Below are 144179 nucleotides of genomic sequence, written 5' to 3'. Positions count from 1 at the left end.
TATATTATACCAACAAGAAAGACATAAAATAATTATCATGAACAATCAAAAATTAATGAGCAGCAGTGGGTCTAAGCTTTGTATCATCATTATCAATCCCTATTTAGCTCACTGTTGAGCACGAGTTACCTCTCCAAATTATGAGAGGGGTTAGGCCACCACGCTGGCCGTGATTTCACACACGTAGAGAATTGAGAAAATTCTCAAGTATGCCGGTTCCCTCACGATGTTTTTTCGTTTGAGACACGCGATGTTTAATTTCTTAAAATGCACATCACTGAAAACACCGCGCGGTCTCACCCGCGTGGTTCCCGTTCCCGTAGCAATATGGGGATAACATCTAGCCTATAGCATTCCTCGATAAATGGGCTATCTAACACTGAAAGAATTTTTCAAATCGGATCGGTAGTTCCTGAGATTAGCGCGTTCAACCAAACAAACAAACTCTTTAGCTTTATAATATTAGTATAGATAGATTTAAGATATCGCGGGCTTTTCTTATCACTGAGAACACACACATACAACATGAATTTGGTTGGACTTTACCCGACAGTTCAAATCCACACAGCGTTCTTAATCATGAACGCGTTGACTAAACGTTTTTCCTTTTCAGCATTCGGGTTTTGTTTCGAATATAATAAGACTGCCAACAGAAAAAAAAACAACAGTAAACCATTCCCAGCTACACAATGTTTCGTAAACATTATCCCTGTCATCTTGCTAAACGCGCAATCTTGTAGGCGTCTGAATGATCAATGAACGAATGGGCCGCGGTGACCCATTTCGTTCGTTCAGCCGGTCCGTAATATCCGGTCAGTGAACGGCACTTACGAGTGAGCCGTGAGCGGAAATTTCATCAAATCTGCCAAGCGGTGATAACCACTTCTATGCTAATGGCGCTATTTTGAATTAAGTCACATGTGTCCCTTTTGTGGCCTAGATTTGTGGCAGGGCCTAGTGCCTACTCTACGAAATATCTACATAGAACTATTTGTTATCTAAACTAAATTTTCTCTGAGTTATGAATGTTATTTAAACGGGTACATACGATAAAACGATGAGATTTTTATTGTCGATATTTCGACGGGACCCAGTCCCGTTGTGACCACGATCCATGCAACTGGGTCCAATCGAAATATCGACAATAAAAATTTCGTCGTTTTATCGTGGTATGTACCCGTTTAAATAACATTCATAATGAACAACCACGAAATAAGTTTAAAATCATTAGTTTCTCTGAGTTGTTTTAAATACCTACCTAACAATACTGATAAATTCTATGAATATATACACTATAAAATTAAGTCCTACATCCTACGTCTGTTCACGATAAACTCAAATAATGCTTAACGGATTTTCATGCGATTTTCACCAATAGATAGTTATTTATGAGGGAGGTTTAGATACCTATATAGTATATAATTTGTTTTAATTTATTGATTGAAACTTTACGAAAATAGTTGTAGTAATTGTCGGAAATTGTCTAGCCACCTGGGAGCTTTCATCATAAACGGTACCTTATCCCTTAAAGATATCCTATAGTAAAATTCATTTCTGTCTATAAAACAGTCACGTACGTCAAAAATGGTCTAGCAGAAAACGTCGCGGGCGTCCGCTAGTATATCTATACTAATGTTATAAAGAGATAAAGTGATATTGTAGGGGGTAATCTCTAGATTTAAATTCTTTAACCACGTTATTTGTGAGTGTCCTAAGCTATATTTTAATAAATAATACATACCTAAAACATAAAATATATCGGAAAAACGGATTGACAAAGCGGAAGCAAAACAAAATTTTTGAATGGAAACCTGTCAGGTTTAACAATACCACTAAGAATGTTACCAATAAACCCTCGAGTCGCAGTGAATAACCTTGTGTGAAGTTCCGGACTTGTGACCGTTGGATGTAGGGTTAAATAAATCTTTTAAAACTAGTTAAACACTCCCCTTCTCCACTCACGTCCCCATCTATCTCACGGGACACTTCGTACTATCGGCTTCGTACTTCGTAGAAGTTTCGGCCGACACGTTCTAATGACTCACTCGCGCCGACATATCATATTACTAAACTATAAAAATGCTGTTGCAAGAATTGAGGCCTTAAAATGCAGCCAGTGGGCTCCAGAGTGAAGAACCTCAGAATATAAGCCGTCCCAACATTTACTGTCTTCTATACAGACCTCTCCGTGATCAAATAGGCAAGCAAACACTTTTCAGATGTTGTTTTAAATTGGTTTTACCTACATTTTGGCGTAAGGTGAAAACTCTGACTTTAATAAATAAATAGATTCTCCAAGGCGGAGAACAAAACTGTAGATAGAAAGTAAAATACGTGTATTTTCCTTTCGTTTAGAAAAGCCTGTTGTTTCAAATAATTTAAACAAGTTATTGGTATATAGTCTGCTCAATTTCTAAGTCGAAACGGAAAATTGTGCAATTGGTGTAGATACAGAGGGTAGGTATGGGGGTAGGTATAGGAATACGTTCACATAAAACGTCTTCTTTGTCGCATGAACAGAGACATATACAATTTAAAGAAAGCGTTCGGTGCTTAGGGTTGGATCTCACTAACGACAACAAAATAATATAGGTAACTTATATTTATCGCTGCGGGAAAGCCCACAATGTTCCAATTCCTCAGCTGATTTTGACTTTTTTTTGAGAATATTTGCGATATCTTTTTTTTTAATATGACCAATATTTCCATTCCTCTCTCATTAATCGGAAAATATTGTGTTAGGAGTGGGTACGATAATAGTCCAACGGGCGGGGATCGAACCAATGACCTTTCGGTGTAAGTTCATTGAAAACAGTAAGAATAATAACAGTGATATTTTACTACTCTCATTTTCATACTTCACACTCTACTGTTGCCTGCCACGAAAACTGCAGAAATTAATATATCTGTCTGATAATTTAATTTGAAATTCGCTCAAAGTTCTTACGTGACGTCGTGTGATGTGTCAGCTGTGACGTCACGTTTTTATAAACAACCTAAGTTAACTACGACGCTCGAACCTACCTGTCTGATTGTATTGTTTGGCTAAGTATATTGCGGGTTTCAGTCCAATATTAATCCAACTAACAACTAAATAAAACATGGTTTTTACCCGCCTATGAATTTCAACAGCAACGGTGCACCTTTAGGCATCAGTGATCTATTTCACTTCACAAGTGGGTCTAAATAAATACTTGAACTACGGAACAAAATTCCCGCACTCTCATAGTTTTATGGGATTATACGCCAAACCAACTAGAATAAGATCTAACGCATCAGAACTGATAGTTCCACGTACTCAGTGATGCGTAACATCAATTATCACATACCATCAGAAATAAAATAAGTAGAAACGTATATATATTATAGGACTCAAAACTGATTACAAATATAAGAAAACTAGTGTCGAACAAAGACACAACACAACACTTGTCAGGACAACTTAATTAACAAATCAAACTGTAATCAAAATAAGACCCTAGAATGGCAGAGAATGACCTTGAGTGGAGTCACGCATTTGTGAATGATGTGTGTAGGGTTAAAGAATCCTTTGACTGATACCAATCACTCCCCTTTTCCACTCAAGTCACTCTCCACGCCTATCCCAAGTAACCCATAAAGAATTACACAACAAGAGAAGTGAACGCACACTGAAGCCAACACGAGATCGAGCGACGTCATATCCGTCACGGACTAATATTACCTACACTATTCATTAAAAACATGTAAATTTAAAAGCGGCCAACGCGGCGATAACATATATAACATTAAATAAAAAATATAGACATAAAACTAGTAAATAAATATTAAAATGTCCCTAGTCTGTAAGAGGTCTTACACAAAACGTACAGTGAAGACTTTTGTCTGTCGGTGTCGGAGTGTCGGTACACATAAAAAATGTGAACCAATTTCACTCGCCGCCCGCAGACTGTCATGAATATTAACCATTTTGCGCCAAAGAGTAACTTCAAGAAGACGCAGATACGGCGTTCGTATTATACCTATTATTTGAACGTTATCATATTATGTTTTTTGTCTATTTAGCCCTTTTAAATCTAGTATGACCAAAACGAAAGAGGTTAGGTTAGGTAGTTAGGTTATATTACAGATTTAGTGATTAAGTTAAGTAATAATCTGGAGAGTACCTACTATTTAATACGAAATATTAAAATACAAAGCTTAAGTAGCTCGAATTGAATTTTCTTTTACAAATTCGAGATTATCTGCAGTTCGATAGGTTGTTTTTAGACAAAACTTTTATATTTTATATTATACCAGAATATTACTCATATCTATGATGATTAATACCTTCTCTCCTTTCCATTTTAACTCCGCAAGTAGTTGACTGCTAGGAGTTGAAACAATAGTTCACAGTCTACTGTCAATTTAATAGCAAAACTAAACTGACAACGAGCGGGTTCATGGTATAGAAATAGCAATCCCGCATCGAATGGCGGAACGTTGGTCAGCTAACAATATTAAACCCCTTCTCCAGGAAGCAAGTCACTGACTGCAATCACTCTTACAATGAATCCGTTCGTGATTCTTACAGGAGGTCTATATCAAATAGTGGACTTCCATCGGATATTGATGATGATGATACTGGATAAGTATACATCCTAGCCTACCATCTATAGTGAATATGACCTCTGCCTCTGATTCCGGAAGGGTGTGGGTTCGAATCCAGTCCGGGGCATGCACCTCCAGCTTTTCAGTTGTGTGCATTTTAAGAAATTAAATATCACGTGTATCAAACGGTGAAGGAAAATCATCTTGAAGAAACCTGCATACCAGAGAATTTTCTTAATTTTATGCGTGTGTGAAGTCTGCCAATCCGCATGGTGAATTATTGGCCTAACCCCTCTCATTCTGAGAGGACACTCAAGCTTAGCAGTGAGCCGAATATGGGTTGATAATGATGATAATGATGTACCATCTGTTCATAATATGATCTATGTAAAAAAACAGCGTACCGCTCGCGTCGATTGCGCTTACGATCGCGCGGGGTCGTATTTCAGGCGAAACGGGCGCGTTACAGATTACACACAACTTTCCTCGCCACTACATTACTCCCAATGCGACAGTGAAACAGCGAGCCTTGCTCTGCCTCCAGACGATGCATCATGTTATCAATTTTAGGGGTTCCGTATATCAAGAAGAAAAAACGAAATCACTTTGTTGTCCGTCAGTCTATCTGTCAAAAATATCGAGATCTCTGGAATGCGTATCGAGTTAAAATTAAAACCTTATAAGTAGGTACTTAGGTCTTCAGTCCCTTGAAGCTTTATTTCATGTTGTCTTGCGCTTAGCTTTGACTACAATCATACCTGATGGAAAGCAATGATGAGGTATAAGAGATGAAGCACGCTTGCCTTGAAGATGCCTATTCACTATAGCCTTGAAGGTGCTCAAATTGTACGTGTCAGGAAACACAGACGCCGGAAGGACTATTCCATATCTTAGCAGTTCTTATTAGAAACGTTGACGCAAAACGTTTCGTGCAGATTGACTGCAAAAAAAAAATATTTTAACACACTGAGAATCTAAATTCATATAGAGTACTTCCCGCTAACCTAGAATTATGAAAAGCTTAATGCTCGCCTACTACCTACTACAAAAATAGGAAAAATCAGATTCTTTTTCTAATTTTAGTAGCATAGTCCGGATATCCGCTAGTATCTGAATGCTGTTTTGGATAGAAAAATGGATCTCACACAAGTCTCAGTAGACGACATGTCATTTCCACTGAAGCCGTCTCCGATAGAACGCGCGGCGAAGAACAAGGCGGAGGTGTTGACAGTGATAAAACGGTTCACTATGCGATGTAGGCAAACAGTATTATAATACAATTCCCGAAAGTAACTCCTCTACATAAACTTACACGGGCAGGAGTTGACACAGAAACCAGTATTTTATTTTATTTTATTTATGCAAGAAAGGCTCACGTTTGACCATGATCTTACCTTATGGTAAATGTAGATATAGTTTAAGAACGTTTACCTAGAACATGGATCTTCACTCTTATTTTAAACTAGCGGACGCCCGCGACTTCGTCTGCGTGAAGGTAGATGTAAACTTTTAAATACCCCTACCCTACCCTACCCTGCCCTACCCTACTCCTTCCCTACCCTACCCTACCCTTCCCCTACCCTACCCATTAAGGCTGCACACGCGACGGAAGCTTAAAAAATGAAGTAACTTCTCCCGTTTTCCCAACATTTCCCTTCACTGCTCTGCTTCTATTGATCGTAGCGTGATGAAAAGTATATTATAGGAGGAGTATGAAAAATAATTGTACCAAGTTTCGTTAAAATCTGTCGAGTAGTTTTTGTTTCAATAACGAACATACCACGCGGCGAAAGCTTAAAAATTTAGTAACATCTCCCGTTTTTCCAACATTTCCCTTCACTGCTCTGCTCCTATTCATCGTAGCGTGATGAAAAGTATACTATAACCTGCCCAGGAGTATGAAGAATAATTGTACTAAGTTTCGTTAAAATCCGTCGAGTAGTTTTTGTTTCTATAAAGAACATACAGACAGACAGACAGACAGACAAAAATTTTACTAATTGCATTTTTGGCATCAGTATCGACCACTAATCACCCCCTGATAGTTCTTTTGGAAATATATTTCATGTACAGAATTGACCTCTCTACAGATTTATTATAAGTATAGATATACCCAAGTTATATGAATGCCAAACCGAAGACGGACTTTTTACAAGAATAATATTTAGTTAGTATATACTTTATATAGTAAGTATAAACTTTAAGTGAGAACCTGTAATAGCAAGGCTTCGTTTTTGTCAGCCCATGCTCCTATCATTGTTAAGTACAGCATACAATAATGGAGTTTGGATTTTGACGGCTTTGGGATATTTTTAAACTACTGTATTGTAAAATATATAACTCCAAGGTAACTAGTAAAGAAAACCACTTGGAAACAGTAAACAGCTTACTGATATATAGATATTTGTTATATTTATTGATTGTATAGAGACTTAAGTTGTAAGTAAGTAAAGTAAACTTAATTTAGTATCGCGTAAAAATTAAACCTACTACCAATTTGAAATAAACGAATATGGATTTTTTATTTGAGAATGATACCTGTACCTGCCCTACTGGTCTTATACATTGACAGAGGGCAATGCAACGAAAAGCAGCTACCCCTTCAAGAATATCCGTTCCGCGTACGCTAAGATAACTGAAAATGTCATGTTTTTCATCTTACACCACTTTCATATTGGATGTATTGAAAAACAAGCCGGGTAATTCAGTTTGTATGATATATGAGACGTTGTGTTCATAAATAGGAAGTAGAAATTTCTTCTCTTGAAGAATATCTTAGAGCGTTATACTCGTCCTACTCCGTGAGTCGTAATCCTCATGAGTAAGAGCCATCTTGTTCTACGAGTGTCTCCAACTATTCGGAGAGCATAGTGGACTCGAGGTTGGTGCGGACCTTGTCAGCCCAACGCATCGGGCTTTTTTTTTTAATTTGTCCCCAACTTTGGGACAGGCAAAGATCGTTGACCATACAGCCTGTTCAGACGTCAATGAAGTTCTTTCTTGAGTTTGTATTTTATTAGGCAAAGCCTTATATATCGTGTGTTATCTTAAAGATTTTCTTCTATAAATATTAATCTTTGAAGATTCATCTGATTGTATTAATAAGTATAAACTTTTCCGATTGATTTTCCTTCTACCTTGTATTATTAAAAAAATGCTTTTACAGATTATCTCCGTATTTCCTGGCAATGTATCAAAAAAGCTACTACTTCCTACCTACTTCGGACACTCAGCTCAAGGTTAAAACAATGCTCTCTACCAGATGTTAGAGAGCCTTGTTTTAACCTTGAGCTTGGCAAGTATAAGTGTGCTGGTACTAAATGCAGTCCATGGGATCCGGAGCATTTTCCGCCAACACTTCTCTAAAGCGTCAGCGTTTGCAAATTTTAGGGTACGTATACCTATGTACCTATGTGAAATTTTTTCTTCCAGTATACCTATGTGAAATTTATTCTTCCAGACCCGAGGCCAGACCTTCTAACCATCTCAGGCTCTCAACCTCATACATATACATAGGATAAATAAGCCTATATCCGTCGGGAGTGATAATTTAAAAACGACTTCTTCATTTATAAATTGTCGTACTCAAGAGTCGCAGATACCGACGTTTTACGTAAAAAATATTAAATACACTCAGCTAGTGACGCATGGAGCGGCCGGTACAGTTATATAAGTAAAGATAAATATTTGGATTACACTAAAATAAGGTCGGCATCATTACTTAGACTCCGAAGATAATCCTATACCCTCAATTTAAAAGCCACACAACAAATGAGGGTAGTCTGAATAACTAAGCACAGTGGTCGGTTCCCCGGCCGAAAAACATCAGTCTCGCTTCGACCGTCGAGTGAGACGGACCTCGGGACTACTCGTATTAAAATTTTACAGCGGTATGTTGGTGAGAATTTATAGCCACTAAAGTTAGTTTATGGTTTGGTTGGAGTCTTAAAAGATTAGTTTCTACGACTCGATCCTTTTTCGAATAACCCAATATGTTTATGTTAGACCAGAGATTTGATATTTGGAAAGAAAGATTTGATCAAATAATGTTGCATAAAATTAAAAGCAAGTATCCAAAACGAATTTTGCATTCACAGCCTTTAACGTTTGATATTTTGGATTTATTATAAAAAACAGTCAGTACGGAGTACCCTATAGGTATGTAATGAGAAGGAATACAAGGAAGTTAAGCTAACTTATCCTAATAAATTAGATGTTTGTATGTGTGTGTTTTTATTTATGAGAGGCTGTTTTAAAAATAACTGCTATTTTTATGTTTATAGTATAAGAAGGTCTTCACAAACTTATGCTAGGAAAACTTTCATCTTCAACTGTTCAATCATATTGAAATTCACGAGTTGCCGACCACAAAAAACATTATTCACCGCGTCCCCTCTCGGCAAACAGAAGGTGCCTAAGTAAAAAATCCATGATTTCTCAAAGGGATGGTTGTCATGCGCTGCGTCGGCCGGGAACGCACGAGTTAACTTTTTGACCGGGATACCTTTGACTACGTGATAGGAATGACGAGCTGTGGCCCAAGTCATAAGACGTAGCTTTATATTCTAATAAATTCAGTTATATTCAGAATATTTTTGTCCTAGCATTTGATCTTGATGAAAGAAAGTCTTTTTTATAATTATTATGATTTATTAAATGATGTGCATAAGTTTAATTTTTTTTATATTTTTGTATATTAAACGCTTGACCACGATCTGACCTGATGGTATGTTTAGGTGTTACCTAAATAGGAATTCGCTTGCTAAAAGATGCTTAAGCTTAATCACTTCTTATGTGTATTCAATAATTCTTATGTGTTTCAGGAAAGAATTCCAAGCCTTAGTTTCGAATATAAGAAATGAAAATGTACGTGTATGTGAATCATTTTAAATTGGTATTGCAATTCTTTAAAACTCCTGGCTGCCCTCTTAAGTGCCTACTTGATGGTTACATTTTCTAGCCTTTCTATGTAAAATTTGGACCACTTTACAGCCTTTTTACGGATTTCGACATAAATAAGATCGTTTCAGTTAGAGAATAGAATATTTTTTTGTTTACGCATGGCACTATGCAGTTGATTGTTGTTACAGTCGTCTGTAACTTGTACCGCGGGCGGCCGGTATGTTTTTTCGCGTCGATGATTTTCAGCGAGATCTCTTGTTGATCTGAGAACGGCAAATTTTTGCCCACTACGTGCCCGAGTTCGGTAATATTTAGGGTTATCCCGTTCGTTACGCGCTGTATTCAATGTTAACACCACTCGCCTACCTACGTGTTATTTTATTTGATGCGTGCGGTTTATTGAATAACTATACGCTGCTGAGAAATCATGATTATGAAGCAAGAAAGTTCTATACTTACTGTTCATTAATAAAAAAGATATCTGTGTTTGTTGGTGCACCTCCTAGGTGCGTTTGGAACCATTATAGCTTAAGTTTAAGTCTACGAGACACGAGACTATGGCTTTAATTTATGCTAGTAGAGGTCTCGCAGTTTCCGCGGCGAAAAATTTCTTAGAAGAAAGAAAATTCAGAATAATCTAGCCTGACGCAAGACTTGAAACAAGAAGTGGCTTGCGTTTTGAAGTCAGGTAGAGTAACCACTGGCTCAAGTAAGCAGTTAGGTATTTTAATTATTTCACCCACGTTAAAACGAGTATAAAATAGCATGACACTTACAAATAACGTTGCTTACTATTGGTAAAAAAAAATTAAATCAGTTTAGTAGATCCAGAGATCTACCTACTGACCTCACCGACTTCTTTTTGACCCCCGATGCAAAAAGAGGGGTGTTATAAGCTTGACGTGTCTGTCTGTCAGTCTGTCTGTAGCCATAGCTCCCAGACGGATGAAGCGACTTCAATGTAGTTTTTTTTTTGTATCAAACTTGATTTACGGACTAGTGTTCTTAGACATATTTGAAGAAAATCGGTTGAGCCGTTTAAAAGTTGTAGGGTTGAAAGTGGGGAAGAACAACCGAATGTCTGCAAATATACGCGACTTGATCGAGAGTGTAATTAATAAATTCATGACAATCGAGGGTTTTTCAAAATTTTCAATTTTACATGTTAATAATATTAGTATAGACTATTCGTTCTAACTATTACAGTAAAGACATTTAGTGGATGGTTAGTTAATGAAATCAGTGTGAAATAACAGTCTCTTCGAGACGGATTCATAGAGCGGGGCTTATGAAGGATTTTTCGATCGTAACTCCGGTCGACCGGCGCCGGATATGAGGCTTTTGACCGGCCGCCATCCGGGTGACCGCATATTTCGCGCCCTCAGCTAGCGTTGCCAACCGTACTATAATATATAGTATTGTACCTACTATATTTCGGGTCTGCGTACTAAGTATATACCTACCTACTGTTGATGAAATATATGTAGTACGCAAAAATACTAAGTATATTTTCAACACTAATCAAACACACAAAATTTAAATTTAAATTTAAAAATAAACATTAATATTTTTGACAGATGCAATAGTGTCTATCCGAATGTTTCTTTTCTATGTTACTGAATTCCAAACATTAAACGAACAAATTAGAAAAACAAAATGCTTTTGGTTTTCAAAAATTAAAAAAAAAAACAAATGCGAAAATGCATTATGACACTTATTATTATTACCCGACTGCAAGTGGTTATTTCAGACAAATAAATCTTGAAAAATGCAATAAGTGTGAATAAATTATTGATTTTTGAAAATAAATGTCGATTTTGCTTATTCCTTTTAATACTATATTTGAATTATGCGTTTATTTTTTTATAGCTAAATCTGAAAATACTATATTTTTTCTGAAAAAATATTGGCGACTCTACCTTCAGCCTACCAGCCCATCAGTCTTGCAATATCACGATCGGAAAACACAAATTGGGTATTTAATCATAATATTAGCTCCATAAGAAAAGGAGATATGGCGCTTGGCTCCGCCACGCTGTTCTATTTCATAGGCTTGAACTACCTACTACATCAAAGAGCAAACTAGGTAGTAGGTAGTAGGTATATAGGTAGGTAACTAGGAAGTAGGTATGAAGAAACATAAATATTTTATCTAGTAAAGGCGACTGTTTGTGTATCTGTATGGGTGTTTGTTACTACTTCACGAGGTGATTATGGAACTGGCTGAAATTTACAGATAAAAATCTACAATTATATTACAGTTGACATTACACCTAAAAAAACAGAACAAAACGAAAAATCTTGCAAAAAGCCAACATCACGCGGTGTTCCCAGGCGGTCACCCATCCAAGTACTAACCGCGCCCGATGTTGCTTAACTTCGGTGATCGGACGAGAACCGGTGTATTCAACATGGTATGGACGTTGGCGACAATGTTTCTTAAATTACAGTTATATATCCGATTTTATATAAGGTATATTGTATTTTTTTTATTTGAAATTTAATTCAAGACTCAACTTCATAAAAACTAAGAACAAATATTTATATGGTCAACAAATTAATTATAAGATGTGCTGTTAAAGTCACTGCTACAACGCCAGACCACTCTCCTCATAGGAGAGGGGATATAGAGCTTAAACCCACCACTCTGTTCTAATGGGGATTGGCGGGCTATATTCAATGTACTCCATAGAGCTATAACAGATAAATACTCATTGAGAACAAGTAAGTATATTTTGTGCAGGCCCACTTTGAATAACCAAATTTGTATTTGAATAACTAAACGAATTGCATTAATAAACTTATGAGTTATAAATAAGAATTCCATTTGAACAAAATTCTGTTACTCATACTCAGTGACATCTGTATACTCAGTAAAGAACTACTTGAAAAGTTGAAATCACAATGATACTGATAGTACACACAATCTTTACTATGTAGTTTATGAGAAGAAAAATAGATGGCGCTTTTAACACATTGTTTATATTATCTTATTATCACGCTCTACACTTGCTCCGCAAATGCAGTTCATTTTATATTTAATAAATTCTCGATAAAAAGCCGCGAACCAAACTGAATTAAACGAGTGTGAAGTTCTCGTGACTGTTTATTTCACACCGCGTTCGCGCGCGCGCGAGTGTAGAGAAAATTTAAATATAATCATCATAAACCTTCTTATCTAAATTCTTGTTCTTTCTTGGTTTGTAACTCATAATTCTAAATAAAGTTCTGCACGTTGTTGCCAATTTAAAAAGTCAACTCACGTAGGACCTGTCCTACCTATTTTAATATTATTGTTAATTCATAGAGACATTTTTAAACCGGCTTCAACGAGACAAGATACCTATTTTGAAATAGGTACGGCAATTATATTTCAGACCGGCAAGGATTGTGTAGGTATGTAGGTTACCTATAAACTTTTTAAATTTAATTGCGAATTTAATTGAATCATGAGATCCATACAAAAAATTACAATAATTTCAACAAATTAAAACCCCGACTTCATTACAAAATGGAAATATTAGATCGATGCTTCATTACATTTAAAATATTGAATTATTTTGTTCGAATAATTTAAAATAATAAATACTACGCAATCATTAGTACCGAGTTGAAAAAAACTAAAAAGGAAATGTAAATGCGACCGTGACAGGACTCGAACCTGCAATCTTCGGATCCGAAGTCCGACGCCTTATCCATTAGGCCACACGGTCTTCGATACGATGTGCGGAAAATAAAGAACAAATATCTTTAATATCGATTATTCTTTTCAAATAGTGATGTCTTTTGTAACTGATACAACTGACAACTCAGTTAATTGACGAAAACGTACTTACTTCGTTTTTATTTCATTTTTCGTGGAAGTTATGAGCCTATTTACTGATTAACATTAAAATATACCTAGGTACGTATCCTTTACGCATACGCTGCACTGGATCTACTCGAGGATAATATAAATTATATTATCCATGGTGTCTATAAAAGTTAATCAACTTATTGCATGTTTTCAAAGTCGATTATTTTACCTTGAACAAGGCTATAAAAGTGACATCTTACGTGTTTTATTAGAACTACAACGACATCACGTTTCAAACTCACTCCATAATTTATTTTTTACTCCACGTAAAGCTTTGATGATTTTTTAATAGATGGCGCTAGTTGACTAAAATAATGCTTACCCACTTGATGGATAATGGATATACGTAAAGTAAGCAACTAGGTGGTCTGTGGTTGCTTACTTTACGTATCTCATTAAATTAAATACATCGATATCATTTTTATCATTAGTCTCTCATTTATTTATTTTTATTTTACCAATTAAACGCAATATTTATTACAAGACACAGCCTACCTACAAGGCCTATCTAGGTTACATAAATAGGTACATAAATGAAGATTTTCTAAAAAGCATCTAGGTACCTAGGTGTTTAAAGTAGGTACCTACTTAATAATAATTTTTAATAATTATACCTACTTACTTACGTACCTAGGTTTGTTTAAAACTACATACCTACCTACCTTAGATACGATATACCTAGGTAAATAGGTAAAGAGTAGATTAGGTACCTAGGTAGGTATTCTCAGGTTGGGTAACTTTGCAAAATTAGGTTCCTCAGCCTTCAGTTGGCCGACAAGAGGCAATTTGCTGCAGCAGAAGAACACTCGACCGAATGTGTTTGCCCCTTCGGTGCCGTTCTGAAGGAAGGTCGCCAATTTTGCCATGCTCAAGTATCTCTTCTGACTCTAGCTACACACTGTCAAGTAGGCATTTACTAAACTAAAAAGCGAAAAGTAACATCGTAAGTAAAGTATGTGCTACCTTCTGATTATTTTGATACCGGTACCAATTGATGTATTAATTTAAGATATTTATAATCCTAATGATTTATGGTTTTCATTCAGGCAGTTTTTTCATGTGGTCCTTTCAGAAACGGCTTTAATTAACAAGCCACTGGCTTGGCACCGCCTTCAAACTGATCAGTACATACCTACGATGTCAGTTTTCTCTTTTTGTAGCTGTACCTAATGTAGATAGGTAGGTACCATTTTTTTTTATATTTAAGTCGGTCAAGTTTTTTTAATTATACCTACCTGAGCTGAGCGTGTCATACCTACTAGCCATTGACGATCAAGTATAACCACGTTTCAAGCAGCACTGCCCGCAGCGAACACGTTTCATGTACCTACCTATGCGTCAAGTCGAGCCTTCATACACGCAGCGACCAACACACGATCAGTTACCTATAACCGTGGGTGCTGCAGAAACGTGGGTATACTTGATCGTCAATGGCTAGCTAGAATTAATTAAATAGGTACCTAAGTTACAGTAAGTATTAAGTAATAAGTACGAGGATGGTTCTTACGGAGAGATTTTTTAGGGTAGGGGTAGGGTAGGGATAAGGTAGAGATAGGTAGGGGTAAGGTAATGAAGAAGTGCACAAAAGTCAAAGCGAAGCTTAACCGGGTTCGCTAGTCTATTTACAAAAAAAAATAATGAAGGTAAAAAACGCAAAAAGACTCGACGCGCGAAGCAAAGGGCTTAGAAAAAAACCATTCGTTCCAAATTCAAAATCATCTGCAGTCGTAGGTAGTATTGGTTGCCCTATACCACAGTAAAGATATTACAAGCAGTATAATAACTCGGCCGTATTTTTGAAATAAATACCTACAGCCGCGCGGTACGTAAACATGTCATAGGGCTGCCCGCATGCAGCAATTTAATTACATTTGCTAACTTTGTGTTTCCACTTAGTTTTGTGATTGTAAATAAACTTTTTTTATATAAACAAATAAAATACTTTGTAAATTGTAGTAAAATGGGAAGTGATAAATAAAAATGCGTGTTTTTTGATTGGTTGATTTAATGAAGGCTGATACTACGTCAATGATCTTGAAGGATTGGTCGTATTCTTAAACATATTTATTTCGGTGATGCCATCTAGGTATTACCTCCACACTACGTGAACAAATAAAAAAAAAGATAAATACCTTCAATTTCATGAAATTGTAGTGATTTAAAATAGATAATGAAACAATGAACAAACGCACTAATTGTCCCTACGATACGATAGTTCCCCTAGATTTCTCTAGGATGCCATTATCAGATCCTGACATGAAAAAAATGGGACTAACCTGAAAGAATATTCATCCAAACAAAAAAGAAACGGTTTACAAATGACGGAAATATCGCTGTAAATACGATACGATTCTTTTTGGAAGTCGGTTAAAATTCTTGTCACCAATGCCAAGCTGAGCAAAAGTTTTATGAGCTTGCACATTAAAGTGCATAAAATCCGCCATTTTGATTTTTTAAGAACTAAGTTACCCAGTGACACTCGGCCTATCTAGACGAGTTTAATGACATATCATTTATCAGTATGTGTGCTTGGCAAATTTGTTCGTAACACTCCCGAAGGTCGGCGCGGTCCGGGAGGGGGGTAACGATGCCCAGCGCGTACGACTTCACACCCGCGCAGTCCTTTCCTCCCGTCGCCCGCATACAACAACAAGTCATAACATTCAAACACATACTCCTCCTTTGGGCTTCGCCGCAGTCGGGTAACAAAACACAAATGATCCGAGCACAGTCACACAATACATTGTACAAGCAGTCGAGGTTTTAATACAAGCTTATCGTACCTACTGTATCGTGATTCATGAACCGCGTATAGCTACATATTTCAATCGTGTCAATCACTTTCCTTTACTCTATTCACTTTATTTACTAATCCAGATACCTACCTTTATTCTGGAGATAAAAGGAAATACCTTATCCATTAAAAAATACAAGATTATGTACCTACCTACTAATAAGTAAATTTATTTTAAAGTTAACCTTTCAGAGTTTCCAGGTAACTTAAAAAAAGTTATCTCTGGATGGGATAATTTTGAATTCATGCATCCAAAAACGGCACAGTATTTCCTACTGGTCATAATTAAAAAAATCTAATACTATTAATACACTTTACTCTCTTAATACACCGTGCGTTCGTTCGTCACCGCGGCACAGTCGCGACTGTCTTCACCCTACGATCACCCCATGTTCAAGGAGCGTAGGTATAGCTCGCGTTTCGACCTCTAGTATGAAGTCCAACTACTGGTTGTAATATCTTTTCTGTGCCTATACCGCATTATTTATAGGGAGCTGTCAATTTACCTCCGATCAACGGCTTGCGAGCTCGATTAAAAGCGTCTGGCATGTGCGTGTTACGAACTATTCAAATAAATACCTTATTGTTTTACGATAGAGTGTATTTTTAGTTATGAAAATAAATTAAGTAGCTGCTTAGATAACAATCTAGGGTTGCCAATTGAATATCGTATGATTTTATTAATAAAAAACCGAAAGTAAACGTTGGATTAGAAAGCTTATAATAGTTGTAATGATGGTAATTTAAGTAGTAGCTTTAAAATTATAGTTATGAGACTTTCAAACATGATAAGTCAGAGAAAATGTCTACATCAAAACCAAAAAGATATTTTAGATAGGTAGGTATTATAGCAGAAATGCATCGTTAAGTTAGTTTGAGTGAAAATTCGTGAACAAGATAGATAGAAAACCGTTTACAAGAAAATCAGATTTCCATCAAAATTTTCAATGTCAAAATGAGTTTTCTTCTTTCTTATAAAATATTTTTCATTTCAAATTCTCATCCAGGATTTGAGAAGTTGGTGGTGTGGTTTTATACTTTCGAGTTTCGGAGAGTATTAATCCATTAAGCCTGGTCTGCATCTTTGTTATTATCATAATACTAGCTGACGCGGCGTGGTTTCACCCACGTGGTTCCCGTTCCCGTAGGAATATGGGGATAATGGCCTTTCTCGATAAATGAGCTATCTAACACTGAGAGAATTTTTCAAATTGGACCAGTGAGATTAGCGCGTTCAATCAATCAAACAAACAAACTCTTCAGCTTTATAATAGGTATTAGTATAGATTTGATAGTATTGGTTAAAAATTTGGTGGATTTCTAATACTATTAGGAAGGAAGGCCTGGCCCTGTACTGCAACTGATTGTTGTATGGTTAAATAAAATCACTTGAAATCCGCCAATCCATATTGGAACAGCACGGTGTGTCTGCGATCCATATCTATCCTACAAGCTAGCTGTACTAAGCCGTTATAAATACCTAAAGTTCATAATGAAGCTTCAACGGTACACTCCTAAATATCTGTGGAGGCAACCCTAGCTAACGTGATCATTTTTTCGATCGCATTCTTCACCGAGACCGCGGGTGGTCATGTGACTACGAGATTCCGTCTCGACCAATGGGCGCGCCGCTCTGTACATGAAACAATGCCGCCTTTGTTGTGGGCGGGGCTTGCATTGTTCCCCACAATGGGAAGAGCAATCGGTTTCTTTGGTCACGATACACTATACAGTCCATCATCTCTGTCGCGCTTGGGTGACTTTTTTGTCTTAGATATTGGGAGAGGAGTTGGTACTAAATGTGGTTGTACTCGAGCGTCACGGAGATGTTAATAGGAAGAGAATATGAGGACTGATGAGGAATATGGTTATACCTCAACATTTTTCACATCCACATTCCCGTTTTCAGTGTTCGGGAAATGACTATAGATGTTAGAAACAATTTTAATTATTCCGACTCGCGGAAATCAGCAGATTACGTACTTAGACTTAACTACAGGTTAAGGTTTAGTATAGAATCTATACCTACTGAACCTTAACCTGTAGTTAAGTCTAAGCTTATGATATCTATACTATAGATATCATAAGCTCCTTCGTTCAAGTCCACGTCCGGGGCTCGAGAATAGAAACACATCGGTTTTATTTTGTAATTTTGTAAGTCTTCCTTTCCTGAGGTTATGATCAAATCCTCAGAAATTAGAAATGCTCACTTCATCTTTGTCATCATCATCATCATCATCATCATCATCATCATTAACAACCCCTAAGAGGTTCACTGTTGAGGACGAGTCTCTTCACAGAATGAGGGACTTAGGCAAATAGTCCACCACGATGACCCAACGCGGATTGGCAGACTTCACACCGTTTATCTACCTAAAAATTTTTTTTTTTAATTTGAAATTTCAAATCATGTAAAACTTCTAAGCTAAGTCTACCTGAAATGAAACCTACTATGAAATTAAAAAAAAAAAAATTTTGACATAACATGACTTATAAAACTTCGGAGAGACATTCATTTACAAAGAAAATTAAATTCCGCCTTCAAGATAGTAGGTAGATAGGTATTACCTATGTGAAAACTCTAGAAAGCTCTCGTGTTATTTGAAATACTTAGACCTACCTGCGTGTTTTCCATAAGTAGGTATCTACCTACAAAGACAGTGGAAACTTCAAGAAAGTTCTCAGCCCCTGTAGCCAAGTGGTATGTCTATTCTCTTTCTACCATCGCAAACGTTTGACGGCCTCCGTGGTGCAGTGGTATGCGCGGAGGTCCTGGGTTCGATCCCCGGGTGGGTAGATTGGAGATTTTCTTAATTTGTCCAGGTCTGGCTGGTGGGAGGCTTCGGCCGTGGCTAGTTACCACCCTACCAGCAAAGACGTACCGCCAAGCGATTTTCCGGTACGATGTCGTGTAGAAACCGAAAAGAGTGTAGATTTTCATCCTCTTCCTAACAGGTTCCATCTTAGACTGCATCATCACTTACCATCAGGTGAGATTGTAGTCAAGGGCTTACTTGCCAAGAATAAAAAAAACGCTTCGCAAACTAGAAAAATGCATGGGAATGACAGATCTTGATCACGTGACCTGTCGATAGCAAATGTCATTCCCATACATTTTTCTAGTTTTCGAAGCGTTAGCGATCGTAGAAAGAGAATCGACGTGCCACTTGGCTATAGGCCTAGGTTACAAAAAGTAGGTAAGTACCTACTTATTTCAAAGACTTGTGAAGTCTTCAACATTGAAATATCTAGAAAGTTCTCAAGTTCTAAAAAAATACCAATAGGTAAGGGAATGATTTTTAGAACACTATTGAGGTTACAAAATCTCCCATTCTCCCAAAAGGAAATTTGAATTTTTAGAAAATTAAGACATGTGTAGATACCTACCTAAGTCTCTTCTAGAAAGTTCTCAGCTAACAATAATACCAAAAAGAAAGTGTGAATTTTTAGAATCTTCATCTTCTGGTCATGTCAGCTTTCTGGAAAGTTCTCAGTTTACAAAACTACCAATAAGAAAACAGTTATTTTTACTATACCTATAGGTAGGTGATAGCCCAGTGAATATGACCTCTGCCTTCGATTTCGGAAAGTGAGGGTTCGAATCCGGTCCGGGGCATGCACCTCCAACTTTTCAGTTGTGTGCATTTTAAGAAATTAAATATCACGTGTCTCAAACGGTGAAGGAAAACATCGTAAGGAAACCTGCATACCAGAGAATTTTCGTAATTCTCTGCGTGTGTGAAGTCTACCAATCCGCATTGGGTTAGCGTGGTGGACTATTGGCCTAACCCCTCTCATTCTGATAGGAGACTCGAGCTCAGCAGTGATTCGATTATGGGTTGATAACGATAGGTATATCTAGGTAAATTAAAACTTTTTTGGTTCCAATAATTTACCCAAAAAACAGCGAGTTTTACAAGATTTGAAGACATTGTTTGAAGATATGCGAAACTACTTGAAAGTTCTTAGTACAAAAAATACCAACAAGCGGGATCTTGATGGTTTGGTTGAAACCGTCTTCAAGACATCTAGAAAGTTCTCAGTTTACAACTAACTAACTAACTAACTAACATTAGGAAACGGTTATTTTTAGTAGGTACCTATACGTATACTCGTATACAAAATAAAAAAAAAATTGGTTTCAAAAATTAAAAATACTCAAGCGAGGGAGCGAGTTTTAGAAGATTTGAAAACATTGTCTTTAAGTTATACGAAACTACTAGAAAGTTCTTAGTACAAAAAATACCAATAGGCGGGATTTTGATGGTTTGCTAAGACAATGACGTCTTCAAGACATCTAGAAAGTTCTCATTTAAAAAAAAATACCAATAAGGGTGCGTGTTTGGTACATGAAACAATGCCGGCTTGGCGTGGGCGGGGCTTGCATTGTGGCGTACAATAGGAAGAGAGTATTCCCTTTGTGCGCATTGTTCGCCGATTGTTCGGAGCAGTCGCGTAGAGGTGTGGTCTCAACTGAAACTGCTTTTTGCCTTGATCGCTTTCATTGGTCATGTCATCATCTGGAGGATAATCGGGTGTGAGGATATAGGGACTCTCTTTAGGGTAAGATACGGAAGGAGTATTCATATGGTATGGGAAACCATACATGTCTTTGTCCGGATTGACTATTTAATATTTTCAGATGTCATTGAATGAAAAGATAGCAGCAACTTTTAGAAGCCGGTTCCGGACACTAAAGAATAAGTAGGTATCTATGTAGTACGTTACAGAATGGTATTCAGTGGCGTGCACTTCATACATGCAAAAATGCACTGCCTATACCCTGAGGATTCAATACAAACCTGTTGGACCACAGAATGCATAGTTGGAAAAAGAACTTTTCAATTTTTACTCAGAGTGCATACCCTAGTTAAAAATATTGTGCACGCCACTGATGGTATTCCTACATCATCGCAACAAGACCTTACAAACCCGCAATCGAGTATCGTTTATTTAAGGTAAGGTAGGTAGGTAAGTTCCAAATTATCTCTTGTATAAGGAGATTTGGTTGTAAATGAATTGTATTACATGACTGGCTACTTATACCTATTGTTAAATGGTGATAAACTAAAACATAAAAACCTAGCTAAGTTTGTTGTGGGTTCATCTCGGACCAAGGCGCTTTTGGGACCTTCGTAAATTTAATTTTAAGTTTTCGACTAATTTTTATCATCATTAGGTACCTACCTTATATCTGATGTTTCGAAAGTGCTTGTAAACTAACCTAAATAAAAAAAAAAAAGACGTTGTCACGTCAAAAAAGACGAAGATCTGGCTATGACAGGCACTCTATTAAAAAGCTAACTAACCCTAATTGAATTAAATGAATAGGTATGGACTATTGACTATTATTGGTTCTGTAATAGATAGTTTAGTATGAAGCCCTGTTAGAATTAGGAATTCCCATTGAATTTCACAGTGAATAAGTCGGTAGGAAAGTAGCAATTATTTTTAGTTGGCAACTATATTGGCAACTCAATCATCTTTCAAAGTGTAAACCGATGTAGGATACAGTGGCGGGTAGCGTGAAGCGGGTAGAGGTAGTGGGTAGCGGGTAGTGGGTAGCGCGGCGGGGTAGCGAGGTAGCGGTGTCGCCGGTTCCGTTCGCGGATCGATATCATTGTCTGGCTGCGTCGTTTTATTGCTCCTTTGTGGCTCTACATACGAGCGTCTACTGCGACTATTGTAGTGAGTAAACTACTGTCTACATGTTAGTAGGTAGGTATATTTAGAGACGTAGACCTAATGTACTTAGGTCTCGGCCAGCGCCGTCTTAAACTAGTCTGGGGCCCATGGGCACACAAGAAAATTTATTTATTTATTTATTTATTTATTTATTTATTTTATACACATATGTCATATATAAACATTACAGGCTTAACCTAATGTGTTTATATAAACTATCTATAATTACTGCATTACTTGTACGTATCTGCTAAAAGTCCTGTGAAATTCAGCAGGCGAGGAGAAAAACAAATCTAAGCCCGGATTCCACTCCAATACTCCGCTTAGCAAAGCCAACGCGCGAACAAGAGGTGACTCGCGGGTTTGCACCAACCTACATGTTGGAATAGTAAATAGCTTCATTTTGCGTGCCCTTTTTTGTATATTGGGTATGTGGAACGGAACTAACTCTAGCACTGAAGGGTTAGACAATTCGCCCCTAATCAGTCGGAAGAAGTAATCCGCTAGAGCTACGCTACGTCTCACCTCTAGTGAATCATACCCCAGCATACCTTGTAAAAACAAAGTGGGATATACGTAAGGATAGCCAACATAATAACCGTACTGTTTGCGGTACAGCCACCTTAGAAATTTTTTTTGAAGTTTCTCCAACATGAGTTTATATTTAACTTCATGTGGACTCCAGATAACTGAGTTACTTTCTAATATACTTCTCACAAAGCTATTGTAAAGTATTTTAATCGCTGCGACACTTTCAAGATCTCTCGATTGTCTTAATACAAAACCGAGGGTTTTGTAGGCTTTAGTCGTGATAGTCCTTATATGGTCAACAAAACTTAGATCGGAACACATCAATACCCCTAAATCCTTCACGATAGATTGTCGTTCCAATACCACGTCTCCCAATCTATAGTGGTATTCATAAGGTCTGAGCGATCTCGTAAACGTTACTACAGAACACTTAGTTTCATTAAACATCAGCCGATTACGGTCACTCCACTCAGCGACATTTTGAATGTCTCTCTGTAAAAGGTCGCAGTCCACCAATGTCCCGGTTCGTAAGAACAATTTCAAGTCATCAGCAAACAACAGACAGTGAGCTGAACTAACAACATCAGGCAAGTCGTTAATGAATATAGTAAATTCTAGAGGACCTAGGTTCGAGCCCTGGCTTATTCCGGAAAACGTATGATATGGGTTCGAAACGTACCCGTTGAAGTGAACGTACTGGCTCCGGTTACGGAGGTAGTCGGAGAAGAATTTCAGCAACGTAGGAGTAAATCCGATACTCGCAAATTTACGAAGAAGGATGTCATTATCTACGGTATCAAACGCCTTCCGGAAGTCAAAATACGCTGCATCAACTTGATATCCACCGTCCAGAACCGCAGTAGCATATGCATGGAAAGTTAATAGGTTACTGGCAGTAGAACGTCCGATCCTGAAGCCATGCTGTGCGTTTGAAAGTTGACTTTCAACTTGACGGCTTATATACCTATGTATGATGTGTTCGAACAACTTGCCAAACACTGACAGTACAGCTACCGGCCTGAAGTTGCTTACAACGTTGCTTAAAATGGGGCCGTTTTGGTAAAAAAAGCGACTAGCTAACATTTTTTTTACTAAGTATGAACACTTATTATAAGTAATCAAATACAGAATGATAATAATATGATATTACTTAATACGATATGTTTTTTTGATTATGATTACGATATTGGTTTCTTTTGGGATTTCTGTTGAGCAAAATCTTCTATTAGGTATACCTATCCTTAAAGTCAATATTTTGAAAGATATTGATATTGTCAGTCCTTCGTGGGCCCCTGAGAATGGGGGCCCTGGGCATGGGCCCCGTGTGCCCTTATGGTAAAGACGGTATTGGTTCCTTGCACCCTTGCAACATATCTACATACGTAGGATGCACTATTATATTACTTGACCCGTACCAGTATGCAACATGGTGCCGGCTACAAGCGTAATAGTGTCTGGCTCAGAATACAGAAAAACACCAGAAGCCACGTTTGGATGTCATTATATAGCGCGCAGTGTGTCCAAAAATTGTAGCAACATCCCGCACTCTTCGCACTTCCCACCCGCGTAATGTTGCTAGTACATGACGATTTTTCCCTATTTTGTGGTAAAAGTTTATAATGTTAGAAGGAAAACAATAAGTGTATAACTGTATAGTTCATCACATTAAATGTTAACTTATATGGTAAATTGACGGCCTCCGTAGCGCAATGGTATGCGCGGTGGATTTAATGAGGGAGGTCCTGGGTTCGATCCCCGGCTGGGCCGATTGAGTTTTACTTAATTGGTCCAGGTCTAGCTGGTGGGAGGCTTCGGCCGTGGCTAGTTACCACCCTACCGACAAAGACGTACCGCCAAGCGATTTAGCGTTCCGGTACGATGTCGTGTAGAAACCGATAGGAGCGTGGATTTTCATCCTCCTCCTAACAAGTTAGCCCGCTTCCATCTTAGATTACATCATCACTTACCATCAGGTGAGATTGTAGTCAAGGGCTAACTTGTAAAGAATAAAAAAAAAAAAACAGTGGGACCGGTTTTTTAGTGATTGCTAAGAGTCAGCAAGAAAATGAACTCTTGCTTGGTAAATTATTATAATTATTATTTATTATACCTTTTTTGCAAAATTGAATGACAACCGCTTAATGTTACTGCCCAAATTTATTAAATTTATTTTTTTGATTGTTAATTACTGGACCGATTTAAAATAATAATTATTATATTAAATAAAATAGCAGTGCATTGCTCTACTGGGACCGAACAATTATCACTGACAGGTATATTGTCGCCAATAGACTCGATATAGTGCTAGTCGATAGGTCAGTAATAGTTGATAATATTACTGTTCCACATGACGATAATATGGTTAAGGCTAAAAAGGAAAAGTATCAAAATACTTGAAACTTACGAGATTACAGCCACACAATTAAACAAGAACAACGAACTTGTTATAATATAGCACGCTACTGTTATTTGTAAAATTTCAAAGCTTTGAGATTCTTTACATTTTCTTTATAATATACACAACAAATATGAAAACCTGATTCGAATATTATCAAAATAATAAACGTAGATTTTGCTAATCTACGTTTATTATTTTGCTGTTATTGGATCGGCCAATAACTCACTCGCTGACATAAATCCTTGAATAGAAATTAAAAGCAGGGAAAATCAAAACCCAATACATTGGCAGTACTTACAAAATCGACGCATCCGTTTCTATGACAACAAGATGACAACTAATTAATATTATATTATATTTTTTATTATTTATTATTATATTTTAAGAATATGTGCTGTGCTCCTTGCATATGAAATGTGATCCCATCCAGTTTCTTTTTTTTATCAACGGCTTTTTTACACGAAAGAATAGCACAAGACGGCATAATTAAATTAAATTTGGCCCTTGTATAGCACGTCACATACACTGAGTGACTAATCGCTTGGTAGTGCAGTTATGCCTAAGAAGTGTAGTATAAATGGCTTCACTTCTTTGCGCGATCACCCCTTCTGGTGTTTTTCTGTATTCTGAGGTGTACGGTGTGTCTGGTTTGCTACGTATTTTACGTATGCCGCTCCAGGAAAATTTTCTTAGTGTACAATTATAAACCAAAGTGTTAGACGCGTCGTCCGTGGTTGCCCGGTACATAAAAAAAAATAAAAATGTGAAATACCTACATAATACTTGCAAATTTCATACGCGATTGTAATAGCGTCAACGTGTTGCTATGGTTACTCAGGCACCTCTTGTCTACCGTACAATATCACTGGAAAAAGTGTAAGTGCGCATATTCCAACCTACTTACCTATATTTTTAGGGTTTTAGACCCTGTTTCTAAGACTCGGCTGTCCGTACGTCCGTCCATCTGTCACCAGGCTGTATTTCATGTAGTTAGACAGTTATAATTTTCACAGATAATGGGGTTTTAATTCATCTACCTCTAAGATTTACCAGATGCTGTTCCAACTATTCATAAAAAAATAATTTACAAAAGTAATCTTAAATGTATACCTTTTTAAGATTAGTTTTGTAATACATTGTCACAGGTAAAAATGTATCTATCAATTCAAGTAGGAACCTATGGTATGTTTCTACTTATATTAAATTTATGGCGTTGTCGAATTTGTACAACGTTAAGGTAGCATTCGGTTCTTGGCGACCGCGACCCGCGACCGCGACCTTAAACTGACTATCGATACGTAAAAACTGCGTTACAGCTTAAATAAATCCCTACGAGTGACCGTGACCGAGAACGATCCAAGATGACGTCATTTCGGTGGGAGATCGAAAAATCGCTGTTATTTGTTGTAGTGACTGTGATTTTGAAGCATTCACCGAGTTACATAATGACCCTGCGGGTCGTACGACTCACTACTCTATGCCCACAGGTCGCGTGACGCGGTCTCTATATAAATTCATGATGTGGGTCGTACGACCCGGTCGCGGTCGTAGGTCGCGGTTGCGGGTTGCGGTCGCCATGAACCGAACCTTTAGAAACATTGTGAAACTGCCAGAAGAACTGTTTTTATTTTTCTTGTTTAACCGTAGGCGGGTTACAGTTGTTTTTTTTTAATTTTGCAACATTAACCGTTGTCAAGTGCTCTTTTCACGTTTTTTAATTACAGCACTCAATTGTTTTAATAAAACTCGCTAACAGAAACCTAAACTACTGGCAATTCCAAAAAACAATTACCACGAAAATTAATCAATCACTCGATTGTGATACCTAATCGATTTACAATCGAGTAGGAAAACAATCGAGCCCTCGTGGAACAAGCGATCGTTGGTTCGCGTCGGAGTGGTTAGAACAATCGAATTAATTAAAAAGCGAATTCTCGAAGAAGGTCTACAGTGCGGTTTAATTATTGAGTGCGCGGAGCCAGGCTGCCCGTGACGCTGCGTGCTGGAAAACTTGCTAGGGCCGCCATTTGCCGAGTTTTTCCGTTCAATACATGTTCGAGGTATTTTTTAAAGTAAACCTTTTTTCTATCGCCTCAATTTTTTTCGCCCATCTACTGCAAGTCGTGTGTCGCATTAAAACCGGTTGTGTTATTTAATGGATTTGGGTAATTACAAAAAATTGCACTATCCAAAGCATTGTGCAATATCGTGCTAGCAGACACCACGTGGTTTCACCCATGTGGCGTATCAAATAGTACTACCTAATCGCTACAAAATAAAGTGGGAAACTAATCGAGTTCTCTTGGAATAATCCATGCAAGAGGCCTATGTCCAGCAGTGGACGTCCATCGGCTGATAATGATGATGATGATAAATCCATCGTTAGTTCGCGTCGAAATTGTTAGAACGATCTAATTCATTAAAAAGTTATGAAAGTTATAATAAATGAAAATTATTGTGTTGAGTGCTGAGCTGTGCCATACCTAAAGTTTCAAACCTCACCATTAGCCTACTTCAAGCTTAATGTAAGAAGTAAGTAATGTAGTGTAAGGTCTCCCTCCGGGATCGAGCATGCTACTCCAACGCGTGTTTGTTACTTAATGTTTGACTCATAACGTATCTAACAGTTAAGACATATCGACACTCCGATGTTAATAATAATGATCGGGCTCTGGGACTGACGGCTTAACGTGCTCTCCCGGGCACGTAACAACCACCAACTTCTCAAAGGATAAGCACAATATTTGCAGACCTACCCAAGTCTCGCACACAGGGTCTCACTCGATGCCATACAACTAGCCAATGAACCAACAAGGTGGTTCTTTTGGACCTAAACTGTTCTAAATTTAAACCCCGTGGCGGCCCTAGCTCTATAATTGGCACGTTGTATAGCAATAATTGGCCGCTGGAGAGGCTGGCCAATCAAAGTTTAGCGGCGAGGCGACAATGCCGCGCGCCTAATTGCCAATTGATTAAAACAAGCGGAACTGAGATGGGATAAGAAATAAACAAACAAACTGTAGATCAACGTGATCTGGCGGTACAACGTTGACTTCGCCTTATTTATTTGTAGCCCTCCTACCTATAGTCGTTGCTGTCGTTCTAAACTATAGGTATCTTCTTTTTGGTTATCTTCTTTTGCAGGTTTGGGTGTACTCTTCTATTACAAGATCCCCAAGACTGTGATGGACCTGCCAATGCATAGCTTTAAGCAATGTGTTAAAAAACATTTGCTTAGTCGAGGTTACTACACCATCGATGAGTTCCTTAATGATAAAGTTGCTTGGAGGCCGTTGGATCAGCTTCCACCTTCACACAGGAAGTAAAACTATAAGAAATTGTAATATTGTCATCAATTGTAATTATAATATTATTGTATGATTTTTTTAAAAAAATACCGACCGAATTGAGAACCTCCTCCTTTTTGAAGTCGGTTAAAAAGAGCAACTGTTGAGTTTCTTGCCGGTTTCTTCTCAGCAGAATCTGGCTTCCGAACCGGTGGTAGAATCTTTACAAATAGTCAACTGACGTATCAAAAGTGCTTGTATACTGAGCCTACTTGAAATAAATGAATTTTTGATTTTGATTTTGATTTTATTCAACTTACTTGACGGGGTCTATACATACCAACTTATTTTTTGGCCTGTAGACTCAGGTAAGTCAAGTGTATAAGTAATCCATGACTTACCTAAGTCATAACATTAGTGATAGGCAGGTATTCCTACATGAGGTTTAATATATGCCCCAAATTTTATTTCCTACCTATATGAAATATGCTCGCGCTTGACCACGGATTCACGTGATAGTAAGTGTAGGTAGATGTGGCCTAAGATGGATTGGTAGATATGAAGCTGCTGTGTGCTTAAAAAAATAATAGGTACATTTCTTGTTTTAAAGGAATTAGGATGTTTAAGAAAAATACAGAGTAAATATTCTTTTAATAATGACAATCATTACAATCACTTAAATAAGAAATTAAATAAAAAAGTTAACATTTGTATCTACGTTTATACCATTAGTGATAAAGAAAGATTTATTTTTATAAAAATCCTATCTTTAAACCTCATTGACACAATCGCTGAGTCACCGCGAAATGGTTTCCACAAGGACATTTAGTTACGGCTGCCTAAAACACCAAAAAACACCATGGGAGCCGAAAATTCTTAGCCACCATCTCGTTTTGTTATGAATGACCTTTTTTTATTGCACCTCCTTCGTTCGAACGATTAGTTTCATTACAACCTGCCAGTTAGCATCAACAGAATAGAAAAAAAAAACATTGTCTATGAATTTTGTATTTAAAAGGTTAAAGTTGAAAATCGAACGTAGAATTTCGGTAGATTCGAGTATTCGAACCTCATGGGACTGTTAACAAAATAATATGTCAATGAATTTGAAATAACTGGTCAAGTGTGCGTAAGGATAAGTAGGTGGAGTTCCGTAGCTCACGACTGTAAAGAAAAATAAATATTTGTTCAATAATTATTATTGCTTCACATTCGAAATAAAAGAAAAGATTTACTTTTTTTCATTGTATGCAAAAGTTACCAAAAAAAAAATAATACGCTTTCATATGACTTTACGGAATCCACTTTCAGTTATACTAATAGCATTAACAACTGAGTCTTAGGGCCATAAATCATTTCTCTATATCTATCTCGCTTGCACTTATGGGTCTTATGGAGCCGTCTAGTGAAGGGTGTAACAATGAAAGACATATTATCGATAAGTAAAGTTTATTATCGTATCTTGTTCACAAAATTAAAAAAAATAACAATATTTGATTTAATATAATACATATTTCATATTATATAATTATTAACTAAATAAAATTAATCTTCATCTGAGTCTTCATCATCAGAATCTTCGTCTTCTGCCAAATTTATTATATATTAGTATCCATAGTGCGCAACGAGTAACACATGAATGTATTTATTTAATTGCAGTAAACACATTTATAGCAAAAAAAATACGCAATGCAATTACATTAGAAACCGACCAATCAGAATCGTCCAAATCATTATTGACTCATCATTAGCACGTGCGCAGGTAGCCGTTTATCGATAATTAGGGTGCGCAGGTAGGCGCGCTGCACATTCCTATCTTTTTTGACTTTTATGACCGGACGACTCAGATGATAATGCGCATACTATAGTGTGTTGTCCTCCAAAAGCCTGGCCTTAGCCTCTCATCCTTCCTAAATTACCTAACTACTAATTACGTTATTTACCTATTTATAATATTTAATCATTTATTGATTGTAATGATTATGGTAATTTTTTACTAAAACAGCTTTTACTAAATAATTTATCTAAATTAAAATTTCTAATTTATCTAGCAATCTCAATTCCCATAAAAAACCTAAAACTTTTTTTTATTTTGGCAAAAACAGTCATTACAAAACAATATTAATATACTAATTAAAATAAAATACAATCATAATATACATAGCCGAAAAAGTAATATACTTATACTTTACTTAACACTTTTTCAGCCTGACCATTGCAAGAGAAGCGGACATGACAAAACTATAAAGCTTAATTTTACTACATAACCCTAAAAAAAAATTCAAAGTCAAACTAGACCAAAGGACGCCCGAAGGTGTTTTATAGAGTTACCGATGGGTTTTTTCTCACTTCCTCTCCTTTCATAGAGTTATCTTTTTTTTTATTTGTAACATATTGCGATAATAAATGGACAGGTGGTATTTATGGCCCCATGATTAGGCATAGAGGTACGGGTTGCTAGTTTGTTGAATGAGTGTTGCCTATTTACGATCGGCAGCCATCTTTTTTTCATCCTATTTATGGATGTAAAGATTTTGTTGATATCCAAAAACTTCTGTATGAATTTTAAACTAGTCGTGCATACTCCGACCTAATATCACGTGAGTTTTAGCCGTGTTCCATTATCAATTAATACAGTAAGTACACTCAAATACGTGTGCTACTAAATTACGTATAACTTAGTCGTACATCAAATCGAGACCATCTTCCAAAGCTAGAATATCCATATATTTAACTCTAACTGTACCCACCTACTGTACTTGTGTACTTTCGTAGCTACCGAAGGTATCTACAGCGATTGTAGCACAGCGCAAGTTGGGCGCTCGACGCGTAGACAATGCCGACGTATAATAAACACACAATCGCACAAAGCCTCCATTACTGATGCGAACGTTTTCATACAGACTGACACACGCCTTTCATCGCGTCCGTATATAATACAAGGGTGTACAGTCGCTGGAAATGTCTTATCATTCATAGTCAAAGTCAAAAATATTTACATTAATATTGTATTCCTTCGCGCTGAAACTGCAGAACTGATTTGGCTGAAAATTTAAATGGAGGTGTTACCCTGGTGTGAACAGCCACTTTTTAACAGTCTATGGATCTCGCGGAAATTTTTGAGAACTGGAATTTCACGTGAACGGAATCGCAGGCGTCCCCTAGTATTTAAAAAAAAGATAAAAAATAATTCTGTAAAAGATAATTCTGAGTAGTTCGACTTGATTTATAAATATACAGCAAATTTTGACATTAAAAGCTGGAAACTTAAGATTTAAAGCTTTATGGTTTACAAACGCTACCAGGGTGAGAAGAAGACATGAAGGCGTTAAAGTCTTGTTAGGACGACGAATTAATAGGAAATTTTCCTTGCAATATGTTAATCAGTTATAGGCGATCGTTTTCCACTTCAGATGGAACATCTGCTTTTTCTGCCAATTAATTATTATTGAGTATTAAGAAACCTATAAGTAGGTACATACATAAATTAATCACGCCTCGTTTCCGTAGGCCATAGGGGCAGAAACATAACTTAACAAAATTATATACCACAAAACGAACTACCAGTGGAATTCATAGACGTTGTAGGGGCACCCTCAGGGAATGATTTAGCTGCTGAGTGTCCAATTTAACCTCCATTTATTTGAAAATTTCACACATAGCGGGTGAATGATCCCCTGCCTTACAACGTCTATGAATTCCTTTGTTAGTCTGAATCTCTTCCAGCAACTCTACGTCCGCGGGCAGTAGGTATAGGTAGGTGGCGGCACATCAAAGTGAATAATATCACAAGCCGACAATGGCCGCTATACTTACACACACGAATATCGCACAATTCGCGCGTTGTCGCTCTGTCGCTCCGTGTCGCGTTTTTGATTCTGAACCTTTTAGTTATTGATGCTCATAGTGAGTGCTTGTTTTAATTTTAACCAAATTCCGAAGATTTTCATTTGGTTAAGTAAGTATAGACTGGTAGTTCCTCACATCACCCAGAAGTCATGAGTTCTTTCTTTCGCGTTAGACAATTTGTCGGACCTACCCACCCTTATTGTAATTGTCATATTTAAAAGATAAATAGGATTCTTTGTATTTAAAAAAGGATTTGTATTTAAAAATCAGGATTTACTCTATTCAAACTAAGCCCACGACTTTATTTTTAGGCCTTCGGTTCGTCTAACTACCCAATACCATACGTTTAAATTTAAAGTATATGCTAATATGTGTTGATGATGATGATGACCGTCACATCATCATTTTTTTTTTTTAAAGAATATTAGCCATATTTTTTTATAATATGACCAATATTCCCATTCCCCTCCAACTAGTCGGGAAAGACTGTGCTAGGAGTGGGTACGACAAAAGACCAACAGGGTGAGGATTAAACCACCACCCCTCGGTGATGAGTCCAACCGTTCTTACCGTTGAGCTATTGAAGCTATTGAAGCGGATTGGCTAGCATTAAATACGCAGAAAATTAAGAAAATTCTCTAGCATCCAGCTTTCCTCACGATGTTTTTCCTTCATCAATTAAGACTCGTGATATTTAATTTATTAAAATACACACAACTGAAAAGTTGGAGGTGAATGCCCCAGACCGGATTCGAACACACACACACACACCCTTCGGAAACGGAGACAGAGGTCGTTTACACTGGGCTATCACGTTTGATAAATTCAAGTATAATGCATTTGTATTATGCCTATAAAAACAAAAAAAAAGGCCACCTGAAACGAGCATTTACTTACACAAAAAGAGAAAAAAAGAAAAACACTTGTTTGTAGGTCACATCTAAGTACAGTAGATACAGGACAACAAATTGTTTGACTAGCCAGTGTAAGGCAAAGAATTATTCAACTTATCAGTGTATTCCGTCAACCATCACTACAAAAAGGAGCTCTCCGTAACAAGGCATACCCACCTGCCCAATCAGAGATGCCGTCTACCTACCTAGTTAGCCACAATCGCTATCCACTGCTAGTTAAAAGTTACCAGTCATCATTGTCTATTTCAATTACTCCACCTTTCTTTCTTCCACGCCACAATGGCGTCGTTTACGCATGAAAGCCTTTCGGGACAATGACATTTGAATGGCGCAAGATACAGGAACCTGGCCGCGGCTCGCACCTACAGCTATGAAAATTTTAAATTTAATTAATAGCAAGTGGCGTCGTCGCCCCGATTATATTATTACGCAGAGCCATTGTGAGCCACCTCCCGCCTCGCCCGCCGCCCCCGCGCTGCGGACACCATGGCTTCTTGCTTTTATAGGAAATTGCTAGAGGAAAATTCCTCAATGACTGAAAACAAAAGTCTTCGAACTGTTTACCTCATAAAAAGACTAAGTAAGACCTACAGAGCTAAAGGCTCCTTTCTCATAAATGAGAGGTGTTGAAGTTACACCCATGCTAATGCTAACATATGTTTATAACACATTCGTAATGCAAAATTGTACTCAATATACCATATTAAGGGTCACTGACATAACATGATAATCACGATAAAATAATAAATCGCTACTTAGCGATAAGGCCGCCTTTTTATGCTGATCATGATCTCTTCTTAATATGTTTCTATTTATCTTGTATTTGTCATAGTTGTGTGCAAATAAAGTATAGGTATATAATAATAATGATAGCTGTCAGCGTTCAGTTTTACTCACTAAGATATAAGTATGCTATAGATAAGATTTCGCTTTAGTATCCTGTTCTCCTAGTGGGTAGCATGGTGACCCTATCATAGGGTAACTGGTAGGTGCTCCCCCGCCCGAGACGCGTCGCGTTTGTCGCTTTGTTAGGCAAATCCAAGTCTCTTTGCCTATGTATTATGCAAGTATTACTGAATTCGACTGTACCAGTTCTGAGGCTTAACTAGTGGTTCATGCTCTACGTAGTTCTACACGTCATCATCAGCTTATTTTGGCATGACGATATATGATGGCAGATTTAAGCCATATCTATTATCTAGATGAGGGTTGGGACTTAGGGTATAAATATACGGTGCATAAATTAAATTAAATATAATAATACGCGAGGTAGCGTTAGTTAAGCGCGGTGGACTTACAAGACGGAGGTCTTGGGTTCGATCCCCGAGTGGGCCGATTGAGATTTTCTTAGTTAGCCCAGGTCGGTGTGGTGGGAGGGGAGAAAGGCTTCAGCCGTGGCTTATTACACTACCGACAAAGACGCACCGCCGAGCGATTTAGCGTTCAGGTACGATTTTGTGTAGAAACCGAAAGGGGTGTGGATTTTCATCCTCCTCCTAACAAGTTAGCCCGCTTCCATCTTAGATTGCATCATCACTTACCATCAGGTGAGATCGCAGTCAAGGGCTATCTTTTAAATAATAAATAAAAAAGTTAAGGTTAGAGTTAGTTAGCGGACTTAGGAGACAATGTTACCCAAAGGTAACCGGTAAAGGTAAAAGGTAACCAGGGCAGTCTTAACGTGCTCTACGAGGCTCAGCTATAGCACCACCTACTTCCTAATTTCAGACTTCCGGCTCCGTAGCATGCTTCGTAGCTCATGTAACGAGGCAGTTAAGTGTATTAAAAACTAGCAGACGCCACGCGGTTTTACCCACGCAATTCTCGTTCTCGTTGGAATACGGGGATAAAATATAGCCTATAGTACCCGGGGATAGTGTAACTACCTAACAGTGAAAAAAATTTTCAAATCGGTTTAGTGGTTTGCAGCCTGTTCAAACAAACAAACAATCAAATCTTTCCTCCTACCTCCTCTGTCTTCTTCTATACTCGTAGTAGTATAGAAAACATAGATAGGTATATGTAAGATACCTACTAATTATTATTATTATTAGCTTCCATTGTACTTACTGTAGCTGGAATTACGCAAATTTTGATATTTTACTTAAGGGGTATTTTAAGTGCAGTAATTAGCTGTATGCAAGTATAGCTTTTGGTGAAAGGGCTGGCTCATGTTTCGCGCAAAGGATCAGCCTGGCTGTCCAGTGCGGAAATGCAGCCAGTGTTCTTGCCACCATTCCACGTGAGCATGATTTGTATAGTTATTAGGATAAGTTTTATTTTTTCTCAATAATAAAAAAATATAGCTACGAGTTCATTCAGTACCTACTATGAATACTTGTATTAGTTTTTTTTTATTTTTTATAAGTTAGCGCTTGACTACAATCTCACCTGATGATGCAATCTTAGATCTTAGGTGAGCGAACTTTAGTAGGATGAAAATCCACACCCCTTTCGGTTTCTACACGACACGGCACCAGAACGCTAAATCGCTTGGCGCCAGGGTGATAACTAGCCACGGTCGAAGCCTCCCACCAGCCAAATGAGGTTGCTTCCTTTGTATCGTTTTCTATTATGTATTCTAAGATTCAGTTAGGGAAGACATTTAGACAAATTGTGTTCTTCTAGACCCGGGGTTGTAACACCAACTCCGGCTGAGAGCTTTAACTAAAAAAAAATAAAGATAGAACAGCTGAATATATTTCATTATCCGACCAGGACTTGAACCTAGGATTTTGTGATCCGAAGGCATAACTACCGGATCTACTAGGTAGTAACGTAGTTCCTTTTTGCCGACTTAAAAGAATATACTATTTAAAGCCGAGAGCCGTGATAGCCCAGTGGATATGACCTCTGCCTCCGATTCCGGAGGGTGTGGGTTCGAATCCGGTCCGGGACATGCACCTCCAACTTTTCAGTTATGTGCATTTTAAGAAATTAAATATCACGTGTCTCAATCGGTGAAGGAAAACATCGTGAGGAAACCTGCATACCAGAGAATTATCTTAATTCTCTGCGTGTGTGAAGTCTGCCAATCCGCATTGGGCCAGCGTGGTGGACTATTGGCCTAACCCCTCTCATTCTGAGAGGAGACTCGAGCTCAGCAGTGAGCCGAATATGGGTTGATGACTATTTAAAGAGTATAAGAGTATACTCCAGATCGGTTCAATTTAATTTTCCTGAAAATCGGTGTACTAATTTTGTGTTATAATTAAAATAACTGAAATACGTTTTAAAGGTCGGTTAAATTTTTATGTTAAAAAGATTACCTATAATTTTATGTAGTATCTTCATAGACCTTAAAGTATTTACGTTGGCAAACCAGTTTGGTTCATATTAGCAAGTACATGTAGACAAGCACCCTTCATTCGCTAAACGAGAGTCACTCATATCGCATCAGTACAGACAGACAGTCTTATTATTATGTATAGCGATGCGTATCAGCCGCGTGTTGCTGTGATTTTAATTCTGTTTATTATCACGCCCTTTCTGACGGATCTTCAAGTCATTGTCACCCGGCATAATGGTGGGCAAACAATGATGCTGGGATAAGATCTTTTTGTAATTAAAACCATTTTTACAATGAATACAAATTGAATATTATTAGATTATTACTGCAAATTAAAATAAGTACCACAGATTTATAAAATTAAGTAAGTAGGTAGGTAAGTATGCAAATTACGATCCCCAGCGATCTAATTTATATATTTTAACAAACGGACGCCCGCGACTTCGTCCGCATGGAATTTAGTTATTCACAAATCTTTCGGGAACCATGGATTTTTCCTTATTTATATTTTTCATTGATATTCCATTTGTTTCTTCGTCATACGTCATCCCGAACAATGGCGAATGTCAATAATCGAACAGCTCGGCCCTTAATCAATATCTCGATTGAAGAGGGTATAATCTTAAAGATATAACCAGGGGCTTTAAACTCCTAGGGGGTTGATAACAATACGTGTTTTTTGTATAAACAGCCCTCAGTGTAGGGTTGGCGATAGTGGAATACTTTTTACTTTTTTATAGGTACTAATTAGTAGATAGAACAAGTTACGTTTACGTGATCTAAAATGGAAAACCACCGCCTGTAGGTATCAGCTGGCCTATTCACTAATTTTGGTATGTTAGCCATCTAATATAATAATTTAACATCAAATTAATAACAACCTAATGATTCGTTTTCCGTAAAGTCAAAGTCAAACCGGTTAGTAATTTTGATGAGTTTGCAATAAAATAGTGAATACAAAATCACGTGACTTAAGAAATACTAACAATTGTCAGTCGGTAAAGTTCGGTAAAGGTACTCAAAGTTAATGAATAAGCCAGCAGAACGATAAGGAGTTAGAAACATCTCTTTAGGAGAGCTGACCTTTTGTAATCCTGAGGCATACTTACACTCCCTGCAAGAAATTTAAATGAAGATTTTACACACAATATCTACTGATGATAATGAAAACAACTAAGAGCCTTATACGCTAGCGTTTGCCTAGCATGGGCATTCGATGGACATATTTGCAGCGCAAATGTAAAAACGTGATGTAACTCGAGTTATAATATTGGCATCCCTGTACACCCACCTTACGTCGCCTGTCAAGCCGAAAAATTATGTGTTTTCCAATGGTTTTCCTAGTTTTCCTTCCGCGGAAAAGTTCCCGCCGCCGTTGGAGTTGGCCGACATTGATAGTAATTTATTGGATCCTGTTTCGTTAGTTTCAGACCGCTATAGCTACAGTTTTTGTTGCGGGCTTAAATCATAAACAAACCGGTCAAGTTCGAGTCGGACTAGCGCGAGAGTTCTGTACTTCACTTCATAGTATAAAAAAGTCGCTTTCTCTGTCCCTATGTATGCTAAAATCTTTAAAACTACGCAACGGATTATGAGGTTTTTTTTAATAGATAGAGTTATTGAAGAGGAAGGTTTATATATATGTATAATAACATCCATGGTTCCGCGGGATTTGTGAAAAGCTGAAATCCAAGCGGACGGAGTCGCGGGTAACTGATCAAAATTGAGATATAAAATGACATTCGGTATCTACTAACAACTCTTCGTGGATATCATAGAGAAGTAAGGACTTTGCCTAGTTGACATTGTGATTTTTGTTAACGATGGCCTTTACGGAATATAAAAAATGCGGTTGTTAATGATTTGATCTTAATTCTGTCAGGTAGCTAACTTACGTCAAAGTTACAGGTAAGATCGCAGTCAAGGGCTAACATAGCTATTTATTTGAAATACACTATGCACAAAAATTAAGGGAGCAGAAAAAAAATCCAAATTTTTGGGGGATTTTCAACAGGCTGTAACTTATACAAAAATGGTCGTACAGCAAAAACATAAAAAGCAAATTGTAGCTCTAAGTGTTTAGTTTTTGGATCTGAGTTTGAAAATTTTTTTTTGAAAATATTTTTCGAGTAATCATAAGAAAACCACTGAAAAAAAATTTTCGAAATTTTTTTGGTTTTTTTTTTTAATCTACGGACGTGGAAAAAATTTTTTCGACTCAACCTCCATATGGACCGGATAGCTTGTTTATTCAGATTTAATTTCGTTTTTTTTAAATCTCGATACGAGCATTTCTCGCTGAGATATCGATGTTTGAATGGAAAAAGATTATTTTGTCTTTGATTACCAATATCTCAGCAACCAATGATCGCACAGAAATTTTGAGGTTGGTTTCAAAAATTTGAATAAACTCTCTACAAGGGTTGGCAATTGAATTTTGAAAAAAAAAATTTATTTCAATCATTACATGAATTTGAAAAAGCATCCAAAAAAGGGCTTTTTGTCGTTTTTTGGAAAATCAAGCGCCCAATCAAAAATATTGCGGAAACCACTGACGTTAAGTGTGCCTTTTACTGTTCAATATACCCACAAAAACCCTACAAAGTTTTAATTCAATCCAGCCAACCGTTTTTTTTTCCCACTTGATCGAATTTTTGAAAAAATTAAAGGAGCAAGAATTTCGCTCTGAAAATGTCATAATTTACGCTTTTGTGCTTGCGCACGTGTATGTGTGTGGTTTTATCAGAGATTGAGACCCTGTGGTTTGTCACTTCCACTCACACACACACACACACACATACATCTTTGGAGAGTGAGTTTGAAGTCACAAAATACTGTGGAACACACACATACACGTGCGCAAGCACAAAAGCGTAAATTATGACATTTTCAGAGCGAAATTCTTGCTCCTTTAATTTTTTCAAAAATTCGATCAAGTGGGAAAAAAAAACGGTTGGCTGGATTGAATTAAAACTTTGTAGGGTTTTTGTGGGTATATTGAACAGTAAAAGGCACACTTAACGTCAGTGGTTTCCGCAATATTTTTGATTGGGCGCTTGATTTTCCAAAAAACGACAAAAAGCCCTTTTTTGGATGCTTTTTCAAATTCATGTAATGATTGAAATAATTTTTTTTTTTCAAAATTCAATTGCCAACCCTTGTAGATAGTTTATTCAAATTTTTGAAACCAACCTCAAAATTTCTGTGCGATCATTGGTTGCTGAGATATTGGTAATCAAAGACAAAATGATCTTTTTCCATTCAAACATCGATATCTCAGCGAGAAATGCTCGTATCGAGATTTAAAAAAAACGAAATTAAATCTGAATAAACAAGCTATCCGGTCCATATGGAGGTTGAGTCGAAAAAATTTTTTCCACGTCCGTAGATTAAAAAAAAAAACCAAAAAAATTTCGAAAATTTTTTTTCAGTGGTTTTCTTATGATTACTCGAAAAATATTTTCAAAAAAAAATTTTCAAACTCAGATCCAAAAACTAAACACTTAGAGCTACAATTTGCTTTTTATGTTTTTGCTGTACGACCATTTTTGTATAAGTTAGAGCCTGTTGAAAATCCCCCAAAAATTTGGATTTTTTTTCTGCTCCCTTAATTTTTGTGCATAGTATATATATTAATTAAAAAAAACTTAATCTAACTGTACCCGTCCAAACGAACAAAGCCTCCCGAATGAATTTTCCTCATAATAAAATTCGATTAACACCCACAATCACACCACAATCGTCTTGGCCACAATTGCACAACCTTTTGACACTTTTGACATGTCCTGTCAAAGCGATAAGTTTAAAACGCTCGCCGCACGCGCCGGCACGTGCCAGTTTGACAGCTGACACGTCAAATGTCAAATTCAAATGCGATAGAGAAAACAGTGGTCAGTTTTGTTCTTGCAACTAATTTCTGGATCAAATGGTAAAGTCAAGTGAAATTATGGTTCAACATTTATGATTGTTTTTTTATTTTCATTTCTATAGAACGCACCTTCCGAATATTTGGACAAATAGATAGAAGGTTTCACTTGGGTAGTTTCCAGTCTCGTAGGCCTAGGGGGATAAAAATGCCCATGTTACTTTAAGTATTAGGTACTTTCTAATACTTAAAGTGAAATAAATTCTATGGGTGAAAGAATTTTTCAAATTGGTTTTTGAGTTTATTTTTACATACAAAAATACAGATCTTTCCTATTAACAAAATGAATCGACATCAAAATCTCAAAAATAAACTAAAAAGCGAAAAATAACATCATAATTGTAATATTTCAAACAAAAAAAGAATTTTCAAAATTGGTTAACAAATTACGAAGTTATGAGGAAACAACATCGATCTCTCTATTAAAAAGTAAGAGAGAATTGTCGAATTGAGAACCAACTCCTTTTTTGAAGTCGGTTAAAATCAAAATCTGTTACTTAGCTTAACAGAAAGAGTTCTATCGGCCCTAAGAAATACTAAGATACGAACTATGAGATTCATAACCGTTTCGAATAGGTCATACAGCATGAGTACGCATACAATTTTATAAACTAAACTAAGACCAATTCATGATAATCATCATCATTATCAACCCATACTCACTCTCACTTCAGTTCACTGCTGAGCTCGAGTCTCCTCTAAGAATGTGAGGGCTAAGGCCAATAGTCCACCACGCTCACCCAATGTGGATTGGCAGACTTCACACACGCAGAGAATTATTGTGAAAATTCTCAGGTATGCAGGTTTCCTCACGATGTTTTCCTTCACCGTTTGAGACACGTGACATTTAATTTCTTAAAATGCACACAACTGAAAAGTTGGAGGTGCATGCCCCGGACCGGATTCGAACCCACACCCTCCGGAATAGCCACAGCTCAAGATCTATTACTGGCATTAACCTTAAAAATAAACCAAGTTAATAAAACTATTGTACTAATTGAAACAATTAGTAGGATCTATCATTTCATCCATAGAGACGTAGGTATTATTATGAACACACAAGCTTTTATAAGTGAAGGAGTGCCTGGACTGCGGCGTACACTAATTGTGTGTGTTATTATGTCGCAACCTCACCTCGACGACTATAATTACACGGTACACCTATTGGATGAGAAATAACACGTGTAGTATGTTGGCAAACAATAATTAACATAGGCGGATAGTCTCAGAAAATGCCTGGACTGCCATTCTTAAAATACGTATAGCAAACCTACAAACTTTATAGTGTCTATGAAGTAGCCTGCACCATACTTACAATTTAGCACCATATTACTAAGTATATAGTTTTAGCAGACTCAAAAGTGATTACAAAAATAAGAAAACTAATGTCGAACAAAGGTTATGATTCACAATATTGGTCAAGACAACTTAATTAACAAATCAAACTGTAACCAAAATGAAATAGAATGGCAGAGAATGACTTGAGTGAAGTCACGTACTTGTGAACGATGTGTGTAGGGTTAAAGGCGCCTTTCACAGATATCTAACACTCACCTTTTCCACTCAAGATACTCTTCTCGCCTATCCCAAGTAACCCATAAAAAAATACACAGTAAGAGATGTGGACGGCTCGAACGCCACGAGCACACTGAAGCCGCCCGTACCGCAAGTCATTGCAACACGGCGATAACAGTAGGTATATGGAATCTATTTTACCTATACCTACTGTAACCGTTTGTCTAGTAAGTTTAATCTTTTAAATTACTAATTAAAAACTACTTATGTAAGTAGCTCATTTGTCTCAGTGTAATAGTATTTTTTTAACTGACATATTACACCTAACCATATTTAACTAAGACAATGTGCATTCGAAGTGTCTGTGTAGTAAAAGTCAAAGTCTCAAGTCGTTAAAAGTACCTACTTACCTATATGAAAATTAAAAATAAATCCATGCCGGCTGGGGTTGGTGTACCTATATGCCTTTCAAATCCTGTAATCCTTTTGTCGGTGCTCTTAAGTAGTTACCTAGGTTCATAAATATGTATTTAGAATTATAAATACAACTTATTCAGCATAGCATTTGGATCAACATAGCCCTGATACTTTGCCCCATACATAAATATCTCTATAAATAATATTAACACAATACACATAAGTGCAATTCATAAAAAGTATATCATTTCAACAATGTTAGTTTAGGATCATTAACGGCACTTTCGTTTTATAACGTCATTATCACTCATTTCACTTTTTAGGGCCGCTAAAATAATAAAACTCAATCAGACATTCGCTAAAACTATAACCACCTTATGCCAATGTAATTAAAGTTTATTATCCTTTGAGGGTAGTTCGAAAAAATTGTCCATAGTACGGTTGAGCGATCCCCTTTATTTTTTAATAAAATATGCGCAGTCGATAGAAAGATATCATTGCGTAGGTACAGTGGGGTAGTGATTTGGCAGAAAGCAAACAACTGAGCTGTCTTTGTGAGCAAAATACGGTGGAATAACATAAACAAAGCGCGTACCCTCTCCTGTTGTAGGTGAGAATGTACAGCGTGCTCCAAAAGTGTCCACATTAATGTTAAAAGTTAATATTAAAAACAAACACCTTGTTGGGAAAACCAATGATGTAACTATATCATCTAAGGCTGATGGTGAATTTTTTGGATGGGTTCTCAGAAAAATCGTCACGTGTTTTTATAATGTTTGCTTACTTCATAGTTGACCGCGGGCTGACGATCGCTTCGGGCTGGGAGCCCGTGGCTGTCCGTGCCAGCTAAGCCGCCATATAGATTTGATACTGGCGGAAATACTACGGTCATAATTTTATAAGTATGTAATTTATGTCACAGCTAAAAACCAGTACCTTTACCTAGTTACAAATCGTATTGCATTAAAAGTAAGTGGATAATTTTAATTAACTATTATTATTCAAAAAAGCCTTCATAGCTCAGTGGATATGACCTCTGCGTTCGATTCGGAGGGTGTAGGTTCGAATATGATAGGAGCACCTCCAACTTCTCAGTTAAGTATATAGTTGCATTTTGATGTAGAAAAACATTGTAAAGAAATCTGCAAATCTGAGCAGTTTCTTTGGACATGCGTAATGCTATTAGACTAACCCCTCTCTTTCCGAATATGTGTTGTTAATGATGTCTATTATTTAAAGTAGAGCTCTTTTTGATAAAGCTCGCCCGAGGAAGTACCGAATTATTTCTGCCAGTACGCAACATTACTTTGTAACAATCTGAAGTAAGGTTGCCGGTAAAATTACAGGCTCAAATTATACACAAACACACACACCTCAGGGCAAGACTAGTACGAGTCAGCGCACGATAGGGCGTGTTCTACCAAGAGTGTGTAAACTGTTGTTTTCTTACAGACGATGGTTCCCACAAAGCATCAAGTGAGCAGGTTTCACCAAATAAAACTATAAAATAACTAGTTGATGGCAAAATAAAATCATCCTGTATAAGAACGAAGCTAACTCCGCGGGTATTATGATAAAACGAAGGAAAATAAATAAAATCAACGGTGTCGGATGCAGGCGGCGATTGTTTTCAAACCAAACAAATCCACCACTAGTACATACACCCCGGCCTGCTTGCACATTTCCCTAGGTCTAACTCTGCCACTTTCAGGATTTCTAAACTGATCTAAGATCTAAGCTTAAAGTAAGATGCTCTTACTATAGTTATAAGCACGTTTGGCAACTTTGAAGTTTAGTCTATGGTGGATTTGGGAGGTAGAGTGCGTGCCAGATAAGTCTGCGCGCGAATGGCAGCGCAAATATGTTGCCAGCGTTAGTGATCTCTTTTTCCCACCAATAGAGATAGATAGAGATACACGACGAGATGGCGGCAGTTTTGATTCGTTCCGATTTTGGTCACGCGCAAACTTATCGTGCGCGCACTCTAGAAGCTTTTGACAGTCCAGGGCCTGTAGCATAGCATGTGACTAGTTAATTTTCCCGCATACTTACATTTTTTATTTTCGAAGCGTTAGCGTTTGTATAGAACGTGCCATATGGTTACAGGCCCAGACACTAAACCGTCAAGGGGGCCAAGCATCCAATCAAGTAAAGAGAAATAGACAAAATATCGCCTAATGGCTGCGGAGTTATACACCCCCTTTTCTTTCGTCCCAAGGCATAGAGATTTCTTTATTTCTCGTAATAAGATATGTCGTTGGTCGCATGTTAGAACTACAGGTAGGTATACCTAAACTTTTCTAATTATCACATTATGAAATAAAGTTCTCAGTCGTCAGAGACTTAGGTTTTCGTGGAAACCTTTTGCCTAGTACCTAAGTATATTAATGCTAGCCAATATCCAATAAGCAAACTGAATCTGCATGCAGATTGCGATCAACACACGATCAGTTTTATCGGATGTCAGAGGAGGGAATTTGAAACTTAGACGCTCCACTCTGCTTCAATGCGGGTTAGCTGCGGGTACCGACGGCCTTAGCTGCTCTTCGATGCACAGAAGTTTAATAACACTACTATGATCTTCCCTCTCCAGAGTGCTACTTTGGAAGCCCGACTCTAGAATCGAATTCAGACCGTCATAATTGAAGAATGAATGAAGCCTCATTAATATCGGTTTGATTGATCCATTGAGTCAGTTTTTAATAAATAGGTTAAATCCCATTACTGATTCAATTAATATTTTTAATATTATTGGTAGGCACAGGTAATACCTACACTAATTTTACTATTGGGTACTATTTGTTTTAAGAGCCGTGATAGCCCAGTGGATATAACCTCTGACTCCGATTGCGGAGGGCGTAGGTTCGACTCCGGTCCGGGGCATGCACCTCCAACTTTTCAGTTGTGTGCATTTTAAGAAATTAAATATCACGTGTCTCAAACGGTGAAGGAAAAACATCGTGAGGAAACCTGCACACCAGACAATTTTCTTAATTCTCTGCGTGTGTGAAGTCTGCCAATCCGCATTGGGCCAGCGTGGTGGACTATTGGCCTAATTCCTCATTCTGAGAGGAGACTCGAGCTCAGCAGTGGGCCGAATGTGGGTTGATAATGATGACTATTTGTTTAAACATAGGTTTATAATTATTTTTGTTTATGTAGTCTAACTACGAGTCACACATCGGGCGATGGAATGAGCTATGTTAGGAGTATCTCTGCGTGATCGAATCAGAAATGAATTGCGAAGCTAAAGTGGCAATGGGCGGGGCACATAGTTCGAAGAGCCGATGGACGTTGGGGTCCCAAAGTGCTCGAAAGGCGACCCCGCACTAGTAAGCGCAGTGTTGGCCGACCCCCCACTAGGTGGACTGACGACATGGCGAGTCGCAGGGATTTGCTGGATGCAAGTGGCTCAGTATCGTGATGTTTGGAAGTCCCTACAAAAGGCCTATGTCCTGCAGTGGACGTCCATCGGCTGATATGATGATGATGATGATGATGTAGTCTAAGAGTAGAGACCCAATTAGTAGTAGTACCTAAGTTATGTGTTCATCAAAGTCAGTTTAGTTATAGTGGAATAAAAAAACGTAAGGCGATTTTTCAAATATTTAATGACGTAATTGCAATAATTATAATATCTTCTAAGTCTCATTGTACATAATATTCGTTATCACTATACATAATATCTTGTTTCCGATACCATTTGACTGCAATATCTTGTTCTCGCTCGCTCAGATTTACTGTTATTTCACTGACTCTACCAGATGACAAATCTAGTCTTTTATAAGTGCGAAAGAGATTAAAGCAATCAAATGATAAGAAAAGACTACATAAACAATTTAACTATGAATAATTTACAATTAACAATGTTTTCACTAGTTTACAAGAAGAAAGCCACTGGATAAATAAAACAAAAAAAAACAAGAGATACCTAATCCCATTATTTCAACAAAACAGTTTTATTTTCTAATAAATTACTAATCTAAAGTATGGCATCTTAAATAAATGCAATTTTCGGCGTCGGTGTATGTTTAGGGACAATTTTAGAAGTAATTAATGAATACAAGAAAATAAAATTTTGTAACCTTTGTTATAAAAAATACATAAAATTATAGTTTTGAAAAACAAAAGGATAAAACAAAACAAATTACAAAAGTGTTGCGTTACTATAAAAGACACTGGCACTGTAATAAAATTTGACGTCTGCACTTGGCCTGCAATTGTAAATAACTTAGATAGTAAGTTATGTAAACAACTTAGATAGTAAGTTATGTAAACAATAAGGTTTAATTTTAAATCAAGCTTTATTGATTGATCTAATAGATTATCAGTCTACTAAGAAACTTTTCACAAAAATGTAGATATATTTTTTACGATCCAACATATTTTATTTTAAGCCTATATACTTTTTATGATTCTTAACTAATATTTACAATTGTTAGAATATAATTGTAATAATTTATATATCAATACATTTTGCAAGAAAACACGTTTTATAAAACAGTAAACGTTTGTTTTACTGAGCTTTATAAATTAAATTTATGAAATTAAACATCAAACGCAAACTCAAACAACACTCGATAGTTAGGAATAGTAATCAAAGTTGTTCTAGTGTTGTACACAAGCCGTATTTATTATTATCGATCATAGACTTAATAAAAATTTAATAGATAATGTTTTTGTGAGAGAAATGCCAGACATTAAAATTAAACGAACTACTTACTTAAAACTGATATCCAAGATAGTACAATTAAAAAAATGTGAAGAGTTAAAGATTTTGTAGCTCTGGTTACAAAAAATCAAGTTTCTTCTCAATCAAACAACTGTCTTTTATAAAAAAAGCACTTTATTATTTCCATTTACCTGTTTTCTCACAAATTTATTGAAAAAATATCGTACGGTATGGGCGTTAAGTTAGTTACACACTTGTGAAGATGTTAAAAGTACGCCGACGGCACGACTTTTAAAATGACATCATGGACATAATAATCCCACTTATGCCTTTGTTCCACGGTGCACTATTACTTAATATTAAATATGAAGTCGTTGTACTGCGGACTTTTTAAAAATACTTTATAATAAATATTCACAGATTTAAGTTACTATTACTTTTATTGATTTTATTAATAGTCTTAATTGAAGTCATAGATTGGTTTGTACGAAGCACAGTGTACGAACAAAACCTCATAGCGGGATATCTTTGCTGGCAAAGTGTAATTAATTACGACTGAATCCAGATCTGAACCTATTTAGAAATATATATTTTGAATTGACATGTGTTGGAACTGAATTTTAGACGGTTATAGGCCTTTAAACTGCAACTTTAAATTAAAATGAAAATTGTAAGAAACCTATTTAGCTAAATAACTGTTTAAAATACATACTCCATAGAAGTATATGTTAAATATCTTGACATATAAAGTAATAGTAGCTTAAAATCGTGAAATAAGCTATTACCATCTAATTAGATATTATTAGAGTATTATATATTTACAATTTACATAGAAATCGGAATGTATTTTTACTACCTAAAATTAAAATAAACTTTATATTTTTTTATTAACCTAATACTTAAGTACATACCTACTAAAAATCAAGGAACTTTAGAAAAAAGATCACGAAAAGTCGTGAGAATAATTGGTTTGTTGGTTCAAATAAAAAACCATGACGTCTAAAAATTTTATAACGTCACAAATCGATTCCTAAGATTATAACAATCATACAAGTATGAATGCCATAAGCACCGATAGTCGAATATATGTGTAATAGTATACATTTTCTCTGTCATTTTTCTGATTTCAGAACCGAAGAGTAACGTTTGGTTTGAGGACCCGTGATGTCTAGACCATCGTCATTTTATAAAAACTAAAACTTTGTAAGTAGTTAGTTCATACCATAGGTAAGTTTATATCTGAGAATTGTAAACAAAATCAATCATGATTTAAACAAACATAGTTATCTTTTGTATCTGCTTAACTATGGTAATAGAATGGGCTGATATACTTTCAATTTTTATAATAATGACTAAGTTCGGTGATCACAGGCTTCGCGCTTTATAAATAATGTCTATATCGATATCTACTTAAAAGACATCACTATTTCAAATTATAGGTGATACTATAGAAGAGTCTTCTTGAAAAATATTTACAAAAAAGTATAATTAAAACGAAATATTGAATGAACGAGACTAAACATCAGGTCAGAATATGACCGTCAAAGGCCTTCGAAACTCAGGCCCTCCTTGGGGATTTTGGGGATACTGCCCCGGATACTGGGGCATCAGTAACCCTGTTGATGACTGATAGTAGGGTAGGGATGGGGATGGGTTTGACCCTGATGAGGAGCTGCCTTCGGCGCGGTCCTGGGTTTTGTGGGTATCTGGGGACTCCGCTGGGGATCGTGGGGAGAGGCTGGAAGCGGAATTTACAGCTGAGCTCAACCCAACCATGGCTGCTGACGCTTCGGAGTACATCTTGGAGATGTCCATCGGATAGGACCGTTGTTGCTGTTGATCCATGTACATGTAGGCTTTGGACAGGGCGGCCGAGTCCAGGTAGCCCCGGGACGGGTCTGGATACATGCCGTAGCTCCTGTATTTGTCCTCGATGGAGTATTTTGACATGTCCATTGTTGAGCCCACCTGTAACAAAGAGTTGGATTAGTTTATTGTTTAAATGTGTCTTTTTCTGTAGTAGTGATAAAACATCTTTTTTGTCACTCGTTGAACCGAAAACCGAATGAACATTAGGTAGGTACCTAATGTTTACTTAAGTCAAAAAAGTCAAAGTTTTTTTTCACAGATATTTTTTATTAATCATAGTAGAAACAAAAATGAAAATATTTGGTGGTTCTTTAATCTTTATCAAACTCTCTGGAGTAGTGTTGCTTTGTAAGGTAACTTCCCGGCTCTAGTTATCCTATAGCCAAAACTGTACCGCTAAACGATTTAGTGTGTTATCGCCGCATAGCAACGACTTACGGTACGGACGGCTTCAGTTCAGTATGCTCGTGGCGTTCGAGCCGTTCACATCTCTTGTTGTGTAATTCTTTATGGGTTACTTGGGTTAGGCGGGGAGAGTGACTTGAGTGGAAAAGGAGAGTGTTAGTCGACTATCAAAGGATCCTTTAACCCTACATCGTTCACAAGTACGTGACTTCACTCAAGGTCATTCTCTGCCAGTCTAAGGTCTTATTTTGGTTACAACTTGATTTGTTAATTAAGTTTTCCTGACAAGTGTTGTGAATCATAACCTTTGTTCGACATTAGTTTTCTTATTTTTGTAATCACCTTTGAGTCCTATAATAAGTGTTACACCCCTGTGGCACGGAGATCACGTTAAGCTGCAAGTCCTTATCATTAACATCTGATAATGATCGTTATTTAAGCATCAAAGCCTACCGACCTACATTGAAGCAGCGTGGTGGATCTAAGCTCCTTAAACCTCCTCCCATAAGGAGGCTTGACCCTGCAGTGCGCTTAAAATAGGCAGATAATGATAAAGTAAATCATCGTATATAGTACGAGATCCGGCATATGAAATATATACCCTCTGTTACTCATTTGTTATTTATTTGGGTAAAGAAATAAATGAAGAAAAATAAACACATTGCAAATAGGTTGCCTAGTAAAATTGCGTCCGGGTAGTATAAAATGTGTAATTTTTTAATTAAATTTAATTCATCTACTTCCCTCATCAGTAATTTTAACTGTTAAAACAATATACATAACAAAACTATTAGTGATTTAAATGTATTAAGTATGTTGCGTTTGACCTAGTTCATAGATTCCTAGATTTTGTATAAAAATGTGTTTAACCACCACCATTTAACTAGGCAGCCTATTTGCAATGTGTCATTGAATATTATTTTTCATTTATTTCCTACCATTAATACCTAACAGATGAGGGTATATATTTCTAATGTCGGATCTTACACCATAACAAATCAAAACATTGACAAATTAGCACCTCCGTAATATATTTTGTAATCCGCTTACAATATTTTGTAAATCTATCTATGAAATACTCTACACTGAAAATTGAATACACCCCCACAATACAATCCGTTCAGTACTAAAAAGATCCTTATAAACATAGAAATATGATTGAAAATTGTATGCAATGGGAAAGCTTATGAAAACGCAATCTATTGTACTTTAGGGTTTAACTCCACTTAAATTTATTATAGCGTCAGAGGTTAGCTGTCAAAAGATTTCGATAGTTTTACAGCAGCTTTACGATTAGCCTATGCTGCTTTTCCAATGTGCTTAAGTATGGAAATAGAAATAATATGCATTAAAAAGTCATGGAGCTAATTACGAAGTACTTGTACTTCAAGTTCACGTTACTTTAAAGAAAATGGGGTTTTAAATAATATTTTATGTTTATAAATATGACCGTACGACTTTAATAATTATCTCCATTACCAGACTATAATGGAAAATTTACTTAATACCGGTTATAAACAGTCTTTTTCAGATTTACTAAATTAACATTTTTGTCAATAGGTAAAACAAAGAAGCATTATGCTTCTTTGTTTTATTATAATATCTATTATAATTTTTATTTCATAAATCTTTAATTACTAATAACAATAAAAATAATTTCGGTTTAGGCCCTACTTTATGTATATTTAATAATAATCAAATAGATCACATACGCAATCACATATCAAGATAGCTGGCTTGCAGTTTAGTGAATTTTCTAAAACATGTGCTGAGACTTTAACGAAAATCCATTATACCCGATCAATAATAATATAAATAAAATGTCGTATAGTGTGATAGAACCCTAATGTATTGTACTTTATACACACAGTCACACAAATCACGTTACAAAAGGGTTCGAATAATGCTCGGAGTTTTAAATTTTTTAATGAAGTGCGCCGTACACAATATCGTGAGGAAAATATGCTTTGACGCGACACACACGGCCATTATTTTCGAAAAGCTCGGAAAAATTACATTTAAATACTACATTGTATGCTGCTGACGGTCTTGTTACTTTTTATTTGAGTATGCGTATAACTTTAAACATATTTGTGTGATAGATTGCTTAAAAATATTTATCCGTTTAGGTTTATTGAGTTTATTTATAGCTAAATTAATGTTACAATGTTAATAATATTCACAGCGCAAGTTTTGAAATAGATGAAAAATGATAATAATAAACATACAAAGAGTGTATGGATTTGTTTTATAATCTTTGAAAATAGTTTTATTTAGTGATTTAGCTCTACCAAAGAAAATTGTAAGCTTATAAATTTTCGCCAACTTTTCGTATTATCTTTAGATAGCGATAATGGGGATGATGACTAGGTTTGAATATATTGATTTTTATGAAACATTCGGGTAAATAGGGTCAATGTTAACTAATTTATACATAAAAAGCAAAGATTGTCTGGATATTTGCAAAATAAATGAGATTATAAAATTTCAAAATCTATTAAAAATATTTTATCGTAATTAGATGAAAATTCATACAGTTTTAGCTTCCTTACATTAAATGTGACATTTTTTAATATTTGAACTATAAGCATAAACGCACAAATAACAAAGATATTAGTAATTTTGTTTGAACGCGCATACAAATCTAACGATCATTACATTGGCTATGACGTCATTAGTTCGAGCCATTTTGTATGGGGCGTTTATCAGGGATCCGCGGCAGCGCCGCAAATCTGACCCTTTAAATCCCTGTAGCTCCGAAAGTAATGATCGCAGATACCCTGTTCCTTTTACAAAATTGCTTTACTATTAGTATACTCTTAATTTATATACAATTTAAAAAACTGTCATCATCCCTATTATTAGGCTCATGCTTTAAACGATTCGTGAAACACATAATTATCTCTTCTAATAAATGTCATACAACTATCGGTCGATAGTGCAGGGCTTATATTTATCTGACAGTTTTGTATGAACACAAGGATCGGTTGAAAAATTGCGACAATTTTTAACAGTTGTCTCTTCTAGAATACAATGTCTCCATATATTTGTTGTTCGTTCTTTGAAGCAATGTGTCATGTTAAGGTACATATATACATACATATGCGCACCGGCCACATAGTGCTAAATCAGGATTAGTGCGACAGAAGACATCATATTTTAATCATTATACAAATTATGACAATGGATGCTATAGAAATTCTGTATGATTATTATTCATTTTAAAATACAGTGTATATAATGAATGATAATAGATACACCTGTCTTAAAGGTTAATTAGGTTATAAGTTTAAATACTAGGATATTAGATTAACAATTATTTACTTTTTTACTAATAAATTATATGTTCTTGTTTAATTTAAGGTTATTTTACTTACTATTATTTAAAAACGTTTTAAGTGTTTAAGGTGAATTATTCTTTTACGTACGTAGATTTTAAATTAAGAGCACTAAATTTTTTAACTAAACAGGATTAGTGTGACTTGCGACATCATGCGCAGAGTTCAGTAATAATTAGCTGTTTCACAAGCTTTGTAATAAATCATAGATTGAATCCTGTAGTCGATCTTTAAATAAACAATAATCGTGAGAGAATACTACCCTTAAATTTGTCTTCTCTACTGATAGAATTGAATCTTGATCGTTATTAAAAATGTGATGTTTTAGAATATTATAAATTAACTGTGTGTATACAACGTGTCCCCCATGTGTACTATTATGTGTATTCTGTGATCGTGTTAAAGTATAACATACGCTAAGGCGCTAAATCAGGATAAATGCGACATGCGACATCATGCTTGAGTATTAAAAATATAATAAATAGTAAAAGTAGATGACTTTCAAATGACTTTGATTTGAAGACTTAAGTGAATCGTCGTCCATTATTTTATAATGATTGAGTAATTTTTCGACTATCTACGAGTAATAATAGTTTGTAGAATCAATTGTAACAATACATAAATAGTATTTACGCGTATAGTAGGGGCCGATCTTCATTATGTGTCTCAAGTTACGTACAACCTAAGACGGTTCATCCCCACTTTAAATACAAGAATCGCTGTTGTCCATTCTAAAAGACAGTATGTCACGAGCGTATAAAGCTTGTTGTCCGTTCTATTGGGCGATGTGTCCCGTGTTAAGGTATAACATACGCTGCAGCGCTAAATCAGGATTAGTGCGACAGGCGACATCAAGCGCGGGGTTTACGGCCCACTATTTTATTGCACCTGAGTTATAAACGAGACGTTCCGATCTTCGGCCGCCGATGAAACTGTGAAGCCCTTTATAAATAGATATGATGTATAAGAAATAAACGTACCGTATAATATAAATGGTTGATATATTTACCGTTTCGTTTCATAAAAGTGCAATAAAGGGACAAATGTTTGTAAAATGAAACGATATGTACAATAAAACGTAAACACTTTTAACTTGGTGTGGGATACTTATTCCACCTACATCAACGTAATTATTTTTTTTTACCAGTTTGTCATGTGGATGGGTTTTTTTTTCAATTCTAAATTTCCTTTATAGAAATTCCTTGTGAGGCCGCATTCTTTGTAAAAATATTTTATTTACTTGATTGTTATCCTCTTTTATTTATTTTCATGTGAAATTGTACAAATTCAATTTACAAATAATTTATTAATTATAAAAAAAATCGAGGCTTTTATTTATTGAAAATACACGCCTGAAAAATTCCGCATGAAATATTGTTGTTTTTATAAATCCAAGGTAGGTATAATCGTTCGAAATCTTGTTTAGTTTAGTCTTATTTGGGGTCGTAAAAGTTATTTTGGTTAAACAGTATGGTATCATACCTAGTGACCTACATAAGCACCTTGAAAATTTATAGATATCAAATAAAAAAGGTATTAAGGGGATCAATTCACCACTGCGATATGACGCTATTTATGAAAAACTTACTTAGATATTTTGTTTGTTTTATATCCGTACAACATTTCACAGTTAGCCCAGGCCGGTATATTAGCCGTGAAAGCCCAATAAGCGGGGACGAACAAATCATCGATCAAGATAATCGAATCCGAAAATCACAATGGTTCGTTAAACCGTTTCCATACCTGCCCGCCAAAATGCACAATCACCGTTTTTAATATCGGCCGGTTGGCACAGACATCAGACAGAATTGACGCACGCAGCACGCACATATCGACGTTTTAACAAAACAACCATTTTTCATTGAATGAGAATGCTCTGTTCCCAGAGAAACGCACGTAGAGGATTATTTGTCGGCTTTGAGCATTGCCGATTGGATTCGTTGATTTTAGCAAAACAGATGGATCGTTAATTAGTTTAGCAAAGTGAATACAAACGAATAAACAAGCAGACTTGTTTTTGCTTTTATAAATATTCGTATAATATGATGATTTAGTCAAATGTTTACTTTATGTAAAGTAACACAGGCAAAATTTGTGAGTATGCTCCTTTGCATTTATCAGTGACTAGCGGACGCCCGCAACGTCGTCCGCGTGGAATTTTTTTTTTTTTACAAATTCCGCGGTAACCATGGATTTTTCCGGAATGAAAAGTAACCTATGTGTTAATCTAGAGTAAAATCTATTTCCATTCCAAGTTTCAGCCTAATCGCTTCAATAGCTGCAGCGTAAAAGAGGAACAATCATACTTACACACTTACACACTTACATACTTCTACACTTCCACAAAAACTTTCGTCTTTATAATATTACACTAATATTGAAACAGGCCAGTATAATTTCAACTAAAATAATTCTTCTTTCAAATATCCAACGACTGTTTTGTCTTAATACAATTTTGTCTGAAGTGTGCACATCGAATATCCGTGTTGATAGTATGTGTTGAATGGTAGCTGATTATATTGTTTTCTACCGCGTTTAGGGTGTGATTCGACACGTTAATCGTAAAAGTGCGTTTTCATCTGTTCAGTGCCTTCCTACTACCGACAGTGCCTCCACTCTATTAAGGGGCTTGATGGATCGGCTGGGCAAGGTATTTTTTTTAAGAAATAACCGTTTTTGTCCGTTTCCAATCCAACTGCACAAAAAGCTAGTGTTATGAGTGGGTATGAAATTGAGCTAACTGGCGGAGATTATCAATAGATATTGGTATTTATGTCTTTTAGTATTGTTATTGCTTGATTTTATTTTGGATATAATTCTCCTGTTCAATAACTTTGATTCTAAAATAATTTTATTTCGCAAAGTAACTACTCGTGTTCTTCTATTTACTATTTGAATGAACTTTTATGCTTTTTTAATTTAACTCACTTCACATCATCATTATCAACCCATATTCGGCTAAGGGGGTTAGGCCAATAGTCCACCACGCTGGCCCAATGCGGCTTGGCAGACTCCACACATGCAGAGAGTTAAGAAAATTCTCTGGTATGCAGGTTTCTTCACGATGTTTTCCTTCACCGTTTGAGACCCGTGATATTTTCGTTTCGAACCAACACCCTCCGGAGTCGGAGGCAGACGCCATATCCACTGGGCTATCACAGCTCTTAACTCACTTACTTCGCTCTTTTATTGTTACTTATAAAGTAAGCGTTATAATTACGGTCTCCACATATTCTGAGATGGTCAGAATATGTGGAGAAATGGCCGTTTTTAGTTTTATATGTTTAGCGTCACAGGAATTACGTTAATTTTATAAATGTGGGTAATTGTTTTATTTAGCTCCAAAAGTGTCATTATTGCTTGACTTTTGATCAAGTAAACTGTACTTAAATTGGTTTTAAAACTCGTATTTCGATAAATTGAGTTATAAAAACCCCTTTTTTTATTCTTTACAAGTTAGCCCTTGACTACAATCTCACCTGATGGTAAGTGATGATGCAGTCTAAGATGGAAGCGGGCTAACTTGTTATGAGGAGGATGAAAATCCACACCCCTTTCGGTTTCTACACGGCATCGTACCGGAACGCTAAATCGCTTGGCGGTACGTCTTTGCCAGTAGGGTGGTAACTAGCCACGGCCGAAGCCTCCCAACCAGCAAAAACCCCTATTATGCAATCGTTACGTAATCTACAATAATTCAATTCCACTAAGTATCCCAAACAGAGATGTAATGGGCACATATTTAACGCATCAACGTCAGTGCCAGAGGATTAAACGTCGGAGGGAAGATCGAGGATTCTTTCCGGAGGGAACTCGCCCGGGAGGTAATTGCGCGATGTCGCGAGTGTTCTAATCGATTACAACCCTTGTTTGGGGGTTGGGATAACGTTGATTTGTATTCGGTTACTGTTTTATTTAGGGTTAGGTTACTAACGAATTATTTATTTATGGAAGCAGACAAACTATTTCGGGTGATGTTAAATAATTTGTAAGAGGGATATTTTGCGTCTTTCAGTCCGATACACACACATACATACACAACTGATGAATTCGTTAATGATAAATAAATGCTTGAAGGCTATTGGATCAACTTTGACCTTCAACACAGGAAGTAAAAGTAAATAAAAATGTAATTTAACAAAAATATATTTTTTTTAAAGAATATTTGACATATTTTTTTTTATATATGACCAATATTCCCATTGCCCTTCCACGAGTCGGGGAAGACTGTATTAGGAGTGGGTACAACAGTAGAGCCTGCCTCCCGAGCTGGCGGTAGAGTTTAAATAGTTAAACTTGACGTTTCAAAATTAATTATTGTTTAAAGAAATCAGGAACCTTTTCTTTGCTGTGACGTTGACTGCATTCCTAATCTGGGATTGTCTATGGTTTGTCTATTATGTGATTATCCGGGTCGTAAAAAAAAAATTCGGGCAACATACTATGAGAAGCTTTGGGGTCCGGGAAACTGAACCGATAACAAAACTATAAGCCTTAATAGCTCAACGATAAATAGGCCGGACTCATCACCGAGAGGTCAAGGTTCGATTCCCGTCCGCTGAGCTATTGTAGTAAACCTACCCACTCTTAACACAGATTTTTCTGACTAGTTGGAGGAGAGTGGGAATTAGTCATATTTAAAAAAAAATTTGGAAAACATTAATAAACTAAATATTCCCGAAAATACACGAGCATGGAATCAAACTCGGGTTACAAATAGACGGTCACATATTGAAGTCAAATTAAACAAACCATTTAAATTGAAATTAAATCAAAATATTCACGTATTAACCCGTGTAAGATATTCACGCCGATACGGTGTCATAATCGGCAAAAGGGGGTCCTTCGTACCCTCGCTAATTATTTTGAGTCGTCTCACCGCTTCCGCCCGTAAACAATGCGGATAGGGGGTCTAATAGGCACCCACTCAACGTTGCGAGATGGGGTTAGTATTTATTGAATCATCTTATCTGACTGTGCAGATTGAAATGTGTTTTCATTATGTAGATTGTAGTTATGAGAGTGGAGCGTTGATTTAGTGGTTAGCATGTTCCATTGCGAGTAGAGTCCTAGGTTCAAATACAGTGGCGGGTTGTAGTCTTGGCTGCTCTGGGCCCCAAGGTACCAGCCGCCCATCATATAAAATAGACCATTTTAAGAATTTATTTTAGTTTCCTTAATCGAAAACAATTGATTTTAATAAAAAAAAAAAATTTAGGGGTGGACTACCCTTAACATTTAGGGGGATGAAAAATAGATGTTGGCCGATTCTCCACCCTGGCCGACAATCACGCTAAGGATCACAAAAATCGGTCGAGCCGTTTCGGAGGAGTTCAAGTTCGAACACCGCGACACTAGAATTTTATATATTAGATAGTTTTTTCACTACTCTTGCTCAAAAACATTGTCATATTACCACTCCACAGCGGGGCTAAACAAGCATATTAGCCTCTAGGGGCTAAAGTAATTTTGTTTTTTAATTATTGTCTGTTACGAGTACTAGCCAAGTACTAGCCTACTTAAAACGAAGGAGGTTTTATTCGTAAAATAAATAGAATCATCCGTTAAGGACCTTCTTCTTCTTCTTTTGGTTATATGACTCCGCGCGTCGAGCGATTGAGCCAGAGGTAAGGTCCTGACTGTTTGATAAAAATAAAACTTGGAATTGGAATAAAATGCAGCGTTCTTGTATGTGGAATGCGGTTATTTTTTTATTTATTTGATTTTTATTGAGTTGCGAATTTATAGAGCGAGATTTGAAGACAAGGGTGTACGGTGTAATACCTTTGCCTTTTCTTCATGGGAAAAAATTATATTAATAAAAAAAATAAAAAATCTCAAAAAAATAAAAAAAATAAAAAATAAAAATGATTTTAATAAAAAAAACTGTATTAATCTCGGTAAAATAAAAGTTACGTAAAGCAATTACCCAGTATGTAGAATTTACCTCGTCTCGGAATTTTCTGCTTCGACTCTAGAAATCAGAGGAAAAAAAGCAATAACCACTTTATAGTACCTACCTACCAATGAAAAAAGAATAACATCTGGGATAATTATAAAAAATCTGCCACTTTACTAAGTACTGAAATAAATGAAAAATATAATAATAATTACAAAAAAAAATAAAAAAATAAAGGTACCTAAATATTCAAATGAATTGGCAACTCATGAATCCTTCGTCCATATATGGTGCGCGAAAAATTACCTCTTTATTATTATACCTACTTATATTTCACACTTTGACAGGTTTTGTTTATTTTAACACCTACATTTGATATTTTTATTTGTTCTGCTCATTCAGCTGATTATTCGGCGTATTTATAACAACTGGACACTTTATAAAACCCTCTTCAACGATTGAAAAATACAAATTGCATTTTAGTGTTGTAATGAAAATTTATTAATACAAGATCTCTATCGCAGTTGGGAATACCTGTAAAGAGGACAGACTTGGGTTTGATTCCCAATCGGGGTAATTTAGAATTGAATTTTTTCTGAAATGGTTCTCGTCTGGTCTTGCGGAAAACTTTAGTCCTACCAACAAACTACCGAAAATATATTTAACTTCGAGTTGCAATTTTTCGTGGAAATTAATTAGGAGTAGGTAAACGGTAAATAAAGGTAAAAATCCTCCGATACCGGGTGTACGTCCGAATCCAGCCCAGGACATACGCCTCCAACTTTTCAGTTTTCAGTCAGAATTTTCTTAATTTTCTGCGAGTGTGAAGTCTGCCAATTCGCATTGGGCCCGCGTAGTGGACTATTGACCTAACCCCTGTCATTCTGAGAAGAGACTCATGCTCAGCAGTGAGCCGAATATGGTTTGATAATGATGATGATGATGATACGGTAAATAAACTATGGGCACTCCTTCCAATAAGCGTGAAACCATCTTAGACCGCATCGTCACTTAACATCAGATGAGATCGCAGTTAATATATCGTTGAATAAAAAACCACAAGTTACCACCTCCTATTACGCGCATAAGCCTTATTGTGTCAAAGGATTCACCGTGCCGAATTTGATCATTTTTTGTTTAGCAAAATGATGTATTGCTAATATAAAGTTTAGACTCATTCCCAATTCATTACACGCCTGTTAAATTTCTAACGCCGGCGCTTACTTTGAAAATCCTTTTTCATATATTAGGACTCATACGCACTGTGCATTTTGTTGCGTTGACGCTTGAGTTTTATGTAAGATTGAAAAAATACAAAAATGAGTTTAATTTTTGGGATTACTGTACCAATTTTATATTTTAAACCTATTTAATTAATTAGAAAAGAGCTCTTACCTATGTTACAACCCCAGAGGTAACAATTGCTATTTTTTTTATTTAATAATAATTTAATATTATGGAAATTTCATTCTAATATAGAGTACACACCCAAGCTTGCGTAGAATTTCTGTATTTTTAGATGTAATGTGCAACAAGTACATACACTTATAACCAATACATGTTTTACTACAAGTTACTACAACTAGTAGGTATAGCAAACATCTATAACCAATAGGTGTATTTGTATATTCCTGTTTCTACGATCATGAAAATTTTTAGGATATGCACTCATTTATGCTTGTAAATCTTGACTGACTAAACGCAAGTTCAAACGCAACTGTAGTCGTGAGTGTGTTCAAGACTTTAATAAATTTTGAAAAATTGACAGCTCATGTCTTATTGAGTGAATCTTTTTTGCGTCGTCGGTCGGATAAGTGTTAATTAGATAAGTTTCATATTATATCATTAGTGAGATGATGGAGAGATTTTGGTTCAAGGTTGCCTATTACACGGTTATTATCGGTTTACCTTTCGCTTCGCTTGTTTGATGATTCCACTACCTGTATCATTATCATCTTGCCTCTGAAATATTGGACAGGCAAATGCGGATTGGCAGACTTCACACACGCAGAGAATTGAGAAAATTCTCTGGTATGCAGGTTTCCTCACGATGTTTTTCCTTCACCGTTTGAGAGACGTGATATTTAATTTCTTAAAATGCACACAACTGAAAAGTTGGAGAAGCATGCTCCGAACCGGATTACGGCTGCTAAGTTATATTAGTAATAAAAAATTTTAAATTAGATATTTTAATTAGCTTATTGCCCAATTTCATTAAAGTAGTATCCCCAAAAAAAATTCCCTGTGCTTATCTCGTTGAAAATATAAGAAATATTGTTTAAAGTTATGGGCGATTAAGAGAGAGTCAAAGCCATCATTATAATTCAAACTTCATACTCGTAGTTGCCTACCTTACTAACATGAGAGTAAGTGAGTTTGAGCTGATGAACTTCCAACTTTTATAAAATAAGGAAGATCTGGAAATCACACTCGCTCTATTGTCGCAGATTGATGCGACGCCGTTTAACGGATTGTAGTATTATTTGTATAGAAAGTCATACAAGTGCGTCCACTGATCCGCATCGTACTGATTGCATCGAACGGATTCTATCTACCGTAAAGTTATAAACAGATGCTTTGCGTCCGGTACGTACCTATACTTTTTTTTATTTTTATTCTTTACAAGTTAACCCTTGACTACAATCTCACGTGATGGTAAGTGATGATGCAGTCTAAGATGGAAGCGGGCTAACTTGTTAGGAGGAGAATGAAAAAGGGAGCCGCTGGATGCTCGCGGCTCGAGACCGTTTTATTTGGAAGTCCATGCAAGAGGCCTATGTCCAGCAGTGGACGTCCATCGGCTGTTAACGATGATGATGATGATTCCGCCACCTGTGGACTGCGTCAGGCGCACTCGACGACCTCCGTGGCTCAGTGGTATGCGCGGTGGACTTACAAGACGGAGGTCCTGGGTTCGATTCCCGGCTGGACAGATTAAGATTTTCTTAATTTGTCCAGGTCTGGCTGGTGGGAGGCTTCGGCCGTGGCTAGTTGCCACCCTACCGGCAATGACGTACCGCCAAGCGATTTAGCGTTCCGGTGCGGTGCCGTGTAGAAACCGAAAGGGGTGTGGATTTTCATCCTCCTCCTAACAAGTTAGCCCGCTTCCATCTTAGACTGCATCATCACTTAACATCAGGTGAGATTGTAGTCAAGGGATAACTTGTAAAGAATAAAAAAAAAACTCACGTTGACAACACTAGTCCTCACCTGTGCGTTGGGTGTGAGCGCCGCAGAGATGGCGTTCTGCTGCGCCGCCGCCGCCGCCGCCGCAGCCATGCTGGCGCCGAGCGGCCCGTACGCGGCGCCGTAGTAGCCGCCCATCGCTTGCGACATGCCGCCGCCCGCCATACCTGACAATACAACGACATTTTAATATACCTACAAGCACCCATACCTGAGCCGCAAAGAGCAAGTACCGGGTTCGCCCTCCATCGATTCGGCCCAAATTACCGAGAGGTTGAAAGGGCCATGGGAGGTGGTGGGTTGTCCTCATACTTGAGCCGTGATAGCCCAGTGGATATGACCTCTGCCTCCGATTCCGGAGGTTGTTTGTTTAAATCCGGTCCGGGGCATGCACCTACAATTTTTCAGTTGTGTGCATTATAAGAAATTAAATATCACGTGTCTCAATCGGTGAAGAAAAACATCGTGAGGAAACCTGCATACCAGAGAATTATCTTAATTCTCTGCGTGTGTGAAGTCTGCCAATCCGCATTGGGCCAGCGTGGTGGACTATTGGCCTAACCCCTCTCATTCTGAGAGGAGACTCGAGCTCAGCAGTGAGCCGAATATGGGTTGATGACGATTGGTGAAAGAATTTTTAAAATCGGCCCAGTAGTAGTTGAGTTTATTCGAAACATACAAAAATACAAATATTTCCCATAATAAGTCTTTTATTAAGAAAAGAGGACCTCTCTTTGAGCTTATCAGGTTGGTTTTAGAAAGCAAAATGCTTTGAAAGCATTCACCAGCGAGACAATGGAGGAGATGGATGGACGATATCGAGCATACAGTTCACGAGATCATTAGGCCTAACATGCTACCAACGACGTAATTATCTCGTATAGCGAAAAAGAGAAATGTCAACCAATATAGCAGCTGGATATACCGAATATATCGCTATTTCGTTGCGTTGGCATGAAAGAGATCGCACTGGGACTACTTCACAGCCACTTTGTCTATTTCTCTTCACGAGATATGTCGTTGATCTCATGCTGGGCATACAGAAAAAATTTATTTACCTGACCATCAAACTTCAATTTGAGAATGGAGCTTGATGATGTCATTAAGATTCCCTTTCTTCCCCAAGTAAGCAAAAAATAAGCATAGTTGTGATAATTTAATAAGGCATCTGACAAGTGAATAGTTGATTGCTCGAATAGGTAACGAGCAAATAAACATCTAAGTAAACTTATATTCGCATTTATAACGCAAGTTTTGACGAACGCCTTCACTAAACAAACACCAGTACCAAGGGGTTACTCGGGAGCTATATTTCATCTCGTCTATTGCAACTAGCCCCAAACTAAGGCGTGTTTAATAAACACCTCGCAGCTAAGGAACTGACCGGCGGCTAATAGCACTCGAGGCCCGGCGGGATTATTCACGGCACAATGAAATAATTAATTGGTGAATGTTGTACTGTTCTCGTGGATGCCATATCGGAAATTATGAAATCGGGACATTTTCTGAAGATCATGATCTTGTAGGTTTACATTACTTTTACCTGTCACCTCAAAATTGATGCAAATTGTCATTTATTGTGTTATTCAATTACACAGTGCTTGTGTCTCTTTGATTTTTTCATTTCATTATATAAAGACAGAGACGTGTTGTTATTTTAAATTTGCGACAAATAAAGTTTAGGTTTTAAGATGCTATGCAGTAACCATCTGTGTTAGATAACGTGACGATGTTTCAAATAAAATATAAAGAAATGTTTAGGCTTAGTGTTTTCTTTTTATTATTTTACAGGTTAGCCCTTGACTACAATCTCACCTGATGGTAAGTGATGATGCAATCTTAGATAGAAGCGGGCTAACTTGTTAAAAGTAGTATGAAAATCCACACCCGTTTCGGTCTCTATACGACATCATATCCGAAAGCTGAATAACTTGACGTTACGTCTTTGCCTCTAGCGTGGTAATTAGCTACGGCCGAAGATTTCCATCTGCCAGACCTGAATCAATGTGACTAAATGAGATCTCCCTATCAGTATAAAGCGTATTTGAAATAGGACGTCAAGAAATACATATGATAAACAGAACTCAGTTCAAATTCTTATAAAATTACTATAAATGAAACAAAAAGCGTGTGCAAAATTTCATCCTAATCGAAGACCGGGAAGTGGGTCAAATTAAGATTCCAAGATTTTCTTACATACATAGTTACAAGTGAAGCTAATAGAAGCGTGTTAAAATAGACCTATAATGTCAATATATTTATGCCTGTTTAATGGACCAGTATGCCTGGTCGATTAAACATTAGATGCTAGGTCCTGAGAAATAAGAGCCCCATGGTCACCCTAGCCGAACTCAATGGACAGAGGTCCACTCTATACTATGTCCATTAAGGCAGCCACTTGCGTTGAGGTGTGAAGCTGTGAATTCCAACTTTGAATTACTATTCAGAACTGTTATGAAATTTGAATATAGAACGCGTACCTATTATTCAATACACAGCTACACAATTAAAATGGACTCGATCCTATTAATTCGATACAGCGATCAAACGCAAATAAGATTATTCGATTTTTGAATACTTTGATATATTATAGATGATATATATTGCTATTTGACGGCCCTCATAAATTATTTATTCAATCAATTCGAAATTAGAATTAGAATTTAATAACAGCACTTATTAGAGCGAATTTCCGCTTTTGGATTGTATAGATTCCAATTAAGGAAAAATATAAAAACTCTTTTATTCTCAATTGATGTATCCCAAATGAATCTAATACTGCATGATTGATAGAAACTGTCAGATAATCTATATATTTTTGAATAACTACATAAGGATATTCGCCCAGTAATAGTAAATTTTCAATATATCTATCAAGAAATAATAATTGAAAATTTTTGGATGCCATGTACCTACTCAACGAATTCAACCAGAATTTAATATCATAGACACAATCAGTCTATTGTATACCCTCTACTGAGTCAAACCTTCTCATATGAGTGACTAAATACTAACTATGTAGAGCTTAGAACCACCATGCTGCTCCGATGCGTAGGAATTGTCATTGCACCTAAGCAGTGGCGTCCACTTCATACATGCATTAAAGTACTGCATACCTTAAGGGGTGTTTTCTTAATGCTTACTAAATGAAGATTTTCCCAGTTTGGTAAATTGTTCTTACGAGTGCATACTTGATCCCTACTACCCTGATCGACAAACTAATTCACGCCACTGCACTCTCACACTCTCTACCTTCAACATGGACCCTTAAGGCAAGCGTCCACATCGTATGTAACAGTCGCATCGCATCAAACGGATTTTACTATTCTTAGAAAGTCTTACAAGTGCGTCCACTGATCCGCAAATTACGGATCTCATCCATCGTATTAAAAATCCGTTTGATACAATGATATGTACGATGCGGATATGTGGACGCCTGCCACTGACCGTAGATTTTATACAATAAGTTGAGGCCTCTCTTTATCATTTATAATTATGACAGCATTTTTGATAACATCACACGTAATCGAACACTCCACGTCTTCTCGCGCAAAAGATTCCATTTTTAAATAAAAAATATATGAGACACCCTCATTGTAGTGACGTCAATCGGACCTACAATATATTGTGTACCAAATGTTTCCCACACCCGATAATAGTACAGGCGCCGTATTTCGCTTGAATAGAGTTCAAAATCGCTTAGGGAGCCATTGTGGACTTGCAGCTATAACTTTGCCTTGGTAAGGGACGTTGGAGATTTTTTTTTATTATATTTATAATTAAATTCGTTGTCATCTCCCGCGTATTCTGATGTCTTCGTCTGGTATTGGCGTGAATAACGATGGATTTTCTCTCCCGGAACTTTTTCAAGAGTTTTATTAATTTCCAACACACATTTTCATGTCGGATGCCATTTTTAAATAATATTTTCCTTTTTTTTTTTAAGAACGACAGCGGCACGTTTGTGTATAATGATCCCAAATTTGGAGAGTACTGATAGATGTCAAATATTAAGGGAATAATAATTAAATTCAGACAGTTATTTTCGGAACGGTTTCGTGATATGAGTGTGTATTGTCGTTTTACGTTTGATATACCTATTGGAAATATTTATTCACGAAAAAATAACATCGTTATTGAAAAATAGATAAAATGAATTTGGAAATCCATTATTATCAAGGTGTAATAAAATATATTATGACTGTGAGTAAATTCTCTAGCGATCGTATTGTAATATCAGTACCTATTTGAATAAAAAACATCTTACAAGGAATGTACATATCCTATCAGGTTGACTACTTCAGGTTTGACACTAGAGGCGTTAAAATCATGGTAAAGAATGACCACTTAATTAAATATATACTAATTTAAATATTAAACTCAACAATTAAATTATTGTTTAAACCATTATCAAAAAAAATATATAGAGATACCTATACTTATTTATCGCTAAATACATTTTTATGAAAAACGTATTTAATATACAATACGATACATTACGATATTTATATAATATTATTTAAAAATTGAAAATGAATTTGAGATATTATATTTTATGAGATTATCATGTAGAAAGCTTTTCATGAAATGTATCCAGATAACAAATCGCGATATAAACACCTGACGTGGTACAAAGTGACCACTTCATCATAATCAGCCTATTTCAACGGCTCACTACAATGTCATGTCCATGCCCAAGAGACGGGATATAGAACTTAGCAATTTACACTTCAAGATACCTATGTTCATTTAAAATGTAATCGAATATGAAGTCCATATATATTAAGATTTCTAAGTAATATCATTTGAAAATTTAATAAGAATTCGAGATATTTTAAGAGATTATGTGTGATAATTCTATACCAATGTAACATTCACAGTATTTGAATGCAAAAAGCCTTTCAGGGAATGTATCCGGATAACAAATCACCTGAGCCGATAAAAACACCTGACGTGGTACAGAATGACCACTTTTCCGTGAAATTTAACACATTGAAACGGCCGGTACGGACGAGGGTGGTACACAAAATCCCTTTTCGGCTGCCAGACCGTTTTCTGAATCGATCCCCGTTGCCCGTATGCACAATACCTGCTCTATATTTACGTATTAATATATTATGTTGGTAGGAAGCCGGTCATTATGCGTTCAATGGACGCCCGGCGAAAATGGACGCATTGTGATCGCGCCTTAGGGTGGACGTATGAAATTACACTTTGTACCGTTTTTTTCCCTGTACTCTATTTTCTTTTTTTTTCGGGCAGTCTATTTACATTTAGATGGGTATTGATTTAGTTTTCCGTTTGACCTCTATGGCCCGGTGGGTGTTGATTTGTTTCTCTTTAGTGGTTCTGGATTCAATTCAATGTGTTATAAAATATTTACTAAGGTAACCGAACCGATGGTAAAGTCTTTACACATAGCCAAATTTGGCGTTTAAAAAGTGTTTGTAAACTAAGTCTACTTGAAAAAAAAAGAATGAAGGTAAGGTAAATTTTGGGCATTTCTATTTACATTATTTTATTTATTTTTGGCTGGTGGAAGGCTTCGGCCGTGGCTAGTTACCACCCTACCGACAAAGACGTACCGCCAAGCGATATAGCGTTCCGAAACGATGTCGTGTAGAAACTAAAAGGAGTGTGGATTTCATCCTACTCCTAAGAAGTTAGCCCGCTTCCATCTTAGAATGCATCATCACTTACCATCAGGTGAGATTGTAGTAGAGAATAAAAAAAAATTACACAAGAATAGTAACTTACATTTATTTTTTGTTATTTATATTATAAGTAAATAATATTATACGCTTAGATTATTTGAGTTTACACGTTGCACGCCAGTAAGTAAGCCTTCAAAATAAACGAAATTCATGCTAAAACCTTCCATGAAGATTAAGCATTTATATAACACAAGTTCCATCTAAATGGGACTAGTAGTTTTCGAGAAAATTGTACATATAAAAACAAAGATACATACGGTCGACTTCAGAATTTCCTTAACTGAAGTCTGACGAAAACAGTAGGTATCGTTTTCCTTTCCAACTGAGTTTGTTCAAACTCACAGACCCCTTTTGAAAAGAATAAAATCATTATTCGCCAGAAGCAAACAAGCCAAGCGGTTCTAAAACAGAGTACAAACTTAAAAATGTAGCAGAAAACCTAACAACTAAAAGTCGCAAAAAGTTTTTCTTTTACCCGAGCAACCTACCGGTAACTTTTCAAAGTTGGTAAGTACCTACCGTAATCTCGTGTTTATAGTTAGAGAGACCACAGAAAGATGTTTACTCAATTTGTACTTCAATCATAAAATCGTCAATTTATTCCTTTTTCAAATGTGTACATACTCATACATAAGATATTATGATCATTGGTAGTAAAACCAATGTTTTTTTTTTATTATTCTTTACAAGTTAGCCCTTCACTACAATCTCACCTGATGGTAAGTGATGATGCAGTCTAAGATGGAAGCAGGCTAACTTGTTAGGAGGAGGATGAAAATCCACACCCCTTTTGGTTTCTACACGGCATCGTACCGGAACGCTAAATCGCTTGGCGGTACGTCTTTGCCGGTAAGGTGGTAACTAGCCACGGCCGAAGCCTCCCACCAGCCAGACCTGGACTAATTAAGAAAGTCTCAATCTGCCCAGCCGGGGATCGAACCCAGGACCTCCGTTTTGTAAATCCACCGCGCATACCACTGCGCCACGGAGGCCGTCGAATGTTCATAATACTACTACAAACTAGTAGAACTAGTTCTAAGATTTTGGCTTAATTGTGTGCAAGAAATAATATTTTTAATTTTTTAAAGCTTGGTAACCTTTGAAAGCTGCCATTTGAAAGCTATAACTTAAAAGAGATCGGAGGTAAAAAATATTAAGCCTATATCCACAAAAAGTAGCGGAGGGTGATTGCGAGCTAAGCGATGCAATACTAGACTATATTACTACTTGCAACTCGTGCGCATCTTTAGCGCATTTTACCGAAGTTTAACTAGGTTTAAAAAAAATATTCTTTTACCAGAGCTTCTTCTATATGTTTAGGTAAGCGTACTTTAACTTTAGCTGCATTACTGATTTCCATTAAGCATAAAGCACTAATTATTTTTATAGATTTTTCTTAGCATCGTTGGGTAAAATTTGGCACATTTTTGTTTGGAAAAACATTATTGCGTTGTGCAATTGTAACCGTTGTAACACTGGCTCTTGGAGTATCCAAGTCTCGCGTTTAATTAAAATCAGCAAAGGCCTTTGATGGGGCACTTTTGCGGCATCGCTCATAGCAAATTTAACCCTTTCTTGGGTGAATTAATTTGTTTGTTGATAATTTCTCACTTTGTATTAGAAATGTACCTACTAATAATAATAATTTACTGGAACTACTTTCAGTCTTCTACGAACGTGGCAATATTTGTACAATTGAAACTGAGAATAAGTACTTTAAATTGGCCACTCACCATCCAATACGTGCGTACGTACAGGTCTACGTGCCTGCAGCGCTAACGGCTGGACATCTGATAAAACTGATCGTGTGTTAGTTCGATTTGCATGATTGTGGCTTCGAATTACGAGTTTCTGGAGTCTTATTTATTTATTTATTTATTTATTATTCTACAAGCTTAACCATAATGCAAAACAAACCACAGTTGGTTTTACTGTGCATTGGTTATTATTACTTAAAGAATATTAAAAAAAATAACAAAAAAAAAAGAGAAAAAAACAAAGTACGGAAAATCATTAGCGGGTATGAAAGGCTGAACTTTCTGTCTTCTAGGGAATTTTCCGGAATTGGAAAAACGTGGTGTAACACTTCCGTGCCTCGGAAAGCACGTCAATCCGACGGTCTTGATCATTATCATTAACACCTAATAGTGATCATTAAAGAACATTATCATCATTACCCGTATTAAAACAGCGTTGTGGGTCTAAGCTCCATATCCAATCTACTAACGAGGTCTAGCGATGTAGTGGGCTGTTAAAGTAGTCTGATAATTATGATACTGACTAAATTTATCTGTAGTCAGACTAAAACTAAAACAACACTACTGGCTGGACTGCGTGACGTCGCATAAATTTTGCAAATTCATGGCAAACTCACCCCACTTACAGGGTCGAGGCTAACAAACCATGGCTAAAGTGATTGATTAGCAAACGTCGTACTTCTAAAATCTGACAAAACGCATATAAATTATTTATTTGTGGATAGTGAATATAGAGATAGCCAACAGATACGAAATAAAATAAATAAAGAAAATAAAATCGCCTTTATTAATGAAGATTTTGTACAATTAAATGATGTCCCTAATCTCATGGCAAAGGCCTCCTCCAGCTCCCGCCAGTGCTTCCTGTCCAGAGCTACTCTTCTCCAGAATGGGCCAGCTGTAAGCTTCAGCTCTCAGAGAGTACCCATATTAATATGTATTTTTGATGTTATTTGATGAATAAACGTTTCTTTCTTTCTTTAAACATTTTTCAATAATAATGTAATAAATAAATAAAATTAAACATAATCTTGTCAAATTTTAAATTAACTATTTTTTTTAATAAGCTTGAAGATTGCTTTCAATAAAAACTTGAATAGTTTTTTACAAAGTTTTTTTAATAAATTTTAAAAATCGCAGTAAATTTCTGATTCAAACTCTATGTGTGAATATTTTAGTTGGTATGTGTAAGGTAAGGTAAGGTAATGTATGTGATTGTGTTATAAGTAAAATGTATATTTTTGCATGTGCAAGCCTATTGATCCCCTTTGTATGGGGCTTTCGCCATTTAAGTAAATATCTACATAATTATATTTTTGGGTAGGTTATTAAAAAAACGAATTTATACGGATTGAATTATCCCTTATAGATATAAAATTTGCGTGTAAAATAAAAGAAAAAGATTATATTCCAAAAAATCCAAAATTCCCATTACTCCAAGTCCCTTCCCTAATTCACGACCATAATCTAATAAATCGCCTCATCACGATTACCATATTATACCGATATCGGTAGTTTGTAGCTGAACGGAAGTGACCAATCGCGTGCGCCGCCGGAAGCCCCACCCCGCGCCGATCGACTTCCGGTCACGTGACGGCATTTACATGACAGTCGCGCGTTAGACGTAGGAGATGGAAGACGCATGTATCGTTTGTTGGGGCAATTATTCTTATTAAATACCGTAAATATTACATAAAATATAATTCATCAAGCAAGAGTTATGCCAATTTAACTATTATTCTAAATAACAATTAAAATAAATAAGTAATTAATTTTTTTTATAAACATTCCTAGAGTGGTTTATAAACATTCCTAGAGTGGTTACATAGTAAATTATTATAGTTTTATTTTATAACCACTTTTCATAAGACTGACTACATTTACGTACCTACAAGCGTTACAAACAAACATACCTACATTATTTATGGTATACAAGTAGTATAGATATTTTCTACAGTAGGTAATAAAAGATTTTGCTGTGCTAATCGGCAATACGAGAACATTTTTTCTATGCTGGAAATATGGTAAAATTAACCGCATGTTTCTACAATAAAGCCCTGTGGTGGAGTATGAATTGCGTATAATGAAGCCGAGCCCAAAATCTTTTGTCGTATTGCGTGTCGTATGTGATAATTCTGGCCTTTTATAATGTCAATTCACTTTTTCGTAGAAATAACTTCTAGACTAGAAAAGTTCTGTAGGTATACGAAATACTCTGTAGATAGAAGTGTCTAGGGGAATCAAAATTATCCACCCAGGAGGTCTTGGGTTCAATCCGTCATGATCGTAATCGACGGCCTAACGTGCTCTCCGAGGCATGCGGGCTTTATCACTACCAAATTTCATAGGCCGACCTAGAACTCGAACCCTAGCGATTCGAAGTGAAATTAACTAAAGTGAACTACCTATGTATAGATGGCTATTCCCTATTCCCCCTCTGACGTTATGTTATTTGAACTTAAAAAATAAGTAGTAATTGTATCATCACTATAGTATTGAAAAAAACGCCTGTTAATTTTCAACACGAGCTATTTGAGCTACCACCACCTTCACCATTTGCCACCGGGTAATGATTACGTTCATTGACATTCCTAGAATTCGAACGAAGCGATTTGTTTCTTCGTTACTTATATGCACGGCTAGGGTTTTTTTTTTTATTCTTTACAAGTTAGCCCTTGACTACAATCTCACCTGATGGTAAGTGATGATGCAGTCTAAGATGGAAGCGGGATGAAAATCCACACCCCTTTCGGTTTCTACACGGCATCGTACCGGAACGCTAAATCGCTTGGCCGTACGTCTTTGCCGGTAGGGTGGTAACTAGCCACGGCCGAAGCCTCCCACCAGCCAGGTCTAGGGCATAGAACTCTCCCCCGACGTCAGTGTTTCCTAATTCTTACAACCTGAGCATTTTTAAGAAGAGAGTGAATAGGCATCTTCTAGACAAGCGCGTTCCACCTTAGACCACATTTACACGTCAAGCGCGAGCTCATTCCATATTAAAAAAATAAAACAGCAACAAAATTACCTCTAGGCTATAAGGTATGGTACCTTATACATTTTACCATACTAAAGTGACAATAACAAATGTTTTATGTTTACATAACTGGTAACAACTTACAATTAACAATAACAGTATCAGATATAAATTCAGTTTATTTTCTGTTTCGCGTAAATTGCCTCATTCTTCATGTTATAGAGACAATGACCCAATGAAAAACATGTGTGTGACCTTTATATTATGTTAATTTATTGTTAATATTTATTTAAGTTGAAAGGAAATATATGTGTGAGTATAATTTAAATATTATTAATTAAACAACGGATAAGGAAATTGAATAAGAAAGAACGTCACACGAATATCTGTTTTGTATTTCCATTGTATTACCATTTAATTTTTGGATGTTATAGGTACAAGTTACAAAATAATTATGGTTTTGTTCTTCTCAAAAACGTGAGGTAGGTTTTAAATAACAAAAGAGTGTCTATGTTACCGGTGTATTAATGTTCTGTGGTAAAATGGAAATATTTCCTCTGATCTTTCTCTGCTTTTTTCAAGAGCTTTTTAAATTTTTTTTCCTGTCAAATTTCAAGTATAAAGAGAGAGCCGAGAGCCTTTAGACCACCTTAATCCGGCCCTGTCACAAAATTGGTTTGTCAAGGATATCCACCAACTATAAACTACCTTCCTGCCAAATTTTAAGTTTGTAGTATGAAAGATGAAGGACTTGGTTTAAAACTTGCGAGAGCTTTTATTAGACCTCTATCAGCCCGGTTTTCGCCATTTCGAGACAAAATTAATTGAAACTAACCCATATTTAAGTAATGTCGTAATAAAACATGCACCTGATATAACAACTCATACAGTAGGTACCTGCGTAGTGCTCGTACTATTACGATACGAGAACCTAATACGAGTCGTATGCGATGCAAACACGCTATTATTAAAAGTGAATCTTAAGTAAATTCGAAAAAGAAGTTAAATTCCTCTTCATTTACCCCAGTCTAAAATTCATAAAATAAAAACATGTTTTTAAAGCCCTCATGCAGAATAGATTTAGAAGTTTATAAAATTTATACTAAGTTAAATGAATTGGTCAATTATAACTTTTGTGTCAGAAATATTTTTCATCATTATGGAAAAATGTAAAGATACGAGTATCTTCAGCTGTATGTAGCTGAGAGTCTCCTCGTCAGAATCAGGTTTTTCAAAAATGGTCAAGTTGGTATAAATTGGACTCCCGCATTGAGGATTTCCGTATAATCTATACTAATATATACAGCTGAAGAGTTTGTTTGTTTTGTTTGTTTGTTTGATTGAACGCGCTAATCTCAGGATCTACTGGTCCGATTTGAAAAATTCTTTAAGTGTTAGATAGCCCATTTAACGAGGATTTTTTATTATCCCCGTTTTCCTACGGGAACGGGAACCACGCGGATCCAGCTAGTCTACCTATAACATGGTAATGAAATTCATATAGTGAGGAACAACTTAATTTTGTTATTCTTTTAAGAGCGATTTTTAATCATCGATCTATTATGTATACCGTTATGTAGATATGCATCTATTTACTTAAAGCAATTGAAATGATTATGCTTAGAGACCAGCCCTTCCGGTAATCATCATCTACATTATCATGTCAGCCGTTGGACGTCCACTGACTTCCAAACATCACGATTCTGATCCGCCTGCATCCAGCGAATCCCTGCGACTCGCTTGATGTTGTCAGTCCACCTGGTGGGAGAGTCGACCAACACTGCATTTTCTAATGCGAGGTCGCTATATCGGCACCTTGGGACTCCAATGTCCATCGGCTTTTTGAAGTATGTGTCTCGCCCATTGCCATTTCAGCTTCGGGACTCATTGAGCTATGTCAGTGACTTTGATTCTTCTGCGGATCTCCTCATTTCTGATTCGATCACGTAGAGATACAGAAACATAGCTCGTTCCATCGACCGCTAGTGCTGTTTGACTCCGGTAATAATTACTTCCGGTAATAATTTAAGAGAATGAAGTAAACTGCAATTTTATCATTGTAATGAAAGAACATCGACGTAATCTATCGCAATATATTGAAAAGGTAGGTATAAAGAAAAGATCTAAAGATAGTAACAGACATTGTATTTTATTCGTGCCTGGATTTAAATCGAACATATTTCAATACATCTGTGTCAACTTTGGGAGCTATTTGTTAAAAATGTACAATCAAAATGAAAATCCTTTTCAGGTATATTAAAATTAATTAGAATGTTCATAAAATTGTATCCCCTGTTATCGAGTAAATAAATAAAATATTCAAAACGATCGCTTACTAAAATTTAATAATAATAGTAATGGTTTTTTTTTATCAAATCAAATCATATGATTTCAAGGAACCTTTAAATAAGAAATATAAGAACTTTTTGAAAAGACAAGTACACGTCCGTGTACCTGAGAACCGGTGGTAGTGACTCTAGATGAAATAATTCATCATCATCATTATCAGCCCATATTTGGCTCACTGCTGATCTCGAGTCTCCTCTCAGAATGAGAGGGGTTAGGCCAATAGTATTGGCAGACTTCACACACGCAGAGAATTAAGAAAATTCTCTGGTGTGTAGGTTTCCTCACGATGTTTTCCTTCACCGTTTGAGACACGTGATATTTAATTTCTTAAAATGCACACAACTGAAAAGTTGGAGGTGCATGCCCCGTACCGGATTCGAACCTACGCCCTCCGGAATCGTAGGCAGAGGTTATATCCACTGGGCTATCGCGGCGATGAATCTGACGATCTCCAATTTTTCATCCAACCAGGATGTTGGTTTAAACGTTGAGCCTTTTAGCAGTGAGTACGATAGTATAAATGTCGATGAAATTTTCAATAATATATACTCGTATCTAACACTTTTACTAGTGACTGTACCTTCAGTATGGAAATAACAACGTTTAATACATTGAAAGCATAAAAATATCTATTGTACAAAGACGTTCAAACAAAAGCTTTATTAACTCAAAAGAGAACAGAATGTTGTAAGCAAATATTAGTTATGTTCTGAGGTGTATTGTATGTAACTTTAGCTGATACGTATTAGGAGTATAGTTTAGGAGCAAGTGGAAAAATGTATAAAACCACTAGCAGACCCGGTCAAGCTTCGCTTTGACTTTAGTGCACTTCTTCCATACCCTTACATACCCTACTCCAACCCTACACCTTCCCTACTTGTACCCACCCCTACCCTATCCCTACCCATACCCTACACCTACCCCTACCCTACCCCTACCCTACTCCTACCCTACCCCTACCCCTACCCTACCCTAACCCTACCCTAAGTTGAAATTTTTCCTGAATTTTCTTTCTTTCTTTCTTTCCAACGAATGCAAAATCGTGGAAATCGGTTAGTTCGTTCTGGAGTTATAGCGTCAGGAAGGAAAACCCGACTTATTTTTATATAGTAGAGATGATTTCATCAGATGCATGGTGTAGGTAATTGCGTACCAATCTTACTGTGAAATGTAGGTATGTACCTTCTTATACTGTTAAAGGTCTATCGATACAGGTATACGAAGCGTTTCGGTTATTCGTTCCTAATCCGCACTGCGAAATTATGGAATGCCCTTCCAGCTTCCGTTTTCCCTACCACCTACAACATGGGTATATTCAAGTCAAGAGTGAATAGGCATCTTCTAGGCAAGCGCGTTCCACCATAGGCTGCATCATCGCTTACTATCAAGCATGATTGCTGCCAAGCGCTAGCCTATATAATGTAAAAAAAAACATCTCCTTGCTAGTGATGCATCTAATTTTTAATATAGGTTATGGGGCCGAAATAGAGGCTTTATTTTGAAAATGCACAAAAATGTAGGCTTGTCCTTTGCACAAAAAATCTAAACAAACATTAACCTAAACATGATGAACAAAATTTACACATACATAAACTTTGTAATACGTGACTTACACGTTACAAAGTCCACGTATAGAAATATCAAATAATGTTAAAAATCAATGCACGAACTAAGTAGTACTTAAAGGGTCGCTCCACACGCGGCGGGCACGTGCCGGCAAGCGGGGTCGCGACACACTTCATCCCCGCCCACCGCCAATCAGGAGGGTAGTTTGACCAAAATTGACGGTTTTCACCACCATCCCCACTAATATTATGTAATTCCGATCAAAATATTAGTCGGATAATAAATTTATCTCTTAACGCATTTATTTCTCGTTATATTTTGTATGCAGTACCTACCGACTTCTGCATTGCCAATAGTCAATATTCATTTATTTCAATTAGACTTTAGTTTACAAGCTCTTTCGAAAGGTAATCACTACATAGTATAAAACAAAGTCGCTTTCTCTGTCCCTATGTTTGCTTAAATCTTTAAAACTACGCAACGGATTTTGATGCGGTTTTTTTAAAAGATATCTATTTCTATACCAAATTTCAGCCAAATTGGTTCAGTGGTCGCAGCGTTAAAGAGTAACAAACATCCGTACAAACGCGTTATAATATTAGTAGGATTAACACCATAATATGACTTTTCTATAAGGCTTAATAAAAACTTTGAACATATTGAGAGAAATGTCAGAAGGATAAGACTGCTTTGGTTATCCTGTTTTAAGTTTGGAAATAAAACGCACTAGGTATATATATGACTGGCTACTTTGATAAATAAAATATAAAAAAAGCTTTTGTTGCTCTTTTGGTTGTTTTTACATCTAGATTTAAAAAATCTCAATTTTTATTATTATTTTTTTTAAACTTAGATACCTATTGCTAAATGGTGATAAACTAAATAAATAAGAAAAATCCTATCTGACTTTGTTGTGGGGTCTTCTGGTAGCAAGCGTCTAGAACCCTAGTAACTTTAATTTTTAATTTTCTACTAATTAATATCACCATTATCCAATAATTTTGATAGTCAAAACTAAAAAAAAAACATTGATAAAAATAACTTCTATTATCTATACTAATATTATAAAGGGGAAGAGTTTGTTTGTTTGTTTGTTTGATTGAACGCGCTAATCTTAGGAACTACTGATCCGATTTAAAAAATTCTTTCAGTGTTGGATAGCCCATTTATCGAGGAAGGTTATAGGCTACATATTACCCCCATATTCCTACGGGAACGGAAACCACGCGGGTGAAACCGTGCGGCGTCAGCTAGTGAAGAAATAAGCCGGAAAAACTTATATAACATTTTCCGGTTTGCATATTAACGTCTTTCTAAAACAAATTAGCTTGTACCCCACGAGGTGTTACAACTTTGTCCCTGCGGTCTAAACGAAGGCGTGGTCGACACGTGTGCGCGACCCTTAACTAAGGGCCGCCACACACTATGCGCAATGGCTTTTAGCTTAATTGCCGACGCGAATTTATGGTGGAAATAAAAGTGGGGCGAGAGGGAATGCTGTATGGTTTAATAGATTTTTTTATAGTTTTAATTGTTTTATGCAAAGTTTATTATACTCGACGCGGTAATGTGGCTTTACATTGTCTGCCTCGTGATATAATACAGCTTACAATAGATATTAGAACCAAATATGTCCCGAACTTTTATAACATTCGAAATCTAGGACCAGGCATTATTAAAAAGTCAAAGTCAAGATGTGGGTGTTAGATCCCAATTTTCAAATGACGACTTTATAAGCTCAACGAGGCACTGGAGTATACCAACATCGCTAACTCCAATTAATTCTTCTAAATTACATCCTGATATTAAAATTTTCTTGAAAGAAAACCCAATAACATAATGAATAGTTAGAAACAAGAAGTTCAAACAGCCGATGGACGTTGGCGTCCCAATGACGACCTTCAACAAAAAGCGTTGCGTTGGTCAACCCGTCTAGGTAGATCGTTGACATTAAACGGGTGACGGGGTGCCGCTGGATGCGGTCGGCACAAGACCATGGTGTTTGATAGTCTTTACAAAAGGGCTAAATCCAGCAGTGCAAGTCCATCGACTTCTATTGATGATGATGATCAAACAAAACCACGCTAATATTTTATGTGCATGTTTGTTACTCCTCTACGCCTCAAGTACTAAACCGATTTTGAAATATTGATTATCCTGGATTAACACAGGCTATCCTTCTATGTGTTATTCCATCCATCCAGAAAATGTATGAAAAGTGATGGTCCCCGTGGGATTTGGAAAAAATAGAATTTTTACGCGAACGGAGTTGCGAGCGTCTGCTAGTAAACTATAAAATTAAAAATTAAACTTAGTATCGAAACCGTTCAATCAAGTAAGCCCGGGTCAGTAAGACCCACCAAAGCCCGCATACAATATGCAGCCACAAGACATCCCTTTTAAAATTCAATAACCCCATAAAAAGCGGCATCTTTCAATAAACATAATCGCGCGTAACCCCGCGACGAGAGAAATTTGACGCACCCCACGACTAAGGGTTATGCGTAGTTCGATTGTCGCCCGCGTTTTGACAGTGAAAACTGTCAACTGTCAAAAGCAGTCCGCGAGGTTTAAACTATACACGTTCCATTTTCGAACGCTTTTCATGTATGGTCCCTTTGTGTGCGGAGGGTTAAGTACAATCTCTTAGATGCAATACCTCTTTGTTGAGGGTGTATTTGGGGGTTAAATGCAGTCTTTGAGAAAATCGGTAACACTTTTTAATTAAATGTACTTGTAAGTATACAATTAACTAAATAACATTAACACACCATAAAAATATGTAGCGACATAGATAAAATAAATAATATAAAAAAAATATTAATTTTATCTGTTTTTTGAATGATCTCCGAAAATACTTCAGCTGCTTCAGCCTATTAACTGATAAGAGTTATTTAATATGAGTGCACAATTTGTCTGGTAAATCGGGTGGTTGTGGCGGACCAACTATCGAGATGGAAAGCATAGGGTTTATATCAACAACGTATCGTTGATCGAATTTTATTCAAAAATTGGATATTATTGAAGAAAATCTCAAAAAATAAACATCATCCTATTTGAACGGCCTACCATAGGGCAAGGCCTTATGGGAGACAGGAGTAAATGGAACTATCGTCCCTACACGTAGTTCCAATGCGAGTTGGCTCACTGACTTAGGGTGTAAAAGTTTAATTCTCTAACCACCACTTCCAGTATCAGATGTCAATGTCAACAGACGGCTTAACGTGCTCTCCGAGGCACGGGGACCCAACTCCTAGCTGCTAGTGAGTATAGGCTAGTTGACAATTATTTTTAAATGGTCTTAGCTCATCATTGTTCTACTAGATTGAAAAAAAATCATATTCATATATCAAGAGACGTGTACATGAAAATTTTAGTTTTCGAATTTTTTAGACAATACGAGCCAAAGCGTTATCGGCCATGATAGTCTATAATTATTTCACAAAATAGACGGTAGCGTTTTTGACTTTTGGAAAATTTAAAAAAAATACATGATTTTGAAATTAAGTTTTTTATGAAACCCTTAACTTTTATTAATTAATATCGATATATTTCGGATTATTCCACGTAGGTACTATGCGAAATTAAAATTGTTTATATTAAAGATATGAGTGAACTATACCTAGTCAATACCCTATTTCTTGGAAGTAATAAAATCTCGAACCAAACACCTCACGAGCGGTATAGGCTAATCACTGGACCCACGAGACGTTTAAAAAAAATACGAACTTTATTCTAAGTTCGTATTTTTTCTAGTCAGTAGTACGTACGAGGAAAAGAACAGTGTAAACTATTTTAATATTTAACCGAAGAACAACTATTACAAGTACTTCGGTTTTATTTACACTGTGACCATTTTAAGAAAGCAATGCGGTCACTCGCCTCGGTCACACAAAAAGCGCATCCACGGTCACGACTTTTTTCCGTGACTCCTAAACTATGAATTGGTGACGATATATAAAAGAAATATCCATTGTAACAAACGTTATTATTATTATTGCTACAATAGACGCTTCGATGTCTCTCGTACTTTACTAATAGGCTCGTGATATCTATGCTTTGTTCGTATAGAAACGTCCAATAAATACGCCATTAAACGTTTGCCGAAATCACAGAGTCATTCGAGTATAATATATATTTATATATTATTATCGTTCATAATACATAAAGACTCGCGCTTGACCAGCTGACCTATTCTCTAATTTGGTCTTTACTATCAACTTTTAAAAAAAATATCAATACAACTGAGAAATGTCATTTACCTACTGTATGATATCCACGAAGTGTTGTTAGTAAGCATGATGACATTTGTTACCTAGAATCTCAATTTCGTAATAATTATGTCAACTAAGATACGTCAAAGTTAGTGAACTAGCCTGCTGAAGTGGAACTCGCTTGCTTAAAAATGACTGTTCACTCTTGTTTTAAGGATATCCTACGTAATACATAGGTATAAACTCGTAAGTATTAATCATCATCATCATCATTATCAACCCATATTCGGCTCACTGCTGAGCTCGAATGAGAGGGGACTCCACCACGCTGAACCAATGCGGATTGGCAGACTTCACACACGCAGAGAATCAAGAAAATTATCTGGTAGGTATACCTACAGGTTTCCTCACGATGTTTTTCCTTTACCGTCTGAGACACGTGATATTTAATGTCTTAAAATGCACAAATTGAAATATTAGAGGTGCATGTGCCGGACCGGATTCGTACCCACACCCTCCGGAATCGGCTCATATAAGTATTACTACCAGGCATATTGCAGCCAGGTAGTATTGCAGTCTAAAAGGCATGGTTGGCGATGCAAAAAGTCATCTACGCTCGTTCTACCCCAAAACCGGAGCAAATGAATGTTATATCTACAACCCTCAGATGCAAAAATTAAAAAAAAAACTCACCAGCTCTCAAAGCGTCCATAGGCACGCTAGGGTACGGTATCGAGTAGGGGTAGCCCTCCTTCCTTAGGGTCTTGGGTTTCCTTCGTGGCCTGTACTTATAATCAGGGTGCTCCTTCATATGCATGGCTCGCAGCCGCTTTGCCTCGTCGATGAAAGGCCTCTTCTCGTCTTCCGTCAGGAGTTTCCATTCTGCACCTGGTGATATATCAGAATATTTAGAATAATTTAAAAAAATCACAAAATTGTTCGGATATTTTAGGGATGTCTGTCAATCAATTCAACGGATTTGGATGTAGATGTGTTGCCAAAGTTATAGATTAAAGTCTGATATAACACAAAGACTACTTTTTAAAGGATCTACGCGAATGACACCACAGGGTGCATAAGGTTTTTAAATAGGGTAGGGGCCCTATTAGTGAAAATTGGAAAATTCCAACTATGTAATGTATGTTCTGTGGCCTGACATAGGTTTGTATTAAAACCTTAGGGTAGGCAATGCTTTTTTGCATCTATTCTGTATTCTATTGCACTCGGAGATAGTTAGGTAAATTGTTTCCTTAGTGTTATTTAATAACAAAAACAAAATTATTCTATGCCATAATGATAATTAATTGACGAACATTATCAACGAAAAAAGCCTTTATCAGACAAAAACAAAAGGTTTTGGATATGAATAGATAGAACAATCCCGTCCCACTATTATGACACAGGGACAAAAAGAGAAAAGTAATTTGCTCTAACCATCCTTCATTGCGCAGACAAAGCCTTTGATCGATACAATATAATCGAAAGCACGAACGACCTGTCTCCCAACTCGATTCAAAGAGACCAACCAACCCTTTGTCTCCCCCCATTTATAGAAGGCTGTATTCATCGCATCGATACCGTGGAGGGGCGCCACCGGCCATTGAAACAGACAAGACAATCCTGATTCAGCGGGGTATAAAAGCGAAAACAATGTCGCCAACATAGAAAGGAACAATCCGGACGCAGGACCATCTCTCGTCCCGCTCCCCCGAAACCGAATTCTCAAGCGAGCGAACGGGATGGACACAACAATGGCGGAAAGCGCCGCCTAATGACGAATTTGCGCTTTTCATTCCGCTACAGAAGTTTTTCCCGGTTCCTCATTATTGTCGATACTTCGGGGAGCGTACTGTTGCCTTTTGTAGGGATGATAAGGATCGTGTACTTGCTGTCTATTATATGGTACGTCAAACGAGACTTGTGGTCGAAGATACGATATGAAAACTCTTTGTAATTTCCTTTTTGGAACATGCTGCCTCAAAACCGGTTTGTCGTTCTATTTCAAACATTACAATGACACAGTGTTCGAAAATGGGTGTTTTTAAATCAACAATGATTGATATTAAAGCGAAATTGATTTCTCTTGCTTTTTATTGATTCTACAATCGGCAATGTTATGTTTTTTGATTTGGAGAAATTTTACTTTTTCGGTCTCGTTTGGTTTTTCAAGAGCTGTGAAGGCGTTCAATTACTAAATGTTATTGTGCACTAAAAATCTAAAAAACGAAAAAAAATTACTTCCAGCTTAGTTACCAATACATCGTAAATTTTGCGGTTTCTCCGATAGGTACTGTATTTCGACACGACTGTACAAACTTTAAGAAATGTGATACTGGCTAATTATTTAACTTAATTTAAGGGTAAAGGGTTATTAAACTTTAAAGACTAGGCTAAAAATAAAAAAAGATCGTCAAAAGAGTTTGCATGTAGCCGTTACCAACACATATTAAAACAACTTGACCCATTTGATTAAACAAAATAGCGGCCCGGGTTGCCAGTCGGGCGGAATATTATTTTAAATTTAATTAACAATTAACGCGGCACGTGCGCCGAGTGTTGCCACTCTACAATAATTATTTCCTACATCCCGTCTCGAGGAGAAACAATGGCAACATTGAATAACGATCGCATGCTTTACAATGTAGGTAGGAAACTGTGCTAGTGTGTACCTATTTACTTAGGTACTTGTGCCTTTTCATGGGTAGCATAGTTATTAGTTTACTAGCAGATGCCTCACGGTTTACCCGAGATACGGGGGAAAATATAGCCTACGCTACTCGACGATAACGTGGCTTTGTAATGGTGATAGATTTGTTAAAATTGTAACGTACAAGAGCTACTAATACTCATAATCTATTTGCTTTTCACGGATAGTAAATAAATAGAATAGATAAAAATTTCACATATAGAAAACTCGCATCTCTATTTGCTTTTCACGGATAATAGATAGATGACGTCATTCTTTAAATACTATCAACTATCTGGATGGTTGGTAAGAAGGTCACATACAGGGCGATGGAAAGAGCTATGCTCGGAATGTCTCTGCGTGATCGAATCAAAAATGATGAGATCCGTAGAAGAATCAAAGTCACCGACATAGCTCATCGAGTCGCGAAGCTGAACTGGCAATGGGCATAGTTCGAAGAGCTAATGGACGTTGGGGTCCCAGTATGCTGGAATGGCGACTCTGCACTAAAAAGCTCAGTGTTGCTGTTGGTCGACCTCCCACCAGGTGGACTAAGGACATCAAGCTAGTCGCAGTGATTCGCTGAATGCAGGCGGCTCAGGATCGTGATGTTTGGAAGTCCCTACAAAAGGCCTATGTCCTGCAGTGGACGTCCATCGGCTGATATGTTGATGATCTCGTTGGACCAGTGGTTAACGTACGTCCTAGGGTTAAGTGTTGGGTTTTAATATTGAGCTTTTATTTCTTCAAACATATTAAAAACCATTCTCATCATTTTGATTTGATTTGATTTAATTTGAACTGACTGTCCCGAGAGTCCCGCGGTTAGGCTTCAGATCACAAGGTCAAGCAAATCAGTCTCGATAAACAAACATACACGAGAACCGATGTTCATGCTTGTCAGACATCATTTAGTACGTAGAAAGCATTACTAACAATAAATAACATTCGTCTGTATTATAACAACACTTAACCATGATTAGAAAGGCAAGAATCTATTGCGAAATGTAAAAAAAAAAACAACTGTCTGTAACTAGATCCTAGAAACGGTCAATGAACTCGTATGTAAGAGTCCGTAGGTAATTAGTGGGACGATTGGAGCCTCTTAAAAATCTGGTATGGTAATCTTGGACATACTAATTAATATTTACTTAGCTTGTAGTTTTTTATATATCTAAAGAGTACATGTTAGCAAAGCGGCCTCTTTAGATAAAGAAGTGCGGTCTTTAATTGTTGGTTTAAAACCTACCAAAGGTTATAAAGTGATTTATAACCTAAATATAATATGACTTTTCTCAAACTTAAAACTTAAAAGCTAAAAAAATTTTAAAAAATATTAAATACCGTAATTTTTGAAATTAAGATTATTTAATTTTTTAAATTAATTTGAAATACTTAAAACTTAATATTTTTATGATATTAATTTTTAAAGAAAACGTCAAAATTTTAATGGTTGTCAGACTGAAAACGCTGTCGGATACGATAATGTATTTTAGGGAATGGCGTTCTAGGCTATTTATATTTCCTGATATGATCTTCTCTGGAGTGTATCTTTATCTACTACGAAGATATACCTAATCACCTACTCATTCGTACACATGTCTTTGACTGTAGTATCTACGGGTAATTTGTCACATTTCAGCGTGACTCTGTGGATTGGGCTGAGCAATGATAGATAAAAATTCGTTTATTTTGCTAACATCCGCGAAAAGTCGATGAACCCATGCGACAACGTCACCCAGGTCCGACAAAATACGTACGTTTTACCCCGAAACCGGAGCCTCCTTAGGAGATGTTGACTCTACAACGTGCAAAACGTAGAGTATTTTTCGCCGATGTTATCAAAATAAATAAATTTTTATCTATTCATGATGAACTTTTGCAAAATAACGCCGGCTTCTATTCAATATTCCACTGCAGGGCTTTCTACAGACTTACTAACACCACGATCTTGAACGTCTTCATCCAGCGACTCTCTGCGACTCGCTTGATGTTGTCAATCCACCTGGTTAGGCCTGGTGTGATGCAATCATCATCATAGCAGCCGATGGACGTCCACTGCAGGACATAAGGCTTTTTTTAGGGACTTACAAACATCACGATACTGAGCCGCCTGCATCCAGCGAATCCGTGCGACTCGTCTTGATGTCGTCAGTTCTTCTAATGGGGAGTCAACCAATACTGCGCTTTCTATTGCGGAGTCGAGATTCCAGCACTTAGGGACCCCAACGTCCATCGGTTCTTTGAACTATGTGCTCCGCCATTGCCACTTCAGCTTCGCAACTCGTTGAGCTATCTGCTGCGGATCTCCTCATTTCTGATTCGATCACGCATACTCCTAACATAGCTCGTTCCATCACCCGCTGTGTGACTTTAAGCTTTCTTATGAGGCCCATAGTTAGTGACCAAGTCTCGGAACCATAGGTAACTGGCAACACGCAATGTTCGAAGACTTTTGTCTTCAGGCAATGAGGAGGAGGAGGAATTTCGGACGATGATGCAATACAACTATATAAATATAATAAGGTTCACAAGTGTAACACACTGGCAGCGTAGTTCGCAGAGACAAAACCATCCCGCGCACGCCGTCAGCGAATCTGGTAGAACACGGCGTTTTACATTACGTACCTTTGTCGACGACAATCGTAAAAACAAAAACGCGAGACAAAAAACAACAGCGCATGTAACACACTCTCGTTCGTCACAATGCAGAGTGCGACAAAGGAGTTTCCTCTCTGCGTTGTATTAAAACGCCCATTGTGCTCGGAATCGGACGAAAATGCTCTTCATTACGCTGAAAGCTTGTGTGCCGTGCGACAATGGGAGGGGGGAAGGGGGAGGCAACAAAGACGAAGGAGCCCACCCTTTCGTCCGGAAAATTGAAATGGTAAGACGTTATTTAGGTCATGATTTTATTAAATCTTAATAGATTTTTTTCGGGTGTCTTCGAGGGGACTGTTGAATGGTGAATGGTTTGCATTAGTAATGGTGGTTGTGTCAATTTGGGTATCTATTAGAACTAATATTTGATCTACTAATATTTTTGATTTATTATTCAAATGAAAGTGAATTTAGTATTAATTTACTTTGAAGTATTCATTACTTATTATGAATTTTGGAATATTTATTGTAACTATTAATAATTATTGTGCTGCTTTTGCAGTTTTAATACATAATGCCAGTACCTGTTCTGGTTTCAAAAACCTGTATAACCTTATTGTTTTGGAATAAATAAGTAAAAAAATATAAACAGACGAAGGAAAGATCAAAAAGATCACCTGATTCTGCAAACCGTTAAAGTTAAGAAATAAGTGCAAATTATGCTACGTCTAATTTAGATACTACTAAGTGGTCAATTTTAATTGTAAGAACAACATTAAATAAATTAAATAAAGTACCTAATCACAGAAAAGGGACAGTCGCGAAGAATGTACGACAGACGAGGAATCGGAAACTACGTCTTTAAAACGGAGAACTTTCGACCTAGTTTGAATCTGGAGTACGATTAAACTGGAATATGTACTCTCTATATAATGAAGACACGATAATAAAATGAAAGGGAATTTTCATAAAAGAAGAGTAAGACATTGAGAGGTGAATTAGTTAACACATTATAAAAAAAACGTGAATTTATAGATATATGTAGACATCGAAGACTGAAATATAAGGCATCAGATCTAAAACTCAATGAAAACTATATTTTAGACGATTTCACAGCATACCCTTATTAAACTCTAAGACGGCATGTCTTAGAATTTAAAATTGTATTGTCTGCCAGTTTTCAACAATCTGAAATTGATTTAAATACTGGATACACTGTTCCTGGTGTAACTAAAGCATCCAAGTTAATTGCACTTCACAATAAATGCACTCCTAAAAAACTGAAAAGGTAATTTAAATCCCTGGCAGACACCAAAACGATAGCGCGTGTAGCATTCACATAGCAAGTACATAACTCGAAGGTAGGGAGTGGAGGCTTATCAGGGCGACGCAGGCTGTCAGGGGCATGCAACAAAAATACTGTTGTTTCCTTGTTGTTGCTGAAAGGGGCGTTTGTGTGCCCTTGTTTAATTACTACAAGCTATTGTGCGCCGCCTACATCGGGTGAATGGTGGACGAATGCTACATGTTTTGTTTCTGTTTTTTATGTTTTAGTTTTTTGTATAATATTTTAGCCATCGGTGTGTTTTGATACCAGCAGCGCTCTGGGATTAAATGTGTTATTTTTAGAATATATTGAAATGACTGTGAGGGTGTAGTAACAAAGAGTATAACTTTATTTGAAAGTAAAACACGTATAGAGATCTTTATAAGTTTAAGACATTAAAAGAAAATTTTGAAAATTGATCTGACTACGTTGAAAATTGATCCGGCTACGTTGAGTCATTAGTGAACCTGCAATGCAAATTATTTTAGCCACTGCTTCTGTAACACTTTCGGCGAATTCGGCGTGTATCAAAGGCTAAAATAATGTAACCACAAACGTCTATCTTTAAACACTTAAAAGATAAAAATCACTATGCGAATTACATTTTAACGAAGCACTCCAAACTAATCTAAATCCATCCATCTATTCTTCGTTACCTAAAGAAACGGCGAAGACAAAAAATCTATTATAGACCGATTCGGTATCAGTTACCGAAATAAAAGCTCATTTATTTTGAAAACAGCTCCCGTTCCGATAGCACAAAACACTCATTCTATCAGAACAGTCGCTATAGTGTACTTTTAATAGATTCCTTACACACAATGCTTAGTTATTTGTGGCGGTACACATTATTCTTTGAGGAAAAAATTAGACATTTGAAAAACGACCACGGGGTTCTTTATACGATTATAAACGGAGTCGCTATTGGACATGCCTCCACAGCGCGCTGGATAATAGCCAATGGCATTAGATACTGAAGCCACCGTGGTTTAATTACTGCATCTGCCGCACAAAAAAGCGGTGCGAGCATTTGAAACAAAAAAGGAGACGCAAAAAAGAGTCGGGAGTAAAAAGTTAGCCGTACAAAGGCGGGCGAGGAAAATCGTTGTAAATTGGAATTTGATAGCGACATATGTTATATAGCTGAGGCGAGTGGGGTGTGGATAATTTGGTAAATAGATTACAAGTTTTCAACTAAGGGTGTGACGATGTACAAAAATTCAAATTTACTGATAACATACATTGTGAACATGAGCAATTACTTGAAAGGTTATTTTTTGTTCATGTCTTGTAATTCTGTAATCACCTAATGATTTTGAAGAAATGTAATGAAAGAAAGTAATGTAATACTAGGAGTTCTGTTGACATTTTCTCATATTGTACATAATATGTTATAAAGTTAAATAAATAAATAAATAAATAAATATACTTAAACAATACACATCACTATCTAACCCCAAAGTAAGCATACAGAGTAGCTTGTGTCATGGGTGCTAAGATGGTTGATATTATAATATTAATATACAATTATATACTACATATAAATACTTATATAATGTATAAATACACACAGACACTGGAAAACACCCATGCTCATCACACAAATATTTTCCAGTTGTGGGAATTGAACCCACGGCCGTGGATGCAGAAAGCAGGGTCACTACCCACTGCGCCAAGCGGCCGTCGAGTTGTTTTTATATAATAGTTATTTTGATTGGATTTCAGTAGAAGTTTTTGGTTCAAAGTACTTAGGCAGCACTGATTTGTTCCTAACATTGGAATTCCTAGTAAATAAACGTATGGTTTTTAAAGTGATAATTTTTTTTAACTGAGCGACACGCAAAATTAATATTTTATAAATATAAGATTATTTGATTTTAAAGAAAATATTTATTATATTTGGCCTTAAATAAATATTTGTAAATTTTTAGTAACAACCCTATAGGTACTATACGATAGTATTTCGAGAAACCCAGAATCTCCAACTAGATAGAACAAACCACAAACCTAACATCACCAAGTATAACAGAAACACCGTTAGAATATCTAATACGTGTAATCAAGGAGCAAGTCTCGCCGCTTACACGTAAGGGTTGACGCGGTGTCGATAAACGAAAAGCAATTACAACACTACAATGGCCGCCCCGTCTTAATTAATATTAACTATGCGTACGAACGACGCCCCCAACAGTTGGCGGGATTGTAGGGAACGTTGTAAATGCAACAGACAGCAGTGAAAACAAACACGGGACACACTGCTGCAGTGTTATGACAACTAAATTAATTGTAAATTCCACAGCGGAGACACAACATTATGAAAGAAATGTACTTTTGTATGGTATTTATACAGTACAAATTTTATAAAAATGTAATTCTTACGAGTAGTACATATTGTAGTGGATTGATATAATTTTACGTAATGTTATAAATAAATTTACATTTATTTGATAACTCCAACAAAGCACGTTATGCGTTGATTGTTGTATTAAACAACGATAGTTGATTGTTGGATTAAACGATTAACTTTTGATAGGTCGGTGAGGACATTAACAATGTAAGGAAGATAGGAGAGCAGGAAGACGTTAACAATGTAAGGAGTCATATATCAAGGAAATACTCAAGATCCAATATTATGTAAATATAAAATAGAACAATAATTTTGTTAAAAGAAATCTTGGAAAATACAATTAATTAGAAAAGGTTTTTCTATTAAAAATTTGAAAATAGCAAATCTAGTCATTAATTATAATAACTGCAATAAATTGAACATATATAAAAATGGTATTAAGTCCAGTTTCTAATGTCAAATAAAACTCATCCGTGTATAAAAAAAATATGCAACGTGTAATAGAGAAACATAAAATTAATTTAATTAATTACTAATCTTAGAAGAAACATAGAAGAATCAAATATAATAATAATGATTTATCAAAGTTACTAAAGCACGAACGAGTGAGTTGGATAAAAAGTTGGCAAAACTTGACAACAGTGTGTAAATCGTGTTCTGGTAAAAAGATACGCCAGCATTGTAGTACGATACCTTTGTTGGGCGCATCGACATTTGTCGGGCGACATTTCGATTGGTTTTCGTAAACAAAACGCGTTTTGTGCGTCGATTTATTAATGCCAATAAACAATGCGCCCTACGCAATACACCCGCGCTTGATTATCGACAGGTAGCGCACAATGCGTGTCATTGTTGTGTACCCGCTTTGTACAACAATGTCTGTGACAGCCAGTTGGTGGAAAACGTGGTACCTACCCTTAACTATCATTAACTGATTGCAATCGTATAGAATGACTGAAATTTGAGCAAGTAAATAGTTTTTTTAAATCCGCGAAAATTTGATTATTCTTCAATCATATATATTCTGCACAATAATGCTACACAGATCCCACTTCTGTACATAATTAGTTTTACTCCGATACAGACATATCGTTTAATGATGAGATATCGCCTACTAATACAATCTGAAGCCCCAATTATTATTATTAAAATGCACATGTTTATCAACTTACGGAAAGGTACTCCTTCATTATTTATTTTTTTAGTGCTTTTTACCTGCATCTATCAATCTATAGCAGATGTTGGTGATAATTCTGATGTGATATATCTTACAGAAACATAATGCTCCTTAGCGACAGAAGTAAGCATGATAGCAGCAAGTAGTTTTCTTTTTAATCATACTTACTCGTAACTTAGAAGAATAGAAAGGATTTTTAATATAAAATATTTACTTCTTCTGTTTCTTTTACATTTCAATCAAAGATTAAATCTTAGTTCTTAAAAATTAGCACAATAATAATGGTGTTTTATAGAAAGGAAAAGTAAATAGCCACTTGAATGATGTTTAATGAAATTACATACATACAAACTACATATTTGTAGATTTTTCAAAATATTTCAATTGCACACTAAACTGCGGGTACTCGTAGCTCACCACAGTTTAAACTCATTGTATAGCTTTACAGGTAAGATTAAAAGAAATCCTTTCCATCACAAATATTGTATTTGGGGCAGAATTTTTAGCTCGAGTCATCCCTCCGGAGAGAAGAAACAAGTAATTTCTGCCAACAAACGCCCCCATTCAGCATCCAAAAGACATTGTATGCATAAAACATGCGCTGTTTGAACAGGACAATACAAGCGCTGTCGCCCCAGCTCCGTTCGTTAAAGAAACACAATACCCTCGTTCCAACTACAGTTGGAAAGAGCACAGTGTTTCATAACGCTCAGCGTTTTTAGGAAAAGCTTTTAGAGTGGATAAAATGCTCGGGAGCTCTTCCTAGTCTTTGGGATAGAGAATTTGTGTCATTTATAAAGGATTAATTTAGACTCAGTAATCTGGTATCAGTACATTTAAAATATTGAAATATTTCACAATAAAAAAGAACCTCTCTATGATTTTCGATTGTATGTAAAACTTCATGGTTTGAACCAAGAACGGTATGTGTTTTTTTTTCATCATCAGTAATTGTTGTTTTAAAATACTAAGCTACTAAAGTTTCTTGATGTTTGTGAACACTAGATTCTCAATTCTCTTATCCCTGTTATTTAGCATTTGCATTTGCTATAACATCAATTGCTATTTTAGCTTTTGTAACTTTTTGTTATGACTGTGTTTTTTAGTGATACGGGCCCGTCACATTAACGTCTGGGCTTATTTTCCTCAGGTTCGACAAAACAGCAGGGCTTAGAACATGGTCCGTAGCAACGTACACATAACCTGTTTTCAGTAAACACAATGTATATGCAAGTATTGCGAAGGTTGAAAATGTTAGGTATTCCAAACCTCCCGAACCCGGGCTACATAAGAGCGGGTAGTGTTAAAAAAGGATAGAAAAATAGAACATGTCGTTGCCTCTCGCCGTCACCGCCAGAATGGCGGCCGCGGTGGGTTTTTATTTTTCCATACTCTTCCGGCCGCGTCTCCCCTTTTCTGAACATTTTTAAATTCTCTGTTAGAGGACTGGATTTTGCTTACTTTTGGCCGTTGATTAATTCGGTGGCCGGTACCCCGCTGCGAGGCTTCTGCCGGTTGATTGCGCGCTCCTTTTTTTACCGGTAAGCAATTTTTTTTTCTCCGTGGGCACGTTTTGTTGGAGACATTTGTCAATTGTGTACGTCTACGGGTACTCATTATAATCTTTTTGTTCGCCGGCCCGAGTGGAGATATTGTCGAATTAAACACAAACAGCAGCGGGACGACAGAAGGTTAGTTGGTTTGGTTTGTTGAACTCGTGCGTGGAGACAACACTTGAGCGATGTGTATTCATACCAATTTTTTTTTTTTATTCTTTGCAAGTTAGCCCTTGACTACAATCTCACCTGATGGTAAGTGATGATGCAGTCTAAGATGGAAGCGGGTTAACTTGTTAGGAGGAGGATGAAAATCCACACCCCTTTCGGTTTCTACACGGCATCGTACCGGAACGCTAAATCGCTTGGCGGTACGTTTTTGCCGGTAGGGTGGTAACTAGCCACGGCCGAGGCCTCCCACCAGCCAGACCTGGACAAATTAAGAAAATCTCAATCTACCCAGCCGGGGATCGAACCCAGGACCTCCGTTTTGTAAATCCACCGCGCATACCACTGCGCCACGGAGGCCGTCAAAACTATGTTAGCTATAATTTTATTTTAACTAATATAAAGGCTAAAGATTCACCTTCAAAACAAAACATTATCAAGGCAAACGCACTCTATCTTAAAGGAGTAACTTAACAATGCATCATCATCAGGCATGTTTATATAATAAACGAAAGCCTCTCCAGCACAATAAAACTTAAAAAATTAATCTATATTATAAAAAATAATAATTTTGAATGTTTTCATAAGCGCAAATCTCCAGAACAGTTAAACTGATTTTGATAATTCTTTTGTTAGAATAGTATGAGAATAGTTCCTACGGAGAGAAAAAAAAATAAAAAATAGTAGGAGTAGGAGTAGGGTTAGGGTACGGTAAGAGTAGGGTAGGGGTAGGGTAGAAATAGGGTTTATTTATTCTTTACAAGTTAAGCCTTGACTACAATCTCACCTGATGGTAAGGGATGTCGCTTGGCGGTACATTTTTGCCGGCAGCTAGCCACAGCCAAAGTCTCCCACCAGTTAAAAAGGATAAAGGTAGGGTAGTGGTAGGGTAGGGTATGGTAGGTAGAGGGTAGAGGTAGGGTAGGGTAGGGTAAGGTCAGGGAGGGAAGTAACAACTTTGAGTTGAATTGAAAGAGATTTTACAGTGGTCTCTGCGACTACATCACACTATCGCGGTTTACATATTCCTTTACTATTGTTTAAGTGGATTGAATTGGCGATATTCTAAGAGCCTTCTTGTGACAAAGGTGAGATGTAAATGATCAATTTGCAATGTAAATGAAACCTCTCTGTCTAGGGTTGTCAACTACTTCAAATGTTGGCAACGTCTGAATTCGACGCTTTGTTTTGGTATCATGAAATACCCATATATTACAAGTATGTATATATTATAATTTAAAAAATCTATGGAAAAGTCAAAAAGTGGCAAATGGTGTTACTGTTCATATGTTTAAAGAAATAAACGATCCTATTTTAAATTATGTACTCCAAAATCTTTCCTGAAAAATATGCATTACGAGTAAGTAAATAACGAAACCTATACAAATCGGATCAGTAAGTAGTTCTCGAGATAACCGCGGACACAATACAAACATACAGTATACATAATACATACGAATGAAAAACCTCCAATTTTGATACCAGTTAAAAATACATTAAATGTATACTTAGTACTAGTTAAACCAAACACTAAATAATTTTGACAACCCTAAGCACTTGACTTGTAAGGAAACAAACGATAGGTTAAATTATTATCAAATGAAATTAAACCAATTTACGAATACTCCCTCCTAAGGTCCTTAGGGATCATCGGATAGGGATTTCTAATAGGATTTTGATATCGGAAATTGATTCTCACTTCTCAATAAAATCATATAAAGTTTGTAATTATGACTTTAATCGTTGTTCTGACTTAAGTACTGGCACTTAAGCTTAAGACAAGGTCATGTTAAAACTGATATTTTATTTAAAAGCTTTAGTTTCACTACCGTGTAAGTTTCTTGAAAACTTAGCGTTCTTACACGATATCATGTAAAATGATGTACCTATTGCATTACCGTGAAGGCATTTATAAGCTTGAATAAATCTCCCATATACGAATTTTCATTATTTCTTGCTTCTTTGAAAAATTACGTTTTCTCAGTATTCAAACTTTCAGTACCATTTAAGTTTATCGCTTTACTCTAATATATCTTAGTAAAACACCGGTACTGTCTAATCAGGCTTTATCGTTTAATATATCGTAATATCGTTTCTGGCTGGTGGAAGACTTCGGAAGTGGCTAGTTACCACCCTACCGGCAAAGACGTACCGCCAAGCGATTTAGCGTTCCGGTACGATGCCGCGTAGAAACCGAAAGGGGTGTGGATTTTCATCCTCCTCCTAACAAGTTAGCCCGCTTCCATCTTAGGCTGCATCATCACTTACCATCAGGTGAGATTATAGTCAAGTAAAAATAAAAATAAAAAAACCACTAACCTAATCGTTTGGATATTTCCGAATTGTGCATTTTGGGGTTGTCCTGTGCAATTTTCCGCCTCTGCAGCCTGGACCACACCATGAACGCGTTCATGGGCCTCTTTATGTGTTCCTCCTGGGACTTCTTCTGGTGGCACTGGCCGTTCATGGCGGAGATGGCGCCCATGGTGCCTATGGCGCCCATGGCGGACATGTGGCCCATGGGGAAGTGCGCCATGGTGCCGCCGTAGCCGGACCGCTCGCACATGGCGCCAGCGGCACTGGAGACAAGGAAATATATTTGAAACAATAAATAAACTGAAAGTATCATCTTCTCTTTAAAAAAAAAGAATAATTGCCATATAATTCAAATGTGATCAATATTCCCATTCCCCTCTAACTAGTCTAGAAGGAGTGTGTTAGCAGCCGATGGACGTCCACTGCTGGACATTTGCCACTTGCTAAAATTTCCAAAAACCATTTCTCAAGAAGCCAGCATCCAGCCCCTTTATGTCCTAGGTTCACCTAGTAGGGGGTCGTCTAATACTATGTTTTTCATTCTTACATTCTTTCATTGTATAAAATATAGACAAAACACTGCGTTCCAAACCAAATAAAGGTATAGTCTACGTTAAGACATGAGCGAGGTGGACGAGACGTGTTTCCGTCCAATCCAGTCATGACACTCTGAATATTTTTAAGGAGTGTGATGGATCCTTTCTATCTGTCAATATTAGAAAACTCCGTGCCACGAAACAAGTCCCGTAGACGCGGCGCATATGTCTGACAGTGGAATTCATAGACGTTGTAGAGGCACCCCCATCATTCAGCCGTTGAGTGTCGATTAACCTCTTATTTGTTTGAGAATTTGACACTCAGCGGGTGAATGATCCCCTGTGGGTGTCCCTACAACGTCTATAAATACCACTGGTAATGGCGCTCATATTCATTTGGTAATGGCGGTCTTACTGTCATTTGTGTAAGGCGCTGTCAATTTTAGTTCAGGTTTTATCCGCGGGACTACTTCCGTGGTGCGAAGTCTACATGTACACAGTACAGAACTACTCTAGACATAGACAATATTTGGTTGTACCTATTACAAAGTCTGGAACGTCTTGGTAATTTGTAAAAAGACCGCACCAATAGTAAGTTTTTTACCAAGCCTACCGGACGCGTTAAGGTATAGTTCCTCATTCTCACCTTTATTCTGTAAGTGCCTTCAAATTGTCCATTCACTGATCTAAACAATTAATTAAATCCGTTGCAAAGTAATTAATTTAATTATAATGTGATCGACCGCGGAGTCCAATGTCAGCTACTAACAATTAACAATAGAAATGCTTACGGTTTATAAACTGCTATCTTTTTCCGGTATTTCTACGCACTTGCGATTTAACTGCGAGGATATTTTCAGCGGTTTTAAAACGCTAGTGAGTGTCTCTTGAGCTTATACGGCTGGAACGGTTTTGTAATTTTTTTGTGCATTTGAGTATCTCTATCACTTGGACTCACTATTCACTATTTTACAATTGGAGTCGGCAGGTCCGATAGGTGGCGATCAGATCTAGGATTTATATTATTTACTCTTTTTTTTTAATAAATTCAAATAGACATATAACTAATATGTCTATTTGAATTTATTAAATATTACTCCAAAATTTCATGGACGTTGTTCGCTATTATATTTTCATGTTTGATAAAGTCGGTTGAATTTTGTTTTTTTTGCAGTATGAATACAAATCCTTACTTATTATGTACTTACAAATAATACCTATGGTAACCAATTTTGTTATTTAGTTATTTTAACAAATTTCTGAATAATTGTATACATTGTACGGGATCAATCTAGAAACAAATGATCCAATATTGGTTGAACTACAACCAAAAAAAAAATACGCTTTGAATAAGAAAATTCGTCCATTTTCTTAATAAGGGTATAAAAAAAATCCTAAATTAAAAGTAAAAATAATAATCAATTATCGATAGTTTATACAAGACAACGTCTTTTTAGATCTGCTAGTTGAATATGATAAACAATATTTATATGTATATGCACATACATCTTCAGCATTGTCACAGGTTCCCCTCCATAGCAGGCACCACGTGCACCTTAACAATTGCAACTTTTAATACTCGAGCGACAATTACTGTGATCACAAAAGTGGAAAATATTAATATCATACGCATTACAAAGAGGGCTCTTTACAAATTGGCTGCTTATGACGCGGGTGTAGGGTGACCATGATTCACGTAGCATGATGGACTGGAGTCAAGAAACTTAATAAGGTTAAGGAGTTGAACTCAAACCTGACAGGTCTGGGGTTTGATTATTGTTGGAGTATTGTGCGCATTTTTACAAATTAACACTGTTATAAAGATTTTCGCTTAGTTGTAAATTTGAGTGAAGAATAATCTATACAGGAAGAAATTTTTTCAAGTACGGATATTTTTATATTTTGTACATAAACAAAATTTAATGAACACGTATTTTTTCTTTTTTTTTTAACTCAACAATAACAAAGTTATCGTTAGCTAAAGTTTAAACATTTAAACAGGATTTGAGGGTCACCCTATCGCTGTACTAAGTAATAGCACAGTAATAGGCAACTACAAAATCAGCTGGTAGGTACTAGGTTAGCGAGCGCCCGCGCCGAGGGCCGTTGACCTTTCTACGTTTATTTTTGTACCTATTATTTTTTATAATAATTAAAGGTCGTCACTTTTGAGTTGAGTATCGATTTTCCCTTCATACTTTATTGGGCTTAGGACCATCAATAATGCGTAGTAATAATAAAAATTATAAACTTTCGATTGGAATAATGAAATACAAATGATGATTATTATTACGCAAACTTTTGCATTAAAGGATGATTCGACTTAAATGCGCAAGCGACGGCAGATTGTCTGTCACTGGTCGCCCATCGGCAATTCGGCAGGCGTCCTCAGGGATTTTTCGATCCCCTCACCCCTGCCACCCCGTCAGCCGAAGCCGAAGAGATATGACTACTGCCGGTATTTCTTTGTCGGCGTCTTACAAAGTGCCGCCAGCAGTTGCGCAGTTTGTTTGGGAATGTGTCCATTATTTTGTTATTTCTGAGACATAAATTGAAAAAAAAAAATACATAAAATGTATCGAACTGTTTGTAGATTTATGTTCTATTAATGATACAGAACCACGAAAAAAAATGTCCGCACTAAAGTCCGAATCACCCTGTATAATGTATGTAAACTTTTTCACTAAACTTTTTTTAAATTTAAAAAAATCTTTGGTGTATATAATATTTGGTAAAAGCTGCTTTATTAAAAATAATAATCTTTGCCCATGGTTTAGCTCACGAATGAAAGTTTTGCTACTCAATTACATTGTAGTGCCCAGCTCCACATAGTTCAATCCCTTCTTTTTGTTTGCCTTAACGGTTAAATAACTTCCACAAATTTTTAAATAAGATTTTGACAATAAGAATCCAAAACGCCTGTCGGCTATGACGGTCTATATTTCAATTGTTTCCAATTGAACCATGATAACCAATTGATACGTCCTTTTAGATTTTTATATCACTTTCCACCAGGAGTGATTGTATTCAGGTGTTCCAAAAACGTGTCCTTGCAAAGTTTATAAACTGATGGTTACATTACACGGAAAGAATACTTGTTTCTGATTGGTTCAATTCCCCTTTTAATGACTTACCTGCTGAAGAGTCTTACTCTAATTCCTGTAAGTGAGCCCAAACTCCTCATATTTTGAGGTTTGGGGACATTAAAGTGTTACCTAATTGGCTAAAAAAGCATTTTGTTCAATCATACTCTAAATTTTTACTGTTATAAAAATGTCAAGAAGCTGTAAGTACCTACGTCACTGCCATTTGAAATAGGTACAAAGAAACTTCTAATTTTTTCCAGTCAGTTAAAACTAGTAGGTGTTCAATCTTTACTATGTTCTAGTAATAAATCTCAAGATTGAATTTTAAAGAATCTTATAACAACAATATACACCATCACACATAATATTATCAACACTTTTATTTTAGAAAAGTTCAAGGTAAACAAAAGAAGGAGAAATATATTTAAAATAACGAACTTTTGCAATCGAATTTGACCTTAGTTTCTCACCACTTGTCCAGTTGAATCGATATGACAACGTCGAAATGTGTTAATTTAATGCACGGCTTGGCTGTTAGGTTTATTTTCGTTACGGAATTTCTTGATTCAGTCGCAACGCACGAAGTCCGAGATAAAAGCTATGCAATAAAAGTTCACCTTATTCCGTTTCTTTCCGAAGTTAACCCCTTTAAGGCTTATTTGAGCTATAGCAGTACGATTCCCAATAACAATTTCGTGTATTTACCCTTATATTCAATACTGTAATTACCCCACCGACATGCATGAAACATCTAATCAAACACACACACTTATACACATACAAGCAACGTTACATTCAACATAACCCGAACACTAATAGATTCGTTGTACAAACTAAATTGAAAACCGCAGCCAACCTCTCCACTAATCACAAGTGGGAACAAATTGGCATTTTCAGTAATTAACTTACCTTAACCATTGAAACCTACAAGTTCATTTTCTACACTAAATATTTAATCTAGTGTGGTACAACCAATGCTTTATGTTTATTCGAGCCGTGCTTATGGAGTTTGCTACTTAAATTAAGTATATTTAGTCACTGTAACCTTCCTCCTCCTTATCAGCCGATAGACGTCCACTGCTGGACATAAGCCTCTTGCATGGACCTCCAAGCACAACGGTTTTTCAATTAAATAACGTATGTCACTTTTTACACAATTTAAGATAAGATAGCTTTTCCTTAAAAATTGAAAATAAAAAGTCACGTTCAAAATTTCGCAGATAAGATGTCAGAATGTGACTCACATACCTACACATACACACATTTACCTTTTAAAACCCCCTCTTTTCCTCTCTTGACAACTTGAGAACCTCCTCCTTTTTGAAGTCGATTAAAAAGAGGAAAAGTGTAGGTATTGTAGAGCTTTTAAAATGTATATAGGTATACTATTATAAAACTAGCGGACGCTCGTGACTTCGCGGGAAAATCTGTTTTTTCCAAATCCCACAGGAACCATTTCCGATTCCGGATGTTTTCATGAAAAGTATCAATACCTTTCTCTATATTTCAATAAAAGCTTCACTAAAACCGATTTAGTTTCATTTAGATTTAGTTTCAGAGATTAGCCCCACAGATACAAAAAAAATAAAAAGTTCGTTTGATTTTTACTTAGCATCACTTGAGAGATTAGTTGTTTTGAAATAGTCACTTTATTTATTGCATTTATTTAACTTTTTGACTAAAGTAAAACAAAACAAATAAAACGTAAAGTAGGTATACAACGGAGCTACCAGCAGAACAAAACTAAACGGTTTTTATTGATCCAACAAAAAAGGGCATGTATGCTCTAATTACTAGAAAAGGTAGTTTCACAGAAGCCCAACGTCCCCCTTTCCTATTAGACTTAATCAGGGATTAACAAATAGCCCGTCATTTTTTTTTTGGTAAAGTTTCACGTACGCTTCCGTCCCGTTCAACTCCCCGTCTTACTTTTCCGAGAATAATGTATTTGGGTCAAAAAGGCCCGGTTAGTCCACGGAATATGTCAATATTTGTCACCTCCCGACTGCGCGATTTCGTCTCCAACTCCAGTTTTCTTTTTTTTTTGGAATATTAACTGGAAAGCGAAAGGTATTAGTGTGAACAGGTTCCGTAGAACTTTTGGATTTGATGTTATGTACGTTTCGACTATTTCGTTTTACTCTAGGTGGTAGAGTCTTTAATAGTCAAACTTGAAGTTTCAAAAGTGCTGGTAAACTAAGCCTACTTGAAATATATCAATTTTTAATTTTGAATCATAATAACATAGTTATTACTTAATAGTTGTACCTATATTACGAAAACTAGCGGACGCCCGCGACTTTTGCAATAAAAAGTATCCCATACCTAACCTTCTCCGTATTATGGTCTAAAAACCGGGCCAAGTTTCATTTGAATTCATTCAGTAGTTTAAGCGTGATGCCCGAATAACAAAAAAACACGGACAGAAAGACAAAAAATAAAAAAATATATCTTTAATGTACAGAATGTACAAAATGTACAGAATTCTTATTATAAGTATAGATTCTAGATAGTGCTGGCGTCCGTTATGCCACGGTAACGTTTGATGTTACCAATGGTATAAATAAAATCTCAAATCGCGAATTAATATATAGAATTCGACCAGTTTTATTATAAGTATATGTAGATATACAGATTTTTGCACCACAACTAGCTTATACAACTCTCAACAAAATTTATATCAGTATTAAAAATTAACAATATTGTCCATGTTTATTTGGATCACCGTTTATATCTAACGTAACACTGTGTAAAAAAGTACAGCCAACAAAAAATATGTCAAATTGAATAAACACGATTTGCTAATCAAAACCAGGTATTCACATTTATTCAGTGTTATTGTAACGTGAATAATACTACAAAATAAACAGTAAGCATAAAAAAAAATACAAATCAAAGGTATGCTATTATTGTGCATGTATAAACATAAAAAACAAATACATATTGTGTATAAACATAAAAAACAAATACATATGTATAAACATAAAAAACAAATTCATTATGTATAAACATAAAAAACAAATACATAAACATATACAAATACATATACAGGTTAAGATTTGACCGCTACGCCTTCTAATGCTATCAAATCCAAAGTTAAAGCTAAGCTGACTTTTCACACAAATATTCTTGCCAAAATGCTTATTACGCCTGGTAAGACCAAAAGGCTAAAGAAATCTACTGTGGAGAGTTGTGTGGTGGACAGTAATACATAAAATAAATACCTACCATAGCATTTAATCGGACTTTACCACTAGTTCGGACGGCTGGTTCTGCTGAGAAAATCTTAATAAACTCAAAAGTTGCTTTTTTATCTTATATTTATTATTATCATGAAATACATTAATTCAACTTCTTGCGTAATGATGAAAGCCGATCCAAGCTTTATTATTGTATAAACATTCATTCATTCATCAATTATTGTATAAATAGCTTGGTGTTACCAATATGTTTTATAATATTGCTTAAACTTATGCATTGGCATATGTCTATCTGTCTTTATGAATACCTACACTCTACCCTCCGTAAGATTTTTGTATACGTACAGTTTGCTGCAATAGAAAAAGGGATTATCTGGATTACTTTAAGGTAAACTCGTGCCTACTATCGAATTTATGAACATTGGTTTATTTTCGACTTATTGTACAAGTGATGGTTCTATTATCTGCGGAACCCTAAGAAGTAACAAAACTGTGATAATCATTCTCAAAGACTCCTCTAAGCCGAACAGTGTGCCCCACAAGACACAAGGCACGTAACGATTTCACAGTAGCCCGACAACTCCTATACAAATACTTACAATACAATGACGCAACTCCGAAATGTAACTACCTTGTTATCTGTTTGTTTATCTATGACAAACTATGTATTTTTATATAGTTATGCTATTGTCGAATTATACTAAGACCTAAAAACACAGTATGTAGCACATAACATATAGTACATACATATTATGCGTTCTGTGCTGAAGACTGTGTTTTTACAGTAGGTGTAAGTAACGCTTTTATTAACCCATCGTTTTAATCTATCACCCATCATCCCATCCCATCAAGGTAATATATAGCGAAGTGGTAATATATATTTAACACCTACGCATCAGAATGAGGGACAAAGGGCTCTTAAAGGGCACTTTCTAAGACATTTACCTACCTACCTAAGTCTTTTTATGCGTTACTCTTTTTTTTTATTCCTTACTAGTTATCCCTTGATTACAATATCGCCTGATGATGGTAAGTGAAGATGCAATCAAAGATGGAAGCGGGTTAAGTTGTTAGGCGAAGGAAGAAAATCCACACCCACTTCGGTTATTACACGACATCGCACCGTAATAATGCTTAATCGCTTGGCGGTACATCTTTGCCGGTAGGGTGGTAACTAGCCATGGCCGCAGCCTTCCATCAGCCGGACCTGGATCAATCAAGAAATCTTAGTCTGTCCAGCCGGAGATCGAACCCAGGACCTCCGTCTTGCATATACTGTTTACCTATACATATGTGATGGTTTTCCACCCTCAACGACTCGACACACGACTCAAGGAGGAGGTTATTGGGCATCTGATTGGCCTGTCAATTATTACTCTACTAGACCAAAGAGGCTGAAAAATTGTTTTCAGCAAATCAATTAATTCTGCTTCTGTTTCAGTCCTAAAACAAAACATCCAAAAGTGCCCTTACATGTCAGACAAGGCTACGCTACACAAATAAGCTACTGTGGCTAAATGTTAAGAGGCGAGACGCCGCAAAGGCTTTGTCTAACCAATTACCACCTCGGTACAGCGCGCCAGTCGAAACATTCGTAATTTTTTATCACTATTGATTTATCTCGTTCGCATCTGTTAGGGGGGACATCATCGTTTTCTTTTATGGCCGTGTTGTGCCGCGGTTTGTTAGCGACTCGACAATTACCTACTCTGAGATCTATACCTAGCTAATTTTTAAACGACTTCAAAAAAAGGAGGAGGTTCTCAATTCGACTGTATGTTGTTTGGCGTGTATGTAGGTATGTTACACGAATACTCGGAGACACCTCAACCGATTTGAATATATTTTTTTGTTTGAAAGGGTGGTCCTCCTGAGGCGGTCCCAATGTCATGTCAGCATCTGTCGATGGGATCCTGGATAAGATGAGGGCAATTTTCGAAAATTATGAGGGCGACTAGTAGGTACGTATGTTAACTTTTTCATTAAGCACTTTAAAACACTATAATTTCATTGAGTCGATTTGATTATGGAGCTGAAACAAAGACAAGGGAACTCTTCAATGATTTACGGCAGCTACCTTGTGTTTGGGCTTGATTAATTTGTGTCGATGAGAACTTTATATCTAAATGAGTTATGATGGTTTGATGATGAAGACGAAGGGCAGTTAAGGGAACTCCTTAACGGGTTACAGTAGCTACCTTGTGATTGGGCTAGATTAATTTGTTGTAACTAGGGGTTCCACCTGTCATTAGGGGTCTGGTGATGAAGACAAAGGACTGTTAAGGGACTTCTCATCGGTTTACAGTAGCTACCTTATGTTAGGCTTAACTAGATACTTCATTGATTTTTACTATTCTCGCAGGTACCTAGATACCTACCATGGATTTTCCAAGATAAAAAGTTGCCAGTGTTCAGTTGCAAGGTCCTATTTATCACTGTACTAATTATTCAGCCAGTAGCAGTTTAGCCGGTTAAAGATTAACAGACAGACAGATTTTTTTATGGATAGGTATTTAGAGTGTTAGAGTGTTCTTTTTGTGAGATCGAAGTTTAGTTTAGAAAATGCATTATTATTGCTAATCTACCAAAGGTCTGAATACTTACTTTGTTTAAATAATTATTATTATACGCCTATCTAAATTTTTGACCATAACCGAGTTAACAGTTAACACAGCGTCGTAACTCGTAAGTGAGCTGAAGCAGGGCCGATAATTCTATGTACAAACTACAAACGCTTTTGTCGGCAAGTACAAAGGCGGTATAGTCTTAAAGAAGATAGGCCTAGGTTGTTGTTGTCTTAGACCATTTTCTAAACGTAAATATGGTCTGTTAATCTTAATCTGTCTTTTTCTTAATCTAATTTTTTCATCTGTCATTTTTCAAGTTATAGTCACGGTCACCTATTAGTCACCTAATTAGTAAAATTTAAATTGGTTAAATGATTCCGACGAAATGATAACATCCACCTTTTTTAAAGCCGGTTAAAACGGTGATGAAACCTTACTCTCATTTTCTCCTGAACCAAATCGCGGGCGTCCGCTGATAGAATTATTAAAAAAAAAATAAAAACTACGTAACTATCACAATATTGGTAATGTGTATATATTATCAACACATACAAGTGTCAAATGATTTGTAGACACGAGTAGGTAGGTACATACGCATAATGGGTAGGTAGGTACCGCCTATTAGATTTAATGATTATTGTTTGAGCCATTATTATAGAGAGAATGTATAAGTTAATCCACACGAGCTGTACAAAAAATACCAATTTTTAAACTGCAATTTTTAACAAGTCTAATTTTCAAAAGAGTGGTAAGGCGAGTTGTTAAATAATAGTAGGTACTCACCTACATAAGGCTATCTAAAGTTATCTTAGATTGCAATTTCACCAAGCAAAAACTGCAATTTTAATTTTCACCTAAATAAAGAGTAGGTAACTTCAAAAGGTCAATGATTGTTATGGATGTGTACGTAGGTACACAGGTATCCTATAGGCACCTATCACTGAGATTAATTTGGCTTAACCTACCTATAAACCCTAAGCCGTCGGCACATCAAAGCAGGAATGCCATTGTAAAAGTGTAAAATTATAAAGGGCTTTATGAGGCCCACTATAAATATTGCGGCGATTGTGCCTTCATTAGGGGACTTAAAAGCGCCTAATTGCTGCACTACAAAGCCAAAGGCCGATTTTGAGTGCAAAATTCGAAATCAAGGTCTAATTTTGTGTTGCTGGTGGGTAAATTTTGCTACTTTTTTTTTAAGAATTAATTATTTTTATTTTATCATGATGCAGCCTATTTGAACCGACTCACTATAAGGCCAGACTTTCCTCCTTATAGGAGAACGGTTATGGAGCTTAGACCCACCACGCTGCTTTAAAGCAGGATGGCGGGTTTTGGGTGATAATGTTTAATTCCTTATCAATTGTCAACTACTATCAGATGTTAATGATAATGACCGATACCGGCGGATTTGTTAACACAACCAACTTCTGTACCTACTCAATATTAAGAATCGTTACTGAAATTTCTTAAACAGAAAAGCTCAATATTTCATAGCCCGACCCAGGACTCGAACCTAGGAACTCGTGAACCAAAGCCACTAGGGTAACCACTGGATCAATGACGCAGTTATTACTTATTACTTTGTGACTTTTCAAATATATCTGACATTTTGACCTATCTTTGCTAGCTCTAGAACAAATAAGCGCTATTAAGACTTAATTTTCCATAATTTATTAAGTATTTAAGGATAAGTCTAAAAAACAAAGTCTAATGGACCACATTAGACTTTGTTTTTTAGACTTCCTTTTTTTGTAGATACCTACCTACCTATAGGCATCTACCTAACAGTAGATACGTAGTATAGCATCTTATAGATAGGGTAAAGGACCCAATAGTCAGCCCCGCACCAATAGTCAACCTTTACAGACATTATTTTCCTGTAAATAGTGTTGAAGTTTATGTACGTACACCTTTGAAATAGCGTTTGATCGAATCCTCGTCTAATTGTTGTCTAATAGGCATTTTACAATGTTTTGCTAAGGAAACGCCTTTTTTATTTTAGGTAAGTTTTTTGTCTATTTTCTTATTAGGTAGGTATTTGTGGTGAATTTTTATTTTTTGATAAAATAAAAATAATGTTTCTTTTGTGATATAATTTACTTTTTCATTGATTTCATTTCATTCAGTTGCTTAATATGTTGTTATTGTTTTTTGTTGATTTTATCTATAATTTTAACATAATTATATATTATTTTATTGATTTCTTTGAAAAATTAAATAATAAAAAAAAAAAAAAATTATTTAAGGTAGGTATAGTGTTTAATATTTAAAACACAAATGCATCAATTTGAATTTATTACTAAAAGGGCTGACTACTGGGTACCTTACCCTAGGTACCTTTTAATCAACGATTAAATACTACTCTACCATCTATAGACAAGCTAGTAGATGGATGTACTACCTCCATTCCTAATTAACCGAAATCTAATAAGAATCCATTTTCACAAGCACTAAGCAGAATATGGTAGGTAGGTACCGCCGTGCGAGTTAGCGAGCTTAGGATAATGGTTTTAAATGCTTTATGAACCACCAGATGATAATGATAAAGGTCGGAACCGACGGCTTAACTTGCTCTATGAGGAAGTCACCGACTTGCCAACGTCGGGCTAAAAATTTCTTAGAAGAAATTTTACAAAAAATAGGTAGGTACCTACCTACCTAATCTTCTTGGATTTGTTATACTATGGTACGTAGGTAAGTACCTACCTTCATAGTTGATACATAGGTAATATAGTTTAGGCGTCAATTTGCCTAAAAGTTTTTATCAGGAGAATAGAAAAATACAACCTTTAGGATTGACGTTACTACGCATTATTTACCTAAGTAGTTACGAGCATTCATAGGAAAATACCTACATAAATAGAATCGATTGTTCATCCTTTAGGTACGCTAGGATACTGCCATGCGCAAGTACCTAGATAGTTATGAGGATTTTATCTATCTATGAATAAAAACACTGCTCTTCAAGTTCAAGATTCTTTAACTTGCATCTTATTACCCATGAACATAATAACTGTAAGTACTTAGTGTTAGATTTCATTAGGTAACAATAAAATGCAAAATAATCAAAAAATAATAATAGAACCAGACACTCAAATAAGTCAGAAACCATAGAAGTTCGTCTTAAAACTACTTGCAAGTTCGTTGACTCCCAATAGAGTTTGAACGATGGGCGTGAATAATGTAAATGACTAAAAAAACATGCTCGCAACAGTAATAGATCTTGTTTTGAAGTGTTTTACCTCATCAAGTGACCGCTGGCACGCTGGTGCAACTCTAGATCCACCGTGAGTTCTTGAAACACGTCGTTGAAAAGAAACTTTGCTCAAGTTCGCTTGCACTTTACACGAAAACTGCTAACACTGGAATGAAACTCAATACAAACAAAACTGTATAATTACTGTATTGTCTTAATTCATAACATAATAGCCCAATTATTGTTATCGATAAAAACACGTATCGCGAATCAGTACGACCGTCATACGTACGCCGCTCCACACAATGGCGCGACAATCGACAATCGTGCGGCGCGACTGTGGTGACGGCGCTGCGAACAAATCGAGTGATAAACCTGCGACGCTCCGCCAATCAGAGCGCGCCAATACGCCCACGAAAACCAACGGGCCACGCCGATTGGCCAAGCAACTGCCATTGCCTTACGGATGTTATTATGCAGAAGGAGACCAACTGTTCGGAATTCAAAATAAGAATTTAAGCGTTTACCAGCCAAGTCACAATGCAAATTGGTTGCGCGTATTGCGCGGCGTGGTCTCCGCGCTTTGTTAGATGCTCCTCGTTTTGTCTGAAGTCCTGAATGAATAAATATAATATTACATTAATATTTTATAGTTACATCTTAGACGTCTTTTGTCTTCTATAGCTTAAGTTATTAGTAAGATGGTAATTTTGTCTTGTATTTTCACTCTGGAATACAGATATATTAAAATTTTATTTGTTATGGTTCACAGCTTTTCATGTTTGGATAATAATTAACCATTATTATTCTAATTAATTTAATACACTGTAGATTACTCAATTAAAATACTAATTGGATCTTACGTTAATATATTTTGTATGTTAATCAAGTTAAATTTAAAAAGATGTATCGAAAATCATTAGCTATTTAGTTATTTAAGAAACAAATAAATTATATATTTATAATATTAACAAAGCCAAGCTTGAGACATAGTTGTTATATATTTATTTTTACTATTGGTCTGGTACTGGTCAAAAAACCAAACCAAGGGTAACCTCATTGTTATGATTCTTCTGGACGAAATCGTTTGAATATTACTTGAAAAAATAGCCCAAGTTAACTTATGATATCTGTTCCTTCGTTTGTGTTAAGCTATGTAACATAACTGCTACATTTCCCTTGATTGTTTTAGATATATACTAAATTGTTAGTAGATCAAGATTTAAACAATTATAAATAACTCCATATGCCAAATTACATATAACAAAAGTCTATATGAATACCTACTAGATAAAGATATAGTAAAATATACAGATAGTTTATGTTTTAATAACAAATAAAACAATGGGTACTATAATATAAGTAGATGTAGAGCTTTTAGTGACAGATCTCTTTAAGGGACGTACCTACTACCATTATGATTATTTCTGCTGCCAAGAAGTATAGATGTGTTCTAGTGTAAAGAGTGTAGAAGGATTGAGGGTGTAATTACAGACATGTAAGACTTAGTACCTATTACACGAGCTTCGAGTTGAGGGATACAGCATAGCACTTTATAGCATGAGTTCTTTGAATTTTACTATGTTTATATTATAGACCATTGTTTCCACTAACTATCAGGTGGGCTACCCGGATAACCTGTTACTTATTAGGTACTGTAAAACTAGATATTCATAATTTCAATATTTAATGATAAAAGTTCATAAATGCTATAATAACTTTGGCCTTATCTAAACGAAATTAGAAGCTATTTAACTCGGGTAGATTTTGAACTTACCAGTTAGGACTTGATAATTGAGATACAGTGATAATTGAGTCCAACTGGACGAACAAAACTGGAAGTAAGTAGAAATACTCCTACCTGGAAGAATTTTTTATATTTCCACATTGTACCTTTAAATCCTTCATAATATTATAAACAACTAAGTCCAATCAACGATATTAGTGACACATTTCTCATGAAACTGAATAGGTTTCTTGATACATTTTATTTTTTTAATAAAATCAACTTCGGCTATAACAACTAAAAGTTAGAAAACTCAATTTGCATGCGCAGAGATATCGTTTTCACACGACATGCAAGGAGAATAAAATAACATTGCAATATCTGACACATAAAAGACGGTTATAATAAGAGGTCAAGAGGCGTTCCATACAAAGAAATATTGAAAAATTTTCACATCAATAGATATCATAACGGAAACTAGATTGAAGAATAACATTTGAGTATTGATCCACGCAAAGCAAGAATGGGGGACTAAGTTTTCGACTCTACAGTGCCTACTAACGGTTAAAGATACAATCAAAATCTTTAAGTAAAATTATCATACGTCTATCAACCATAATATGATCCAATAACAGGACAATGCAGAACATGCAAATTGGTTATCGATACGAAGTACGAATTTCTGGCGAATTGTCTCTTTTCAAATTTAAATGGGTAGACCAAAATTTGCATCACCATCGAAAAATGCAAGGCCGTTTAAAAAATGTTTATGAATGGCACAATCGTGTTCGATAATTGAATTGTAAAATGTGACGTTATGTGAAATGTCGGTGACAGGGCACTGGGTCGCGCCCCATACTGTGGAAGGTGTTTCCAACGTCACAATGCGGTCTACAATGCGCCATACGCAAATTAACTGCTGCACCATACAATTTTTATCGCCAATGAAAAAATATCTATTCATCGATTCGCACCGCTCAGTACATGTGCCTACTAATAAAAGAAATTTAAATGTTGCTAAATGATTTTTGCATATGGGGACGCGGACAAGCCAATTTTAGAATGCTTTACAGGCTATACTCATGTAGATTTTGTAACATGTGTACGCAGGTACGATTTTATTGCTTCGCTACTGTAATTCAAATGCGATTGTAGCATTAACAACTGAATTTAACAAACCGTTACAAATTTGCTTATTGATAAAGTGATAAGCATAAATAAATTAGCTACATTTAAAGTGACTTTACACTTGACTCAACTGAACCGTAAAATTGAGGTAGGTACCTACTTCTCCGGTTGTATGTGAATATCTTATTTTATTTAATACCACCTAATTTGTCGTCTTGGCGTCCTAATGGCATCGCACGGCGTAACTTAATTCTATTGGTACAATATTTTTATGAAAAAACGCACAAATCTACCCTTACCTAGTCCAATTCTACGTTCAATTTAATTTAATATGAATAGTATATACCTAGATATATAAATCTCCGTGAGTCGTAATCCTCATGTGTGAGAGTCGTGACCACCTCCATCTCTGATCCTTCTCCTTAGGATGTTATGCCATTTTTCCTATTTCCGGCTACGCGAAGAGCATCGTAAACTGTGGACTCGAGTGTAGTGCGGACCTGGTCGGACCAACGCATCGGGTTGCGCCCCCGCGGTCTTTATCCTTTCACCTTGCCAGTAATAACAAATTTTTCTAGATTATCTCCGCCGTTCCTGGCATATGACAGAGAGTTTTATTTTAACTTTGAGTTGGGCAAGTATAGATGCATTAGTCTGAAATGCAGTCCATGGAATCCGGAGCATTTTCCTCCAAGATCACATCTCGAAAGCATCAATCCTTTTGCGGTCTACAGATTTTAGGGTCCACGTCTCAATTTCATAGAGAAAGATGGAAAAGACGAGTGTACGAACGAGTTTTATCTTTGTTTTCAACGAGATGTTACGGTCTTTCGGTTTAAGTTACCTTATCATTTGATAAAAAAACAATGGAAAACTGTTTAACAGTTTTTAGTTCATAGAGTTTAACAAACCTCTGAATTTTAGAAACCTCGCAAAAATATAAAGAGATTTTAATATTGTACCTTCTTAACTTTATTGTTTGTCTATTTAATTTAAGTGTCCATTTTATATGATATGATTACAGCATATATTATTTCTTATTTAATTTATTGGCACAAAAATGTATTATAATTTATTTTTATTTTTTCTTAATTTAAAATAATAATAATAATTTTCTGAGTATATTATCTATATGTACAAAAAGAGTTGTAGGCAGGTTAACGAACTATACCTATACTAAATTGCCATAGATACCTATGTAATATATTCAACATGTATAACCTATTGTTAGATCCAAAGCAACAAAGCAACCGATAAAAAGCTGAAATATTAACATAAATTCGCTAACAAATGCATCAAAAATCGAATCTATTCTCAACCAAAAAATATGGTAATGGATCTGACGAATCGATTTTCGAATTTGTTTCGCATTGTGCACTATTTTGTATTCCGTGCAAATCCGTTAGAGATAGGCATTTTAATGTAAATCGATGAAATTTTGATGCATTTTAAATCGATATTTTTTTTGATTGTTCGCTATTGTACTACTGGGCGTATCATGCGTGAGCTAGTGAAGTGAAATTATTAGTTTTGTCTCCAAATCGAAACCGTGGAATCGACGGTTTGTTCGATTTAAAGGACATGCAAAACGATATTATACCTACTTATTTATTCATATTTTTTCATTACATTATATTATTGTGTATTATAACTATGTAAATGATATCGTTGCTTCTGATTTATCGTTATTTAAATGACTACCGCGTTACGCGTATTTTTGTGTTTGCCAATAAAACTCTTTGCCTCTTTGGTAAAGAGGTAGGTACCTACTTCTTATTATAATTATTATTGTACCTAATATATATTTTTTACTTAAATAAATAAGTAACTAATATCACAGACTGAGTTCAGCATTGTGGTACTCCGTATCCCATATCCTATAGGTACGGAGGTAAATAATAAAAATATTAGCTAAGTCCAATACCTAATAGTTTAGGCAATGCGGTTGTTGTTGTAGAAAGATACTATAGTCAGCTATTTAGAATGGTTGGATAAAAATTTCAAGACATCCGAAGCTCCAATTCCTATAGAGCAGTGGCGTGCGTGTGGTTGTCGATCAGGGTATGCACTAGTAAGAAAAATTAACCAAACTGGGAAAATATTCATTTAATAAGCATTAATAAAACAACGCTAAGGGTATGCAGTACTTTAATGCATGTATGAAGTGCACGCCACCGGTCTAGAGCCTGCAAAAGCTAGAGGATCTGCAAAAGCTAGAGAGTCTTGGAACCCTCGGAATCTGCTACCTACCAAAGCCGCCAAGGTCCAAACTCCAGAATTCGCTATCGTAAATAGGTAGGTAGGTACTTACCTATGGTAGAAGCATGCAATGACAAACTTTGAGCTTGTATAAAATGAGATAGGTAGGAAGGTAAATCTGGCTTTCTCAGTCTACAACACTATTTAAAAATTTTCCAGAGGAAACCGTTGACTGTAATCTCATTTTCCAAACATCCTGTATGTCAAGCGACCACGTGTTTGCTTTTCTCACAGTAGTGCTGTGGCACGCTCACGATTATCGATGTCGATTGTTGGGTCGCGGCAAGTGGCCGTGGCGTCGAGTGGACTGCGATTGATGCATAATCTGTTTCGGTATCGAGTGCTTTTGTCAAGTACTTACCCACTGATTTCGTTTGTCTTGTTCACAATAGATTCCTACGGAAACATACCTATCATTAAGGACATCTATGAAAGATAGGGTTTTTACTTTAGCCTTAATATACCTATTATTATTTTTTACTCTATTCTTTCAGCAACCGGCAACCTGTTTGTTGGCAAGTCGACGCTCATTCTCCAAATTACATCTAAAATTAATTGCTAAATCTAATTATAATATTAAATTTAAAACGAAGATTACAGAAATTTACAAAGAAAATTAATTTATAAGGACAATAGACAAATTCTATCTACTTAAGGAGCATACACATCTGTTAGTCATTGATGATGTCCCCAAAGAAAACATCTAAGTTTTATAGTAGGGTTTACCTATGATTTTATTTTTGTATTAAGTACTTAATGCTTTTGATTTTAACACCTCATCGACAGGAGTTTGAGAAAATATATAAAACTACGTTATGTTATTTCTTTACATCTAAGTAAATATCTGTTGGAAGAATAAATCAAGTTTCAGGTGGTTGAAGCGAAGCTTCTGCATTCGCCCAAAACCCTCGGTGACGCTGTTGAGGTTCCATTAACGATAGGCACTACCATCAGAAACCAACAAGCTTAAGGTGATTAGGGAAGTTTTCTTCTCACGATCCATCTATATCAAATCGTCTCTTCTTTGTTGATTCAGCCTTCCGTACCTGTTACAGATAAAATAGACTTTCTTTACTGCTTTTAAATTTGTTTGGCATTAAACGATTTATATATAAATTTAATTTATCTTGTCATGTTAGGTATACCTACTTTAAAGCTTTAAAGTTTAACCAAAATAAAATTAGTTTTTTTTGTAGCATTTAATAAAATAAATAGGTAAAGATTCAAAAATATTTAATTATCTGCATCTTACGTTCTACAAGACGTCACTAGAAGTAGCAAGGCAATCCACACGACTGAATCGCTAATTCAATTACCAAATAACGACGTCAATAGACAAAACCGTCGGAGTTTTTGCGCGACAATTTTATTCATATCCCTCAATGTGGGCCCCCTTTAAATTAAATACCTTTTGATTGTCGATAGAGCGTAAGATCCGTCGCATAATCTCAGTTGATCATTTAACGTGTCTGATTGTGGGGATTCGGATGGTGCTTGCAAAAATTGTTTGGCCCAAGTTAAGGGTGAAAGCGAATATCAAATGATTTTATACATTGTTCATCATCATTTTTATTGACACTAGTACACAGTTACCGTATCTACTAATGAAGTATTTTTTCTTATGGTTTTCGAATTTCTAAATTACCAAATTACCGTGTGCTTAGGTTGACAAATTTAGTCCTTCTATCCTAATACAAGGACCGACTGCACTCTTTGTTACTCAATGTAGAGTCGTAATACATATTGTATTCAGATACCTATACCTACCTATATAAATACCTATGTTATCACTGAAATATTATTTGATTGTGTTACAATTATTTAAAAACTTGCAGGTCCATGCAAGAGGCCTATGTCCAGCCGTGGACGTCTATCGGCTGATAAGGTAAGGTAAGGTATTTAAAAACTAATAACATAGTTAAAGTCATGCAAACCTACAAACAAAAAAAAGTATTTTATTTAATTAAAATCAAAACTATTTTTGTAGTGAAAAATATGTCTGTACTTACGTTTTAAATATATTGAATATGTTGTTTGTTAACTATATATTTTTACCAAGTTTCCGGAATCGCTTACAATTTAAACCAACAATTAATCCCACTGTGAAGGTGGAAATAATGAAACCTTATCACTTTTTTAATTCAATAAACGCCACTTATTAAAAACTTTACATCTCTGTAATAAAGTTCAAAATGGATTGGCATTTATTTATCAATATTTATTTGTTTAGGTGCAATGATATCATCAGGACGCATTCAATGCGGTGGGCATTGGAGTTAAATCCGCCAGAAGTAAGTGGTCTCTGGAAACCAGAGAACTGCAATCATTGCATCGTGTGTCAATAGACGCTCCTTTTCAATTTAATTCCTGTTTGGGGAACGGTGTTTACTTTGTATTTGCTACTGGTATTGCAGAAATAGAGCTTGGCTTCTATTGAATCATGTAAATAACGAAAACTTTCTACAAAATAAATTACACTGTTCGAGAATCGAGCTCTAGGTACGTTGTTGGTGCTTTGAAATGTAAACGTACTTAGGTATGAAAAAGACTTTAACGGCATGTTATTATGAAAGTTTTGTTTGTAAGAAAAATTGTTTATGGAAATCAAAAACTATGTAAGAAAGAACATTTCGCAAATAAAAATATCGAAAATGAATGTAATTTTCACGTATAACAACGGCACGATTCTGATGAAATGAGAAACCTATGCCTGGCCTAGCTCAGCTGGCCTATTCACTAATTTGGTATTTATTAGCAACCTACTAAAATAAACATCAAATCAACTGAGAGATGTTATCTACCTACGAGTACTGATGATATCTACGAAGAGTTGTCAGTAGGCACCAGTTGAGATTTGTAACATAGAATCTCAATTTCATAGGTATAGGTAAGTATGAATTGGCATGCCGATAAAAACTAGTTTTGAAATTTTTGATACTTTGATTTTAAGTACCAATTTTCATAGATTTGATAGGTATATTTAAACTACAATACTTTTGTATCATCTTTATACTTATTGTAGTTTTACAAAGAACAAACTTATTTCGGTAGGCAACTTCTCACAATTTTAAATAATGTATGAATCAGTAATCATGACTATAGATTATTTTTCTTAATCCATTGGCAAAAGTAAACTTGAATTCCACTCACAGAAAACTACACATCTGCCAATTTTTCAACTTCTTATAATGAAGAGAAATCCGTTGAATAAAGCCTCATCGGGCATAATTAAAATGCTTAAGACTCTTCATGCAATCTATTCACTTCGCATGCGTTTACAGTTATAATTCCATGCGCATGTCTCCTTAATCGGACCAGATGTAAACGACGGACAGAAATATTCTATACATATAAAGATGGTATTGAAAACCACTTAACTACACGGAAAGTGCTTCATTAAAAAAAAAACTGAAAGCTTATCATAGGATAAGATCACACTTTCTTCCGTTTACGTGCTTTTGACTTGACAATAAACATTGTATCATTAACATAAATCCTATCGACCCCTTGGCACTCTAAACTGAATTCTATTACAATGTTTTAAAGTTTAAATTCCTGTTATATACATGTAATATGGTCAGTACGTTCCGGATATTTACAAAAAAACTGGTTGTATTTAAAAGAGTATTAACGAAGATAACAATCGGATTCGAAATGCAGATTTAACTTTTTTTTTAAACAAGCCATATTGCGGTTAGCCTTTGTCACTTTGAAATGACAATTATTTGTATGTGTAACAGTAAAAGTGTCTTTTTTGAAGCGCTTCCCTTTAAATTGGGCGCGTATTATTTGCCAATGCGAAACGATGAAAAGCGTTTTATTAGCGAAATCCCATGTTGGTTCCTTTCATGTTACGAGAGGATTATCGATATCCGATACTCGTTTCAAGTTCCCACAGAAACATCACTAGTAGATTATATTAATGAAATACATGGTGCTTATAATTACTAGAGTAATCCTGCTAATAGGTAATTATAAAACGTCAAAGTCACCATACCTAATGTCAGTTTAGTTGAGGAACCACTACTAAAGGAATTCTTATGCCGTTATCACATGTAGATTGGTTATGCTGAACTTTAAGTAGACAAAAGCTCAAATGGTTCGTGTGTGAAGATACCTTGTCGCTCTGTCAGCCGTTCTCTTTATTTGGCTGACGCACTTCCGTGCGTTCCAATAGCAAATACCTGAACAAAAGTAAAAAAATCACTTTTATTAGAAAGGAAAGGATACAAAAATAACCAATGTTTTAATGACATACATGCTTGATTACAATCATGCCTGATGGAACGCCTTTGCCTTAAAGATTTGCCTTGTTTGCTGTAGGTATCTAAGTGGTACCAGTGTGGAAATTGACCCAAATGGTAAACTACTTTACCTAGTAGTTCGAAATATAGAAGAATAAACTACAACATAGGTCAACACCTATTAAACAACATAGATTTTTACTGTTATATATTATTTGTAGTATATATCTATTATATGTTTGTGAATTATTTAAGTTTTTTTTCATTTTTCATTTATGTAAATTTAGTAATATATGTTTTTTTATATATGTATAGTCCTCTCATCAGCGCTTGCCTAGTAGAGATTGCTTATAGAAGGTAATAAGGCCGCCTTTGTATGCTATGTTTATGTATTTAATTTTATTTTTTCCAATGTTTTATTTATTATTGTGTTTTTGTGTCCTTCTTCAACCTTTCTTTGTCCAGGACGGAAAGTCCTAGTCCTGTAAGTAGTTACAGTTAGTTATTATCAGACGCAACATGACAAAATCCCATACAAACTCATAAACATCCCGTATATGAAAGTAACTGCAACACCATTGATCTCATTGGCACAAATAGATCCGAATATTGCCAATACTTTGCCAATTCTATGAATTCCGCCGGCACTTTATTACCAACGCCACAGATTACTGATTTACCACAATACGCAATGCACTGGACATGAAAACCTATGCTTTTGTGTTCATTCAACTTTTCAATTTTGAACTTCATAACAAATAGTTAAGGTTTATTTTTCAATGTAACATTTGGTGATCATAGTTCGATTTCGTGTAAAAAGGCTCAAGGTGGATAGTTTATGAGAATCTTTATTGTATAGGATATACCTACAATCAATAGGGTTGTCAAATGAAAACTAACTTGTGTTGCCAACAAAAGTTATACTGTGGTTTGGTAAGGCATTACGGTCTTTTTAGAAGGCTCAGAGTTACTCAGAGAGCGAAGTAGAGATCCATGTTTGAATTACTTATTTATCTCGGCTTGATCAGAAATAAGAAGATTAGGTATAAGTGCTGTTATGCTAATCGCAAAGTTAGATGGGGAACATAGTTAAAGGAAAATTTGAAAAACTGATGGCCGTTAGATCCCAAGATCCAAGAAAGGCGATCTCGTTGTATTGGTCGAACCTTCACTTGGACTGACGAATCAAGTGAGTTACTCAAGTCACGAAAACTCAAGTTACAAAGTAGCTGCAAGTGGGCAGTTACAGTCTAATGACCAAGATCAAGTCCCTACCATCTACCAAAGTATGATGATGATGATGATGATGGTGACGATGATGATAATTAGCATCATGATAAATATTTAGTATTAGTAAAGTGGCAACCCTAACGGCTAGGCTTGTTGTGAACGGAAGTAGCGGGTAGTCGCGTGAAATGGTCAGAATGGTTCCTCACACAATGCTGCTAAGGACAGGCGTGTGCTCATTCATGGCTTCTAGGATAACTTCATAGTTATACTACTTAAACTGACAATTATTAGAATGTCCTTTTGAGCAGCACTGTACAATCCATGTCCTTCAGACCAATAGACAGTTCTATTTGCCTGTTGAAGTAAGCTTGGCGGCTGTAGATACTTCCCAGGATCAAGTACTTACTTCACAAAGGGTTCATCACAATCAGTTTATTTGAATGGCCCACTGTAGGGTTACGCCTTCTACCATACAAGGGAAAGGTTTTGAACCTTACGCTCAATATTCTCAAATAGTCAAACTTTACTTTTTAAAATTACCTACTTGTAAAGTCAGGGGCGTAGCTGCTACTATCGCCGTATCAGCCGTATCAACGATATGGGGCCCTCGGACTACAGGGTCCCTTACGTGTAAAAGCAAAAACAGTAAATGTAGGTAATTCACAATATCTTGTTTTCCCTGGTTAAGCGAGCGCCCAAAAGTTGGAAGCATCCTACATAGGTTAAGTCACTATCATGTTTATTTTAAACAAGCATTTCTATTTCTTTTAGTGAAAAATCTTTACCTTTCATTACTAATTCTGATACAGGCCCCTCCAAGGCACTACGTCTCTGTGTAAAGTAGACCTATATTTAATTTATAAACGAATTCTGATTTCATTTGAGTTTATTTAAGTAGGTACCTACCTATAGATGCGTATAGATTGATAATATCTTTAAAATAAAATATTTATTGCCATATCTTTTTAAATATGTCCAATGAAATATTGATTGTATTTAAAAAAATATAGCAAATCGTTTCCCTCCAATTAGGTGGAAAGTTATGAGTTGGTACAAAAGTGTGGCTAGAATTGAATCCATGGCCTCTGGTTGATGAGTTTGTACCGTTGGGCTATTGAGGCTTCAAATCGTATCAGACTACAATCTCACCTAATGGTTAGTGATGATGCAATCTAAGATGGAAGCGGACTAACTTGTACTTGTTAGGAGTAGGATGAAAATCCACCCCTTTCAGTTTCTACACGACATCGTACCGGTAGGGTGGTAACTAGCCTCGGTTGAGGCCTCCCCACCAGAAAAAAAAATGGTACGACAGTGGGACGAGGATCCACGACCTATGGTTGATGAGTCTTTACCGTTGAGCTATAGAGGGTTCAAATCGCAACTCCGTATTGCAACGCGTTGACAGTGCAAATAATCAGGTATTATTTATGTGTCACCGCTGTCATCGGTTCGCGTCACACAGTCAGCTGCCCAGTGTGACGTTCGTGATGTTCTCACGGCGCGCCCCGTGACCTGTCACACTGAGATTACGATTGTGCGTGTCACGCAGGGCTGTCAAAAACTGATTGCTTACTGATATACTTCGTGTTTTTTTGTTTTAATAATATTCTACGAGTGTTCTTTTTGTTTAATTCTATGAGTAATTATATATTTTATAGAATAATAAATATAAAAAATACTTTGTGCTGAGATACCTTGTTCGTCCACCACAAAATTTGGTTTAAGTTTTGTTATTTTGGTAAATTGTATTTGGACAAAATAGTTGTTTATTCATTCATTCATATATTTTTTCAATAAGTTAAAAAAAATTGTACCTACTTCACGGTTTAACCTGCGTAGATCCCATTTATACAAGAAAATCAGAATAAAAAATAGTATAAGTTACACCTTCTAACATGAAAGTCCCATCAAAATCGGTTCAGCCGCTTCAAAGATTAGCCGCTGAAAATATTGTAATCTTCGTTCGTGAAGAGATGGTGGTTGTAACACAAAATCTTTTATAGATTTTAGCACAACTGCCGTTTCAACCTATTCTGTTTAAAAATGTTTTTTGCTCAATAAATCATTGATTTATTTATTCATTAAAAGATTAGCCAAAATAGACACATTTTTTTTATTTAGGTAAGTACCTACTGAAGGTATATACTTTCATAATAATATGCATAGTGAATGCTATTAATTCAAAATTCTAAATAGACACTTCAATTTTATTTGTTTGTACCTTTAGATAATATCGATTGTCTCATAAAACACTAATCCCATTTTCAATTAATACTAGGTACTTATAGTAGGTACTATCTTGCCTAATTCTGCTAAGTAGCATTAGTGCGTTCCGCGAAAGATGTAGTTTCCGGCCAAATTTGTTTATTTAGAACGATTAAATTAGTTTCACATTACCATATAACATAATTTAAAGTTCCTTGATATTTAAGAAATAATTAATTAACCTTGTTTAAAATAAATTTATAGCTGTTGACAACATTGAATAAATTAATTAGTATTTAATTACAAAATTAAGTTGTAATTAGTAATAAATAATAAGATTATAAAGGAGTGGAAAATCAAAAAGTGACAGTCATTGAATATTAAATTTAATAAATATAATGACCAAAAGTTTACCGGTGACAACTAAAAAAGAAAAATCTATAACGTTTTATTTTTTTGTCTTCCTGCTCCGCCTGTCTCCGATATTAGCTACTGGATTTTGTTGCTATTTTCACTGTTATATTATTACCCAAGTACATATAGGATTTTCAAAAATTCCAATTTAAAGAACACGTTGCCAACCCTGCAACTTCAAACAGGAAGTACAGGGGTGTGAGTATGACCTCAAGTTACCCATCTCGCACCCTCAACGTTTCTTGTGTTTTTTTTTTTATTTTTTCGAACAATTGTCTCCGTATCTAGAGCATTACACGGCGAATGCGAATCGATTGCGAAAAAAGAAAAAAAAAACGCAATAAATATCATTCGATTGTATTTAAAAGGGTTTTAAATTTAATATCGGTTCGATTGGGGTAGCATTGTAGTTAGAAAGGGGTTGACGGAAGTTTTTATTACGACTGTCTTGAGAACTTTGGATTTGAAAAAAAAAACACAATAGTTATTTGTCGTTAATTCCGCGATTGTTCCTTGGTATTGGAGAAATATCTTCTGCGTTGACACTTGAAATATACACAGATGGTATTTCATTATTAAAACATCGTCAAATTTTAGTTTATTTGATTTGGCTATATACGATTAGTCTTTTCCAAAAGCATCCAAAGGCAGGGTAGACAGTGCATTTTAGCAGCTTATAGATGCTAAAATTCACTGCCTACCCTGACCCTGAGGGCTCTTTAGTAACCTGCTGGCTTACTCACTACCTTTGTTCTATTAATCATCTAATTTAATTAACATCAAATCAATAAAAACCGCAGTTTTTGTATTCCGCAAAGCCCATTGTCAACGAAAATCAGAATGTCAACCAAACAGGTTATTAATTTTGATTAGTGAGCAATAAATTAAAATTGAATACGAAATCACGTTATAAGAATCATTAACAATAGTAGTAGTTGGTAATTTTCGTGTATATCAACTAAGGTTACTCAAAATTAGAGAATAAGCCAGCTAAATTGGAGAATGAATATTTCATTTTTGAACAATTTGTACGTGCAGTGCCCTCCCGTACTTAAAAACCTTATGCACACTGCTGGCTGTTTTTTATAGTGACGACGTAAAACCATTTAAATTTTCTTGAAATACCTACACCAATTTTTAAGATATCCAACTGCTAGAATATTTATTGTTATTCATAATTGTATTTATAAAGCTTCTGTCTGAGAATTTAACATTGATTAGATAATTATTAAGGATCGATATGCAAATTAAGAGTTCATAAATATTTAAAAAGTATAATCGCGATCCCACTTTGCTAGACTGAGAAATAGTTTACGAGCGAAAGGCGAATAAAATTAACGAAATCATAGGAATATTGTTTTAGAAACCTGCTTTATACTAATAATATTCATATTTATGGGCACGGCAGTGCCAACCAAGTTCGTTTTAGAACTGAACTACTCACTGACACTGTGCAAGTCAAAGTCAGACCCAATGATTTTTCGAAGTTGGAACAATTTAAAAAAAAATTCAGTAGATACTCGACATTAAGTTCTTTATGTAAATTAAGTACCTATAGTTGTTAGTAAAGTCGTAAGACTTGCAATTAACAAATTAACAAAGCTGTGAGTGATCTAAACAACAATAAACAGACAACATTTTTTTATCATCATCATCTCTTAATCAAAGTAGGTGAGTACCTACTATGATTTTAAGTAATCGATTGTAAAGATTTTTTATGTTTTATTTTACATAATGAGTTTTCTATCTTTTAATAATGAAACCAAGACATTTTAATTGCGTTGAAATTAAATCAACAAAATTTGTCTTTATGTAATTTTAACTATCAAGATTTTAAGTTTGATAACCTTAAAAATTCACTTTATCTTTAAAAATTAAATTTCATAAATTTTCTAATAGACTAGATAAATAAATTTGTACACCCATGAAACTCGTTTATGCTGACTGCATCACCGTTACTACAAAACTTGGCTCTTTTTCACATTTATGTTTTTGTTGAGATTATTAATAACATAATTTGCTTATTATTATTTATATTTATTATACGGAATTAATAAACAAAACTAGATTCGATTCGTGAGAAAAATAATTTAGTAATATTAGCATTTATAACCATATGCCAAATCGATGCTGAAGACAGGTGTATTTATTTCATGACGATAATTTAGCTTCGGTAGAAGTATACTTACTGCAAATGATATTTTTTTCCTTATTTCTCTTTGACGCTGTTTTATCTATAAAAACATTACCCTCATTCTTACACAGTTGGGTAGAAATCTCGTGTCATGGTGTTTGTGCTTGTACTCCTTCGGAGCTACTCGACTTTTTTGGTACCTATGTTTGAGTATCAGAATTATTCACCTTCCCACGCCCTTTTTTAACCGCGATTTTAGTATGAATTTATAGGGAAGAACCAAGTGATATGCCGGCTCAGTCAGTATTAAATATACCTTGTCCCAATGATAGTACAAAATCTTTGCCTTATCCTACCTATACTTACGTAGTCATCAGGGTTGCAGAAAAAGACAGGGCACCTTTTACTCAGCAAGAAGTGTCTTGTTGGTCCTATGAAACGCAAGAGTAGGTATATTGGCCATTTACATCAAAATAAAAGTCTTACTGAGGGATACAAAGAAAACTTTGAACGTTCTTTAAATTTTCAGTATGAGTAAGATTTTAAAGAAAGTAACAATTTTTCAAATAGCAATAATTTTAATTTTAATCAAATAAATAAACATGGGAACCTCTTCAATGGTAGAAAAAAAAGCGGAAGAGCTTAGAATAAATTTGCAATAACCACGTCATATCTTTATTTAGCTTCCATAGGGTTAATGTTTTGTCCCTGTCACCCGTTGTTGCTTAGACAAAGACAGACTGGAGTCAAAGGGTGATTTTTATTGCCCTTAATGGATAAGATTTACACTAATATTAGGGGAAAGTGGGCGTTACTTGATGTCAAATATAACAAATTGTGTGGAAGATATTAGGAAGAGGGCGAAAAAACATTACTTTCTGCGACTCTATCGATGGTGAAGAATTACGGTCGAATTTTCGCATGTTTTTTTTTTAATAGTAACATCCAAATTTTGATAGAACAAGTAGACGACGTACCTGATGGTAAGTGAAAGACCATCGACGTAGATTAAGCACTTTGCAGGGCATGCAAGGAACATGTCGTGCCTGAATAGGTACTGACTGCCCTTCTCTGCGCTTGTTAATCTGAGGCGTACCTATGTCAGTACCTTAGGAACCTATAATTTTAGTGGCACCTTACCTGTACTGAAATACAATGGCAATGGCAATTCTCATTTAAGGTTCTTAATTGAAAATAAACATATTACAAATCGCTACTATGTAACTTCAGTGAATTCTTATTGTAAAACGTGCTTACTATAGTGGATACATGAATTAACCCATAAGACGATTCCTTATTAGAAAACAAATCTACTTCTGAGTTATATAAAAATATTTTTATTTTATTTAAACATATTTTAATCATTAAAAATAACTCAGATTAATATATTTTTTACAAAAATATACACATTAAAAATTTAACAGTTCCGAGAAGAAAAAACTTGTAAAAAACTTTATTGAGGAAAAATAAAATAATTGATGCCTACATATTGAAAACATGAGTTATAAATTTTTGATAAATAGGTAATTTTGTTAGAAAGTTCGATTTATTTCGTATCATGAAAAATTGATAGCTGCGACAAATCTTCAATTCGATACATAAAATCGGCCATTTTGCCATCATTAGATCAAAATTAGCGGGGAAATGTAAATTATTTCGCGGCTAATTGTGTCATAAAAGATATTTACTTATAAAATGATACGGTTCTTTACAGACATTTGAATAAGGTCGCCTTTCCAACTGAAGTGCGTTGTAAAGCTGAGCGATAAGCGTAAAGTTGTTCACCCATCTGTTTACTGGATGAAAACTGTTTTTTATGAAGGGCATTCTCTGTAATAGGCCACCAAAATTATGATCTGATAATAACGACGATGATGATGATGATGATGATGATGATGATGATGATGATGATGATGATGATGATGATGATGATGATGATGATGATGATGATGATGATGATAATGATGATGACAAGTAGATAATATAGCAGTGCAGGTCGCAGGGTAAGACAAAAGTTAACGTGAGTTAGATAGATTTTGTATAAGCAATGTGAAGCTTTGTTAATTTTTATGCGTGAAAATTTATTATTTCAGTATTCTTGGGACCTTTGTGATGTTGTGTAGCGTTTGCACAGTAGATGTTCACTCTTGACTTGAAGATAAGGTAAAAATTAAAGAAACGTAACGATCAATCAAACGCTAATTTAGTTAAGTCCGAAATTTAAGTGTAAAACAGGCTTTATGCTGATAAAATGTTATAAAGCGTTATTTTTTAACGCTATTTAAAATCTTAAACGGTATTATATCTATAGTACCTACTGTATTAAGATACTGTATAGACATATTTTAAAGTAAAAGTGTTATGTAATTCTTATTGTCTCTCATTACTCGAATATCCTATCCTACTTCCTACCTAATATTAGGTATAGATAAACGCGAAAGTTTGTTTGGATGTTTGTTACTCTTTAACGCCGCAACTACCGAACCGATTTGGCTGAAATTTGGATTGGAAATTGATTTTACTCTGGATTAACACATAGACTACTTTACTTCCCATAAAATCTATGGTTCCCGAGGGGTTTGTGAAAAACTAAATTTCACGCAGACGAAGTCGCGGGCGTCCGCTAGTCTTAGATAAACGTAAATTATTAAAGTTTAATTTTTGATAAGATCTATATAAATTGATACTGAATGTATATATTCTAATGCTGGTTTCGGATCAACTAGCTTTCGAATAAAATAAATTGCACTTAAATGGGTTCCTCCGTTTAAGTGCTACAAAGCCAGACAGATACACATAGGGCAAAAACACACATTCTCCTTGCGTTAAGACGCATCAAGAAAAAACAGAAAAGAAATTCATCATCATCATTGACCATATTCGGCTCACTGATGAGCACGTCTCCTCTCATTATGAGAGGGTTTAGGCTTATCCACCATGGATAGCCCAGTGCGGATTGGCAGACTTCACATACGAAGAGTATTTAGAAAAGTCTCTGCTTTGCTGGCTTCCTCACGACGTTTTCCCTTCACCGTTAGAGACTCGTGATATTTAATTTCTTAATATGCACACAACTGAAAAGTTGGAGGTGCATGCCTTTGATATAAAGTACCTACAAGTATAGATTACCTTTTATCAGATCAAAGAGCATTTCTCTAAAGACGTTTACTCGATATTTTGACAAGCAAAGTTTGATTGCGCCGTAAAGCAAGTCTCCAGAATAATCGCCACCCCAACAGTATATGTGAAAGGCGTCGAACAAACCGTGCCTAATTAAATTGCTTCATACAATGTGACAATAATAAATAATAAAGTAAACTTTATTTATGGGCCGTGTTTTAAATCTCTTTTTATGGGAACTGTGGTCAGTGGAGATTAACGTTGATTTAGCAGGTGACAAGGGGGCTGAGTCGGTTCGTGTAGGGACACCATGTCACGTCGCTTTCTTAGCTTACATGAGGAAATTAGTTCTTCACATTAAATCAAATTCATTTATTTTTTTAAAGTTGGCTCTACAAGTGTCGTATCTAGTCTCATTACCATTGTTTCTAAAATTAGATTATACCGAGTAGAGCGGGAACGAAATTTATCAGTTTTTTTTAAAGAAATATTAAAATTTGTAATTCATTATTATACAGTAAATGTCATTCTGTCTTATGAACATTGTCGATTGTTTCCATGAGTATTTGTGTTAACTACTTAAGAAATTATTAACTAAGAGACCTGATTTAACACCAAGAGAATTCTCACTCGTTCCTAAGGTAGGGAATAGGAATATTGGTCATATTAAAAAAAAATTGCCAATAATTCTTGTTATTATTTTGTGCCTTGTGTTATTATTAAGATTCTAATATCTATTTATTTTTTCCTTTTATTTATAAGATAAGAAGTTATCTTGTATTAGTGATTTTTGAAAAATACAATATTATTTTTTATTATAGGACCACGTCTATTGTTATTATTACAAATGGTGGTCACCCTAAGCTAGCTGTGTCCACCACGACCCGTCTAGTCCGGTTTGTCGTCCGCGTCCGGTCGCGGTGGCTAGATAAATCATAGGACGGGTCTATGTTTTGCTAGGTCACTCTTTGCGCCACATTTAAGCCCCTACTTGTGCGACAAAAGATTTATTGTGTAACGGCTCACTACAACAATGTCGAGTTTGTTGTACAGAGACAATGTTGTTGGTGATTAACGATTGTCAATTTAAAGTTCTATATTACGTGCAGATATCAAGAAAATTACAACTATCATTGACAATAATTTTTAATAATTATTTTGTTTGTAAGATATTTTGCAAGTTAATACCTAACGGAAAGGCTAAATCAGGATACAAGTTGGGCAATATTTTGTTATAATTATTTTTTTGCTGGAATTACAAATATTATAGATACGCATTTAGTTTACAATATTTTAGTTTCAATTAGTATTCAGTTTAGAATAAACATCAGAAAAACAATCTAGGTTTCCGTCTAAAATAGGGCTGGTCATTTGCTTGTTTTATCTCATCTTACCTGCTGTTAAGTGACGATTCAGTGGCTAATAAAACTAATTTAGAAGGGAAACAAGTGTATTATGAATTGACTGCTTAACTTGTTATCAAACGCTATAAAAATACTACCCTATTAACAAAGCGATTTTGCATTTTGGTAGTATGGGACTACCGAAATACAAAATCGCTTTGTTAATAGGGTAGTATTTTTATAGCGTTAGATAACAAGTCTAGAACGAAGTTCTTTCTAATATGAGCGAGATCAGAAAATATAAAATCCTAAATATATGGTGTAATGAATGAAGCTAAATTAGGTGCCATAAAAATTATTTAGCATGCAATACATGCTAACTACCTATACTTTCATATTTCTTTAACCCAAAGTTAAATGTCCGATCGTTTCGGGGACTCAACTATTTTAAGTGTATCCATTATACACTGACAATAATATTAATCTAAAATCTATTCACATATCTTAAATACCACAAATGGTGCCTTTCTGTCTGGCTGCGTCAGACAACACGGCACCTCTACCTGGTACCTGGCCTGATCCTTTTTTTCTCTCGCTCTCATTACCTGGAAATGTATAAATAAGAAAGGGACAGAGTGAGTTTCTCTACCATTTGAATGAAACAGTAAAAAAAGATGGCGCGCGTACAATTCTGTTTGTTCTGACCGCCCGCGCTCGGCCGCGTCATTATGGAGTGTTATCGTAAGATGAGGGTTATATTTTTATTGCCTTTTTTTTCTTTTTTATACTTTTACTTGTGAGGAATGATATTTCTTGAATATATCGTGTATTAAACTGGATGTAGTGTAGTATGTGAAAGTTTTAGATAAATTTCAAAACGTTTGTTAAATTCGAATTAACCGTTATATATCTATAACTGAGCACTGTGGTTTAAAAAATACACTTCTTTAATAAATAATTAATTATTATCCATAAATATTTTCATAAATAGTTTGATTTGTTCATTGTAAATAGGGTTTCAACTTTCGACTTAAAACTGTGCTAAACTATCATTTAGGATTAGGTAGGTAGTAGAATTTCATAACTGATCCAAAATATACAGGGCAAGCACTTCTAAAAATCACTGTTTCAATTTAAAAAATAACGTTTTTTAAATTGAAGCAGTGATTGACATTGACATTGCTTATAGGTACCTACTCTAAAATGTAGAATTTTTAACACTAAAAAATAATTTGATCAAGTTATATATATTAGAATTTTTAAAAAATAATTTGATCAAGTTTGCCTTGTGTACTTTATAGATTTATTCTTTAAAAAATTCTCGTGTTATGCAATTAATACTTACAAGATTAAAAATAATTGTAATTGGAACAAATTGTCCGTGTTTTCCCCAGTTTACCCTTTAGATTTAATCTTTTAATTTTGCACATACCGCTATCACCTGCGCCCGCGCATTGCACTCCACCGAGGGTTTACGAGCTAGCGTCGCGCGGCTCCCGGCGTGACGTGGGAACAGAGCGCGGTGACTTTTCAATTTTTGTGTTGTGCCTGCCTTTCGTTATTTATTCTACCTACGTAGTATCTGTTCAGCTTATTACTCTCCTTGGAAGTTGACTGTAATATTGAGGTGTGCCTAACTTAGCAGTTAAATATATAAAGTTCTAGTTTTTTCATACCTAACAACCCAACAAGTCTCATCTCAGAATGAGAGGGGCTAGGCTAAAAGTTCACCAAGCAATGCTGGCAGATTTTAGCCACGTAGTGAATTCAGAAAATACTCAAGCATGCAGTATTCGTTACAATGTTTGAGACTTATGATATTTAATTTCTTTTTTCATCATTATCAATATAATAATATAATATTCGACTCACTGCTGAGCTCGAGTCTCCTCTCAGAATTAGAGGGGTTAGGCCAATAGTCCAACACGCTGGCCCAATGGCAGACTTCACACACGCAGAGAATTAAGAAAATTCTCTGGTATGCAGGTTTCCTCACGATGTTTTTCCTTCAACGTTTGAGACACGTGATATTTAATTTCTTTAAATGCACATAACTGAAAAGTTGGAGGTGCATGCCTCGGACCGGATTTAAATCTACGCCCTCCGAATCGAAGGCAGAGATAATATCCACAGTCCACTGGACTATCATTAATTTTATTTTTATTAACTTTTTAGAATCGGATGTAATCTACCTACAGATTATAAACCTAGTTCTCTGTCTACGATCTTAGATGTTTAATAATTATACTTTAAAACAACAAGCATAAACATGTCATGTCATAGCGCAAACAAAAATAATCAGAACATTAATTTGAACAACAGCTCCGTTGGACAAGGTGTAATCAAATTATACAAACACAAGGGACGCGGTGACTCCTGTGACCCGACATATGGCGTTGTTTGCACTTCCGAAGTCATTATGGGCGTTTCTATAGCACCATAGACTAAATACTTGTTACCTTGTGATCATAGTAGTAACTACTATCTAGAATATAGATGTAAGCTTCCAGTGATGTAGAAGTGTCAATTTCTATAAAGAGTAAATCAGGTTCTGAAAACTTTTTAACCTCTTAATCGCGCTTTCTAATAGATTTCTGCTTTCATCATCGGATCCTTGATCCAAAAGTTAGAAATATTTAAAGGTGTCGGTCAAAGCCTTTCGCCATAAGACCATGGACTGAACAACAATAATTGACTCAATATTCCACATGAAGGTAATCTCGTGAACAAGGTGCTAGCAAGCAAGGTGCTATAAAAATGTTAAAGCTTGTTAGGTATTTTGATACTTTTTCTTTTCAGCTTATGTGAGACTATCGCCATGTGGAATAGTCTGGTAATATCAACACTTAGAGCATGGTGCACTGACCGATCAACTAGCACGATAATATCAGGTTTATCATCATCATCATCATCACCATTAACAGCCGATGCTGGACGTAAGCCTCCTGCTTGGACGTCCAAATAAAATGGTCTCGAGCCGCCAGCATCCAGCAACTCCCTCGCTTGATGTCCTCAGTCCAGCTAGTTGAGGGTCGACCAACACTGCGCTTTTCAGTGCGGGGTCGCCATTCCAGCACCTTAAGACCCCAACGACCATCGGCTCTTTGAACTATGTGCCCTGCCCATTGTCACTTCAGCTTCGCGATTCGCCGAGCTATGCCAGTGTTCAGGCCTATAGCTATTTGTTATTCATCGGCTCTTTGAACTATGTGCCCCGGTCCCCGTCCATTGCCACGTCAACTTCGCGACTCGCTGTGCTAACTCTGTGTTCAGGGCTATAGCTGTCTATTATTATTAATAGTAATTTATGGCCGAAAACTTCGTCTCCTGTGCCAAACAGATACGAGTATCGTATACCCACTCGTACATATTTTAATTTATAACGATGGGAATTTTTGAACTAGTAGGTTAACTTAAAAAAAAACCATAAAATGATTTATTTATTTTGCTATCATCTGCGAAAAGCCGACGAACCCATGCGACAACGTCAATGTGCAATTGCAAAGTAATTCTTTGCAATTGCACATTGCTCCGGTTTCGGGGTGAAACGTACGTACAGAGTATTTTGTCGGACCTGGGTGACGTTGTCTCTGTCTGTCTGATGATAGCAAAATAAATTAATCAAAGGATACTATAAAGTTCAATTTAGTAAAGTTGATGGTAGGTTAAACCCCTATTTTATCAATCAAAGGCATCTAATATACACATCATACACACCGTGAAACAGTTGATATTGACCAAGGTAGAGACACGAATCCACAAGAAACCGTGGGTCATAACTAGTACCTATTATGGCAAGTCGATTAGCAAATAAGCCCACAGTCACGAAAGTTCAATGACGCTCGCTCAATGGCCGCATCAAAGCCAAACAGCCCAAGTGCCCTGAAGGACCTAACCGCATTCTTTTGATCCCTTTTGCAGGAGCATAAAATATTTTTGGAACAAACTGGGCCCTTCGCGTGAGGGCTCTCGACTGTTTTCCGTCTCGGTGTCTTTGGTGGTCAGCTCGTTTCAAAGGGACCTTGGTGGTATGATAATGTTTTTTTTTGTTCAACGAAAAGTTAGGGCTTGACGCGCTTGTAATGTTGTTTATAGCAAGCATGCATCTAAATGTTGAAATGTTAGTCTCAGGACTAACATTTGACGGCCTCCGTGGCGCAGTGGTATGCGCAGTGGACTTACAAGACGGAGGTCTTGGGTTCGATCCCCGGCTAGGCTGACTCAGTTTTTCTTAATTTGTCCAGGTCTGGCTGGTGGGAGGCTTGGCCGTGGCTAGTTACCACCCTACCGACAAAGACGTACCGCCAAGCGATTTTAGCGTTCCGGTACGATGTCGTGTAGAAACCGAAAGGAGTGTGGATTTTCATCCTCCTCCTAACAAGTTAGTCCGCTTCCATCTTAGACTGCATCATCACTTACCATCAGGTGAGATTGTAGTTAAGGGCTAACTTGTACAGAATAAAAAAAAATAACATACGAATTTAATTTTTTTTTAGAATAGAATAGAATATATATATAGATATGCTATGGGAATCAGTCGTCTAAGAGTTGGAAAGTGCGCCAACAAAACGTTGTTCAAGGTGCATGTAAACCACAATTTTTAAACACTATTGAGGATTTGAGACTAATTAGGCTGATTGATAGGGCTGTGTGGTAACCATTCCCGTGGTCCAGACACCAGACGACGATTTAAATTTGGGTTTTATACAAAGGCATAAACTTCTTGCCAACCTATTGGGAGAGGACATCCACGTGGGTTCCTCCACACTTGGCTTGTCACCACGACTCTTGGTACGCGGTTATGCATTTAGAAGAGGACCATCTAACCATGTAGGATGAACACGAAACTCTAAAACATGTAAAATTCGTAGTAAGACATGTAAAGCCTTAATGGCTCATCGGTAAGAGCGATCGGACTCATCATCGAGGGGTAGATGGTTCGATCCCCGCCTCGTTGGTCTATTGTAGTACCAACTCCTAATACAGATTTTCCACACATTTTACAGTTGGAGGGGAATGGAAATATTGGTCATATTTAAAAGACATGGCAAATATTCTTTAAAAAAAGTCAAATTTACGTAGATCGTAAATATAGTGTAGGTATGCATAAATTCTGCATGATTTTGTGTAATTGTACTTCAGTTAGGTTAGATGCTACCGTTGGCAAATTATAAAGAAAATTGCTAAATTAAATATTTAGTCGACGAGGGCAAAATACTCGTACTTCTCGTTAGACAAGTCAATGCAATAATAATGTTTTAGAACCAAATTACAACGGATTGTTATCTTTAAGATGCCATCTACAAAAATCTGGTTGCACATTGTCGTAGTGTCTTCCTCAATCGTCAAACCTGCTAAGAATTCCCTTACAAAAGTCACCCACGTCCTGACAATAACTTGTATAACATTGAATATTCTAATTCAAACCAGTTTTCTCCCTTCGTCCATCTCTTTCTATATAGCAATATTAGAAAAGGAAGGTGGTGCAGTGGCGATTACGTCTTTGTCATTCATTATAGAATTAGAAGAAGACGGGAGGGTAAAACGCGTTGGAAGTTTGAGGCCGCGGGCCGTTTGCTTTGGTTCGTCACGGTCGGACGCCTCGATCAAAGGGGGTGAGGCAGATAGAAACAAGCGATAAACACTGTCATAGGCACCTTGAATTATTTAGTGGCCAGGCATATTTGTTAGTTGAGTAATTTGGTCCTATTATATTTCTATAAATTGAGCTAAAAGAAAAATTATCACTATGGCACATAGACCTGATAAGCCACCAAGTAACTGTTATCTTAGTACCTAACTTATTATTTACAACTACAGAAGACAATATAACAATATAACAATGTAAGTGTTATATAATGAAGAATGCTACTTGAACTATTTATAGTGCACGCGTGTAGTAACTATAAATTTTTTACACCATTCTTTTTAAAAGATAAATAATCATTTTGAAAATAATTATGTAGCATCATCTCAATAGGACTTCTTAGACAAAGCGTTAGTGAGATAACGAATTTCGTTATAATTAATCATAGAAGTGGTAATATGAAAGGATATCGAATAATTCTTATGAAATATGTTATTTTGTCAATTTAATTTTTTAACGTTATGCTGTTTTTAAAGCCCAGTAAACTAATGAAAATGAAAAACTCCTTTATAGTTAAATCAGTCTCAGAGAGATTTTAATAAAAAAATCAGTCCTCAGTAATAACCTGAACTGGTAAGAAATTGTGGGAAATAACTTCACAACCACGATTATAACATCAAGAATGAACCTTCAATTTGTCAATTAATATTTCCTTTTAATAAAAAAAAACATCAGAATACCCTAAAAGCCCCAAAACTCCAAACCGTCACCATGATATGACGAATGCGTACGCATTCTTAGACCTTCGGATAAAGAATCATGAATGGAGCCACGCATTAATATCGTAGACGGTATGGTACCGGCGATGGCGGCCATTCATCTTAACAAATGGCCGAAAAACGCCACGCATTATTTATCTATCCCGACGTGTGTTCAACGATATTAAAATACAAACACGAACAATGACACTTCATTGTTGAAAGCGGAGAAAAAATTGTATGAGGAAATTTATATCCAACACCTTCGGACACAATGTGGAGGCGGGCGTTTGAAAAAAACGCTTCAATGAAACCTAATGACAATGGTGTTTCTTAGAAACGTTTTGAGACATAAATTTTCGGTAAGCCACCGTGAAATTTGCATCTTGTTGTAACCACTCTTACCATTTGTTTTGCAGAACCATTGCGGATGTTATTGAGTATTTTGAGAGCTTTCCCTTCTCTTCTCTTTCTGATCTCAAGAAGTGTTATCTCTAAGTCCTAAGAACTTGATAAATAAATGTTTACCCTTAAAAACTTTTTATCTTATCCTTAGCTAAGTTGTATAACAAATTCATTACTTATTACCTACGTACCTACGTAGTAAAATAATCAAAGAGCATTATGTTAATGTTCGCCTCATAACAAGATAAAGTAAACTTTTTTATAAAATAGGCGATTGTTATATTTTAGTAGACATTGATAATAATTAGTCTGCAAAATCAGTTTGTAACACAAAATAATGACAAGGGTTCGAGAAAATTCTGCCATGTAAAAATATTTAAATATTCCCTCTAATTGCAACTTTATTTACTAACTTATATTCTACTAAAGCTTCATATATTACTCCATCATTCTATTACCTTTACCAAATACAATTCAATTAGTGAGTAAAAATCCAATTTTGCATAACAATTTACAGCCTTCATTCATAAAATAATTGACTAATTGTGTGGGTAGACCACACAGTAAGTGTCTCCTCAAACACATGCTCGACAAGCAAATGCTCTATGAAACTTGATTAACGAACATGCTTCACCGTGTAAATCTACTTTTTTATGTCTCCAAGTTTTACGGTAGTTAAATACGTTTTATACGTTGCTATAATTTTAAGTTCTATATTTTTTATTTCTTTAATATTTTCTAAAAAAATTACATCTTTAAAATGATTGTAGTATTTTCTTTTTTCTTAAATGCGAATAAAGTAAGCTCGTCGAGCCAATACACGCTAGTGAGGATTTGGCGTTTGATAGTTAAAGTGTGGGGCATTTATTGACAACAACTGCATTCACACAAACAGTTATTTTAATATTAAATACAGACAGACAGGCCATTGTAGGAGGTCTTATTGTTGAGCGATGAGTTTGGAAATTGAAATTTAATGGAAATATGAAACTGATTCTTGGGGCCGGATCTCTTGTATAAAGGAGGACTCAATTGTAATGAGTTTTAATGTATTTGATAAAAGGAAAGTTTGCACGTCGATATTAAAAGTTAAATAGAATCTTATAAACCAGTACTTCTTTGTTAGTTAGTATTTCAATTTTATATTTGTAATGGGTATAACCGTTTTCCTGATTGTTTTAAGATTACTAAGTTTTGTTTGCAATTATGATTGTATTCAAAAAGGTGATATAAGATTAAAGATTTAAAAAAAATATTTGGAAATATTTATAATAAATATCAGCAGACAAATGAAGAACAAACAAATAGACAGCAAGTTAATGAAAAATGACAAAATGTAATTTGAACAAACAGACAACAATAAACAAATAACTATAAATATGATAACAGTATAATATTATATCACAAAAATATGCAAATAAAATTTTACTACATACCTAACAACGTAATCAATGTTAAAGATTTCAGAATGCGCAGTATTTAAATACCTAACTCACTATGGTATGCTGGAAATTGAATAGTACGTAGTATATAAAGACGCAGATTGATAACAGTATACATTAGGCACCTAACAGTAACATTTGTTAAATTCAAATAATAAAGAAACACATTCAAAAATGCTTATGTTATCGTTATTATGTCTAACTGCTTCTATTGTTGCAGTAAAAGTCTCACCATATATGATGAGAGATGGACCAGAGCTTTTCGAAGATTTCATACGGGTTCATAGTAAAGTTTATTCCAGCAAAGCCGAGAAAGCAAAGAGATTTGACATATTTTTGCAAAATTTAAAAGACATCAACGACTTGAATTCGAAACATGAATATGCTGAATTTGGTGAGTATAATAATTATAGTCTAAGAGCCTATCATTGCCAAAGTTTGTCAGCTTATACTCCTACATTACTATCTAAAATTCTGCAGACAGCTCGTTTGGATCGACTAGAAGTGGCTTTAGAAGGTCTCAGGGTTCTAAGCTTGAGTCACCATGTCTTAGTAAGTCTAACATCTTAGACAACAAGTTACATATTACTTATTTTATTATGTTTAAGGTATTACCAAATTCAGCGACTTGACACGCGATGAATTCTTGAAGAGATATTCCTGTTTAATACCACAAAGTGATCATGCAGATCATTGCAGACATAGTGATAATTTTAGAAACGAAAACGATGAGGTAGCAATTCCTTCAGAATTTGACTGGCGTCAAAAAAACGTGGTAACTCAAGTAAAGGATCAAGGAGCTTGTGGATCTTGTTGGGCTTTCAGTGTTACTGGTAAGAGATTTCCTATAAGAAACTAACAACAACAACCAAAATCTAAGCTCTACTGCTAACTCTTGGACAACACAAACAATCATTTTGGTACAAATTTTACAATGTAGTCCAAGACATAAGATGTACATCAAAAACTAAAGAAATTTTTGTTGAAATGACACGTGATATCATGCGTTATATCTTTTTATAATAATTTTTCTTTTATAGTTTTTTTTTAGATTATTTTAGATTAGATTAGTGATATTGTATTTTGATAGAGTTCAGTTCTCTATCAAAATTGAAACTTTTTAGCCATTGGAAGTTCGCAGACATTTTTTTTTTTAATAGTATCAATGTAGGGTAATAAAAGTTGCCTATACATAAATAGTACTATCGTGTTGTTGGGTTACCTACTACTTTATGCTACTATATCTTACGTACCTATTGTAAATAGTATTAGATATCAGCTATTATTATAACAACAATACGTAAGAAACTTACGATAAGACAAGTCTAAACGTAAGTTTTGTCACTTTCTTACTTTATACTAAATGACAAAGATAAAATTTGCCCTAACTCTTTTAATAACCGGAACATAACTTTCAGGTAACGTGGAAAGCATAAACGCAATCAAAACTGGCCAGTTATTGCTATTGTCTGAACAACAACTGGTTGATTGTGACAAAGGAAACATGGGATGCAATGGAGGCTACCAGAATGTGGCTATACAGTAAGATAACTTGGTTATTTAACCTTATGACTAAATATTTTTTTTATTTTTTTAACAATTTATAGCTGACGCTCTGGCACCATTTACATTATGATAAACATTTTTGCACAATAATAAAAATAAAAAAATGATTGCAATATCACATTTCTTTTTATCTTTTATTTAAATAAGAAACTACTTAATACTACTTCTTTTCCATCTACCCTCCTTCCTGTTTTAATTTTATCTTTTTCTTTCTATTTTTATTTGTGATTAAATCATTACATTGCCCTTTTTTTTTCTTTTTGCATGAAATTGAAAATTATGTTGTTTTCAGGTACTTTAAAAACCAAGGTGCAATGTCAGCCACGAGTTACCCATACACAGCCATAGATGGCAACTGCAAATATAACGCAGAGCAAGTAGTCGTTAATGTAACAGATTGCTTAAAAATACAAACAGCTAAAGAGGATGACATAGCTGAACAGTTGGTTAAAATCGGCCCACTTTCAATAAGTAATTTTTGGTTCAATAATTTTGCACAAAATTGCATCTTACATGATCATTTCACAAAAAGTTTCTCATTGTCTCACGGTACCTCACAAATGACAGATAATAATATTTTTACTAACACAGAAACTAATTTTACTAGAGATTTGTTAACCAGAGATTTGTTTTCGTAACACATTCTAAATTTAAATAAATCCAAAAAGCAAAACAAACCATGAAACCAAGAAACCATGCTTCATCATACATACATACATAGTACAAGCTTTACAATCGACTAACAAAAAGGAGGAGGTTCTCCGTTCGGCTGTATATATATTTTCTTTTATGCTTATCAAAATAATTTCGATAAAATATTTCTTAGATTTTTATAAGAAATTAAATATTACGAAGAGTGCGTGTTGCCAGTGATGACCTATGGTTCCGAGACTTGATCGCTAACTATGGGCCTCATAAGAAGGCTCAGAGTCACACAGCGGGCGATGGAACGAGCTATGTTAGGAGTATCTCTGCGTGATCGAATCAGAAATGAGGAGATCCGCAGAAGAACCAAAGTCACCGACATAGCTCAACGAGTTGCGAAGCTGAAGTGGCAATGGGCGGGGCACATAGTTCGAAGAGCCGATGGACGTTGGGGTCCCAAAGTGCTGGAATGGCGACCCCACACTAGTAAGCGCAGTGTTGACCGACCCCCCACCAGGTGGACTGACGACATCAAGCGAGTCGCAGGGATTCACTGGATGCAGGTGGCTCAGTATCGTGATGTTTGGAAGTTACTACAGAAGGCCTATGTTTTGCAGTGGACGTCCATCGGCTGATATGATGATGAAATATTATGTGTCTCAAACGGTAAAGGAAAAACATCGTGAGCAAACATGCATACCAGAGAATTTTCTTAATTCTCAACGTATGTGAAGTTCGCATTGGGCCAGCGTGGTGAACTATTGGCCTAACCCCTTTCATTCTGAGACGAGACTCGAGCTCAGCAGTGAGGTTGATAATAATGATGACTACTTAGATTACGAATTAAACAAACGTAGATGAAATGTAGCTTTGTTTTCAGGTATCGATGCTTCAAGTTTGATGAATTATCAAAAGGGAATTATTAATGGACAAAGTTGCAGTGGTTTTGAGCTCAACCACGCTGTGCTCTTAGTTGGTTATGGAACAGGTGAGTACGTAAATAAATAAAGTGAAATTAAATTTTTAAATATTTTTAACAATACGCGCCAAAACGCTATCGGCCATGGTCTATATTTTAATTATTTCATGACGTCATGTTAACGAAAACGAAACTTTCTTATACAAACGGAGTGTTTGTATAAGAAAGAAAGCAAAAAAGTAAATATCTGTATTGTACACCACAAAGAACATACAATACAATAAATACAAAAACAAATCCAAAAAACGCACAATATAATATACCTATTAATGTCTAAAATAATCGCTGGCGCTTATTTAGTCCAAAAATAGGCCTTGCCATTTAGAGGGGTAAGAACTAATTGCGCCAGCGTTTGGGTACCCTGTAGTCTTCGTTTTATTTATTTTAATAAAATTATTTAGTCTATCTTCATGACGTCTTTATCTACGTTTTTCAGATAATGGCCTTCCATATTGGCTGGTAAAGAACTCTTGGGGCGGTTTCGGAGAGAAAGGCTACTTCAGGATGCAAAGAGGAGTGAATTGCCTGAATTTCATGAACGACGCGGCATACTCGGCTGTTGTTGGATGATGTTGGAACAATCATTTTTCAAGTAAAACAGCTAAAAAAGATAATTAGTTTTAAACGATTTGACTTACCGACCATGATAATTTTATTTTATAAAATATATGTAATTAGAAACGTACCATTAAGTGCATTAAAATAATAAAAAATAAATATATTTTGATTGTATGTAAAACTATTATGAATCAATTGATCGATACATAAAAAATAAAGTAACTTGGATGGCATTACAAATATTTGTCTCATTTTATTTATTATCAAACCATATTCGGCTCACTGAGCACGAGTCTCCTCTCAGAATGAGGGGTTAGGCTAACAGTCCACTACGCTGGCCTAATGCGAAATGGCAGACTTCACACACGAAGAGAATTTAGAATTATCTCAGGTACCTATGCAGGTTTCCTTACGATGTTTTCCTTCCCTGTTTGAGACACGTGATATTTAATTTTTTAAAATGCACATTATTGAAAAGTTGGAGGTGCATGCCCCTCACCGGATTGGAGGACCTCTGAATCGAAGGCAGAGGTGATATCCACTGGGCTATCACGGCTCATTGTTTCATTTACTACAACATTATCAACAACACCTATCCACGGACTCCATAAAACTGGCGAGAGCTCTTAAGTGAGGAGGTATAATAACAATTATTTATTAATACCCAAAAAATATAAAAATCCCTGATGTATTCAAAATATACATTAATAAAATTTTCTTTCTTTTTCTGCATCAAAATTCTCTCCCAAACCAAATTTCATATTTCTAGGCTAGCTTTGAAAATGCAGAATTTTTGGGAGTAGGCGATATATTCGAAAATAAATAAGAAGAGTCATACAAATAATTTAAAACATAAGAGCCTTCTATCTTTTTGGCCTCCGTGACGCAGTGTTGTGCGTGGTGGATTTACAAGACGGAGGTCCTGGGTTCGATCCCCGGCTGGACCGATTAAGGTTTTCTTAATTGATCCAGGTCTGGCTGGTGGGAGGCTTTGGCCGTGGCTAGTTACCATCCTACCGACAAAGACGTACCGCCGAGCGATTTAGCGTTCCGGTACGATGTCGTGTAGAAACCGAAAGGGGTGTGGATTTTCATCCTCCTCCTAACAAGTTAGCTCGCCTCCATCTTAGATTGCGTCATCACTTACCATCAGGTGAGATTGTAGTCAAGGGTTAACTTGTGTAGAATAAAAAAAAAATATATCTGTCTTTATAGTTCAGTTACTGTTTTAATAGTTTGAGTTAAAAATTTGCTTATCTCATTTAGTCTTGGCCTCCAAGAGCTTTTGAAACCAGTATTTAATTTTGACTATTTGTAAGACTAACACTAGTTTGGAAGGCAGGCTGCTCAGAAGACCCGGCAAAAAGAAGAGCTGTTTGTTTACTGTAGCTTAATTAATAGTTATACAATAACTATAATAACTAATAACAGCCACATTGTTTTACAAATTGCGTGGAACATTATCTCGTTCCGACGCTCTGAAATTTTCATTTCCTGGTAACTCAGGTAGCTACCAGAATCAAGAATTTTCGTAAATAAAAAAGTTGATCGTCTCATCGAGATTAAGCTACTCCAGAAAAAATAGTTTTTAGTAATCAGGTGTACAAATTGTAGTTAGTACAAATAAAACATACTTTAGCGACTTTATTGATTTCGCTTATCCAAAGGTAATAATCGTTAAAAATAAGAAGAGAAAATAGAACGAGACAAATAACCAACGACGTACCGTAGGTACAATATAATGTCGTTGAAAATAACTGTTGTTGCCAGATAGGGCAAGAGTAAACTCAATTTGACAGCCTCCCTGGCGCAGCGGTATGCGCGGTGGATTTACACGGAGGTCCTGGGTTCGATCCCCGGCTGGTCCGATTGAGGTTTTCTTAATTGGTAGAGGTCTGGCTGGTAGGAGGCTTCAGCCGTGGCTAGATACCATGCTAACAGCATAGACGTACCGCCAAGCGATTCAGCATTCCGGTGCGATGTAGTGTAGAGACCGACAGGGTGTGAATTTTCATCCTACTCCTTACAAGTTAGCTTGCTTTCTTCTTAGATTGCATCATCACTTACCATTGGCGAGATTGTAGTCAAGTCAAATATATATTTTATTTATTTTCCTGTATCATAGATAGGTACGTGTACGTAAATACATTAAGTTACGTATAGGTGAGTTGTATTTGAATCAGTGTATTTATTGGCAATGCCGTAGATTCGCTCGGCCGCATTAATTCTTTTACGTTCCTGGCACTGATTCGTTCGGTTAAATGGTGTTTTGTTGGATTACTTGATCATTCGATTGCTCTTTTCAACCTGTTACAGGCTCTATATTTACAACAATATAGTTTTGATGACATCTTGATGACATATACCAACATAGTTTTGATGACATTTTATAAACGGATGTCATAGCTTCTTTAAATCAAAAGTTATACAAAATGGAAATCTTGAAACTCAGATAAATGACCGCAAATTGGCAGAGCTTTCCCCTCCACCCACAGGACTTATCACGATCCTTACTCAGTAGTGAATTCTTTGATCCATCAGCTATCCAATGATGTAATTCAATTTTGTATGGAGATGATGGTTTGTATAGCTGCAATATCAAACTGTATCCCTCGATTTCGTTACTTGTTGACATGAATGCATGCTTACAATGGATGCCTACATGCCCACAATGGAAGCAGTTTTAAAGACGTATTTCACGATAAATAATTGACGAAACTTTAAAACTTACAACAATCAAACAACTATTCGTATATCTAATTAACAGTTGACAATTAGTCACGTTTACATCTTCTTATAATATAAAAATGAATCGCAAAATGTGTTGGTAAGCGCATAACTCAACAACGCCTGGACCAATTTTGCCAAATCTTTTTTTAAAATGTTCGTTGAAGTTCAAGGATGGTTTTTACGGCGAGAAAAATTAGAATTATTGCTGGAAAAACTCTAAAAATAGCCCTTTTCTTTTTCCCATACAAATGATTTGTAACTTAAACGTAGTCAATTTGAGCTTTATTGTTATTGTATAAAGTTCATATTAATAATAATTAGAAAACGGGGTAGGGGTAGGGTAGTGGTAGGGTAGGGGTAGGGTAGGGGTAGGGTAGGGGTAGGGTAGGGGTAGGGTAGGGGTAGGGTAGGGGTAGGGTAGGAGTAGGGTGTAGAGGTAGGGTAGGGGTAGGGGTAGGGTAGGGGTAGTTGAAAGTTTACATCGAGTTTCACGCGGACGAAGTCGCGGGCATCCGCTAGTTATATGATAAAACAGTTGATGAAATTTTACTACATAACATTTCCAACATTGAGAATTTTAGAATGCGTAGAATTCGAATTCAGAATGCGTAGAATTCTAACTAGCTCACATAAAGTATTCAAATTGTAAAACTGTAGCATATAAGGCCGCACAATATTTACTATTATTTATTACATAATTACAAATACATACTAATATTTAAACCCAACAGTCAAAATCTAACTGATACTTTTAAATAATAGCAAATATAATAAGAGCAAAACGAAGTCAAAAAGAAATGCTTGTGTTTTCGTTTTTATGTCTAATTGCTTCTATCATAGCTATAAAAGTTCCACCGTACAATCTGAGAGAAGGATCCCAGCTTTTCGAAGATTTCATAAGAGTTTATAAGAAAGATTATTCCAGCGACGCAGAGAAAGCAAAGCGATATGGCATATTTTTGGATAATTTAAAAGATATGAACGATTTAAATGCTATTCATGAACATGCCAAATTTGGTAAGTAAAATTAACATTATAATAACTAACTACAACTAAAATAATATAATAACTAACTATCTTGAAAAACTATTAGTTACTGCTGATATAAATAAAAGACATCGTTATATAATAATGATAATAAGTGATAACATCCTCAATGGCAGCAGACAAAAACCACCAATCACCAGGCCGGCTTAGCTTGAGCTTATAAATGTAGGCCTACGTGGCGCAGTGGTAGGTATGCGCGGTGGATTTACAAGATGGAGGCCCTGGGTTCGATCCCCGGCTGGGCACATTGAGATTTTCTTAATTTGTCCAGGTCTGGCTGGTGAGGCTTCGGCCGTGGCTAGTTACCACCCTACCGGCAAAGACGTACCGCCAAGCGATTTAGCGTTCCGGTACGATGCTGTGTAGAAACCGGAAGGGGTGTGGATTTTCATCCTCCTCCTAACAAGTTAGCCCGCTTCCATCTTAGACTGCATCATCACATACCATCAGGTGAGATTGTAGTCAAGGGCTAACTTGTAAAGAATAAAAAAAAAGACCATTGGTTACTTATTGATTAATTTATTATGTTCAAGGAGTTAACAAATTCAGTGACTTGACGAGCGAAGAATTCACGAGGAGACACTCCTGCTTACAAGTTCCCAATAACTATACAAGTAATTGTAATCAAGTAAAAAGGGTCAGAAATGAAAACAATGTATTGGAAATTCCGCCAGAATTTGACTGGCGTACAAAGAATGTCGTAACAGAAGTCAAGGATCAAGGAAGTTGTGGATCTTGTTGGGCTTTCAGTGCCACGGGTGAGTTAATTTCTTATAAGAAACTTGCAGTTGCCATGACACTTGTGTGGATAATTGCTTGACACCTATTTTCATCATCCTCATTATCTTCTTTCATTCATTTTTCATTCATTTCATGACAACCCATAATTCTCCAATAAAAGAGAGATACGCTAATGGAATTTTCACAGCATTAAAATAGATGCCAAATCTATTAAAAGGTTGCGTGACAAAAATATTTTATAAACTTATCTCCTTAAAATTGAAACAAAGAACTTTTCTTAAAGAAACTGTCGAGTTTCTTTTTGGCTCTCAGAACCTGATTTCCGAACCAACCGAAACCTTTACAGATAGTCAACTGACGTATCAAAAGTGCTTGTAAACTGAGCTTACTCGAAATAAATGAATTTTGAAGTTTGATTTAATTTCATTCAGACAGTCTATATTTTATAGTCGCATAGTCATTATTTTACAGTCTATTGAGTAGGTATGATTTAAAGTTTAGGTTTAATAGAAAGTGCAATACAAATAGAAAAAAAAAATCACTCATAATTTAAAGTGGTTTCTTTTAAATGTTTTTTTTTTTTTTACTTTTAGGTAACGTAGAAAGCATAAACGCTATAAAAACGGGACAGTTGATAGAATTGTCGCAACAACAACTAGTGGATTGTGATCAATTAGACCAAGGATGCAATGGGGGCTTACCAGAACACGCTTTACAGTAAGACTTCTTACTTACGATGAAGATAATAGATAAGATTTATTCTAAATTAAACGAGAATTACAGACCCATCTCTCTATATACCCTCTATAGCTTGCTTAAAGACCTTGGCCTCTCTAAAAGAGCAGTTAGTTCTATATTAGAACAAGTATCCAAAGGTGGAAAATATGCTCTAATAGGATCTTACCAAATTTGGCTAGGCAGGGAGAACAACACGAGCAGAGAACGGGAAGTGTTGATCGATTGTCAAGGAATTCCTTAACCCTACATCGTGTAGTCACAAGTTCAGGACTCTGCTCGGGGTTCTTCTCTCTACCACGCGATGGTCCCGGCACCCGCACGATGAATCCATGGAATGCTAAGATATTCGTCTCTCTTGTCTTCAAGAGTCATCACAGATCGTCTCGCTCGTAGTTTTGACAACTTCCAGCTTCTCGAACAAGCCAGTACTTAAAGTACGTAAAGGCTGGATGGCAGCTCAAGGCTGGTGTTTGAAAGTTCTTTTAAGGGGCCTATGTCCTGCAGTGGATATGCATCATCGGCTGATATTGGTGA

General features: G+C 36.0%; 3 protein-coding genes and 2 non-coding genes across 5 annotated transcripts in view; 2 read left to right on the top strand and 3 right to left on the bottom strand.

Moving 5' to 3' along the window:
• Positions 1-11780: 11780 nt before the first annotated feature.
• On the bottom strand, positions 11781-11899 carry LOC112054686 (5S ribosomal RNA). The gene has a single exon (XR_002887463.2). It is a non-coding gene; the product is annotated as a 5S ribosomal RNA (ribosomal RNA).
• Positions 11900-13111: 1212 nt separating this feature from the next.
• Trnar-ucg (transfer RNA arginine (anticodon UCG)) lies at positions 13112-13184 on the bottom strand. The gene has a single exon. It is a non-coding gene; the product is annotated as a tRNA-Arg (tRNA).
• Positions 13185-45523: 32339 nt separating this feature from the next.
• LOC112054091 (transcription factor SOX-21-like) lies at positions 45524-106967 on the bottom strand. The gene is made up of 5 exons (XM_024093747.2): positions 106690-106967; positions 94059-94318; positions 80571-80765; positions 61325-61467; positions 45524-48571 (listed from the first exon to the last, which is right to left on the bottom strand). Exons 1-5 carry the CDS (start codon positions 106692-106694, stop codon positions 48131-48133), a joined length of 1044 nt encoding a protein of 347 aa, XP_023949515.1. The 5' UTR covers positions 106695-106967; the 3' UTR covers positions 45524-48130.
• On the top strand, positions 106949-138620 carry LOC112054090 (digestive cysteine proteinase 1-like). The gene is made up of 7 exons (XM_024093746.2): positions 106949-107228; positions 134862-135035; positions 135250-135474; positions 136060-136183; positions 136500-136678; positions 137733-137840; positions 138268-138620. The coding sequence occupies exons 1-7, from the start codon at positions 106949-106951 to the stop codon at positions 138399-138401; spliced, it is 1224 nt and encodes a 407-aa protein (XP_023949514.2). The 3' UTR covers positions 138402-138620.
• Positions 138621-142096: 3476 nt separating this feature from the next.
• LOC112054089 (uncharacterized) overlaps positions 142097-144179 on the top strand; it is a 4440-nt gene continuing 2357 nt past the window's right edge. Inside the window, exons 1-3 of the mRNA XM_024093745.2 lie at positions 142097-142136; positions 142700-142924; positions 143501-143624. Of these exons, the coding sequence (XP_023949513.2) occupies positions 142097-142136; positions 142700-142924; positions 143501-143624 (389 nt within the window). The remainder of the gene's footprint in view (positions 142137-142699; positions 142925-143500; positions 143625-144179) is intronic.

The sequence above is a fragment of the Bicyclus anynana genome, chromosome 3 (assembly GCF_947172395.1).
Source record: "Bicyclus anynana chromosome 3, ilBicAnyn1.1, whole genome shotgun sequence".
Taxonomy (NCBI): Eukaryota; Metazoa; Arthropoda; class Insecta; order Lepidoptera; family Nymphalidae; genus Bicyclus; species Bicyclus anynana.
Note: the sequence above shows the minus strand (reverse complement) of the source record. Positions and strands in the feature narration are given on the sequence as shown.

What these genes read in the sequence shown, in the direction of transcription:
- LOC112054091 (XM_024093747.2), bottom strand. An exon ending in GGAAATATCCAAACGATTAG is followed by an intron (nt 80,766 to 94,058) that starts GTTAGTGGTTTT and finishes ATATATCACCAG; the next exon opens with GTGCAGAATGGAAACTCCTG. An exon ending in CGCTCACACCCAACGCACAG is followed by an intron (nt 48,572 to 61,324) that starts GTGAGGACTAGT and finishes TCTTTGTTACAG; the next exon opens with GTGGGCTCAACAATGGACAT.
- LOC112054090 (XM_024093746.2), top strand. Translation starts at nt 106,949, where the DNA reads ATGGCGCGACAATCGACAATCGTGCGGCGCGACTGTGGTGACGGCGCT. An exon ending in TACCAGAATGTGGCTATACA is followed by an intron (nt 136,184 to 136,499) that starts GTAAGATAACTT and finishes TGTTGTTTTCAG; the next exon opens with GTACTTTAAAAACCAAGGTG. An exon ending in CTTAGTTGGTTATGGAACAG is followed by an intron (nt 137,841 to 138,267) that starts GTGAGTACGTAA and finishes TACGTTTTTCAG; the next exon opens with ATAATGGCCTTCCATATTGG.